At 40.3% G+C, this 144,179-nt stretch overlaps 2 protein-coding genes across 9 annotated transcripts; both read right to left on the reverse strand.

Annotated features, from left to right (window-relative positions):
• Window positions 1-1,024: 1,024 nt before the first annotated feature.
• On the reverse strand, window positions 1,025-101,828 carry LOC126278005 (embryonic polarity protein dorsal-like). Of its 8 annotated transcripts, none has more exons than XM_049977694.1 (13): window positions 101,694-101,828; window positions 101,476-101,605; window positions 98,967-99,050; window positions 90,158-90,408; window positions 83,044-83,287; window positions 80,067-80,210; window positions 70,707-70,805; window positions 67,070-67,300; window positions 63,417-63,470; window positions 42,822-42,974; window positions 37,463-37,782; window positions 10,946-11,319; window positions 1,025-1,837 (listed from the first exon to the last, which is right to left on the reverse strand). In XM_049977694.1, the coding sequence occupies exons 1-12, from the start codon at window positions 101,733-101,735 to the stop codon at window positions 11,002-11,004; spliced, it is 2,070 nt and encodes a 689-aa protein (XP_049833651.1). In that variant the 5' UTR covers window positions 101,736-101,828; the 3' UTR covers window positions 1,025-1,837; window positions 10,946-11,001. The 8 variants fall into 8 exon arrangements, with proteins under 8 accessions (XP_049833651.1, XP_049833656.1, XP_049833658.1 ...); XM_049977699.1 differs by lacking the exons at window positions 101,476-101,605; window positions 101,694-101,828 and adding exons at window positions 100,250-100,297; window positions 100,508-101,427; XM_049977701.1 differs by lacking the exons at window positions 101,476-101,605; window positions 101,694-101,828 and adding exons at window positions 100,250-100,297; window positions 100,426-101,427.
• LOC126278006 (embryonic polarity protein dorsal-like) lies at window positions 64,588-67,063 on the reverse strand. The gene has a single exon (XM_049977703.1). It carries the CDS (start codon window positions 66,972-66,974, stop codon window positions 65,841-65,843), a length of 1,134 nt encoding a protein of 377 aa, XP_049833660.1. The 5' UTR covers window positions 66,975-67,063; the 3' UTR covers window positions 64,588-65,840.
• Window positions 101,829-144,179: the final 42,351 nt, after the last annotated feature.

A 144,179-nucleotide genomic window follows, 5' to 3' on the forward strand; every position in this document is an offset into this window, starting at 1 on the left:
ATCAAGCATGAAGGCATACAGGTAGTCCACAATAATTTTAACAGTACACAGTTGCACTGGTGCCTTTGATCGTATTGGATATGCTAGCATAATGTTGCACTCACAGGCTTGCTTGCGTAAATGGCGCAGTGTGCATTTCGAGCAGACCCTCGCCAGGACAACAGTATATCTGAACATGTGAAACAAGAACCCATCAGGCGTGACATTTATACTGATCTATGGTCCAGTCTCAACGATCTTGTGCCCATTGCAACTGTAACTGATGATGTCGTTGAGTCAACATGGGAACATGTAGGGGTTCTCTGTTGCAGAGACCATGTTCAAAAGTTGTGCATTGAATGGTGTGCTCTGAAAGAATTTTGCCTGCACCAGCATTGCACTGTCATCAAATCTGCATCTGATCACCTTCTATCCTGCTTCACTGAGAGGGCAAGTCAGGATCACCACATTTTGTGTTGAGGCACAACATCCCATACGCTTGTCTCCTGCATGTGTTTTCATTTTCCTTCAACCACTTTCCATAGAAGCTCAAAACAGAAAACGCAAATAGCCGACCGGCTTCGGCATTTCTGAGAGCCTCATTACTACGTAGATGCTGGGCCATAACAACATGTTGTTTGTGGAAGTCTCTTATGTCAGTGGATTTTCTCATGTGCAGCCAGTAGTAATGCTAGAATGGTTCTCCACTTACGTACTTTCCCTGACACGTCACACTCGCAATGCCGCCTGGTGACTTTCTACCTCACAGTGGGCAGTGGTCACAATGTTCTCGTTCATCAGTGTACTTTTCCTCAGTTACGACTTTACCACTGAAAGTTCTTATTCGTGGGTGTATCCATTATTAAACACTTCTACAATTAGATGAGTTATTACTCTAAATGTACAATTTTGTATCAGTTTCATTTTTCAGTATAAGGAAAAGGAAACCTGCAATGGGAGAAGGGAAATTTTCTGTTTTAGGTTTGCAGGTCATCCACATTGTAGCAATGAAATAACATACGTGACTGAAGAAAAGAATGGCAAATATCTCATGCAAGTAATGGATCTGCAGTCACATTTATTTTAACTGTGTTTGTATAACTGGCTTGTACTTCAAAGTGCATAAGAAAATACATGAAATCAATACAAAGTCACTACTGCAGATACAAAAATCAATTAAATACCAGGCTGAGAGATCAGAGAAAGTTTGAAAATTGAATGTGTATATTATACTCAAATACAACAACTGAAATAAAATCAGTGTACACTGTTTACTGTAAGCCACTGGCTTACAGAATAAAAGTGAGCAACAGTAGTATTTTGTTTTTCCTGCTATAAAAGTTTTTGTATAAAATATACAAATAAAAGTCCACATGAATAAAATGTACAACGGATAAAAGCCTCATAAAAACAACATTCATCAATAACATTTACACAAATTTGCTTAATACAGTCATTTCCTGCCAGCTTTGTACATTGTTTTACAAGTTTCAAGAGCACTTAGCACTGGAGACCCAAGTGCACTCCACAGCCAACTTTCATTGCACATAATGTATGACATCAATCCGAGATCACTTCTCGAATTTCTCATGGTGTGACGCAGATGATTCATAACTGGACAAATGATGCACCTGAATTCACTAGAAAATTCTATGTCTGAACTGTACCGTTCTCTATTTGTATAATCTGTCATTACTTTTCCTAGGTTTACTGAAGTCCAGTTTCTTTTATTGCACAGCAAACTGACTGGATGTCGTCGTTGCGTCCCACCACATTTGTTAGTGCTACACTCTTTATCCTCACAGGAGTTACTACTTACACATTCACTGTTCTGCTGGAGGCCACTCTCCACTCAGATCTGTAACAATACAATAGAAAAACAAATAACATGTATATCATAAACACAACAAAGAATAGTATTTATTACTTACTTACAAAAAATAAAAAGTTTTATAAATGTTGTTTTACAAACAGGAAGTAAGCATATGAATGTATTCATTGGAGCATTATACCAAACCACCCCAAACTGATACCAGGTCCTTTCATTTCTGTCTATTCTGCAGGTCTAGAGCTCTTGCATTACCCATGGAAAAATACAGCACTGTCAACAGAAAACTGGGTTTTCATTCCATGTGCTGACCTGGCATACAACAAGGGATGTATGAATCCCGTGGTACAGACACGTCTAAAGTACTAAGCACCCAAGCCTTCAGCACTTTAATGTTTTTGGATCACCAGACAAATGATGGAAAGTCAATAATAATGTAAGCTATCTTAACTTTCAGCAATGGAGCTCAATATTGTATACAAGTTTTCATACTGCACCAGTAGAACTATGGAAAGGCGTCAGAGAAAGATCTGAGCTGATTCCATAGTCAATGTGAGCATATAGTAATAAGAATTAAGAACTATCTGTAATAACACACACTCCGGGTTGGAATGTGTGTGTGTGTGTGTGTGTGTGTGTGTGTGTGTGTGTGTGTGTGTGTGTTATTTTTCTTCTAAAAATGCTAAATCTGTAACAGACTTCCTGTTGTGCCAGCCTGCAACTCAACATGTCATCTTTAAGCTGAGTAGCAATCTAATAGATATTCATATGAACCAAAAAGAAGAATTATGGATTAAGGACACAGAAGAAATTCTGAACTTAAAAATTTTTTTGCTCAATGGGGAGCTATTCGGAATCCAGAAATAACCCCCCCTCCCCGTTGAATGGATAACCCTAACAGCTTGCAATTTGTATCTGTTTTCACTGTTATTATCAGCTATGCTTAACAGATCCTCCAAGGTAGAGATTTTTCATATATCTTTACTGGCTTGAACATATCAATATACAAAATATGTACCGGTACTGAAAACTTTAGAAGCTGTAATGTAGCTTGTGAATGAGTGGTGTCTGAAAATGTGTCACCACCTCAGTTTCGTTGCCTGAATTATCTACTGGGAAAATAATGTTGTACAGAAACTCAGGTCGGTGCAAAATAAATTTTTAGTTCAAGATTGTATCTGGCTGTATTCAATGTTAATTGCTGGCCATTAAAATGGAAATAAATAACAAAATTTTAAGTAGTGTGTGTGTGTGTGTGTGTGTGTGTGTGTGTGTGTGTGTGTGTGTAGGAAGAATACATTATTATTTCTTTTAGATGATTTGAAGGTACACATGGTGCGAAATTTAGTACACAGAGCTGCCATCTCTAGCATCAACGACAGCACTGATCGAGATGAACACTAAGTCAAACTGAGCTCAGATGGGATATTTACTTGGGGTCTTGCATTATTCTGTTGAAAGCTAATGTCACAGAGACCTTGAAGACAGGGCACCGCCATCAGCCTTTACATGTCTGAAATGTAATGCCTGCTGTCCCAATTACCATAAGAGTGAATCAGAGGTGATAATTGTTGTGTACTCTATTGTACCCCATAACATTACTCAATGTGCTAAATCAGTATTCCGACACATGCTGGTAGAAGTTTCCCCTTCTTCCACAAGGCAAAGCACAATCACCCAAACAAAAAACATTCAAATACAATTTACAAATGGGAACCGTGTTACAAAATCTTTCATTAAACACAGACTGTAGGTGGCGTTACTCCTGCTTACTTCATGTGATTGCACTGAAATGCTTATCATGCTATCATTCGAGCTTGTTGTACATTTTATGACGCTTTGATGTTTGTTGCATGCTTTCTTCATTGTGTTCCAGTTTTAATGGCTAGTAGTGTATTTAATAAATTAGAAATTCTTGCATTGAGATTACAACACATATACTCACTCACAATTTTTGCTTAAGGGGACCCAGCACTGAGCAAATTACCTATGGGTGATCATAATAAAGCTGGTACCCATTTCTCAAAAACTATTTGCTCAAATCACACTAAATTTGAAACTTACATAAGTTGTCATATTTTCTTCAAAGCATATTACTTGTACGATAGTATCACTGTTATCAGTAGAAATTTATCGAAAGTATGAGACTTAAAAAATTGGCATTTAAAAAAGTATTACCAAAATATGTATCACACCTTTTATTTGACTGTCATAATTCTAAGACACTTTAATGAAAATGTTGTAATTAATTTCTGTGCCTAGTTTCACTGACACACACGTATTAGTTTAGGAGAAAATTGTACTTAAAACTAAAAGTTTTATACTTCCAGGAAAATGCAATTAAAGTTTTTTGGTATGATATGTTCAACTTAGAGCCCACAGCTCACAGTCTAGTGATCAGCATTGCTACCTCTAGATCATGGGGTCCTGTGTTTGATTCTCAGCCAAGTCAGAGATTTTTTTTGCTCAGGTACTGGGTTTGTGTGTTGTTCTCATCATTTCATTCATCTCACTTTCACTGACGTGCTAAGTTGTTGAAGTGGCGTCAAACAGAAAGACATGCACCACGCGGCCAAACAACTCTATAAGGTCGGTCGGGCACACAGTTTTAATCTGCCAGGAAGTTTCATATCAGCGCACACTCCGCTACAGAGTGAAAATCTCATTCTGGAAACATCCCCCAGGCTGTGGCTAAGCCATGTCTCCGCAATATCCTTTCTTTCAGGAGTGCTAGTTCTGCAAGGTTCGCAAAAGAGCTTCTGTAAAGTTTGGAAGGTAGGAGACGGATACTGGCAGAAGTAAAGCTGTGAGTACCGGACGTGAGTCGTGCTTCGGTAGCTCAGTTGGTGGAGCACTTGCCCGCGAAAGGCAAAGGTCCCGAGTTCGAGTCTTGGTCGGGCACACAGTTTTAATCTGCCAGGAAGTTTCATATCAGCGCACACTCCGCTACAGAGTGAAAATCTCATTCTGGAAACATCCCCCAGGCTGTGGCTAAGCCATGTCTCCGCAATATCCTTTCTTTCAGGAGTGCTAGTTCTGCAAGGTTCGCAGAAGAGCTTCTGTAAAGTTTGGAAGGTAGGAGACGGATACTGGCAGAAGTAAAGCTGTGAGTACCGGACGTGAGTCGTGCTTCGGTAGCTTAGTTGGTAGAGCACTCGCCCGCGAAAGGCAAAGGTCCCGAGTTCTCGAGTCTCGGTCGGGCACACAGTTTTAATCTGCCAGGAAGTTTCAACTCTATAAGGTGTCTCCCAGCCAAAATACTATACGATTTCATTTCATTTCTTTTCTTCAAAGTTAAAATTTGCCAGGTACAACACTGCCACCAGGTTTCTATATCCTACAGCTTATGTTTGGAGCCTCTTTTTAAAAATCTGGCCTCTTTTGTCACCTGTACAGCACTTTTCTTGGCCTCCCACACCCTCAACTGCTAAACTAACAAGTGCACTCTTCATGTTCACTCCAGGCTCTATGTCTGTATCACTGAAAACTTTTATCCTGCTGACTGACTCTTCATTGAAACACAATATTACATCCATGAAACCAGGTTCTAGGGATTTGAGGCACACAAATACTGTTTTAGGCGAGCATTTCAACATACAGGATGCTTTGGACAGAGAGAATGACATGGCTCCTCGTCTGTAGCAACCCTGTGAAAGAGGAAGGCCCACACAGTTTCCCTCATTTCTTCTAAATTATTAGTCTTTGACCAACCTCCTACCTAAATGTGTTTGGGCACGATCAAAACATTCAAGTTTCGCAATGTCAGAAATTTTCTCTCATCATTAGGTAATCTTATCAGGACTTGCACAAGCACTCAAAAATCAAGAACTTTCCCAAACTGAAAAGACAACACCTTGAGAGAAGTGTGGCCTTTCTTTTGCCATACGCCATCATAATCTGCAGAATGTCTTTTGCTTAACTTACAGTAGCACACTAGGCATCAGCACTCATTGATTCCAAACTTACTTCTCCACTTTTGTTCAACAACTCCAAATAAAAATTGAATTTTCTCAGTGGAGGTGGCAAATCTATTCCACACTGTGTCTGTACAACCCTGTTGCCTTCGCCAATACATCTCATTCCATACACCAACCTCACACTTATGCTGTGCATCCATGCATTTGTTGTCTTACAAGTAGAGGTTCCAAGTGGTGGGATCACATTTTTGAAACCTCCTATAGACTGATGTAGGTTAAGATCCCAGGTATCACACCCTGCAGCCATTCACCCTGATGGGAGGAGGCACAAAAAATAAATAAATATTCAGAATCTGACATGACACTCGTTAGTTTTAAATACATTCTGATGAATGGACTGGTTGTGTAGCATAATGGGCATGGTAAGGGCCTCACCTGCAGAAGATTAAATGCTTAACATTTTTTAAAATCTTTGTCAAAGTAAGTTTGAGCATTATTTTTATTCATTTATCAATAATTGATTTAAATATAATTTTTTATTTCTATTCCTTTGTCATGTCATTTTAATCACTGTATGAACTTTTTTATTTGTTCTCATTTTTTTTTATTTTTATCATTCTTCTTCCACTTGGAATGTTTGTGAATGTGAATTTAATTACATTCCAACATTTTAAAATTCTGTTCTATCAGCTACAAACAAAAGACAAAATAATCTATTTCTATTGACTATGCAATATTTAATTCCCCAGCTCATGAGCCTATTAACAAATTATCGACAAATGCTAATTTAGAAAGAGGTGATTTATCCTATGTACGGCACTACAGCACCAGAAAATGGGCTTTGCTTGCAACAGAACCCACAAACTATATCTAATTTCTAGGTGGGGTGTGTATGATACTGTAAGCAGGCTGTAAAGCAATTCACTTATCATTCTCTTTATAATTCTAATTGTTATTCTTATTTTCTAAAAAGATGTTAAGAAAATAAGATCAGTAATAAATGTGATAAGACAACATTATCTGTTAAACAAGTTCTGACACAAAAAGAACTGGAACAGAGTTGAAATGAAACAGTTGAATGTATACTGAATCTCTAGTTTAGTGCTTTTGGCATTTTTAATACTTATTCATTAAAAGACCTCTTTCAGCCAATGGAGAAGGTTTTAAAAACACTTCTGCAGTGTGGAAGTCAATATATTGTGTGCATGTGTGTGAGTAATATCATCAGTTTTACCTCAGGTGTTCTTGTTTCATAAATCTGTAAGTAGACACTCATCTTCTGTCCCATGTACTGTTAATACTATCATATTTCAATTTCTTTACTGTCAGCTGTAGAGCAGTAAGGCATAAATTACGTACTTTTATTGTCAATATCCAGTTAACATACTGAGAATTGTCATCATGCCTTTTTATTCTACTATTTGATATTGTAACTATAGTTTTTTCTCTGCAGCTCTGGTCCAACAATCTTAACTCTGGTTTCTACAGCACAGTAGTAGTAAGAAGAAATGGAAGTGAATATGTGAGAATAAAATATATTCTAACAGAAAATTAGGGGAAATGTGTATTTCAGGCAAGTTGTGATAATGTAAGGGAGCATTTCTGTTTATCTATGTAACTGGTGGAATTTATAGACAAATTGTTGCAAAGAAATAAATTATTATTATAGTAAATGTGTGAGAATGTGGTACAAAGGACAGAGTGATATCGAAGTTCTTAAGAATAACAACAGAGTGATAGTTACAGAAAAAATCTGAGGGAATGCTAAGTTCATATCTTGACAAACAGCACACTGTGAAACAACAAGTCTTTACCTTGGTTCTTGTTTCAGTATGTGGGTTGTTTGAAAGTTACCTCCCAGCAACATCATCTCAAAACTATGCAGTTTGAAATATGCTTTGCCACTTACGCAGGGTGTACAAAAAGTCTGGGAACACTTTCAATTATTTATTGCACAAGAACTAAACATTGTACATATGTCATACATACTGCATTTTGAAGAGCAACTCTCGAAAGTTTTTTTTTTACAAATATTCAATATGTGAACCACATACATCAATACGGTAATTGAATTCTTGTCATACCCATCCCAGCATGGCATCATCGACTGTGGCAGTCGCTTCCCATATTCTCTCCTGGAGCTCCGCTACATCATGTGCTAGAGGCGGTACATACACCAAATCTTTAATGTGTCTCCACAGAAAAAAGTCACACGGTGTGAGATCTGGTGATTGGAGAGGCCATTTCATGAAGCAGCTCGCTCCGCACCGAAACTCGCTATGTTTGCGACTAGCACTGACTATCGGCAAATTACCAAAGTATGCTGTGGCAATATACATGGGGGACGGGGGCACTTCCAGGGTTTCTCTTCAAAATGACATATGTATGGGGGCTATTCAGAAAGTAGGGAACGTTTTGGCATTTAAAAAAAAAAGAAAAGGAACCTAAGTACAAGAAGTACATTTTATTATATACATCTGAAAGAGTGACTGACATACTACTTTTCCACATAGTCACCAAACACACTGAGGCACTTATCATAGTGGTGGACAAGCTTTGAAAGACCTTTGTCATAAAATTCTGCCGCCTGAGACTTCCGCCAGTGAGTCATGCCTGCCTGGAGTTCGACATCGTCATCAAAGTGCTGTGTTGCAAGCCAGCTCTTAATATTGGGAAACAAGTGGAAGTCATTTGGTGCAAGATCGGGGCTGTAGGATGGATGAGGGAAAATTTCCCATTTGAATGAATTAAGGAGTTCTTCGATGCGGTTTGCCGTGTGAGGTCAGGCATTGTCGTGCAAAAACAAAATTTTTTATGTCAGCTTTCCTCGGCAGTTGTTTTGAACTGCTCTTCTGAGGCTGTGCAAAGTTTGACAGTACTGGGCAGAATTTATGGTTGCTCCACGTTCAACAAAATCAATAAGAAGCACACCTTGCCTATCCCAAAACACTGTCACCATCAACTTCCTTGCTGACAAGGTTTGCAAACATTTTCTTGATTTTTTGGGGGGCCTCGTGTGCTCCCACTCCATGGACTGTAATTTTGTCTCACAATTGATGTGTTTCACCCAAGTCTCGTCACCAGTTATGATTCGATCCAGTAGTGAATCACCATGTTTGTGGTAGGCCTCCAGATATGTCAATGTTGCCCCCATTCACGGTTCTCCATGGTGCTCTGTAGGCATTTTGGGCACCCATCATGCACAAAATTTGTGATAGCCTTGCTTTTGAGTGACAATTTCAAACAAAAAAGTCCGTAAAACTTGTGGAAAAGAAAGCGAAAGCTCTGTTATTGTGAAGCAACAGTTTTCACGAATCGTTTCATCAACTTTAGCGACAAGATCGTCAGTCACAATGCACAGGCGTCCAATCTTCTCTTCATCATGAATGTTGGTTCGGCCATTCACTCATTACGTTGTTTCTGTACACTTTGCACAGTTCACAATAAATTTCTACAGGTTTTAGGTATTTTGCCAACAAAAACCATATCACAGACCGCACCTCACAACTGGCAATATTTTCGATTGCAGCGCACATTTAAAATTTGAATATCGAGAAAACCAGATGCGCAGAGATGTTCCCGCTATCATGGATGGATGCTGACTGAGCTGCCGAGCATGCACATACCAAAATATATGTGATTGGCACACACCTAGTGGCGTCACATGGCAATGTTCCCTACTTTCTCAACATCTCTCGTATGATATCTGTACAGTGTTTGGTTCTTGTACAATAAATAATTGAAAATGTTCCCGGACTTTATGTACACCCTGTACTCAGCGCCCAGCACAGACTTACTATCAGTTTCGCTAAACTATTACTGTATCTCCTTTCCACCCATTAACTCTCTCCCCCCCCCCCCCCCCCCCCCCCCCCCCCCCCACACACACACACACACACACACAGTTACAACTTCTGTAACAAATTTCTGCCAGCAACTGTTTAATTTCCTTTCTGCTCAAGTTTCATATTTTGATTTCCCTCCTCCACAATTGCATCTTTCTTGTTGCTGTTCAATTTTGTTCTCCCTACATCAATCATCTCATCCCTTGCCTCTGATTTTAGAACAACCCTTTTTGCACTTTCCCTTACTGATCCCTGTTCATCAGCTCTTTTATTCAAAAAGAAATGACCCACAATAGACTAGTGATCTAAAGGATGTAAAATCTGGGCTGAGGTCTCCCAACTGTTAACAATAATGTGACACATCTACATGTTAGCCTTAATTAAATCCCCAAATTGTTTCCTCTGATTTCCAACAAAGTGTCTGCCCATTTTTAACTGAGAGTAAAACACTTCTTTGGGAATCCGATCATTAGATAGGCAAACTACCTGATCTGCCCATCATACGTGGCATCTTAAGACTACAAATTCTTTACTGGTTGGTTGTCTCTCTCTCTCTCTCTCTCTCTCTCTCTCTTTTTGGGGTTAGGGGCACTGAACATCGAGGTTATCAGCACCCAACTGGTGATATTGTTCCCACTTTGTAAGATGCAGTCTTCACAGCTCCAGGATTCCAATCCTTAAAATAGAGTGGGAATTACAACTGAATTTCATTTGATGATCTTTGTTGCAACACTGACCTCGTGACTGTAAAGAACTTGAGATCTTATTCTGCCAAAGAATGCTCCAGCATAATTAACTCTGTATTGAATTCCTGAATCTATATCTGCAATTGATGGGAGGATGCTGCCCAGATATGGAAGAGTGTTGGCTAGTTGAAGACTTACTCCACCGATGACGATGCTGGTATTTCTTTGTCCTTCCACAAGTGCAGGTTTGTGAAGAGATTGTGTTTTACTACTATTGTCCTCATCATATAGCTGTTAAAGAAGATGAGCACAATATGAAGAAATTGGGTGATTAAGTTCTTAAACTTTCAATGTCGCATTTTGAACTTCTTTGACAGGCAATCACATGGTATGAAACACGACAGTTTGATTTTGATCCATAAAGCAAAATTAAGATGAAGGGATCCAGGTATCCAAATGTCTACATGCAATGAAGCTATGACTCCCATAGTTATCTAGCAAAGTCATGAACACAATGACTTTGGAACTGATTTATCTCAGTCACAGTACACAAAATTTAGAACTAAATTTGTAACATTTATATAAAAAATCCAATGTTATGGAAATTGTCACCATATTAATTCAGGTGGAAAGACGAGATGTTTAAAAATATATGGGAATAATAAATTTCAAAATTATGGCAGACATTACCTCCTACTTCCATGATTTGCAGGGATCTTGCTTGCACCTTGTGCATTAGCAGACTGTCAGTGTCCAGTTCCTTTATACATGCTGTTCAGACTGCAAATGTCCTGCATGGTAGTGTTTGCGAGTCTTGTCAGGCTGTCAGTCATGTTAGTGCCACCAGCTGCCTCTGTATTTGCAGCTGCACCTCCCCCATCTGTGAGGTTCAAGTTGCTGGACAGATTCTCCGATAGTGAATTGTAGAAAAGACCAAAGTTAGCCAAATCGCCTGAGTCGATGTTTCCCAAACTCAGTTGCTGACTGTCCAGGTCTAGGAGTTCAGTGCCACCTCCAGCACCACTGGTTACATCTGCTATCCTCTGCTGAGGCACTTGTACTGGCTGCAACAAACATGCAAACAATGTGGAGACATGTGAAGCTGTATACCTGTTTTAAAAACTATAAGTAATTTAAAAAAATGGAAAATTTAGGATGGAATGTAACAATAAAATGAAAAGGATAGTTGCTATCCACAATATAGTGGAGATGCTGAGTCGCAGAAAGACACAACAAAAAGTTTCTGAGAGTCTTTTTTGTTGTGCCTTTCTGTGATACAGCATCTCCACTATCTGGTGAGTAGTAACTACCCTTTTCATTACATTGTTAAAAGTAATTTTATTTACACAGCTTGACAAAAAAGTGAAGCACCCAGAAGACATAGATGGATGTCAATGTTACCACCAGTGGATATGTAAATAATTACAACTGAAATTCTCAGTGACAGGCAGAATGACAACCAGAGTGCATTAGAATTGTTCACTTTTAGTGTTGTTACCAGGCCAGGTAGGGTACATAAGGGGTACAAACAGTTATATATGTTGAGTGTTTACTATGAAGGGGACAGAGATGTTGCATACCACATGTAAGACAGTGTCATCAATACCTGACAGTTTGAAATGAGGCTCAATGTACCTTTCGACAGTTGGTCTACTAATGTAATATTCAGATTTGTGAGGCATTTGAATGTGTCAATGGCCGGACGTTTGATGGCTTGGGAACGTGAGGGCAGGCATATTTGTTTGTCAAGGTCCCAATCGATCACGTCTCACCACCACGAGGGAAGATCACTGCATCATGCATGAAGCACATCGCAGTGTCTTTCACCTCTGCACCTACCATTCAAGAACAAATAACGGATTCCTCACAACATTCTGTGGCATGTTGCGCCATTAGTTGGAGACTAGCAGTAGCCGTACAAGGGAAATGCCATCCCTCACACTGGTTGCTGTGTTTGAAGTGGTACCGTGATCAGGTGGCATGGACCACTGATGAATGGTATCACATTGTGTTCAGCAATGAACTTCAGTTCTGCACTACCATGGATGCCCATTATCATCAAGTATTGCAGCAACAGGGGTAGCAATGTTGTTCATCCAGTGTTTTAGAAAGGACAGTGGTGTTACTTTTGGCATGGAGAACCAGCGGGTGTGACTTCAGGTTATGGTCAGACATCCTGCGTCCTCATGTGTTACCTCTCATACAACAGTATCATGGTGCCATTTTTTAACATGACACTGTTCATCCACAAATGGTACATCTCTATGAACTATCTGTGTGATGGTGAGGTACTTTGCAGCTGAGGTACTCCCGAGTGCCCAAATAATGTGTGTGGGAGCAATAATTACGTTAACTCTGTCCCAGTGTCGGTATCCTAGATATCAAGGACCAGTTACAACAGTTATGGCCCAGCTTGCCTGAGAGTATACAATGGTTTTACGGCACTTGTCCAAACCAAATCAGTGCAAGCATCCAGGTCAGATGAGGTGCAACATCACGCTGATAAGTGGGCTGATACTGATAAGCTCGCCTGTAATTTTGACTTGTTATTGTAATCACTGGAATAACACAACATGTCCTCTGAACCCATGAAGTTTCAGTTTGTTTCCGCTTTCCCTTCAGTCTGCTTCACTTTTCTTGTCGGGCTGTGTATATATAAAAAAAGTTGATCACTGCTGATCTGTAAATGCAGTAAGTCAATTCTGATCATCTGAATATGATAGTAAATGCACAAATCACGGCAATCATTCTAAGGGCACATAATAGATGAGGACACTATATGGCAATATAAAGTATGCTTTTGCTGCACTGAGAGTACAGGTAGGTAAGTGATGGATCAATCATCTTGCTAGATAAACCTTCCGTGTTGTAAAAAAACTAGGAGCTAAGAGTCTTGTCAAACTCAAAATCCCCCCTCCCCTGGCATGCGCGCGCGCGCCCACACACACACACACACACACACACACACACACACACAGAGAGAGAGAGAGAGAGAGAGAGAGAGAGAGAGAGAGAGAGAGACTGGCTTGTGGTATCTGTATAAATTGGCGCATGATGCGATATGCCACAATCGCAAAAGGGAATGGCAATAAATTCCATCCTTTGAAATAGAATAAGCAAATTCTCTGGGATGTCTCCATATACAATCATCAATCACTGTAGCAGTGGTACAATACCCATGTGCCACTGAAGCTCAGAAGTAATATTGCTGGAAGTAGTTCATTATGAAGTGAGAACACATTTTTGCCTACATGGGAATGTTGCACGGCAACATTTCAAAACTACTGGATGCTTGAAAGAAGACACAGGCCAAATTTGGCTCTACTGTAAATTCCAAAACTCATAAAATTTTATTGAAGATAAAGGTGGCATACATCTCTAGAAGCAGTTCTCTATTGGATGGGTGGAGAATGACTTTAATGTTTGAACAATGACTGAAAAGGAAGTGCACTGCACACTAAAATACATTGTTGTACTACTGGAATTCTATTGGTACTTGAATGTTCGTAGTGCTGTTGTCATACCTAACTGCCATTATCTGCAGATTGGCTAAAATCTTTGTTTTTTTTCAGTATTTGTAGAAATCTGTGGTTGGAATTTTAAAATGTTTTTAACATTATGTTTTAAAAGCACTAACAAAACTCCAATTAAGTAGTATTTGTACTATAAATGGAATTGGAAAAGAAATGGTTATATTCAAATAAGAAAGTAAACACAGGATATTTTTGTTTAAATTTCTTTTACAACCAATTTACACAACAAACAAACACAAGTTCAAAGTTGAATTGAACGTTCATGGGGCAGAACAGTGTGCATGCACACCTGCTGACGTCTACTAAGCAACATAACAAATGTTTCAATAACAACATATTTTTACATTGATGCCAGCCACTACTGATATCTAACAACCACACTAGAAACTATGAAGTCTGCAGATTCTGAAGGTGTTTATGGGTGTCTCAAATATATGTTCAACATCATGAAAAAATATGTAGAATACTACGTCTGCCACACTTTCATATTTTCTGTAGTAACCATAATATTACACAAACTGCACATTGACTGTTAAAATCTTACATGAAGGTTTTTTATTTGGAAACTTTGCAGTCAGTGCATACTATACACTACTGTAGGAACAGGTGGCTCAGGGTTTGGAAGTCTACCGATAGGCACCTTACAGACTTAATTCCAACTAGACAAAGCTGATATTTCTTGATTGTTAGATCATAACTGATTACAAAATTTGCATGTGCCAATTTCATAGCGAGATGGAATGGCACTAACAAAGTAAGTGTGCGCTCCCATTGCCCTGGTGTTGTAATCGGATCCACACTTGATGCATACTCCCACATACAGTTTTTGTCAACACAGTATTTCTCAAGTGTGTGATGAGCCCTGCAAACACTCTTGCATGGTAGTTTTATGTCGTCTGGCCATAACCCTTTTTAATGCTCTTTTCAATGACGTTTTATCATGTTTTGTCTATACAGTCATTGCCATGGATACTGTCAGTTGAGAAATGTTAAAAAGGTTCAGCCATTTTCTTCGCAGGTGCTCCTGCTAACTACGCACCAACAAGATGCCCTTTCACAAAACCTGAGGAATCGTACATTTCACTATCGCAGAACAAAGTATATAATACACTAAAAGAAAACCTCCAAGACTTGGAACGTCAACTGTGCACTGCAGTCAAATCACAGTATTTACGTGGACCCAGTGGTGTCAGCTTGCAACAAGATGCAATAGAGTGTATGGTGTTCATATTATTTGGTCCGTCCCCTGCATTTGTTGTAAACAAGCACAGAATATTTCGGCTGCAACATTTTGTTGTATAAGATAAAGTGACCCCTGGTGAAAAGAACCAGTCAACTAAATAAAAAACTGATTTTAATCCTTAACAGAAGAATATTAAGTAACTTGGAACAGTTAAAATTGTGCGTGATGAGGGAACAGTATTGGAAAAAATGAACTGGTGAGGGGAGGGGGGGCGGGGGGGGGGGGGGGGTGGAGGAGGCGGACGAAACCAAAATTAGCTATATTTCCTTTACTCAAATGGAAATAAGTGGTTCAAAAAGAGAGAGAGTGAACAGTTGAAGTAGGTCTGAACTTCAATTAAAGATACAGCCATCAATCAGATGCTGGGATGAAAGGATCACAAGATCAAAACATTTTGCAAAATTCTACAGATATGTTGGTCAGAATAAACTTAGTACAGCAAATTCCCAGTGTGTCTGGATTAATACAGACCTGAAACTTCACAGGTTGCCGATAAACTTGAATAATCCAAAACACGTGTTTTTACTACAAACTGCAATTTACTGTATTTTGAAACACGTAATATTTGAAAGCCCATTGCATTAGTTACAACTTATTTACAAAACTACACTTAAAACACATTTTATATTTCATCACCAGTTTTCTGTTTACTTTCCAGAAATTGTCTCTTTTCTCTGTTTCTGCACGTCATTTCCTCTTTTCCTGACTAAGGTTCTTGTTTACCAGAGTGCCAAAATCAGAAGTACGGTTAAAAGAAGTTTGTCCTATATACTAAGAATGCAACATTTCTGTGCAGAGATGTATGTGATAACTGATCCCATAATGACTGTATGCCTATTGCACAAACTGGAGAAAGTTTTACTGCAGTTTTTATCACTTCTAGTTCATCTGTAACTTCTTGTATCTCTTCAATCATTAGAACAGTACATTTGCTTTTGTTTTTGGTCACCTTCCTAGTACCCATAAGTTGTCCGCAACAAGAAATGTCACATGGATCATCACTTATTTCCTATGGTTTATTTAAAAAGCTATTGCTGAGATCTGTTGGCAGCTAGAAAAGTTCAGTCAACAAGATATCATTCCTCATGGCAATGTTAACAATGGGCTTTCATTTTGTATGAACTCAGAGCAAGAATTCTGAAGATAAGTGTCCCAGAAAAAACATAAATCATTTTCTTTTGCCAACGGCTTTATGTGAGTTTGAAATTATGGACTTTTAGCTCCTAGAGGAAGGACTAGACAAAAATATAGACAGGAAATTGGGCATAGACATGCTACAAGAATAGAGAACGAGCATTTACAAGAAGATGAAATCAGAAACAAAGGAAAAATATATCAGGGGTCTTCAACAGTCAGCTTGGGATCTGCATTGTCTTCTGGTAGTAAAACATGAAAAATTCATTCCAATAACAACAAAATACTTATGGCCTGTATTGTTTCAAAAACTGTACACTGTGTATAAATAATCTGCAAACCAGATAATCCAAGCCTGCGTAACAGAGAACTTTTAGTAATACCAAAATGACAAAAAATAAGAGACAATATGCATGAAATGAGAAAAAAGGGAAGAAATACAGATTAGGTATCAAAGAATGAAAATGTAAATCAAGGCAGTGAAGTAATAATTCTGCTGACAATTGTACGAACTATACAAATTCTCGAAATTGACATTTCCTTATGAGTGGGGAAAGGTCAATTTCAACAACTTCTTGCACAACCTCATGCTCTACAAAGATACATGACAAATTTTACATGCAAAAAGCTTGTACCATTAAATCTACAATTTGTGCAACTTTTTCACATCAGAGATAGTACAGCACACAAATCTTGTCGTGATTAAATACCAACTATGATATAGTTCCGTCAACATTTTTTATTGATAGTGCCACATTCAATTGAGCAACAACATACATATTAATATCCATTGGTGGTTGCAAATTCCAATTTCACCTCATGGTACGGTGTAATATGAATGGTAATAAATCTGAAGGTTATTTTTATTCTTGTTACATAATAAGTAGTAATTGTTTCGAAATGTGAAGAATTTTGGTGACACTGAATTTCAGGTGAAGATATGGATACCTAAAGTTGGGATGCGCGGAATGAATGACATGGTGCAGCAAAAGCATTTTTCAAGTGGGACAATATTTCCATCACACTTACTTTTCTGCCAAGCCGGTTGTTATAGTTTATTATCTGGCCGCTTGAGCTTTAGACTTAACATAATTAGAGTTTTGTTTAAGTGGTTGGATGTAGACAGATGTAAACAGTAGAAAGGTGGGTACGGAAGCTGAGCTACTGCTACCATTAAGGAACATAGTGAGGCACTAAGGTAAGTATCACAATAAGTTCTTATTGAGCGTATTTGCATGTGCTGAAGCCAATACTGCAATTCCTGAAACATTTTTGCAAACTTTTGAAAATTAATTGCAAATTATTGTAAATTTATTGCAAACTGATGAAGATGTATTATGAAATGTTGTAAAGCTGTAAAACCAAAAATTAGTACCAAAAATGGAACTACTAAATAAAATCATTTTGTAATGATAATATACAGTTACAAGTGATTATCTTCAAAAATCAATGGAAATAGAGCAGATGTCTACATGAACAATTTGCGCCCAGTGATCATTCTACCATCTCACGGAATATTGACCTTTTCACCCTCTACAGTCACCACCAACTTTATTTTACAGATTAGGACGAATGACAACTCAGGTGAGCAGACTACTGTCTTCAATTTACACATTAAATCAAACCCATAGACCAATTAGCTTCCTTTACAGATTGCAGACATTATAATACTTTGGAAAGATTTCAGCCATCTAAGATGAAGCAGTTGGTTGAACCTTTTAGGCATTCCTCATAACTGGAGCTGGAGTTTAATACAAATGCATGGTATGTATATATTTTGGCCATTTGGGGAGAAATGCTTATTTTGAAGATTTTTTTTTTCTATATAACAGCATGGATTTAGACAGTTATGACAGCCTCCATAGCCAAATTGTTAGAGTCGCTGCCTATGGTGTGAAAGAAACTGGGTTCCATTACCCAGTACCACCCCAAATTTTTCTGAGACAAGGAGTTCTGGTACGGGGTCCACTCAGCCCCTGTCAGGCCATATGAGAAGCTGCTTGAATAAAGAAGCAGCAGAATCATCAGAATTCATCAACTGGCAATAATGGCTGGAGGAATTGGCGATATGCCAATCACGTCACACGATTATAGTTCACTCCCCATATTGCCTTCTAGGCAGCAACTGGCTAGGCAGCAACTGGCTAGTCAGAATAGGACTATGGCCTAATCTGTGAGTGGTGTTTATTTTATTTACATATATGATATAATTTTTCTGGCTTCAGTGCACACAATACAATAACTTGCATGATAGCATCTTTTACTGATGTTTTTTCATATGAACTATGCCAAAATTACAGAACATGAATAATTTCAGTAATTTTGTTACAGTCTGTCAACTTCATAGTGAGCTAGTCTGGCTCGGTAGATGTCAACAGACTTTGTGCCTTGTTTCACTGCTGTCAATCCTTGCTATCTGTCGGTGGCTGGTACAAATTGCTGTACTTGAGCTATATTGCACGAAAAATATGTTAACAGCACTGAAAGAGATACTTGCCTCAGCCAGCTATTCTTCCCTGCTCCTTACCCTGCAATCACCTCTGACATGAGATCAATATGGAATTTAGAAACTGTATACCAATTATTATTTTAGAAGCGAAAAATTTTAGAAATTGTGAGTAGGATTTTGCTTCATAGAACAGTATGCAAAATACAGCAACAACACATCACTAAATCATTTCCTTTCTGTATTTGGTATTATGATGTCAGCCAACAATGAAATAATTTTCATTATCACTGGCAAAGAAAAGGGGTTGGATTTGTATGGCCCAGTATTTTCTACTAGAGCTGCAAGAAGAGACCTTACATTAAAATGGATCGAGTGAAAGGAAATTCTAAGAACGGACAGGGATGACATTTACTGTGACTGTTGCAATAAGGATGATGTGTAATTACTTTATTAGTACTAGACAGTTGTGTATTTTAAATAATATCTTCCTGACCAGTTGTATATAACATATCAAACCTAACAAATATATGTGTAATAAAAGAAATGTCGATATAGGCTACATTTTGTTTGTACATCAAATGCTCAAAAAAGTTTCAAATAGATCAGCACCTAACTTCTGCATGTCATAGAGCAAAGACGAAACTACAGAAAGACAAAAGAGTACGAAGTGTGCATCACTTATTAATACAAAACAACTAAATGAACACAAAATCCTTTTTTTGTGGTTTCAACATGCTGCTTTGCTAGGAGCAAACATACTGTTTGAAAAACTGTCATATACCACATTAGAACCAATTTTAGAAAAGTACACAAAAAATTACGTCCTGGATCCAACCACCTTACGCAGAAGTTACCTTCAAGTATCATATGCACAGGTAAGTGAAAAAGTATTTAAGTCAGTCAGTTTCCTTATACATTTACAAACATGTAAAAATTATTTATTTTTGACAGTATGTCACGGAAATGCAGTAATTTTATCTTATGAAATTCATGGACGAACACCTGCGATTTCAATTATCTTCTTCCAAGAATGTAAAAATAAACTGTTATGAACCTAAACTCAACTCAACTTCAATATTAACTTTTCATCAATTAGATGTTAGATCAATTTTGAAAGGACTTGGAAATCCCAAACATACGGGCCTCTGTTGACAAAACTAGTGACTACATGGGAAAAAATTTTGCAAATCTGACAGCTGGAAAATTAACTGAGGACAGACTAGGACAATACCACCAAGTGTTTGCAAAATGCAAACCACTTAACACTCGCGAATTTCTTTATGAAGGAGGTAAACATTTTAGTCAGCCCGTGTGCCATTGTTTCAGTCAGTAGTAATCAGTGAACTTTGTGGCTATTACATGTTGTTGTTGTTGTGGTCTTCAGTCCAGAGACTGGTTTGATGCAGCTCTCCATGCTACTCTATCCTGTGCAAGCTTCTTCATCTCCCTGTACCTACTGCAACTTACATCCTTCTGAATCTGCTTAGTGCATTCATCTCTTGGTCTCCCTCTACAATTTTTACCCTCCATGCTGCCCTCCAACGCTAAATTGGTGATCCCTTGATGCCTCAGGACATGTCCTACCAACCGATCCCTTCTTCTAGTCAAGTTGTGCCACAAATTCTCTTCTCCCCAATTCTATTCAGTACCCCCCCCCCCCCCCCCCCTCATTAGTTATGTGATCTACCCATCTAATCTTCAGAATTCTTCTGTAGCACCACATTTCGAAAGCTTCTATTCTCTTCTTGTCCAAACTATTTATCGTCCATGTTTCACTTCCATACATGGCTACACTCCAAACAAATACTTTCAGAAACGACTTCCTGATACATTAATCTATATTCGATGTTAACCAATTTCTCATCTTCAGAAACGCGTTCCTTGCCATTGCCAGTCTACATTTTATATCCTCTCTACTTTGACCATCGTTAGTTATTTTGCTCCCCAAATAGCAAAACCCATTTACTACTTTAAGTGTCTCATTTCCCATTCTAATTCCCTCAGCATCGCCTGATTTAATTCGACTACATTCCATTATCCTCGTTTTGCATTTGTTGAGGTTCATCTTATATCCTCCTTTCAAGACACTGTCCATTCCATTCAACTGCTCTTCCAGGTCCTTTGCTGTCTCTGACAGAATTACAATGTCATCAGTGAACCTCACAGTTTTTAATTCTTCTCCATGGATTTTAATACCTACTCCGAATTTTTCATTTGTTTCCTTTACTGCTTGCTCAATATACAGATTGAATAACATCGGAGATAAGCTACAACCCTGTCCACTCCCTTACCAACCACTGCTTCCCTTTCATGCCCCTCGACTCTTATAACTGCCATCTGGTTTCTGTACAAATTGTAAATAGCCTTTCGCTCCCTGTATTTTACCCCTGCCACCTTCAGAATTTGAATTAGAGTATTCCAGTCAACATTGTCAAAAGCTTTCCCTAAGTTTACAAATGCTAGAAATGTAGGTTTGCCTTTCCTTAATCTTTCTTCTAAGATGAGTCATAGGGTCAGTATTGCCTCACGTGTTCCAACATTTCTATGGAATCCAAACTGATCTTCGCCGAGGTTGGCTTCTACCAGCTTTTCCATTCATCTGTAAAGAATTCATGTCAGTATTTTGTAGCTGTGACTTATTAAACTGATAGTTTGGTAATTTTCACATCTGTCAACACCTGCTTTCTTTGGGACTGGAATTATTATATTCTTCTTGAAGTCTGAGGGTATTTTGCCTGTCTCATACATCTCGCTCACCAGATGGTAAAGTGTTGTCAGGGCTGGCTCTCCCAAGGCTACTATCTATCTCTGTTATATAACAGTGTTCTCACAGGCTTAATGTAATTTCATTCTCTTAGCTTCAGATAGTACAATATTTGGGGATGAGCTGCTTTGTTATGTGCTGTCACATTACTTTGTTACTTCTGAGTTCCATGTGACATTTCTATTATAGTGGATGATTGGTATGAAGCATATGCTGCCCCTACATCATGAAGTGATGGAAACTGATTATTCACACACCACTTCTCTCCTTCCAAAATTGCATGTGCTCCTTCCCCTTGGCCCACAAACCAAGGAAGCTGTGTTTGCTAAAATGTATACAGACTGTATGCCGTGTTTTGGAATGTAATTGTAATTTGATATTTTCATTATTTTTTTAGGAATACTGAACCAATAAATCTAAAAATGGTCCTACCATTGTTAAAAGATGCTGCTCCAGATGTGATGAAGCCTGGGGAAGCAATTAAAATATTTTATCCTAACCTAAAGAACATTACATGTTTGGCCTATATGCTGTATTGTATAACTGAAACCGTAGGTCTAAAATATGCTCAATACGAATATGCTGATATCCTCAACAAACAAGGTAAATAGTCACACAAAAAACAAAGGTTTAATGATTCTGATGGTGTTTAATTGAACTATTTGCTGACTTTCTTTCTAATGAAGATATTCTTAAAAGCATCTGCCCCTGCTGCCGCGTTAGAGATTTATTGGCATATTCACCTCACAACAGCCCATTTTAACTAGAGGTGGTGCCTGGATAAATGCCGCTATCTTTTTACTATGATAATTTTAATGAAGTAGGGTCAGGTAAGAGACAGTAAATTACCATAGATTTGTTGAACTTAATTGTTAGCTTCATTCTATTGAAAAACTCTAAATTACTGCGCCATTAACAGATTTTTTTTTTTTTTAAGGTCACAGACAGTTTTGAAGCCACTGCTGCAGTCTGCATTAAAGATGTACAATTGACATTCAAGAAACAGATTTTAAGCAAGGTCTTATTTACATCAAATCAAGGTTTGAGCATTTGTCTGCAGCAATAATGAAGCTGGAAGCCCCAGTTATATCACTGATGAAATCTTTAATAATTATTGAAGAGGTTGAAAGATCTTTGCATGTGTTCTATGGAGCTCAAAAGTTATGCTGAACAAATACTGATTTTAAGTGTGTGAAGTTAAAAAAATATTTTTTGGCAAAACTACAAAAGACTTTCAAACTGGTCTGACTCTGCCTGGAATTTCTTAATGTTGTATGCACCTATCACTTCCAGTGAAGCAGTAAGCTCATTTTCCATGAACAAAAATGTTCTGTTAGATAAAAGCATGGATGTAAGTGAAGAAACATCAGAGAAATTGGTTACTTTGCATTGTTTTAGAAGCAAAGAGAAATATATATAGAACTGAATTTTGATAACACTTTTTTTATTGTTTTACAACCAAATGTACAAGTAGTGATTAATAAGTCATGGAATTTTTTTCCTTTAAAGGATCTTTATTTATTCATCATCAACTTGTCTCCTTCAGATATAATTGTGCCAACACTTTTTCCTATCTTGGAAACACTTCTGGAACTCACACTTTTTGTTTGGTGTTTCAGCTCCTTCAGGGATTCTCTTTTTACCTCATCAATGGTGGCAAAACAAGATACTTTCATGGTTCTCTTCAGCCTCAGGAATAGAAAGAAATGACAGAGTGGCATGTCCAGTGAATTCGGTGACTGAAGCAAAATAACGGTTTTGTTTTTTACCACATATCATGGACAAGAATTGAGGTGTGAGCGGCTAGATTATTGTGAAGCAATTTCCAATGAGCGGTCTTGCCAGAATTCTGACAGTTTTCTTTGGATTGCTTCAAGCAAACAGGAAACAGGATACAACTAGCAGGCAGTATTCCTTAACGACTGTACAACCATAAGGCAGGAACTCATGATGTGCTACCCATTGTAATCAGAGCAAACAATGAGAAGAACTTTCACATGTGATTGAAATTGTCAATTTTTTTGGTCTTGTCTCTTTTTTTCCGTTGTGATGACTGGGTATTGGTTTCGACATCATACCCATCTGACCATGTTTCTTTGCCTGAAATAACCTTCTTTAGAAGTTGTGTATTGTTGTTGACTTCATTAACAATTCTTGAGCGATATCTATGTTAAGTTCTTTTTGCCTGAAAGTCAAGATTTTGGAATAAATTTTACTGCTACATGTTTCATTCCCAAAACATTCTAAAAACTTGTTTGTTATTAGTCACGGACATTCCAACATCATCAGCAACCCCTCTGATAGTGATCTGATGATTCTCCAGAGCTATATTCTTTACTTCTTCCACATTGTTATCAATTACTAATGTGCTAGGGCATGCAGGACGGCCATTGCCTTCAATGTCTTCTCAACCCTCTTTGAAATGTTTATACCACTTGTAAACTCTTACCATACTCATAATAAATTCACCAAAAGCCACAGTCAATGTTTCGAAGGTGGTGCTGCACTTTATTCCATTTTTCAAACAAAATTTAATACAAAGTATTTGATCCATCTTATTCAAAAGTAAAAATTCACTTATCACTCAAAAACATGTATAACTTTTTGACTGTCAACAATAAACTAAATATTCGAAACAGCTGAAAGACCAAACACACATCACAAACACACTCACTAACACGATAAAAAAAAAAAAATGAATATCAGCTGTACAAAGGCCACAAAATTAAAAAAAAAATCTTTTTGATCACACCTCATACATGTATAGTGATATGATACAGCATATATATGAGACTGCATATGTTTTACGATTTGATAATGCATGAAAATCGGTGGTCTACCCGCAACACCAGGAATTATTGTTTTGGATTTTGGAAATACTAAATAGTTATTTTAAATATCTTCCTAAAATGTGGATAATGGAAGAAGTAACAGTTAACAACTCACCGTATGTTTCAGGTGTTGAGTCAGTGATATACGCATAACAAAATTACAATGTTGCTAAGTTTTTGCACTATCTCCTCCTTCAAAGCTATATATTATGATACAGTACTTCTGAACAAATGTATAGCTGTATGGCCGCACTGTCGCAGCTCAGTACACTGTGAGAGGCCGTATTGGGTTTTAATGAACACGGGGAGGATAGTTACGATTTAGGGAACTAACCTGGTATTTGCTTGAAATGATTTAGGAGTACATTACCACTCTGTACTTGTCAATTACCACTCATTGATGACCTAATTCTAGAGTCAGCTCTATCACCTTGAATGTAGTAAGTGACAAACTGCCACTGTTTACTTTCAAAAATCAACAGATATAAAATAACTCAATAACAAACTATACTCATTCTGCCGTAAAATAAAATATGAGATCAGTAAAAGATGTGTCATACAGTACAAACTTCTAGAAAGAATGAAGACAGACAAAGTAATAAAGAAGTTCCACAGTTCCACACATTCTTCCAAATCAGGGGGGGGGGGGGGGGGGGGGAGAAAAAGAAACAGTGGTAAGGCCAAACCAAAAAGGACTTAGGAGAAATAGAGACTGCACAGGAGACCCTAATCAAGAGACAAATTCAGTATAGAAGTAAAAAAAAGGTAAAATGAGCAGAAAAAAACTGGGCCAAATAGTCAGATGAGCTGAAAACAGATTATACTGAGAAAAAGAAAAGTTTAGGAGATGAATTAAGGAAAATAGAAACAGAGAGTTATTTCAATGGGGTTCATAGTTGCCTAAAAAAATGGCAGTGATGCCAGATTCACAAATGTGTACACAGTATTTATTTCACTCAGCTTGTCACACTTCCCAATTCTCACACCCACTCTAGCATGTTTCCAATAAAAAAAATTTCTTATTCTTTTTTGCCAGCAAAAATGCATTGAGACCTGGTCATTTTACCTTAGCTTATGTCAATTTAGGAAAGAACCAAGAGAACAGTGATAACTCAAGAAAATGTACAGCAACCGACACCAAAGTCTATCATGTCATTATCAAACAATGCTTCATAAGATCACCTCATACAAACCAACAGTATTGTGATCTGCTTGCACTATCTATGCATACAAGAGAGTAGAGGGAAGTAATTTTTGTCAGCATGTGACAACACAGCTGGGACAGACAACTTCGTCAAATACCACCAAAGCATGATTTATTGAACACAATGCGATGGGAAGTCACTGGCAGGTCTAATTTAAGCCAGAGGTGAACAGGTTTCCGGTCCATTGTTAATAGACTGCAACAAAAGACCCAATCTTTTCAATACTTAGCCTACAGTGATAAAGAGTCAGACGGCGCCGATGAATTTTATATACTGTTCAGTACTTGAAGTACTCTCTAATAACAATGAAATGAGCTAAGTAACCATTGCAAGGATATTACCTTCAACTACTGTACATGGAATGCTTATGAAAGTCGTATGTATGCTACATGACCAATCAGCTGTGTACCACTTAGTAATGGCATGCCTTAGTAATGGCATGCCTCCAGTGAGCACGCCAAATGTGGACACGACTGCATATTAATTAAGGATTGTTCTCTTTATGGATGAGTAGTAATCATCAGTTTGGCATGCTGCTGTACAGCTGCTTAAGGTAATTGTATTCAGTAAGACATTGCCTATTCTATACAACAATGACATACGATTTTAAACATTTGAAACGTATTCAAAGGGGTCACATATTCTTTCCCTGAAATTACTTTTGTAGTTTCAATAAGCAGTATTCTACTCTGTGGGTGAGCTTCACAAAATATGAGGTCTCTAATTCAGTAACTTTTACTTTTGTGATATTTTCATGACATGTGGAAATCGGTAGAACTTACCTGTTAGTCTTAATATCATCCCACTTCGCATCTATGAAAACTATCACTGCAGACAAATGTCTAAATATTTTCTACTTATTTGTATACGTAACAGCTACATCTGAACCTAAAATTAGGCCACAACCCCTGACAGAATATGGAAAATTGGCTTACAAAGTGCAGTCTCAATTATTGTGACAAGAGTCATATAAAAAAAAGCAGCTGTAACAGCTGCAGCATATACTCATTAAACTAAATTTCACTTCTTTGTTTATAGTTGGATATTTGGTTTTTATGACACATGAGAGAACTCCCAGTTGTTCACATGGGGTTCAAAAATCATAAAGTCCAGCTGATACCTGTAGGCTAATTTGTACTACACAACAGACAACAAATGTGTACATGTATTGGAACTGAATAGTACTGACACAAGAATCAGGAGCTGTAAAGATGATAAATATTTATGTGGCAGTCTTTCATCAAAACAGTATCCAGAAATAGCCCCAATATCTTGAATATGTTATGTGCCAGAACAGTGTGCATAATTGGTCCTGGAGCATCTTTTGTCTTGCCTCTGCATCAGTCATCAGTAATGTTAGCCTTGTACAACATTTATTCACAAGGACATCAACTTGTAATCATTGTAAGAGAAGGCAAAGTGTGGCACAATTCTGGGCTAATTTCAGCATTAGGTCCAGTGGCACATTACATAATTATCTTTTATTGCTCCCAAATTATTGGGAGATTTATATTTACTTTTCACTGCACGCAATGAATGACACTGAAATTGTGAATTCTTGTTGCATTAGTGATGCTGGATGCTGAAAAAACTAGATACTTTCTTTAAAAAAAAAATGCAATTCTAACTGCCATAGTTTCCATTTGAACTTTTTCAACTATCATGTTACTTCTTATTTTCTATTCTGAGCCTGTCTTGTTTGTTCAGTTATAAATATTGCAACAAAAGCAAAATTTACTTGAAAACACTTTAAGCTAAGCAACAGTATGCTTACATCCAGTACGGGAAATTTTAACTACTGCCAATGGACACATGTAAAAAGAAAGCTAGCCTAGCATTCAGAATTTTAGCTCCTTGTTCAGAGAGGAGAGAGATATAGATTGGCAGAGAGTACGAGGGAGGAGCAGGTTGCACACACTGACAGGGATCTGCCTACCTTGAGGGATGAGGTTCCTCTCTCTCAACCACTAGTCTGAATGGCCTGCCCATCATTTCTAAACTTATCCAACTTAATTTTTTTTCTTCCTGAAGAAGAAACAAACAGAACCAAAACCTACAATAGATTTTTTTTATGTGTCTATCAGTAATAAGTAAGCGTTTTGTGAGCTGAAGGTAGATACTGGCCAGGTATTCTCTTTCCTTATAATGTTATATGATGATAATGAATGCTCCCATTCAACAGATTGAAGAGCATAATAGCTTCAATATTTTAAAGACATTGCTATCATAGAACTTTTAATTTCTGGTTCCCTTAAACAATTCATGCAACCACTGTAAACATACCAAAAATATCAGATCACAAATAAACAAGAATTCCAGATGTTTAAGCTAAGATTAAGAGGGGTGAATGTTCGGTAACACTACAAACAGCAATGCTGATGTTACTTTCACACAAAATAAATCACCTTCAACAAGCAGGTGAGTGAATCTTTTCTCTCCTCGATCACTCACACACACACACACACACACACACACACACACACACACACACATACTACCACTGTATAGTATACCCTTTATGCAACATAAACTAAAGAATCAGTCCACAAAATCTATACAGCTACAAACATGCTGCTGAGTGCAGTTCTTTTACCCATCTAAGTTTCACTTGCACATATCTGTTCTGTTTAAAATCCCATCTCTCTCTCTCTCTCTCTCTCTCTCTCTCTCTCTCTCTCTCTCTTTCTCTCTCATTCCCTCATTTTTACACCTACTTTCTCCTCTTTTATGCTTATTCCCATTGTTTCTCCATATGGCCTATCATTTACAATTCCATGAACTTCACATTGCTATTTTAAATTTGATTGTGCTTGCCAGGACTCTAGTGCCCCCTCTCCCTACTCCCACTCGTACTGTGCAGATGGAAGAGAGGAGTACACCATGCTGCAGTCCCTGTACAAAAGCAATCGTGATACCAATTCAGCATTTTGTCAGAAGATGATCAGAGTGACACTTGTCAACACATTATTCCACTTCAAACAACTCATTTGGTTGGAAACCCAAGATCTTTATATTAGTTTAACTCACCACGAAAAACAAGGAGATCATACTGTTTTCACTCATTTCTAGACAAAGTAAGAATGGTACACACTTTGTTTTCCTTTCCAACTCTATCTCTGTACATAAATTAATGAAAATAATCTGTTTTTGAAAATATAATGTAATTGTGTAGTTTAAAAAAACATACTTTCCAAATGGCAGCAACAGCATTAAGGAAATAATGTTCAAGCTTTTGAAGCCATTGGCAAGGTTTAGAAAATGGGAAGAATTATGGAAAATTCACCCAGAATGCCGGGTCAGGAGAGACTTACCAGCCAGGACGAGCAAGAAAGACTGACTGTTGGGGACTGAAATGGACAATATTTGAAAACCTGAGAACTTAAAGGTGGAGATTACTGACCAAACAGTGTGCAAGAGTTAATAACAGCAGAAAGCTAAGAATATTATACATGTTAGAAGTACGCGGCAGAGAAAAATAGACCGGTGAGAAAATAAAAGATATGAAAATTAAAAGGAAGTGAACAGTTACTGAGCTGAGTTTGAAAAAATTAGTATAAATTAAGGGCAGGTGGATGGTGAAAACCAACGACTTGTAATGCAAACTCCCACCTGTGGAGTTCTGAGAAACTGGTGTCGGAGGAAGAAACAAGGTAGCACCTGTGGTGAATCAGGCACTCAAGTCATGACTGCCATGTTGTAGAGCAAGCTCTGCAACAGGATATTATGTGTTGGTGTCTATGTCCATTCATCCTGACAACTTGGTGGTAATCATGCCAATGTAGAAGGACAAACGGTGTTTGAATAACAGCTGGTGTACTACATGTGTTGTTTCACGGATGGCTCTTCCTTTGATAGTGTATGTTTTGCCATACGGACTCATGGTGAGGCTCACCTGTTAAAACTTTTGGGCGCTCTAAATACATTCTCCCAGTTAAATTTCACATGGTGCTATTCTGAGTCCAATGCCACTTTCCTTGATGCTTACCTCTTTCTCAACGAGAGTCAGCTACTCACTTCTGTTCACATTAAACCTACTAATAAACAACAGTGCTTTCATTTTGACAGTTGTCATCTTTCCATGTCAAATGCTCCCTTCCATACAGCCTTGAAACTCTAGGCAAACATATTTGCTCACATGCAGACTCTTTACAATAATACACCACCATGCTCACCTCAGCCTTCACTGGACATAATTATCCTACCAGCCTAGTCCAAAAACAGTTTTCGAGGGTCATCACGCCCAATCCTGCTATTACTGATTCCTCAAAAAATATATAGGACTACAACTCTTGTTACTCAGTACTATCCTGCTCTTGAATGTATTAATCAGCTACTTTAACAAGGCTAAGATTCCTAAACTCTTGCTCTGAAATGAGCTGCATTCTGACATTTTTCCCGCTGCAGCTAGAATAGCTTTTCATTCCCCCACCCCCTTCCTCTCCATCTCCTGGTCAGACCCTATGCTCCTTCTGTGCCCATTTTCCTGCCCTGTGGCTTCTACCACTGTGACTGTCCTCACTGTGACACTGTGCACCCTACTACCAACATCTCTACCAGCACCCGTAATTGTCAAAACACACACTATCAAACGGTGAGCCATCTGTGAAACGACATGTCGTATATCAGCTGTTATGTAAACACTGTTTGGTCTTCTACATTTCTCTACAACATGACAGTCCTGATTTTGGCTCCTGTTTCACCACACATGCCATCTGAATTCTTCCCCCTGATCCCTGTTACTCTGAACCCTGCAGGTGGGAAATGGTGTTACAACACAGCCTAGTTTCTCGCCACTGCCTTGCCTTAATTTATGTTAATATCTTTAGACTCAGCATTTCTTCTTCGTAATTATTACTTTCTTCACTCCCTTTTAGTTTTCTACATCTATTATTTTCTCACCCGTCTATATTTCCCCATGCCCTATCTCGAACATATTTAATGTACTAAGCTTTCCACACTTATTAACTCTTGCACTATGTTTCATCAATAATCTCTGTCTTGCTTATTACCCTATCTTCCACAGTCAAGCTCTCAGGTTTTCCAATCTCACCCAGTGTGCAGTCCTCAATAATCAGTTTTTTCTTCTCAGCCCATCTGTAAGTCTCCCCTGACCCAGCATTCTGGGAGAATTTTCCACAATTCCTCCCATCTCCTAAACCTCGCCTGTCCTTTTCCTTCACCCCTCTTCCTTCCCCTTCAACACTTTTGCCAGAGGAAAACACCACTGGCTCTGGAAGCTTTCACATTTCGCAGACTTTTGTGTGTGTGTGCTCTTGCCATTGCTTGGCCTGTAAATTTTTTATCTATTCAATTATGCTATACTCTGAAAGTGCAGTGTTAGGCTGTCTATTACCCACTGCATTTAATGGCTTTTAACTGGTTCCCTCCTCCATTTAAATTTCCGAATTACATATTTTTATGTTTTGCCGTATTTCTGAAGAGTGAGCCCAGTGTTTCAAAACACTGGGATTGAAACACCTAACTGTTCCTCTGCCAAGCAAAGTGTTACTGCACATTTTCAAGCCTTGCATGATAATCATCCATTTGTTCAGTAGTCAAATTTACGTAATTTACCATTACTGTAACATGTTGTAATACTACAGTAAAATTTCTGAGCTTTCCTATAAGTTCATGTACCAAGTCTATTTCATTATGCAGGAGTTCAGCATGATGAGAGTAAAAGAAACTCCTTTACATACACACACACACACACACACACACACAAACACACACACACACACACACACACACACATGCACACACACATTTCTGGAGAACTTCTGAACTTAATTCTATTATGAAGTGTACCATTGTACGATTTTGCTATAGCAATCACAATCAAAACTTACAACAACAAAATTGACACGCGAAAAACAACAGAAATTCCAAGTCTGAGATTCATGTCCTTCACTACCTTACATACCAGCACTGTCTTTATTGCTTGATCTCCTGCAGTTTGTCAAATACATGTCTCAATGAGTCTACATGTGTTACACTAGTAGTGTGTGACTACTTGTGTTTTATGTAAATTTTGCTAACCAACTAACCATCTCTCAAATATGAAACACATTTCAAAAGCAACAACCAACAGGCTACAAAATATCATGACAGATGCAGATCAGAAATTAATTTATCATTATTAAACTTTCTGCTTACTCTATTACACTTCAACAAATTCTCCTAGCACTTTTGGTTTGAGGAACAACCTTGTTTAATTTCTCCACTTAGAATTCAGACATGGGATTTCAGCCATTTCAGATGAGAAGTTTTCAATACTTCACCATCTACAAAATCCTGAAAAGTATATCATTTCTTGATGTATAGCATGTGGTGAAAACTTTCTATCATGAAGTTTAAAATCATCTGGGCAATGTATACAGCAGAGTGTGAACATGCAAATCAAAACTATTCCTGACATTAACTTTCCACATTCTTGAACTTGAATGTCATGGTTCAATTCCAAAAATGTACCTAACTCCATGAAATGCAATAAAGAGCACACTTATTTGATTGTAAAACAAAGTTGCTATGATGTTTTTTGTGAATCTTATGTCTGAACTTTTTCAACTTTGATGAAAGTGAATAACATTGCTACTTTAACTGCTGTTTAGGCAATATACTAATATCAAAAGCCAAAGTAATGAAGAATGTAAAGCATTCAACTTCATAAGTTTCTTGAGTGAACAACAATCTATACCTTCCCACTACAATGCCGGGAAAGTGCAGTCGATGTAAACATTACAAAATTTTCATAACAATCTTATTTATTCTTTAGTAGTGTTAATCCAATAGAGGGGAAAAAAGGGAAGCAATTTGAAGAGGGTCAAAAATTCTGTTTGTGAGGTCAGGTGATTTAAATGAAATACAGTTTTCAATGGAAGTCTGATAAATGTTATTTCCACCACTCTGCTTTCTCTAATCTCTCTCTGTAATGATCAGTGGGAAGACACTGGACTCATATTCTGGAGGAAACCAGTGTTCCACTACAGTCATCCCGATTTAGGTTTTCTCTCTTTCCTTAAATCACTTAAAGCAAGTGCCGGGATGGTTCCTCTGATAAAAAGTGGCAAGTTTCTTTCCCTAATGTGAAGTTGTGCTAAGTCTCTAATGATATTGTCCTCACTGGGGCGTTTTTTTCCTACAGTAATATCAGGCTCGTTCAATAATAATGTCCCACTTTTTTTTTTTTTTCCTCCAGGATGTATTTATTCAAAATAAATAGAATTTGGTGACAATATTAGTCAACATTTCTTTTAGATGCACTATTTTTCTATGTAATCTCCATCAACTTCTGTGGCCTTATATCAGTATTGTATAAAAATTTGTATTCCCTATTTTCACTGCATGAAATACACTTTCATCACCTTCAAAGTGTGTGCCCTATAGAAAATCCTTAAGTGGCAACAACAGATGAAAGTGTAAGGGTGCCAGACTTGTGCTCTAGGATAGATAGGGCAATTCTGTCGAACCCAATTTGGCAATGTGTTCCTATGTGCACTGTCATGTTGTAGGAAAATATCTTTTCGATACTTGTTAGCATGAACACTTTGGAAATGGTTCTATAGCTTGTTCAGTCTTCACATATCCTTCTGAATTAATGGTTGGTTCTTTTGGAAACACATTCACAAGAATGACACCATCACAATCCCAAAAGACAGTCATCTTGACTTCGCCCGCAGAGAGAGCTGTCTTGAATTTCTCATTTTTTTTGTGATTGCAGGTGGTGCCACTCCAGCGACTGCCTTTTTGTTACCAGGTCAAAGTGACGCACCCAGGTTTTGTCGCATGTACCAATCTGGGACAGAAAGGACTCTTCACTGCTCTAAACTGCTCCAACAGTTCAGATGAAATAGTTATTCCTTAAATCTTGTGGTCTGTTACAAACATTTGGAGGAACCACTTGCAGCACAACTTTGTCCAAGAGTGTCAATTACTTTTAATACAAGACAGCTGTAGAGACAACTTATGGTTTTAGAGCACAAAACTGCTACGGTCATTAGCGCCCGGTCTGTGACTTAGGAAAAGTTAAAAAAACGAAACTGGAAACCAGCAGCAATGGGAGCAAAACTAAAAAAAGTGGGCAAACCAAAAACAGAAGGAAAGCTTAAAAAACCACTATAGAAGGGGGGTTGTTTGTCCCCAAAAAGAGCTTCAAATTACTGACGTCATCTCCCTGGCACTAATGAAGTCGAGAACGCGATTGGCTGAGCGCGTGTCATCTGTTAAAATAAAACAGAAAGAAACTTCCACATGGGAAAAATATATTAAAAACAAAGATTCCAAGACTTACCAAGCGGGAAAGCGCCGGCAGACAGGCACATGAACAAAACACACAAACACACACACAGAATTACGAGCTTTCGCAACTGGCAGTTGCTTCGTCAGGAAAGAGGGAGGGAGAGGGAAAAATGAAAGGATGTGGGTTTTAAGGGAGAGGGTAAGGAGTCATTCCAATCCCGGGAGCGGAAAGACTTCCCTTAGGGGAAAAAAAGGACAGGTGTACACTCGCACACACACACACATATCCATCCGCACATACATATGCCAGTTGCGAAAGCTCGTAATTCTGTGTGTGTGTTTGTGTGTTTTGTTCATGTGCTCATCTGTTAAAATGGAAGATATATCAGGCAACAGCTGTAGACAGGCACGTAACAGAGTAAAATAGGGGCACTCAAGTAAAAGGTGTCTCACCGTCCACAGTTGAGAGCAATGGGGACAAAGTGGGGGAGGATCGCCACTTAAAAGATGTTGATGGCTAAAAAGACAGTGCCCTATCCGGAGTCTAGTTAAAATTACCTCCTCCCAACGACAAGTTCAGGAGGAAGAGGTCCAAGCACAGGGAAGAGCTTTCACGTCCTGCAATTTGTTGAACTGTGATGTGCTGTTCTGCTTGAATAATGGAATATGTGCAATTTCACCACATAACGAGACAGTGACTCTGACAGGATGAACCAAATGTGAGATATAATGGAGCTCAATTTTTTACACTTCCAACACTTTCAACCTTTTTTAACTATCACCCAACAGTTCTCTTATCAGTTGCAAACACTACACACAAACATTTACGGATGTCATCAAAGTTTCTTTTTCCACAACCAACAATTCAATTACAACAAATTGCTTGTAATGAACGTCTTGCATTGACCCTATTTTGATGGTTTGTTACGGCTCTACCATCTGCTGGAATTGTTCGAAACTTTGTTCACTTGCAGGAGAAACATCAAATTTGATGTATCAAAAAGGACTTTTCCTATATAGATAGTATTGCCTGAAAGAAAATTTGGGGTAGTATTTTTTTAGTGACTCTTGTACTTACTGTGTACCTTCATTCCACACTTTTTTTCCTTTGCTTTACAGTTACTTTAGTCTAAGTCTTCTCCTGTCTATTGCACTACTGCCAGTTGATTGATTTACTGTCTATAGTGAAATGTGTACTGGATATATACTCAGCACATCACTCAATGCAGCATTTCAGATGACGTACCCTTCTTTCAATAGAATTGGTCATTTTCCTCTTTCATCTCCTTTTTCTGAAAAGCCTCCTCTGCTTCACAAAGTTGAAGATACACTCATTTTTCTGCTTCTTAGTTCACTATCATTACAAATTTAGCAACTTTTGCGAGATGCTCTAAGGTATGTGTATAACGAGAGAGATGGATTTATCATTATGTTTACTATGTGAGTGACAACAGCCTCCACCAGTTTCCTAACAATTACTTTTATTAGTACAAAAGATATAAATGCTAGTATTAGTAAATATTCTCTAGCTACTATGCATGCAATTTTATGAGAGGCAGCCAAATACGCGAGACTTTTGGAACTATTACAATATTGTCAACCCCAATACATTGCAGCTGAGGACAGATGACAAAACATTGGGTTTACAAATTTTGTGTGCTTATGGATACACTATTTCATTTTAAGGTAATTGTAATAATTGCATTTTCAACAACAGTTTCATACAAATGTGCTACAGACACTGAAAATGAGTTATACAATGAAAAACGTAGCATCATTTAATTTGTGAGCAAGCAACAAATGAAACTTTGTGAAGTTAGTACAGGATCCTGAATATTTTGTTAAATAACTCAAGAGATTCTCACTAAGAGCGAAATTTGATTACAATTCTATTTTAACTGTTACTTTAACTTCCAACAATGTAGGAAAATACAGAAGACTGCTGCTTACTGTAAAGAAGACATGTCAAGTTGGAGAGAGGCAAAATTAAAAGACACTCACATAAAGCTTTTGGCCACAGCCTTTGTCAGTAAAACACAAAAACACACACACACATACACACAAAGAAAGAAAGCACACCTCACAAACACACAACCATCAACTCCAGCATCTTGGACTGGAATGCAAAATCACATGTGATGCAAGCAGCAATCTGGTGAGTGCAGGGAAGGGGAAGATATAGTAGTGTATGGATGGTGGAAGGGGGAAAGACGAACGTTGTCTGGTGGAGTGTGCAGGGACTAGACTGCCAATAGGTGCAAAGTCAGAAGTTGTGGGACAGGCTCAAGATCCATAACAGGTACAAATATCTTGGTCTTGTCTAATTCAACATATTACGTGACATTATTATGAAAAGTCAAACATAGTTGCTATTCACTATACAGCAGAGCTGCAGAGTCGCAGATAGGTGCAGCAAAAATAATGTCAAACAAACCTTATGGCCAAACAGGCCTTCAACAGAATTAGACCACACACACACACACACACACACGACCACAGTCACTGTATGTCAAGGCCAGACTGGTCTGGCCTTGGCAGCCGAAGACTGTGGTTTTGTGTGTGTGTGTGTTTGTGTTTTGTCTAATTCTGATGAAGGCATGTCTGGGTGTGGACTTTGTTTGGCAGACTTTTTGTTGTCCCTAAATGCGACTCAGCATCTCCACTATATATCCTTTTCATAATATTGTCTTTACTGCATTGTTCAACACATTATCTGAAAGACCTGCTCCATGGCCATACATAAAGTGAAAACTATGTTTAAATTGGATGAAAAGTAAAAGATTTTACTGTACTGAGAAACTGCAGGGGTGTGTGACAAATACAAAGATTTTTTATGCTAGTAAACTAAAGACCAGCAACAGGCTATATTCATACAACCATAATTCAAGCATAGTATCTCTTTTATATTATTTTCTTGTATTTACTGTCATTCACACAGTTATTTCGTTATTGGGTGACATCTATTGGATGTAAAAATGCTCAAATATGAGTGAAAACTGACATTTGATAGGCATAATAGAGGAAAAAACCCGAAAACCAAAATGAAGAAAGACACCTCTGTTAGGTGGACAAACATGTCAAATATTGGACAATAACAGAAATTTGAAGTGCACAGAAGGTAACAAAATAGCATAGATGGAAAGGAAATCATAACTCCAGACTATGAAAAAAAAATTCATATGATACACAAAGTGAGAGGGAAGTAAATAGGAGCCAGTGATAAGAAGAAAAAGTAATGAAAGAGCAGTGAAGAGGCAAAAGGGATGGGAAAGAGGGTGTTAGGAAGCAACATAGGATGCAGATAGGATGTAAATGGGCAACTGGGGTACAAGGAAATGAACACAATTGTATGAGGAAGGTTCATACAAGAAAAAATAGACACGAATAAAGGAAAGGAAAGAGAGAGATAAAAAAAGGCAGAGGGAGTTTTGAGAAGGAGGTGTGTGCTTTGACTTTAATTCTCACTGGCACAATTATGAAACACTGGCACAGACAAAATAGGAAAAAGGATAGAAGTAATTGTTACTCCTGTATCATTTCAAAGGATATCCTGTGAGAAAATACTTTCTGCTACTGTTTTGCACATGTTTATAGGATATGATGTCGAAATAACCTACTGAGTTCAGTGTCTCTATCAGCAGTACGTCCCATGTTATAGCTTTTTGATTCACGTTTACTTTCGATTTTTTGCCCATTTTTTTCAAATTTGCAAACAAACTTTTCAAAACTATTTGGCTGACCCTCATATTGTTTTTGGAAATAAATACACAGTATAACAAAAAAATCTAGCTGCTAGGTAAAAATAGTTACAGCTTGTACTGGATGCTGCACAGTGTGTGCCTGAGATGGAAACTGTGCTGGCTGCAGCCTACCAGCTGCCAGTATTTCCTGTAATTTAGCTTCCATCTGATAGTTCTGCTGCTGCTGCTGTTGCTGATGATGAGGGTGCTGGTGAGGTGGTGGTTGTTGAGGTTGCTGTTGCTGTGGCTGTGGCATAACATAGTCCATGGGTGATGGTGTTCGTCCTACACTATGTGCTGGACTTGCAGATGCAGACACAGCACCAACAAACATTGGTGATTGAGCACCAGCAAACATGTAAGGGGATGGTCCTGGTGTGGTCACCGTTTCTGAAATTGATGTACCTTGCATTAGATTTAGTAAATGTTATATGAATATTATGTAGATTTTGTAGCATAATTTGACATACATGTATATTTGATGAATTCTAGTCAGAGCAACTTGTGCATAAAAGATAGTTCATTTTTAAATTTGTTTTCCATAGCAGAACCTGTCTTTCTAATATCATATAAAGCGGCCTGCAAAATATGAACTAGACCCTTTCTTCGCCAAATTTACTTCCACATACAATACGCAACAAACTCATGGTACTTTTCTACAAAGTTTATGGGAAAAAAGTTTACTGCTAGGCAGCTTCCTGATACCTTTCTAAAAATAGCCAACTGTGCATGAAATATTCAATAGCACCCTCATTATACCTATGTAATCTGTTTTTACCCTCCTAATGCCCCCTTCAATGCCAAAAATTTGTGGAAGTGATACAACATGAGACTATAAGGAGCACGCAAGAACTGTAAAGCAAATTTCAAACTATTTACTGCTAGAGTGAATAATGTTGTCCAATGTTCACAAAGCAGAAGCAGAACATCAACAATGAGATGCTGACATATGTCCTGCAACATATACAGTGTGTCATACAAAGGGGTTTACACTGTTTGAACTTAAATAACAAAAACTGAATTTTTAAATGACTTAGATGGTCATGACATTACTGATGACATTTTACTATTGAAGATGTTCCAAATATTTATCAGCAGCAATACAGTGTCTGCAAAACAGATTGAAGTACATGTCTTGTGATTGCCAGTGGAATGGATTCACAGGCAGTAACAATAGTCTTTTCCACGTTGTCCAACGTTGTTCATGGCTGTCTGGTGTAGACGTTCTTCTTCAGATTTCCCCACAGAAAGAAGTCAACCAGCATTAGATCGGGAGATCAAGATGGAAACTCAAGACTTCCTCATCTGCCTATTCACCTTTCAACAAATGTTTCATCCATGAATTTTCGCAAGTCACAATGATAATCTGGTGGTTACAATCATGCTGAAAAAACCAGTCTTCATCTCAGCACAGTTGGTGAACAGCTGGTGCAATTCATTCAGCAACATGGTAAAGAACTTTACACCTGTCAATGTTCCTTCAAAATAATGGCCCAACAAGTTCTCTTGAGGACATACCACACCATACTGATAACCCAGGAAGATTAACAGCTCGTTCTTCCACATGGGGCTTATCTCTTGCCCTGATGGTTTCGTTCAGTTTAAAGGTTACCTCATTAGACCAAAGATGACTTCAGTCAACTGTTCATTATCACAAATCCATTTACAAATGCTGAGGTGTCTATCTGGATTGTCCTCATTCATCATGTGAAGCAACCTGGGAATGTAGGTACGGTGTCCAGACTAAGCACCTGCAACTCTCACTTCCCGCAAAGCAGACCGGTACAACGGGCCCCAGACCAAGTAGGGGTCAGCCTAGCCGGTCGTCCCGGAAACAGACGCCACCAGGAGGCGTCCACGGCGCCGCAAGAGGTCGCTACAGCCGCGGACCTCTTTCCTTCCGCTCGACACATGACTGCAAATAGAGCTAGCCATATCCATGCCCCAAGCAGTATTAAGGCTGGGGCAGGAGCCTGGAGAGGCAGTTCACGCCGAGCGAGCCCACTGGTGTCATCGTAGCCGTCACGTCATCGTCTACCGCTGCCAGCGTACCAGAGCCATCCTCGCAGGGCCTCTACTCGTTCTTGGACTCAGGTGACGGCAACGTGGACTCCGCGCCGTTCTTCACGAGACACCCGGGGCTTGGTTTGGTCGAGTTGTATGGTTACTACAGACAGTTTTTGTTTGGAAGAATCTCTGATTTAGTTATTGGTAGGCTTGGAGGATCAGTCCTACCTCACGAATATCGTTTTGTAAATTTTGAAGAAAGACTTTAGTTTAAATAAAAATGCTATTACTCACACTCTGAGATTTTCCTATTCGCGGATGGCAGATATATTAGTTGGGTATCCACTTTCTTTGCTTTAAAATTCAGAAATGCATTTTAATGCAAATGATGAATATTTTACTTGCTTAGACGTGATTCACACACAGCTCGCAGTATGATCTTCTTGGGGATCTTGTGAAAGGCCACACTGTCCATTCTTTAGATCACACACACTTCCTTCCTTTCTTCCTTCCTTATAACTCAAATTTGTTGCACAATTTCGTTACTGTTATACATGATGATGGCGCAGTATTGGACTCGGTCCACCATCGTCTCTGCACTTCTTCCATGTTTTCATATTTTCAATAAGCCTTTGCAATCCACTTTCTTTGCTTCAAGGAGAAGTTTCCAGCTGTCTTATTATTTACATGTAGTTACTGACACCATATAGTCGAAACTGGATCAGGTTGCCATTAATACCTTCTCAGTTATTAAAGTTCAAACAGTGTACACCCATTTGTGGTACATCCTGTGGTTTTCTGGTCAAACATGCTGCAGCAGTATGTTGCTGTTCTTAAGTAGTGATAACAATCAACAAATATTTTTGGGATGAATTTACCACTTTGCAGTGGAGTGTACATGTTTCAAAACTTCCTGGAAAATTACACTGCCTGACAAGAAAAGTGAAGCACCCACAAGGTGAGGAGGAAACAAAATGAAAGTTCATGGGTTGAGAGGGTATTCCATGTTACTTTGCTACTTACAAAATCGAGTCAAATTTGCAAAAAACTTATGGTGCCATTTACCAGTATGATGTTGCATCGTCTCTGATCTGGATTCATGCACTAATTCGGTTACAGAAGAGTGTATTAAAGCTACTATATCTTCTCCTGAGGAGAACTGGCCCAAATCTGTCCTTAATATCCTCAATACTGGCACTGAGATGGAGTTTATTTCTGAGCTGGCCCAACAATTTCTATCAAAGACAGATTTGTAGTCTTGTGCTGGCCACACAAGTGTCTCGGCATCAGACAGACAGTATACAGAGATATGATGAAAAATGGCACAACAATACTGTCACACAAGAGAGAACACGAGGCTGTCCGTGGTGTACCGTTGCCATCAGAGTTCCCTCCATCATTACCAGCTGCAACCTGACATTATACCCAATCGCCCCCCAAGCCATGACACCACTTTCCAAATCCCAAATATTGGAAGAATGGGACATTTTCCCACGTTGGCACAATACTCGCTGATGATGGTTGTCGGGTGCAGTGCAGAACCGTGATAGTTCACTGAACACAACGTGACACCATTCATCAGCAGCCCATGATTCCTGGTCACAGCACCGCTCTAAACGCAGGAACTTCTGTTTTGACGTTGACACTAGCTAACACATGGGATGGCAGTTCCTTAGTCTAGCTGCTGCTAGTCTCCAACCAATGGTGTGGAATAACACAGAATGTTGCAGGAAGTCTGTTACATGTACATGGATGGCTGATGTGAAAAGCTTATAATGTTCTCAGTGCACAATACTGCAATGCTCCTATTTGGTGGTCAGGCTGTGTCAACCAGAACCTTTGAGATAGGTACGCCTGGACACATTCCCATTAAGTCCAACACTAGGCCACTGCCACATCAGAATGCCTCACAAATCTGGATACTGCACACTTCGACCAGCCGGCCAAATGGCAATCCACAAAGAGGCCACTTCCAAACACTGTCAGGTGCTGATAACACTGTTTCACACAAGTATGCAGCATCTTCATGTCCTTCACTGTGATCATCTCACTATTCACAGGCTTGGTAACAACACTGAACTCTAATGCACTCTGATAGCCATTCTACCTGATGGGCAGAATTGTACCTCTAATCATTTACATACCCAATGATGTGTAAGTGTACGAAGTTACACTGACACTGGGCCAGGTTTTGTGGGTGTTTTACTTTCTTTGTCAGGCAGTGTAAACCCATGAACTGGCCTGAGACTTGAAGCTGTAACATTTCCATGTGTGGCGAATGCACTTGGTAACTGAGCCGTTCCAGCACAAGACCATATCTCACACCGTTATTTCTACCAGCACTTAATCTCCCCTACCTTAGAAACTTCTTAGAAGCACTTCACATATAAATTTAAGATCTACTACATTTTCGTGTAAGGACTGAATTATTTATGATCTTAGCCACAATGAAACATGTAGAAACCAGATAATTATACTGTGTAAAACAATATTTCCTAATCTTCAGCAAACTGGAAGCTAACACAAAGCAAAATGACGTGCTGTGACTTTTGTATTCAAACTTTGTCAATTGCTTGAAGTAAATTGTTGCTAGAGGCCTAGTGCTTCCATGACAACAATCTTATTCTTTCATTAAGTGTTACGGTAATGCTGAAAGAAAATGTAAATGGTAGAGTTATTGAATCATTTTAGGATACCACATTTACTCCATTTACAAAGTGTCTCTAAGACAGTTTGAGGATCATAAGGATGAAATAACTTATCAATCCATGTCCTCATATTTTTCTTAATCGTATTATCATATCACTTTGTTATGTACTGGAAGAACTGTTGCCAGTCAACCTCTTGCATTATCTGCTACAAAAAGAAAAAACTCCTTTGCAATGAATTATAAAATAGCACTTATCAGAATTTATGTACATGGATCCCAGAACGATTTAAACTGTTCTGGATGCCGAAGATGGGCATACATCGTATCAGTTGGGTGTTGGTGATTATTTTTCCAACCCATGTTCCATAAACATATAGTTATGTAGCACCATTTTGTCACAACACTTGTGTTTTGGGATGGTATTAGGTACTTATCAGAGGATTTCAGTTCTGGTAAACTAAGACCAGCCTCACTATGATGAGTTACATTTTTTAACAAATAAAATAAAAAAAGTGGTACAAATGGACAGTTTCAAAATTGATCACCTCTGTAGCCAGATCATTCTGCAGTGTATTAATAGAAATAAAATATGAAAAACAGGGGCAGTGCACAAACTTGATGCAAGCACAGAAGGGCTTCTTAAAATAAACAAGGCATTAATAAGTGAAATGAAGCACAATGCACTTAACAAACATTTATGGTTCTTATTTTTTGTTGTGGTGAGAATAAAAAAATTGATAAAATATCATCCAGCTGTTGAGTGCAAACACACCTACTGGTTCCCTCTTGATGGTTGGATGATGCAATACTGGCATTTGCATCTGGAGCTGGGGTGAAGGTTTCTGCTCAAGTCCTTGGGCAGTCGTTTGGATTGGTAATTGATGCACTGAGGACCCATACATTGCACTGCCAAATTGCTGGAGCACTGTAATAGTGTACCGCAAATTGCTCAAATCACAGTGGATATCATAACAAGTTCATGGAAAACACAAAGATATTAAAACCAGATTTTAAAAATTAGGTATGTTTGTAAAGTATATATTACACTTATAAATATACAAATATTAGTGTTGTAGAGTTTTGCTTCTGCATATTCTTTAAAAATTTTGTCTTCACTCAATGAGTAAACAACTGTGTACATCATCATTTACTTTCATGAAGTCATATTACAAACTATGAACAGTCCTGAGATAGACTGGATCGAGCTGAACTTGGAGATCTGCATTGTAGAAATGTTTATCCCTAAATATTTTGCTGGGAACTACTAGGAGCGACTTTGACTAGCCACTTTTGTGTATTAAGACAATTCAATTGCAGTCCTAAGTTCAAAACCTAGTGGCACTACACGAGATTGGTTGGTGGATTTGAAGGCAAGGTCATTGGTCCCATCGAATTAAGGAAGGACTGGGAAGGAAATTGGCTGTGCCCTTTCAAATGAACTATCCCAGCATTTGCCTGAATCTATTTAGGGAAATCACAGAAAACTTAAATCATGATGGCCACACAGGGGTTTGAACCATTGTCCTCCAGAATGTGAGTCCAGTATGCCTCCCTCGGTGGCACTACACAAGAACATATTTTATTTTGTGCAAATACTAGCAGAAAAGAAGTGACTGAAAAAGAAGTTGTTAATCCTCACAGTGCAGAAGTTCAAAATCATTTTTTCGAACTGTAGGTTAAGAAAAATATCGCTGAAGTAAGTAATGAATGTCCGCCTCCATAACTGAGTGGTCAGTTTGGTGGAGTGCCATGCACTGGACCCGTGTTTGATTCCCAGTACTGCCAGGGATTTTTTCTTGATGGAAGTGTTGGTACGGTGTACACTCAGCCTTGTGAAGCCAACAAAGGAGCTACTCGACCAATCAGTATTGGTTACAGGGACAAGAAACCTAAAAATTACCAGGAGACCAGTATGATGACCACATGTTCCTAAATTTGAACTATCTGCAGTGAACAGTTTTAAGTCTGTGGAGTTCAACAACAGTCAATAATGATTGAACATCTGTTACAACATTGTTCTCTTGGCCTGAATAGAAGTAACTACAGAATATGTATTAAATTTGTAGCTACTGAACATGTGCTTATACTGATACAACAATTGCAAGCATTTTGATGAACAGAAATAGTAAATGCACGTTAAGACAATTATCAATGTCATGTTAATTACACAGACAAGTAACATTATGTCTGTTATGTGCTAGACTGGGGTACAATTCTGGCTCAGGCATAGGACTTTCCCATCTCTCTCCTCACTTTTTTCGTCTCTGACCATGTTTGTTAATAACCAAAATGCCTAGTTGCACACGCATTCGAATTACACCATGAACTATTAACATTCTCATACAGCTCAAAGAATAAACCTATTAAAGGTCTGAGGAAAACATGTTGTTGCTCGTGTTGTTGTTGTTGTTGTTGTTTTCATTCCAAAGACTGGTTTGATGCAGATCTCTGCACCAGTCTATCCTGTAAAACCCTCTTCATCTCCAAATAATTACTGTAACTTACATTCTTTTGAACCTGCTTACTGTATTCACCCTTCAGTCTCCCTCTACAATTTTTACCCCCTCCCCCGCCCCCCCAAACACTTCCCTCCAATACAAAATTGGCAATTCCTTGACATTTCAGAATGTGTCCTTTCAAAGATCCCTTCTTTTAGTCAAGTTGTGTCATACAAAGGTATTCTAATTAAAAAAGGAATATGCCCACTAAATCACTGTGTTCGACAAACCAACCTTCAGATTTGAGAACAGTTTTTTTGTAGTGACATTCTTGAATAAATTCCCCGTCAGATTTATTCAGTCCCGAGCTTTCAAAAACCTCCTCCATCACCACCACCACCACCACCACCACCCCCACCACCATCTGGAGTTATTTCAGTAGGGTGTCAGGTGCTTTAGTTAGCTGAATTATGTCATGGAAACATCATAGAGTCACGGGCCTTCCAAGGGTAACAATGGGTACACCTTTAGTGGTGCATGGGTATGGACTCTTCAGGCTGTCAGCCAAACCAGCTACCATCTAATGAGATCAGTATCACTACCAACAGTCTTCCGTAACTTTCATAGACACTATCCCTGGTAGCATATGGAAGTTTCCTGACTACGTAATGTATCCAGGACATAATTTGGCCAACTGAAAGCACCTAACAGCCTATAGAAATATCTCCTAATGACAATTGACAAAGTTGTTGGAAGCTCAAGACTGACAAATCTGGTGTGGCAACAACAAGGAAAGAGGGAAGGAGAGGGAAAGATAAAAGGATGTGGGATTTAAGGGAAAGGGTAAGGTGTCATTCCAATCCCGGGAGCGCAAAGACTTACCTTCGGGGGAAAAAAGGACAGGTATACCCACGCACGCACGCACGCACGCACACACACACACACACACACACACACACACACACACACACAAGCAGACATTTTTAAAGGCAAAGCGTTTGGGCAGAGATGTCAGTCGAGGCGGAAGTGCAGAGGGAAAGATGTTGTTGAATGACAGGTGAGGTATGAGTGGCGGCAACTTGAAACTAGCGGAGATTGAGGCCTGGTGGATAACAGGAAGAGAGGATATATTAAAGGTCAAGTTCCCATCTCTGGAGTTCGGATAGGTTGGTGTTAGTGGGAAGTACCCAGATAACCCGGACGGTGTAACATTGTGCCAAGATGTGCTGGCCGTGCACCAAGGCATGTTTAGCCACAGGGTGATCCTCATTACCAACAAACACTGTCTGCCTGTGTCCATTCATGCGAATAGACAGTTTGTTGCTAGTCATTCCCACATAGAAAGCGTCACAGTGTAGGCAGGTCAGTTCGTAAATCACGTCAGTGCTTTCACAACTGGCTCTGCCTTTGATCGTGTACACCTTCCAGGTTACAGGACTGTAGGTGGTGGTGGGAGGGTGCATGGGACAGGTTTAACACTGGGGGCGGTTACAAGGGTAGGAGCCAGAGGGTAGGGCAGGTGGTTTGGGGATTTCATAGGGATGAACCAAGAGGTTACGAAGGTTAGGTGGGCGGCGGAAAGACACTCTTAGAGGAGTGGGGAGGATTTCATTTCGGGGCACGATTTGAGGAAGTCGTATCCCTTCTGGAGAGCCACATTCACAGTCTGATCCAGTCCCGGGAAGTATCCTGTTAATTAAAGGGAACAGCCATGGGTACCAGGATGGCCCCCTCGTATGCCAACCTGTTTATGGGTCGCTTAGAGGAAGCCTTCTTGGTTACCCAAGCCTGCCAACCCAAAGTTTGGTACAGATTTATTGATGCCATCTTCATGATTTGGACTCGCAGTGAAGAAGAACTCCAGAATTTCCTCTCCAACCTCAACTCCTTTGGTTCCATCAGATTCACCTGGTCCTACTCCAAATTCCATGCCACTTTTCTTGACGTTGACCTCCACCTGTCCAATGGCCAGTTTCACACATCCGTCCACATCAAACCCACCAACAAGCAACAGTACCTCCATTATGACAGCTGCCACCCATTCCATATCAAACGGTCCCTTCCCTACAGCCTAGGCCTTCGTGGCAAACGAATCTGCTCCAGTCCTGAATCCCTGAACCATTACACCAACAACCTGAATACAGCTTTCGCATCCCGCAACTACCCTCCCGACCTGGTACAGAAGCAAATAACCAGAGCCACTTCCTCATCCCCTCAAACCCAGAACCTCTCACAGAAGAACCCCAAAAGTGCCCCACTTGTGACAAGATACTTCCCGGGACTGGACCAGACTCTGAATGTGGCTCTCCAGCACGGATACGACTTCCTCAAATTCTGCCATGAAATGAGATCTTGCTTGCTTCATCAGGAAAGAGGGAAAGACGAAAGGATGTGTGTACCTGTATAGAGTGTGTACCTGTCCCTTTTTCCACCTAATGACAATTGACAAAGTTGTTGGAAGCTCAAGACTGACAAATCTGGTGTGGCAACAACTGCATGAAGCATTTAAACCCTGCGGATGGATATATGTGTGTGTGCGAATGTATACCTGTCCCTTTTTTCCCCCCAAGGTAATAGAAAGAAACTTCCACATGGGAAAAATATATTAAAAACAAAGATTCCAAGACTTACCAAGTGGGAAAGTGCCAGTAGACAGGCACAATAAAATAACACACACAAAATTTCTAGCTTTCACAACCAACGGTTGCTTCGTCAGGAAAGAGGGAAGGAGAGGGAAAGACAAAAGGATGTGGGTTTTAAGGGAGAGGGTAAGGAGTCATTCCAATCTCGGGAGCGGAAGACTTACCTCAGGGGGAAAAAGGATAGGTGTATACACGCGCACACACACACACACACACACACACACACACACACACACACACACACACACACACAATTATCCATCCATACATATACAGACACAAGCAGACATATTTAAAGGCAAAGAGTTTGGGTAGAGATGTCAGACGAGGTGGAAGTGCAAAGGCAAAGATGATGTTGAATGACAGGTGAGGTATGAGTGGCGGCAACTTGAAATTAGCGGAGATTAAGGCCTCGTGGAGTGTGTGTGTGCGCGTGTATACACCTATCCTTTTCCCCCCTGAGGTAAGTCTTTCCACTCCCGGGATTGGAATGACTCCTTACCCTCTCCATTAAAACCCACATCCTTTCATCTTTCCTTTTCCTTCCCTCTTTCCTGACGAAGCAGCCGCCAGCCGCCGGTTGCGAAAGCTCGAAATTCTGTGTGTGTGTTTGTGTTATTTTATTGTGCCTGTCTACCGGCACTTCCCGCTTGGTAAGACTTGGAATCTTTATATATATTAAAAACAAAGATTCCAAGACTTACCAAGCGGGAAAGCGCCGGCAGACAGGCACATGAACAAAACACACAAACACACACACAGAATTACTAGCTTTCGCAACCGATGGTTGCTTCTTCAGGAAGGAGAGGGAAAGACGAAAGGATGTGGGTTTTAAGGGAGAGGGTAAGGAGTCATTCCAACCCCGGGAGCGGAAAGACTTCCCTTAGGGGAAAAAAAGGACAGGTGTACACTCGCACACACACACACACACACACACACACACACACACACACACACACACACACACACATATATATATATATCCATCCGCACATACACAGACACAAGCAGACATATTTAAAGGCAAAGAGTAAGGGCAGAGATGTCAGTCGAGGCGGAAGTACAGAGGCAAAGAAGTTGTTGAAAGACAGGTGAGGTATGAGCGGCGGCAACTTGAAATTAGCGGAGGTTGAGGCCTGGCGGATATCGAGAAGAGAGGATATACTGAAGGGCGAGTTCCCATCTCCGGAGTTCGGATAGGTTGGTGTTGGTGGGAAGTATCCAGATAACTCGGATGGTGTAACACTGTGCCAAGATGTGCTGGCCGTGCATCAAGGCATGTTTAGCCACAGGGTGATCCTCATTACCAACAAACACTGTCTGCCTGTGTCCATTCATGCGAATGGACAGTTTGTTGCTGGTCATTCCCACATAGAAAGCGTCACAGTGCAGGCAGGTCAGTTGGTAAATCACATGGGTGCTTTCACACGTGGCTCTCCCTTTGATCGTGTACACCTTCCGGGTTACAGGACTGGAGTAGGTGGTGGTGAGAGGGTGCATAGGACAGGTTTTACACCGGGGGCGGTTGCAAGGGTAGGAGCCAGAGGGTAGGGAAGGTGGTTTGGGGGTTTCATAGGGATGAACCAAGAGGTTACGAAGGTTAGGTGGACGGCGGAAAGACACACTTGGTTGAGTGGGGAGGATTTCATGAAGGATGGATCTCATTTCGGGGCAGGATTGTAGGAAGTCGTATCACTGCTGGAGAGCCACATTCAAGGTCTGATTCAGTCCCGGGAAGTATTCTGTCACAAGTGGGGCACTTTTGGGGTCCTTCTGTGAGAGGTTCTGGGTTTGAGGGGATGAGGAAGTGGCTCTGGTTATCTGCTTCTGTACCAGGTTGGGAGGGTAGTTGCGGGATGCGAAAGCTGTTTTCAGGTTGTTGGTGTAATGGTCGAGGGATTCAGGACTGGAGCAGATTCGTTTGCCACAAAGGCCTAGGCTGTAGGGAAGGGACCGTTTGATATGGAATGGGCGGCAGCTGTCATAATGGAGGTACTGTTGCTTGTTGGTGGGTTTGATGTGGATGGATGTGTGCCGCTGGCCATTGGACAGATGGAGGTCAACGTCTAGGAAAGTGGCATGGGATTTGGAGTAGGACCAGGTGAATCTGATGGAACCAAAGGAGTTGAGGTTGGAGAGGAAATTCTGGAGTTGTTCTTCACTGTGAGTCCAGATCATGAAGATGGCATCAATAAATCTGTACCAAACTTTGGGTTGGCAGGCCTGGGTAACCAAGAAGGCTTCCTCTAAGCGACCCACAAATAGGTTGGCATACGAGGGGGCCATCCTGGTACCCATGGCTGTTCCCTTTAATTGTTGGTATGTCTGGCCTTCAAAAGTGAAGAAGTTGTGGGTCAGGATGAAGCTGGCTAAGGTGACGAGGAAAGAGGTTTTAGGTAGGGTGGCAGGTGATTGGCGTGAAAGGAAGTGCTCCATTGCAGCGAGGCCCTGGACGTGCGGGATATTCGTGTATAGGGAAGTGGCATCAATGGTTACAAGGATGGTTTCCGGGGGTAACAGACTGGGTACGGATTCCAGGCGTTCGAGAAAGTGGTTGGTGTCTTTGATGAAGGATGGGAGACTGCATGTAATGGGTTGAAGGTGTTGATCTACGTAGGCAGAGATACGTTCTGTTGGGGCTTGGTAACCAGCTACAATGGGGCAGCCAGGATGTTTGGGTTTGTGAATTTTAGGAAGTTGGTAGAAGGTAGGAGTGCGAGGTGTCGGTGGGGTGAGGAGTTTGATGGAGTCAGGTGAAAGGTTTTGTAGGGGGCCTAAGGTTCTGAGGATTCCTTGAAGCTCTGCCTGGACATCAGGAATGGGATTACCTTGGCAAACTTTGTATGTAGAGTTGTCTGAAAGCTGACGCAGTCCCTCAGGCACATACTCCCGACGATCAAGTACCACGGTCGTGGAACCCTTGTCAGCCGGAAGAATGATGATGGATCGGTCAGCTTTCAGATCACGGATAGCCTGGGCTTCGGCTGTGGTGATGTTGGGAGTAGGATTAAGGTTTTTCAAGAATGATTGGAGGCAAGGCTGGAAGTGAGAAATTCCTGGAAGGTTTGGAGAGGGTGATTTTGAGGAAGAGGAGGTGGGTCCCGCTGTGATGGAGGACGGAACTGTTGCAGGCAGGGTTCAATTTGGATAGTGTCTTGGGGAGTTGGATCATTAGGAGTGGGATCAGGATTGTTTTTCTTCGTGGCAAAGTGATATTTCCAGCAGAGACTACGAGTGTAGGACAGTAAATCTTTGACAAGGGCAGTTTGGTTGAATCTGGGAGTGGGGCTGAAGGTGAGGCCTTTGGATAGGACAGAGGTTTCGGATTGGGAGAGGGATTTGGAGGAAAGGTTAACTACTGAATTGGGGTGTTGTGGCTGAGGGACTGCGTCAGCTTTCAGACAACTCTACATACAAAGTTTGCCAAGGTAATCCCATTCCTGATGTCGAGGCGGAGCTTCAAGGAATCCTCATAACCTAAACCCCCCTACAAAACCTTTCACCTGACTCCATCAAACTCCTCACCCCACCGACACCTCGCACTCCTACCTTCTACCTACTTCCTAAAATTCACAAACCCAAACATCCTAGCCGCCCCATTGTAGCTGGTTACCAAGCCCCCACAGAATGTATCTCTGCCTACGTAGATCAACACCTTCAACCCATTACATGCAGTCTCCCATTCTTCATCAAAGACACCAACCACTTTCTCGAACGCCTGGAATCCGTACCCAGTCTGTTACCCCCGGAAACCATCCTTGTAACCATTGATGCCACTTCCCTATACACGAATATCCCGCACGTCCAGGGCCTCGCTGCAATGGAGCACTTCCTTTCACGCCAATCACCTGCCACCCTACCTAAAACCTCTTTCCTCGTCACCTTAGCCAGCTTCATCCTGACCCACAACTTCTTCACTTTTGAAGGCCAGACATACCAACAATTAAAGGGAACAGCCATGGGTACCAGGATGGCCCCCTCGTATGCCAACCTATTTATGGGTCGCTTAGAGGAAGCCTTCTTGGTTACCCAAGCCTGCCAACCCAAAGTTTGGTACAGATTTATTGATGACATCTTCATGATCTGGACTCACAGTGAAGAACAACTCCAGAATTTCCTCTCCAACCTCAACTCCTTTGGTTCCATCAGATTCACCTGGTCCTACTCCAAATCCCATGCCACTTTCCTAGACGTTGACCTCCATCTGTCCAATGGCCAGCGGCACACATCCATCCACATCAAACCCACCAACAAGCAACAGTACCTCCATTATGACAGCTGCCGCCCATTCCATATCAAACGGTCCCTTCCCTACAGCCTAGGCCTTTGTGGCAAACGAATCTGCTCCAGTCCTGAATCCCTCGACCATTACACCAACAACCTGAAAACAGCTTTCGCATCCCGCAACTACCCTCCCAACCTGGTACAGAAGCAGATAACCAGAGTCACTTCCTCATCCCCTCAAACCCAGAACCTCTCACAGAAGAACCCCAAAAGTGCCCCACTTGTGACAGAATACTTCTCGGGACTGGATCAGACCTTGAATGTGGCTCTCCAGCAGTGATACGACTTCCTAAAATCCTGCCCCGAAATGAGATCCATCCTTCATGAAATCCTCCCTACTCCACCAAGAGTGTCTTTCCGCCGTCCACCTAACCTTCGTAACCTCTTGGTTCATCCCTATGAAATCCCCAAACCACCTTCCCTACCCTCTGGCTCCTACCTTTGCAACCGCCCCCGATGTAAAACCTGTCCTATGCACCCTCCCACCACCACCTACTCCAGTCCTGTAACCCGGAAGGTGTACACGATCAAAGGGAGAGCCACGTGTGAAAGCACCCATGTGATTTACCAACTGACCTGCCTGCACTGTGACGCTTTCTATGTGGGAATGACCAGCAACAAACTGTCCATTCGCATGAATGGACACAGGCAGACAGTGTTTGTTGGTAATGAGGATCACCCTGTGGCTAAACATGCCTTGATGCACGGCCAGCACATCTTGGCACAGTGTTACACCATCCGAGTTATCTGGATACTTCCCACCAACACCAACCTATCCGAACTCCGGAGATGGGAACTCGCCCTTCAGTATATCCTCTCTTCTCGATATCCGCCAGGCCTCAACCTCCGCTAATTTCAAGTTGCCGCCGCTCATACCTCACCTGTCTTTCAACAACTTCTTTGCCTCTGTACTTCCACCTCGACTGACATCTCTGCCCTTACTCTTTGCCTTTAAATATGTCTGCTTGTGTCTGTGTATGTGCGGATGGATATATGTGTGTGTGTGTGTGTGTGTGTGTGTGTGTGTGTGTGTGCGCGAGTGTACACCTGTCCTTTTTTTCCCCTAAGGGAAGTCTTTCCGCTCCCGGGGTTGGAATGACTCCTTACCCTCTCCCTTAAAACTCACATCCTTTCGTCTTTCCCTCTCCTTCCTGAAGAAGCAACCATCAGTTGTGAAAGCTAGTAATTCTGTGTGTGTGTTTGTGTGTTTTGTTCATGTGCCTGTCTGCCGGCGCTTTCCCGCTTGGTAAGTCTTGGAATCTTTGTTTTTAATATATTTTTCCCATGTGGAAGTTTCTTTCTATTTTATTTACATCATCATCATATATATATATATATATATATATATATATATATATATATATATATATATATATATATATATCTGTGTGTGTGTGTGTGTGTGTGTGTAGGGAGTGATGGTGAAACAAATTTGTATTATCTATTTAGGCAGAGCTGCAATCAACCTGAAGGTTTAAATGCTTCATGCAGTTGTTGCCACGCCAGATTTGTCAGTCTTGAGCTTTCAACAACTTTGTCAGTTGTCATTAGGAGATATTTCTATAGGCTGTTAGGTGCTTCAGTTGCCCAAAGTATGTCCTGGATACATTACGTAGTCAGGAAACTTCCATATGCTACCTACCAGGGATAGTGTCATATATCTGGCACTGAATAACATTGGCTTTAAAATCTGTGAACTACTGAAGTTTTCATTCACACAGAAAGCTGCCTGAATCCATGGCTAATGGTCTGTAGTACATAGCTCCTCTAGTGTTTGAGGGTTGACAAGGTTGTCACGGCAGTGTGTCCTATTGCTCCATATTGCTGAAAACGTCCTCAGTAATTCATTTTCTGTGAGTTGATCCACATATGAATTAAACAGCTTATGGACATACAGATTAGCATCAACAATTTTTCTAAAGAATCATGTCACAGTGTGGACATCAGACACTGGGCACCAGACACCAATCTCAAGATTATGCAACAGCTATTCAAAGTACTGGTGGAGATTTTTTATTCATTTCTGAGAGTTCACATATACTGGCAGGTTGAACCAGGCTACAACTTAAGAAGTGAAAAACTGAGGATCCGAAAGAGCTAATCCCATTCCACTCAGAAACAGTCAGTAGAACTCAACATGTAAAAGTTCATCTGGATGATTTGACTCAAGCACAACAGCAGATTCATACAGATACAGGTGCAGGTCCTTGTAGATACTGTTTCAACATGACGAACTCTAGAGTCCCATTTGCACAGACAAGTGATATTGAGATTTCATTTGGGATTTTGTCAGACTTTGTAACAGGCTTTCCTTCACTAGAGCAATGTTTAATGGTGTTCAAACTCTCTTCAGACGGCTTAGTTTTTCTTGCTTCGGAGCCCATTTCTTGCCATTCTGCTATCGAGTTTAGAATTGAAAACAGTTCTGGAGGTTTCTTGAAAATACTTCCAGTCTTAAATTCTTGTGCAAGCAACAAGTTGTCCACGTATTTTGCTTCACATACCACTCAAAAATGAATGCACACTGTTTCAATGTGCGCATGATTTTGAGTTTCATTCGACAAGTAACTAAACTGCTACTGTCACTTACCTAACATCACAGTGAAGTATTCAAGCCATGAAGCTGTGCATTGCAGACATGTGACAGCAACTGATTTGCGTATCAAAATCACAATTTATAGTCGATGTAAATAAAACAGAAAGAAACTTCCACATGGGAAAAATATATTAAAAACAAAGATTCCAAGACTTACCAAGCGGGAAAGCGCCGGCAGACAGGCACATGAACAAAACACACACACACAGAATTACGAGCTTTCGCAACTGGCAGTTGCTTCGTCAGGAAAGAGGGAAGGAGAGGGAAAAATGAAAGGATGTGGGTTTTAAGGGAGAGGGTAAGGAGTCATTCCAATCCCGGGAGCGGAAAGACTTCCCTTAGGGGAAAAAAAGGACAGGTGTACACTCGCACACACACACATATCCATCCGTACATACACAGACACAAATGTCTGCTTGTGTCTGTGTATGTGCGGATGGATATGTGTGTGTGTGTGTGTGTGTGTGTGTGTGTGTGCACGAGTGTACACCTGTCCTTTTTTTCCCCTAAGGGAAGTCTTTCCGCTCCCGGGATTGGAATGACTCCTTACCCTCTCCCTTAAAACCCACATCCTTTCATTTTTCCCTCTCCTTCCCTCTTTCCTGACGAAGCAACTGCCAGTTGCGAAAGCTCGTAATTCTGTGTGTGTGTGTTTGTGTGTTTTGTTCATGTGCCTGTCTGCCGGCGCTTTCCCGCTTGGTAAGTCTTGGAATCTTTGTTTTTAATATATTTTTCACAATTTATAGTGTTTTCTGTGAAGGGCAATTCCGCTGATCATTACTTTGAGTTAATTCTGCCTCTGCCCTATAACTATTTTCTGGGTCAGTTTTATTTTGGAATGGTTTTCTTTCTACCCCCATTCAAAATAACTTTTCTACACTTCATTTGTCTCATTAAAGCATCAATGTTCTGCAACAGATCACAACTTGGCATTGTGCAAATTTACCTGAAGCATTAGGTTGCTATTTAACTAAGAAGAGGAAAATGTATTTTTCTGAAGCTCCTGTCTAAACAACTCATGTTTCACAAATTCCAGACTCTCAAACATCACAAAGCCAGTGGCAAAGACAGTTGTAAAAGAGAGAGATGAAAAATGAATCCCACTGACTATCATCTATTGGTTTTATTTGATGCCAATAACACTTTGTCCTTCCTCACTCTTGGCAAATCTCCAACCAGTATCTAAAACTGTATTAAATCAAACTTCATTCCCTCAACACAAAGCCTCAGCCAGTATTTTCTCCAGCATTCCTAAGGCAATGTCAATCTTGGACATTAACAATGCTCACTTTATTCATTGACTCTACTGTCCTCTCTCTTGTTCACATCAGCTCCTTTTGGTCCGTTTTGTAATTTTTATTTTTGCTGTCTATTCACTTATTACAGAATACTGTGTAATCCTACTGGAAATGCAGGTTACCAGCTTAGTACTCTCTGTGTACTAGTTAATGGAACTATAATTTTAAGACAGTTAAATGTTTTGTTTTGCATATTAACTTGAGATAATGTAACATAAATCTACATAGAACCTAACTAAAATTGTCACTTCATGAGATAAGTATGACTACTGATCCAGTGAGTATTTTTGTTTGTTGTCTTTTCATTACAGTTTAAGGGAACAGCATCAATTTCCAAATAGATTGTATGAAAATGTTACACACAGAAAACTAAAATCTGACACATAATACAAACCATTTAACAACACACTGTATAAACCAGAAATACAATCTATATTATTAAATATGTTGAAAGACATGCAAACTCAAAATTAAAGATAAAGAAAGAGGAAAATGCTATCAGCACAATGAATACTGAAAATAGTGGCTAATTAAACATGTAATTAAAAAAAACTACATAAAAATTCCACAACACTAATCACATGGTCATAAATATCAAGCAAAATGAAACCTCTAATCGTATACCAAAAAATAAGATTCTGCTTAAAAGTGTTATTCAACAATCAACTAAACTTTAGTATCTACATGAATAAGTTAAATACAGATGATATACTTATGCTATCATGCATGAAATATTTACAACAAATAAGTTACTTATAATAGCAATTTGTACATGAGCTGGCATTTAAAGCAGTAGCCAAAAGCACAAGCACTCAAAATATGTTAACATTTCATGCCTTCATGCCCCAACAAAGATTCATACACAATATGTACCTCAGCATCCTTGAAGCTGGAGCTGTTTTCCATATTAACAAAGTAGTAGTTTTGCCATTTCTCTAAGCTGTCCAGACTTTATCAGCTGTACGCACTGAAATAAGTTTTTGTAAGGTCTGTCTTTCTCCATTCCTTTGTGATGGAGCCTATCTATCTTCTGAAAAAACTCTAAACTTTCATTCTTACTGGCAGATGAATACTTAAGATATAGAAGCCAAATGAAAATACAATACACTAAAACCAATAAAGCAACTTGAAGATGCCCCCTTCACCAAATGTAAAAGAAGGAAAGTTTGAAAAATTAATTACAGTTCACTAACAGACATATAAACAAGCACACTGGACAAAAAATTAGTCATGTCAAGGATTGGTCACGCGAATACTGTGTAGCCTACCAATCTAGGCTTGATAATGGCCTCACTTCAGTGAGGAAGATAGTCTATAACTTTATTCAGGTATGACATATACAGCTGAAACCACTCACTGATGATTGGACGCTAAAGGCAATAAAACGTGGTTAAGTTGACGGCTATGTTTCACTCACTGTTCCATACTGTTCTACGGGGGACTGGGTGATGTAGCAGCCAGCATAGGTGCAATAAGATACCCGAGTGTTTCGTCAAAGTGGGAACACACGTGTGCAGCCCAGTGAACATGCCTGTTGTCATCTCGGAAAATGGAACTGTCCACAGCAATCTTCTCATGAACATATAGAAGAAAGGGCAACACTCGGTCAGCAAAAATGTAAACGTATACATATGTCAGTCCAAGTGCACAGTAACCTGAACGAGAGGGTCTAATTTGCGGTATGAAAAACGCCCCCAGAACATCACAGAACAATCGTCAGCCTAAACTACAACTTCAAAAACTGCGCGTTTAACACTTCATTGGACTTTCAGTACACTCGAAGACTAGCCTCATTTGAAAGAACTGTGACTTGTCAGACTATTTTAGATGTCTCCAGTCAGCTACTATCCAGTTTCTGTCTTGTTCTACTGAAGACATGCAGCTGTGTGTGTCACTGTAAGCAATGGCCTTTTGGGAGATATCTTACACCAAACATTTGGCGCATGCAGTCTCCTTTACAATGTTTGTTTTTAAACTGGTTGAGACAGACCAGCATTCATGAGCAGCAGCAATTTCTTGTTTGAAACCAACTGTCATTGACAAAGTGTGACACTCATTTCCAGTTACTGTCGGTTATAATCTTTTTATGGTCTCTGTGCTTACACTGTGTTACGTTATTGCAAGTGGTATGCTATTCCTTGCACACACATTAGTTAGTCCACTTCGATACACCAGCAGTTCAGGCAACCTCATTCAAACTGTGGTCACTGAAACATCCAAACATGATAGCTCATTTCTGCAATTCTACTGAATTTCCACATCAACATATCTAACTGCACTGATTTCATATTATTGACTGGCACATACAAATCAGTTCACAACCACAACTTTCGTCAGCGGTGGGACGTCACATGACAGCCTGACACCAGTTCTTCACATCTCCATTGCTCAAAAGTGACAGTGAACTCTTAAAACAGTCTGACTAAAATTTTGTTCAGTGTCCTGACTCTATAACAGGAAAACAACTGCTGGAGCTTAATTAATACATAACTGTTTTATTCCTCTCCACCCCCCACCCCACCCCACCCCCCGCCCCATTAATTTCAATATTTTGTTCACTTCACACCCACCTATACTGCAGGCACTTTGTTATTCCTATGGGTTCTTTCGAATGTACACAGCGCTACAGTTCAATTTTCTACCAATCTGATCGTTCTGTATTTTTGAAGTCCTTGTCATGGTTGTCCACATAGCTAATTTTAATGGGGGCAATGAAACCCTTCCACCATAAACTGAAAAGTATTCATTTAATGCACACAGTATATTAGCCACTGTTTCCTGTACAACAGTCCAGCAAATAATATCATAAATCAAATTTAGAAAACAAAAAGGATTTCCATTCTTTTTTATCCTTAGAGACAAGACATGCTTGTTGTCTCTCATTATTTTAGAATTCCTTGAGTTTAATATGTCTTGTAGCCATAAAATTTCTTATTTCATGAACTCGGTGAAGTCCTTAACTCAGAAACTAATAATTTCCCGTACAATATACCCATGTGACACATTATAAGTTGCAAAGGAGTTTCAATAAACAATAAGACCGCTTTTATGATTTTGCAGTCATCTCCTATTTACTGTGGCCTTAAAAAACACCCCCACACAATGCACAATTTTAAACAAAACAGCCATTATTCAATTTATTTTATCTGTATTCTCTGTGGTCATCAGGGAAATAACATTTAGGCAGTTCAAGTACAGTTTGTATGGTCTTGGTGCTGACAGAGCATTAACTAATTCTTTGCACTTTTCAATTTATCAGAAAGCAGAGAAAAGATAAACCAACCTAACACACACAGTATTTCAATAGTTATATTGCTGAATAACAAATCAATATTGTTGTATAAACAACACACAAAGCTAACAACTCTTTATGAAGTCTTGACACTACGATGCTACTAATTCGCGAATATGTCCTAACAAGATATTGATGTAGTTTCAAAACTCTCCACCATAAAATAGCTGTTGCAGTTTATATTTATCTCAGCCAATAATAATTGCAACAAAGTGAAATTTACTTATTTCTAAAGACGCTGTCTTGTAACTGAAAGGGATCTTCATTGAAATTTTTCTCCCACTGCAATCGGGACATAACAACAGTGAATGTAAATATACGCCTAAGTAAGCTCCTCTCCCTCGTTTCACTGAGCTTCTCAGCATGCAGTGTATAGCTGAGTCCAGAATTTTAGCTTTCTCTGTTGCCCCTCTTCCACGAGAAATGCTGATGAGATGTGTCCCACATTTCTAACACTCAGGATCATAAATTACCTTCACACTTTCCTATCTTTTTAATTCTTTAGCAGAAAATAATTTCAAATTAAAGCTTTATAAGGAAAATAGAGGAATGAAATAAATAAAAAGTCAGATAAGAGATTTTCCATAGAAAAGTAGGATTTTTAATAATGTGCAAAAAAATCACATTACTCATCCACAGACACCAAGAAAGCATTTATGCACTGAAGCCACTGAACCAAACAATAACATTTAACTTTCCCAGCTTTTTTCCAACACCATATCATCATAACACACATTTAAAATCACCATATCATAATAATGTGCTTGTGGCAACATGTATTTTCAGAAAAGACAATTACAATTAACACATTCATTTAGCCATAAAGCTCTGTTTTACAATTTTTTACTTTTTGTACTTAAATTTTCTGTAACTGACAATTTTGGAAAAATAGAAAAGAAGATTAAGAAAGGTGAGTCAAGCAAAAGATAATGCACTGTGTAGATATATGTAAATCTGAAGTTACTAATATAGCTGGAAGTTTTTAAAGCAATAATTTTATCCTAGTAAACCTGCAGCACTTAAAATGTTAATTTTACCACAGAGTCTGAATATGTAGTAAACCAGTCACCTGCTACAATAACAAAATCTGTTGGCATAAAGAATAACATGTCTTTATCTGTCACGATCCAAATATTACTATAAGTTAAGTACTGTGCAGTTTCATATGTTTTGCATATTAAATCCTTCACAGGCCTTGTACAAATATTATATATTGTTACAGTCAGTGTACAGAACAGCCACATAAAAACAACTGTACTACCTGTGGTAGACTGAAACATTTGAAAGTAAACACAGTGACACAACAAATATTTTTTCACATGTCCTATTTGCCAACACATCTGATTTGATTTGAAAGCTAAGCTGCTCCATGTTAGTGCCCACCACCATTGGTCTATGCAAAATGCAGATAAACAACTGTGGCTCTGTGCAACTCAATGGTTTATTGCAATATTACAAATAGTGTGTAGTGTACTTGGTTCACTGTAGCTTAGCAACTGCTTGTAAGCAATCAAGACAATTTCGGTGATTTCTGTTTTATGGACATTAGATAATGGTCCAAGGCCTAGTTCTCTGCCTGATGCTACATCCAGCAATGTTGGAAATATCAGCAGAATCTATAATGACTAAGAAAACAGTTAAAATCTCAAACGAGCTCAGTAAGTTGAACTGTTTATTTATTTGTTTGTGATGTAATCAGACCGCTGTCTAAGATTGCAGAGTTGAGCCAATATGTTATAGAGCATGTTTTAGGTAGAGTTGTGTTGTTTGCTTTATTTAGTGCTAAGGTCCAAGCTTGTCTAAATTCAAATCTTTTTCTTTACTGTTGAAGTTTGTGATTTTGAATTTCCATGGCCTCTCTATCTCTGTACATTATAGCATAGATTGGACAGAAATATGCCTTGGACCATGGCTAAATGCCCATAAAATAAAAGTCACCAAGGACACAAATGCCAGATGTGTGAGTCTGTACTGTATGAAAAGACAATTTTACCACTAATAAAACAAATAGTGCAACAAATAACATGAAAAAAACTGCAGTTTATTAGGCTTCCTCATGTAAGTAACATTAGTTACTATAGAACATTAATGGTTTCTGGCTTTTCTTTCGTAAATAGGAAATTGTTCTACTAACAAGGAAACATCAGCAACTCAGCCTCATATTTTAAAGAGAAAGATGCACACGTGCAAGACATCAAGCCCCAACAATTGATCCTGCATGAAAATCGGGGCCATTATTCCGATAGCATGCAGTTATGATATTCTGACACTACAGCTTTTAAACACATGTGCATACCACTTGTATTCACTCACTCTGCCCCACTGCACCCACTTCATGCCCAAGCATGAGCTGCTGTAGAGTGGAGTGGGTAAGATTTTGTATTTATAATGACAGTGAACTGCAACTGATATTGGAGCACCTCCAGGAGTAGTGCCGAATGACAGCCAAACTGCAAAAGTTACACTTCAAAGAATGAATGTGATTGATAAGCATAATTATGTGTGGCTGTTTGATTACCTTTTATACAAGGCAAATGAAAGCTTCCGAGGCTTATTTGTTTTAATATTTATGCCTTTCAATTTCATTGCAGAAATCATAGGCAACTTAACAGAGGAAGATGTGGTGGATACAGGACAAAATAGTGAACAGACGTTTGCTGTTTATTTACTAAGAGGATGGAGATGATGGCAATGAGGCTGCACTTTCACCACAGTCACATTCATTGAACAGCATCACTGGTACAATGGGACAGGGAAGTGAAAATGATGAAGTAAGCAATGAAGCCTGCTTTGATGTAATATTGTTGGGCACCACTCTGCCCCTGTCCATAAAGAAGAGTATATGATATAAGCTAATGCCTTTTGGAATAGTGGAAAGAAGAGGAATCTGTCTTTCACGATTATCGAGAGGAACTTTAAATTGTTAAATAAAAAAAGTGATCTGTTAATCTGGAGTAGATACCTTGAAAACCAGGGGACACAACAACAAAAACTTTCCACGGTCAACACAATCTGTTTAGATAAATCTAACCACACATTCAGAAACAAAGATGACAATCAACAGCATTAATATACAGCAGTGGGATGTTCAGCTATAAGAGAATTGGTGCTCAAAAAGTTGAAAGCATCTGTTGGGTGAGTGGGTATACACGTTCAAGAAAAAACATGGTATTGTGTTGAAAAAAAAAAAAAAAAATAGCACGTGCGCTATTTCCTCCATAAAATATGAGGTCAAATTGCTGATGTTTTTTCATAAGCAATAACAAAAAAATGTATTAATAAATATGATTTCAGTGTGAACAAGAAGAATGGCAGTATTCACAATTCAAAATAAATGTTAAATTAATGGCAAAGATAGCAAAAATTACACGTGACTTGCAAGCTGCCATTATAATGAATCAGCACACACATAGGCATATAGGGGAACAATAGGATGACTTTGCATAAATGTGTGCCATACCACTCCCTTCTCAAAATGAAATAAGGCTCAGTTCACAGTACAATACAACAGATGAGAATATTTTTTACCTTTGAAATATCTGTAAATGTGTAGTGCAAATGACTGTGATGAATGCTTGTACAGTGCAGTGTTGTGCTTTATTATTATGGATTTGCATGGGACAACTGGTAGTCAGAGAGTGCGACTCTATATTAACGTACAGTCCACATCTCTAGAGAAGTGCATAAAAGGATACTGAGCTTAATGTCCTCATATAACAGCCAGATCTCCATCAAAGTGTTTTACAGTGTCTGGAATTCTGTTAATCTGGCCAAATTCTGCTACTGATCACGTTTTCAGTCATGGGGGTGTGGGTATCAAACCAGGTACTGTCTAGTTTCACATAAATGGAAGCTTACATAGAAATTAATAGACAGACACAATGATGAGGCTGTTAAAATTCCCTCTCAAATAAATGTACAAAATTTTCATATTTTTAATGTGATACTTTCTACTCATCTAATACGGTTCAGAATATTTCTGTGCAATATGAAGGGCAGCCTTTCTCATTCACTTGATAAAGCTCAGAGTGAGCTAACACAGATACTCACATGTGACAATGCTTCACATGTGCTTCAGAATGCCCATCTGAATCCTAATGATAAACCAACATGAAGGAAAGTTACATGAATTAACAAATGAAAATATTGAAAAATACAAGACTTTAAGGGACCAGCACTGGCAATTTATAACAAAATTTCATCAATGGGCCTAAAAAATGGGGTACATCAACATGATGATTCATGAGTACTGCAATTATATTATAAATGTTAGTTAAGCATAACAGAATTTAGTATGTATACAGGTGCACCAAAGTACTATGTACAAATAATGGTTCACAACAAAAGGAAATTTACAACTGCTGATCAAAGAAAAGGTATGAAGCAAATTCTAAGCTGAAATACCTAAGCAAGCATTTTGAGAGTACTGATGCTAAACATTTTTGTGAATAACTCTTTAGAATGTTTGTGTATGAGTTTCTGTGAACAGTCAGTGTCTATCAAATTTACCTGGGTGAGTGGCTTCATCACAGTGTACAACAATTCACTGTTTTAACTACTAATTTCACACCATTTAATGATTATACTCAGATTAAAATTACTTTGTAAATGATGATGTGGTGGGGGGAGGACAATGTTGCCAGCGTGCTGCCAGCCGAGCTACACAAAGTGCTATGTGCACTTTATAAAACAAATATTTCAGGATGGGTTGGAAAACACACAGAGTTTAGACTGCAGATTGCACAGACCAGAGAGGAACAGAGAAGGCGAGGAATCCCATAACCCAGATAAAGAGAGACTCAATTTTGAATACTCACTCGCCTTTTCCACCTCAGGTATACGCATCTCTTTTGGCCTCTTTCTCTTTGGATCTAAAAAAAAATTGTCAAATAATGAATAAATAATTCTAAACAGCATAAGGCTATAAACCATACAACTGAATATAAACTTCAATTTTTCATACTGAAATGAAAACAATATTGAGCGAACAGAGATAATTTGGTTCCACTTCTCATTTATCTATATTTTCACAGTAGAAGTCGGTTGCTAATTAATACTGATAACAAGGATAGGAAGTTACAGTGCTTATCACTGATATCATCATCATCATCATCATCATCATCATCATCATCATCATGACAATACAGTGCATGAATAATAACATTCAACAGCAATTTAAAAAATCTCAGTGCTCATACCACATCAACAATTACCTTCTTTTATATAAAAATTATTTACAAAAGCCATAAAAGAGTATAAAACAGTAGAGACTCATAAAGCATCATTTATAAATATATTAAATTGTAAGCCCACACAACACTCGATGTACAAGACCACACAGGAGTACTGCTGAGGTAATGCACACAGAGAAAATGTCGGGAAATCTAGTTGTGGAACATGAAAAATCTGCACTAATAACTACCCTCAAGGGACTAGATCACACTCTGTCTCAACAATAAATAAAAAACAATTACTTGTGGCAAATATAGCCATAACAGGAAAATAATGTCGTTATTAATCTCTAACGAGTCAAATAAATGCTCAACAGAGGGAAAAGTGACTGTTAACATTACTACAGAGCAATTATTATAATCTGTGTGCATTGCATCGGCACAGTTGAACAGTACAAAAGTACTTAACACTGTTAAAAATCTGCACTACAATGGCTTTAAAAATTTCTCTTAAAATGCATAAGTGAACAACAATGTATAAAATGTTATTTTCATTACAAAATCACATCACTTAAAAAATAAAGAATTTTCTTCTCAGTAAACAATCTACATTAATGTATCAAACATGTTAGAGATTTGAGCACAATGTCACATTTCTCTATTATGACAAAAGCAGAAGTCAGCGAACTAATGTGGGCAAATTTTTGAAGAAACATGTTCGCTTGGAGCTCGATATTCTTTTCTTTACCACAAATGCAGAGATTAGGACCTCACTTTCTTGGTTTTGGATAAAATCTAAAATAACCAACAAGCTTATATCACTGCCAGAAATGAAAAGAGTACTTTCTCTTAAACAATATTTTCATTTTCTTCTCTTAAATATCATGTAAGGAGTCCTTTGAGAAAGGCCTTACAAGATGACAAACATATTATGAAGCCCTTCACTTTTCATTTGCACTATTTCATGGAAGACAAATTCCCAAATAGCAAAATAGCACTGATAAACATGTGCGTGTGAACGGATTTTTATACCTAAAACCTAACAGACTCTCTGTGGAAAAGTAAACAAAAATTCATGTGACTAAATAGGCTTCAATATACATATACCATCTTTCAAACCTCTGTATGCAAAGCTTTATGTCTCACTGTAACACAGTTCTTATGGAAACAAGAGAAATTCCCTCACCACTGCTTTTTCCATCAATTTCTGCTTAATGGCACTGATAAATGAGTTATGCAGCAGCTAACTTTAAATAATGCTCTGTTGATAGAAATTAATTTAGCAAGGTAATAAAATCCTGAAGACTGGATGTGGAGGTGTGTCCATCAATATTGATTCATGTACAAATTTAGGTACTTATGAAACATATTTCCACCTGCCAGAAACAATAAAATCTCCAATTTCTGGAATTCGGTAGTAGGCTTAGAATCAAAGTAAAAACATATGTCAACAATAGCAAATATCTTAAAATGCTTCAATAACATATGGCGCCTCTAGCAGGGAAGCATCATGATGTTTAATATAATGTAAATTGGAAAGGTCCATGACACATACCCACAAGAAATTTAAAGTTATTGCCTTGAGAGTAAAGTTAAAGCAAACAACTGAAAAAGAAATCAGGGCTCCGTGCTGTTTCTATTTCACTGATCAACATCTAGTTCCAGGAATTCACCTGGATGCTAAACACAAAAATTGTCAAAAAGTTTCATTTAATATACCACAGTATATTGTTCTGTGCCAGTTTCTGTACAGCATAATACACCAAATGTATATTCAAGGTAAGTTGTGACTTCTGTTGTTTTCCATCTCGGAAGTCATTATTCAAGATATTTGGAACACTACTCATAAAAATAAAGCAAATGTTTAACACTATGACCATCTGCTGGAATGAAAGACTAGCAGAAAAATAAAACTTGACAATCTGGGAAGTTAGGAACTAAAAAAATACAGAAACGGTGCAACAAAATAGTTATATTGGGAACACAATATGCCACATTTTCAACTAATGTAATGGCAAGGAGCTTATTAACAAAAAAAATGAGCTGTCCACATCCACAACAGAAACACAATTAAGCAAAAATATCACGTGGTCGAGCTTCTGGAGGCTGGCTCTGCTGTTGTGTAAGAATACGGCCACCTTCCACAGGGCTGTAATAGAAAGACATTTCATCGAATTCTGATGCAGTGGCATGGGGCGCTACGTCAGTGTACAGAGCATAATGCTCAGCTTCTGTGAGTTCAGGCTGCCCAGTTAGGGGAATGAATATGACATCCTCTTCAGGTCGCGAAGGGGAAGGAGATGATTGCCGTTGAGCAGACCCTTCACGTGACCTACCACCAGTACTATCTTTACGGTTTTTCTTTTTTGAGAAAAGCTTCTGGAAAAGTGTTGGCTTGGCTGAGCGAGGTTCAGCTGGTAGGGGTTGGTCTGTTGGAGGAGGTGACGCAGGGGGAGAGGCAGAACTAGGTATTTGTGGGACAGATGCATGCACCTGCTGCTGCAGCTGTGGTGGTGGTGGGTGATCAGGGCGCCCCGGTGGAGATTTCCTACTACGTTTTGGTGGCAGGGGTGGCAGACGTTCAGAACCTGCGTCTGGTGTTACTGGTGGTGGTACATCACGTTTTCCATGTGGAGGAGGGACAGGGGCAATAGAAATGAGTGGAGGAACAACAGGTGCAGCTACGTCTTCGTATCGATCACGATCTGCTTCTAGCAGGTCTACAACGGGATTCTTCATAGCCATTTGCAGGGACGAATAGGTCTGTGTATCATCTTCAGGAAGGTTTTCTGTCGCAGCAACTACTGCTGCAAGTTCTGCTTCTGTCACTTCCATGGGTTCATCTGTAACTGTCTCAGGAGGGTGTCCAGAGTCACCACCAGATGGCATAAGCAACCGAGCACGCGTGTCAGAATAAATTTCATCAAGTTCTGCTACCTGTGATAAAAGTTCCTTAAGTGAGCGACTCGTCTCTGTTTCTTGCTCAGCTTCAGGCTTAGCCTCCGTGACTTCCCCATCACTGTTGTCCTCCTTTAATGTATTTTCACCTTCAGGTTGCATTTTCAACTCTTCTGAAACAACAGCAGAGCCTACGGTAACTGGTGATGTAGATGCCTGCACAGACAGGGCAGTATTTGCTGGTTTTGGCACAGTTCTAATATTATTTGTAGGAACTGTGGATACCGCAATGCTCCCACCAGTCATCAAACTAGCACTGGCAGAGAGAATGTCTGAAAATACTCTATAGTCAGCTTTTCCCTGGCGTAAGGACCGGCGCAGAGCCCAGAATGACGGCCTACCTGATTCCAAAGGTATCAATTCAAAGGGCAGGGGCTCGGATGTAGCACCATCACTGGGCCGACGTAACTGGATGTGAGCACGTACAGGTCGGTCAACATCGAGTGTGCGGTAACGTGGTGTTCGGAGGCAGATTGCAACTTGCTTGTGGACTTGCGTCGGCTGGAACTCACCAAATCCTTCCCACAAAACCTGTCCACCCTGCTCCTCAAAAAAACGTACTTGGATATCCTCTGAAAAGAAACAAAGAAAAATAGAGGTAAATGTTCTAATTACATTCCCACAGTAAACAATATTTAATATAAATTACACCTGTGCTGCCTGTACACATTTGCTGTACGTTTAGATGACACTGACATGATAATAAAAAACTTCAAATGTATACTGTATATGCTACAGTTCCAGTTGTTAAAACACATAGGCTTCCATAAAAAAAAGAAAAATAAATAAATAAATAAATAAATAAAAACACTCAGACAGAAAAAACACTGAAGACATTACTAATTTCATTTACACAACAACAATATATTAGATTCATTGAGTTATCCAGACTCAACTGAGAAAGGAGCAAAATTTCATATCCAAAGCTTACTGACAAATAATTTGACATATCAAACGTATTAACAAATGTTTGTTCCTGTTAATTCTATGTGGCTTAGTTTTCATTTGTTTCATTCTTTTACTGTATACCTCATTCTCCTAATCATCTGTAATTGTTATTTATCATTATTTTGTTATGATTCTAGTATCTGACACCTTCTGGCACATTAAAACCTTGCGCCAGACCGAGATTCGAACTAGACACTTATATCTTTTGTGGACAAGCTATCCAACAATGACTTACGACCTGCCCTAACAGTTTTACTTCTGCTAGTACCTCATCTCCTGCCTTCCATACCTCACAGAAGCTGTCCTATGAAACTTGGAAATACTAGCACTCCTGGAAGAAAGGATATTGCAGATACATTGCTTAGCTACAGCCTGGGAGATATTTCCAGAATGATATTTTCACTCTGCAAGGTAATGTGCACTGACAGAGCACTTGCCGACGAAAGGCAAAGGTCCTAAGTTTGAGTCTTCATCCAGCACACAGTTTCCACGGGTCAGGAAGTTTCATATCAGAACACGCTCCACTGCTTAGTGAAAATATCATTCCAAAAAACATCCCCTAGGTTGGAGCTAAGCCATGTATCCACAGTATCCTTTCTTCCAGGAGGGCTAGTTTTGCAATTTTCGCAGGAGACTATCTGTGAAGTGTGGAAGGTAGGAGATAAGGTATTGGTGAAAGTAATGTTGTGAGAACAGGTCATGAGTTGTGCTTGGATAGGTCGTCAGTAGAGTGCTTGCTTGCAAAAGGCAAAGGTCCAGAATTCAAGTCTCAGTCTGACACACAGTTTCAATCTGCCCGGAAGTTTCATATCAGCGCACACTCCACTAGTATGTATTTTCTCCTCGTGTAGTAATTCAAATTTCTCCATGTACAGTGCTGTTGTAATTCCATTTTATTATGTTTGAACATATTTCTACAAAAGAAAGCTACACACAAAGACATTATGTTCACACATTAATATACGAAGGGAACAAGAAGAAATGGAAGACAATACAGTTTCAAACCGACTGATATTTCCAAAATCCGTAACACAATGAAAAAAGTAAAGTAGCCAATTTATGATCTGTGATGAAAATTAGCATGTCAAATATCAAAAAAGTATCTATACAATGGACAGAAATAGTATGTATCAATAAAATCAAATACTACATTTCATGTTAATCACAACTGTAATTTTGTTTTCTCTGATCATGTTAATTATCTGGTTTTCTTGAAAGCCAATCAATAAAATTTTAATGTGTTTCAGATTTAGTAATCTAATAAAACAGATGTTGAGTGATGGTTACTCAAAAGAAGAACACGGTTACTAAATCAAAGCACTTTTCATGGACTTGTTTTACGGAACTTCAACAGTACAACTACTGCTGATAATGTTTTGTTGCCAATTATAAAATTGTCAAAAAAACCTTTTTTATGTTTTGTTTGTAGCTCACTTCTATTACATCATTTTATAATAGACAAGAGTTAAGTGCATACACTATCTAATAAAAAGAATCTCGACAACCCTATATCAGAACCAGAGCACTAGATGTCATGAGAAGCAGACCTGTCAATACAAAATAAGGCAGGGGGTATTGAATTGCCAGTAGAGAACTGTAACAGAAGGATGGCCTGATCAGGAGAGCTCAGCGACTTGAATGTGGACTGGTCATTGTCCATCACCTGAGTAACAAATTCTTCAGGGACATCTGGTATAATTAATTTGCCTTGAGACATATGAGTCTGAAATTTATCTACAATAATGATAATAGGCTGAAGGTGTGAACTGAAGTTTTTGTTAGAGAGGGCATTGGACTATGGTAGTCTGTGCAGCTGTGTTACCTATACTGCTATAGTGATGTAAAAGGTTACACATCTGCCTAGTAATCAGGAGATACAGGTTCAAGTCGCAGCTGTGATACAAATTTTAATTCATTTCTTCAGATTTCATCTTCAGGGACATTTCAACCTGTCTAAAACTGCCCCAGCTGACTGTTGGAGATGTGATTGTGAAACAGAAATCAAGACCAGGCAGGCATCACATATTGATGGACAGGGACTGTCAAAGCATTGTGGATGGTGGTTGTAAAAAAAAAAAAAAAATCCCATTAAATCACTTGTGCTCCCAGCAGTCTAGCTACCACGACGACTGTGTGTAGGGATATAAAAGGGGTAGGTTCCTGCTCTCAAGCTGCTCCTCATAAGACACAAGACTTCTGTAGTCAATGCAAGGCGACACTTGAGGTGATAAAAAAGTGATGCCTCTTGTCAGCAGCTGACTGGAGATGAGAGATTTGGAGTGACAAATCATGCTATACCCAATGGCAATCTGATGCAAGGGTTTGGGTTTAGCGAATGCTTGGAGAACTTTACCTGCCATCATGAGTACCCGCAACAATAAAGTACTGTGGTGTTGTAGTGATTAGTGTGTGGTCCCCTAGTTGTACTTAAGGAAACACATAATGCAAAAGGATATCAACACATCTTACAACATTTTGTACTGTATACGGTAGAGAAAAAATATAGAGATAGTGACCGACTGTGTCAGCATGACAATGCACACTACCATACATCAGTATTTGTGAAGCAAAGGTTTGTTGACAGCAGCATTACTGAAGTGGATTGACCTGTCCAGAGTCACGATCCAAACCAAGCGAAACACCTTTGGGATGTGTTAGAACGTTGACTTCAATTAAAACCCCAGTGTCCAACTCCATTACCTTCTCAGGTTTTGGTTTTTGAGGCAGCCACTCTTTCATAGACATTCAGAAACCTCATCAAAATGTCCCTCCCCCCCCTCCAGGTGAAGGATGGCATCAGAGAGAAGAATGGGCACACCCCATATTAGTGGCTACTAATAAGTGTTCCGATACTTTTGATCAGAAAGTGTACTTTAGCCTTTTCTTCTTAATTTCCCTTTGAAAAACACTTCTGCTTTCAGCAAATTTCAGAGAACACTAACAATGTAGAATCAATATTGCAATTAAAATAATTTCAAATTTGAACTACAAATAAGTTAAACCAGGTTAACTACAGGTTTGCACATATACCTTTGGCAACCTTCTCACAGAGAAGAATAATCTCTTTTCCACCAGCCACCGTTGCAGTACAGTCACTCAGTTTGCAGATAACTAGGTCAGACATCGCCTCTGTAAAAAGAGAGAGATTCTCTGGAGTACAAATGTGGTAACATAATGCATACACTGCAAAGTTATGTCATTAAAAGAAAACTAATCAAGTGCCAGAAATCTGCCCATAACAGCCACTTTGAGATAAATCCTTTTTTGAGCTAGAGTACACACACGCGCAGGCGCACGCACGCACACGCACGCACACATTGTGTGTCCATTGCACAACAAGAGAGGCCAATTGTCAGAAGAGATCACATGTTCCAAGTTTCCTGCAAACACAATTCTATTGTGGTATAGATAAGAGGTGCATCACAATGTGAAGTGGTGTAGCAACTGGAAAATATGTATTCCAAGGATGAAGTATGTGGGACAGTGGGATTCTTGTGGGTGAAATGTCTAAATTGCACACTGACTCTTTGTGAAATTGTGGTGGTACATTGATCAAATGCAATTTTATGTCCAGATGTAATGAAATTGTGTCAACAATTTAACCAAGGCCGCATAGATGTGGGAGGCCCAGATTTTGCGCCATGTTATTTCCATCTTTTTAGTAAGATGGAAGAACATCTTTCCAATGAAGAGGACATATGCACACAACAGTTCCTGAATGGCTCCATTATCAAGTAGCACTGAGGAACTGAACATTTTAACTGTTGTTACAGTCACTTGGTGACTACATTGAAAAACAGTGTCACATATCTGTGTCACTTTGAAGTATAGTGAAACATTCAACAGAAGTTATTTGGGCTGCCCTAATAATATGTAACTTACTTTTTAAGTCCCCGCGTATATGTGCTCAGCTCAAAAAAGGATTTGTTCGAGAGCTAGCAAAGTTTTCATTCTTTTTTTCTGTGTCTGCTGATGACTCAACACTTCTACTATTTGGTGAGTTGTTGCCTTTACTCCTATGGTATTTACATTCTGCCAGAACTTTCTGCACCAGAATTCAAATAAAATAAATAAATAAAGGCAGTAATGAAATAGGAAGCTAAGCAATAGACAAGAAATGATAAGCACACAAGGAGGCACCGAAGTCAGAATAGTCAAACCTATCTCTACAAACACCTGTAAAAGCATAAACAGTTAGTCTATACCACACAGAACAAATTTTCAGGATGGCCCATTTTATACTATGAAATATCATAATGAACAACAGCCTCATGTAATCAAAATTCAAGGAAAACGAACTTTGTTTATAAGTTAAATCATTTAACTTGCACATCCTGCTAGCCTGCAGATATTTTCTTCAGATTGTTCAAACAGTGATATTAGGAAAACCACATCAAACACAAACTTCATTAATTTAGCTGTACATTTATGAGACACCACTGGTAGCCACTACTTATTTCAGGAGGCAAAATATTTAGTATTACTGATAAGATGATGATGATGATTATGAGTTTAAAGGGACTTATTTCCTCCATTTCATGAGCAAAACATGTAAAATGGTAAAAAGCGAAAAAAGTTGTGATTGGCTGCTTCAACTACATAAGTAAGTCAAAGAGTTGAAAAAGGGTATGACAGTAGTTGTAACATGAAAGGAGAAATAAAACAGAGCTAACCCAGCAGCATCTTGCACAAGATAGTCTAAATGCATAACAAGGTGAAGTGGAGCAATATCATAGTTTAGTGTAAAATCCACTCTCCCTCAGGAAATGCAGCAATGACATAGTGTCTGTCTCATCATCTGCAAGCAACTGAGGTAGTGAGGTCCGCAAGCTGAAAGTGTGCCGCAGATCAGCCAGCAGGGCGCACTCAAAGAGAATACAGGCTATTGTCAGTAGACTACCGCAGCTGAAGGGAGGAGGAGTCTCCTGACGCAGAAGGAACTCATGGGTGAGTCTCGAGTGGTCGATGTGTAGTCGGCACAACACAATGGCATCATTCCAAGAGCCCTGGAAAGATGAATGCCACTGCTTCTCGTGTCCCCTTGCAAGTGCAAAAGCATAACCAAACGTGTTGTTAACTTTCAATCCATCAATGTAAATGCATACCGAATTAGAGTAATCGTGGAGGATTGAATGAAACAGGTGTCAGAGAAGGATAGGATCTGCATCCTTCTTGGGGCCACAAAAGAGGTACATCTGTATCACAGGACAGGGTACAGACAACAGGGGGTGTTGAGAGGAAGCTCTAGAAACGCAGACTAAATGAGGCTGTGGGGTATTGAGTTGGATGCCAGCTGGTCTACCCAGTTTTGGCCAATGAGCAAACAGTCTGAACTGTTGGTAATAGAACAGAGTTGAGGGACGTGGGTGAGTAGGGATGTGATAAATGGTGACCGTGTAATTTGTCAAGAGCTGTTGTCGTCCAACCCACAGTGGTAGGACACTGGCTTCCACCAGGAGGCTGTCAACAAGACTCATACAGAAGGCCCCCATTGCCAACAGCACATCAATGTGGTGAACAGGATCCAGCAAGCTCAGTACAGATGGTGCTGCCAACCCATATGCAACACATCCCTAGTCGAAGCCTGATAAAATCAGTACTTTGTAAAATCTCAGGATAACTCTGCAGTTCACGCTCCACGAGGAGTTACTAAGAAAATAGAGAGCATTTATATTCTTCATGCAAGCTGTCAGTGACACATAGCAGCCAGTTAGCTTGTTGCCAAATAAAATGCTAAGGAATTGAAAAATTTCAATAACTTCAAGTAACTGGTCACCAAGGTAAATTTCTGGGTGTGGATACGTGACAGAGCAAGCTGGGATAATTTTAATTCCCCTTTTTTTGCCATCTGGCTTCTTAAAATTTATTTTTTTCCATGTCTGACAAATTACCATTAACAAATGTGAGTATAATCTGCATTTTCATGAAAGGGAAAGGTTGGCCCTCAGTTTTAAAGAATATAAAACCAAATCTAATTTTGTGCTTACTTTTATGTATGTAATTGATTTTCTAATTTATTTCATCTATTCCTAGTTAGTATCTTTTGTTATAAGATGAAATCAGTAATTGTTTCTTAACTTAAATTCTATTGTTGACTTATAAACAAATATAAATTCTGTACTCATTATAAACACTTGGAGGAACAACTAAACGTATTCTTAAAGGATCCATTTGGTTCTATTCGAAAACATGTTAGCAAAGCGAGCTCTTAATTAATTCCAAAGTAATGTTCAGTTTCATCAAAAGTACTGTCTGAGCAACTATATTTGTTAACTCCATGATTTAAACAAATAATATGGCTTAACCCTTATAGTAGACAAAACTGTTAAAAAAAGACACAATTTTTTGACGTATGCAGTTAATTGAATGAGTTAAGTTTTAATTGTAATTTCTGTAAATTACACATCAAACAATGAGTATTTTCAGTGCCTATTGTGAGGATATATAAGGGCCCGATTTTTGGTCTCAAAACAGTCAGTTCACAGCTGAATTTCAGACAAGAAACTCATAATGGTTAGATCAATAACAATGTATCAAATTAACAATTAAATAAGTGTAACACAATTAAGCCATGTGTTAAAACAATGACAGTGTCTGTTCCATACATACCTTTTTATTCTTCAAGAGCTGTGAAATGTATGGTTAGGCTTTTACTGCTCGTAGATGTTCAACAGTAAATCATTGTAGCAGTATGTGGATGTTTGTCTGCAAACTATTAATGAGGCTTTTCGAAAGTTAAACAATAGTGCACTGCCCATATAATTGTGTATTATTGGGGGGGGGGGGGGGTTGTGAACAGTAAAAGTAAAGAACTGTGAAATGCAAATGTGCACCTGTTGGCTACATCATCTAAAATAGTCAGTGTTTGACTTCCACCCCCAATTTTTCAGCTAGTATAGCAACGCAGTACATCGGCACCGAGTACCAATAACGAGAAAATAAAGCAGGCGAACATCACAGGTGCACAGTCCAGAGTGCATAGCTTATGATTTTGCAGGCACAGTATAGGCAAAGATCATCCACATACACTGACAGAGAGACAGTGGGGGCCCACTGCATTTACAATACCATTGATGGCAATAGCGAACAGCATTATGCTCACAACCGATCCCTGAGTGACTCCTGTTTCCTGAACATATTGGTTGCTGACAGTTGATCGTATATGGATCCACGAAAGTCGGATTCTGGGTGCAAATAGGTGAACTATTCTGGGAGCGCTGGCAGAAGTAGAGCTGTGGTTACAGGTTGAGTAACTCGGCTGGTAGAGCAGTTGCCCGTGAAAGGCAAAGGTCCTGAGTTAGGTATGACACAAAGTTTTAATCTGCCAGGACGTTTCACATCAGCGCACACTCTGCTGTAGAGTGAAAACTTCCTTCTGGAAACAACCCCAAGCTGTGGCAAAGCCATGTCTCTACAACATCCTTTCATCCAGGAGTGCTAGTTCAGCAAGTTTTGCAGGAGAGCTTCTGTGTAATTTGGAAGGTCGAAGACAAGGTACTGGTGGAAGCAGAGGTTCAGGGATGGGTCGGGAGTCTTGCTTGGGTAGCTCAGTTGGCAGAGCACCTGCTTGTGAACGACAAAGATCCTGAGTTCAAATCTCGGTCCGGCACACAATTTTAGTCTGACAGGAAATTTTAATAATAATGTCGCCGGGCAATTGAGAGGGAAACTCTTCTTCCCACCAAATACAATTAAAAAGCCCACAAATATGTTTCATGCTGTTGACACAAAGATGTTTGAGCATTTGGCTGTGGATTTTGTCGGGTCCAGGGGCCTTATCTCGACACCCTGCCAATGTGCTGCAAAGTTCCCATTCACTAATAGGGATGTTGTATGACAGAGAGCTGGGTGCATGGAAGGACAACAGGGGTCACTCAGTAAGGTGCTTCCAGGACAGGAAAGGAGCATGGTTATTACTGCAAGTGGACACTTCAGCGAAGTGTGCCACAAAACATTCAGCAATTACATTGGGATCAGTGCAGAAGTGACCACTGACAAGGATGCCAGAAACTGCTGTGGGTGGTGGATGGCCACAAATGTAGCGGAGTTTAGTCCATACTTGGAACGATGGGGTGTGGGATTACACAGATGATACATATTGCTCCCAATACTCTTGCTTCCTTTTTTTAATTAAAAAATCACATTTTTGCTAAATTATCCACAGAGGGATAGCACTTGTGCCGTTGAAGCACCGTTCAATACTCTCTGATCACTGTGGCTATATCTTCAGATCACTATGGCATGGGCCCGCCAGTCAGCTTTCTGAAGCAACCAATGTGGACCACGTTCCAGATGCATGCGAGTGGAAAGGGAGAGAACTATAGGAAAATGGTCACTGTCACAAAGATTGCCACGGATGTGCCACTAAATCAGGGGCAAGACACTCGGTTGCAGGTTGTGAGATCAATAGTTGAGTATGTTCCGTGAGCTGCACTGAAGTCTGTTGCAGTTCCAGTTTTTATTAGGCAGATGTACAATTCCGAAAGGAGGCATTCTATTACTCGGCCTCTGTGAGACATTGTGTCGCCACCCAACAGAAGATTATGGGCATTAAAGAACCCCAATAAGAGGAAGGAGGGAGGTAGCTGTTCCACTAACTCTTAACAGCTTGTGATATTGGAAAGGTCTGTCTGCAGGTAGATAACATTACATATTTTCATCCGAACTGACAAGTAGACACCGATGGCCATGACCACTAGTGCAGTGGTAAGGGGCACCTGCTCACTGAAAGTATCGCGGTGTATGAGGGTACAGACACCACTGGATGCTCTCTTGAAATAAACACAGTTGGTACACTAGGGTTATTTTCAGAGGATGGACATGTGTTGCTGTAAACCATGTTTCCTGAAGTGCTATGCCAATTAAATGATGGAGTTTGGTCAGATGGCAATAGTAGCCATTACAGTTACACTGAAGGAGAGCTGGAGTCAGGTCTGAGAAAGTAGTCAACGGAAAAGATGGGTGTGATTACTTTGCTACCAGGCCATAGTTCAGCTGATTGTGTAATCCATCATCAGTACGCATAGGCTTGACCTCTGCAGGGATGGGGAGCGGAACACCTGAAGTCTCAGAAAGTAGTTTATCTTTTTGCTTATCCTTCTTATCCTAGTGAGCCTTCAATTTCTGTGTACTTTTTCTCATTTTATCTTCCGTGAGTGAATAGGACTGTACTTTTAGTCGGCCTGCAGCCTGTGGCTGCTGGTTCCTGAGAGAAGCACCTTGGCAGGTGTCCTCATCCCTGACAATGTGAGACGATGGAGTGGGAACCACAATGTTATAGGTGTTGGGGGTGAAGGAGCTGACATTCCCTCCTCCAACTGTAGCGCAAGCTCTGGAATACAACAGGGGCCAGGTGGTGTCAAGCGGGGCCTTATCATGTGAGGTATAGACTGTGACACAACAGTTGCATAATTTGAGACCGTATCAACTGGATGAAGTCTTTCAGTCGGAGGAAGACTTTCAAATTTTTTTCTTTGCATCTTGATAAGACAGGCAGTCAAGTTTTTTATACTCTAGGATTTTCTTCTCCCTCATGGACAATGAGCATTGAGATGAACAGGGAGGTGTAGTTCCAGGCAGTTGAAACTTTGAGGGCGTTTGTCACAAGGGTTGCTCTCATGGGACATCCATCCACATGCCCTACAGATATCCTCATCTGAACAGAGAGGGAACATGTGTCTGAAACTTTGACACTTAAAACATCTCATTGGAGGAGGAAAATAAGGCCTGACATCACGCCTATAAATCATGACCCTAACCTCTTCAGGCAAAATGTTTCCTTCAAAGGCAAGGATAAAAGCTCCAGTGTCCACTTTATTATCCTTGGGTCCCCTCTGGACTGGGCAAACTAAATAGACTCCACGCCACACCAGATTAGTATGCAGCTCTCCACCAATTTGTAATTTTAGGTCGTGATGGAAGATAAAACCATAAATTTTATTGAGCTTGTTATGAGGAGAAATTGTGACTTGTGTGTTTCATATCTTGACAGAGGCTTGAAGTGCCTGTGATTGGTTGGCGCACAATATTTTGGTCAGGAAACATCCCATTCTCTCATCTTCCTTATTTCAGCAACCTATCAAAACTGATCTTTAATATTTTCAGCCAAAAAAGGTGACTTCATTGTAATGAAAGATCCACCACCAGCTCAGGAACAAAACAAGAACTCAGCAAACTGTTCACTTCCATTTCTCTTTACCTGGTTCTCATCTTAAGGCATGGTCAAAGACAGAAATGCCAGAGGGTTGTAAACTCTGCATCAATATGGCTGCTCCTGGCCATTGTTAAGTTTGATCTTTTTCACTGTGGATATCCACCCTGATGCCATTCACTTGAATTGGACACTCTCCCCATGGGCCACCCAGCCAAGGCAAAGGTATCTGGCACAGTAGCCGCTGCCCATAGTCCTTGTACCCCTAAGTGAATAGGTACCCACTCCTTGGCTGTCACAGCGAGGTTACACCTCAGGCACCGACTGGGCAATTGCTGCATCGTCAGGGGCTACCAGCAAGAGGTACAGGAGAGCAGCACCCCATCACGACAGACTGGCTACTGTGTTGGATTTCAGGTGCTAAGACAGACCCACTTGATTGGTAGGTATAAACGATAACAGTGCACAGTGGTGAGTTGATGTATCACAGAAAGGCTTCTTTCCCCAAACGGCCTGCACTTCTGTAAAATTTGGCAAGTGGTGGTCAAACCCACAATGGGGATTAGATTGGTAAAAGCCAAAAAAGGTGTTTAAAAAAAATCGAAAAGAGTGAAAACCTTTAGAAGTCCAAAGAATAGCCAAAACAGCAAGGTAACAATGTGACGAAATAAAAATATTCCTACTAGTCACCTCTAACGACAGCAAGGATGGTTGCGGGTCTATCCTAGTCCCTGACACCACAGGGAGGAGTATTGCCGAAAAGATATATATCAAAGTATGAGACACTATCCTAATTGTCGGAACTACTAGTTGCTTCCTTGGGGAGGAGAGGACAGTTATCGGAAGGTAAAAAAGAAAGGGCAGACGTCTCATACCTCAGACGTCTTATGGTGTGTGGCAAGATCAGAATGATTGCTATATTGTTGGCAATATGAAATTATTGATTCACAAGTTTAATTTCCATTGCAGGCCAGTTTACTGGACACTGAATGCTATTTTGTGCAACTATGTCACTGATACTTGAAAACAGACGGGATCTATCAAAGGAAAGAGACAGACATAACCAGCATCCAGAATCAAATTCACTTGTAAGTAGCAGCATGTCACCAACAAGACCTTAAAATCTACAGAATTATTGACAATATGATTAATAAAGTATGCTGAACAACACAAGCTGGGTGGGTAATTGGAAAGATATTTTTTATCATGTAATGGAATCCCAGGTCTTAGTTCTGCCACAGTACAAAGTCACATCAAGTGTTTGGTAATTAATCGCATTCACCCAGATGACCAGGCAAGGCAACGTATGATCTCCCTGACACAGTACTGTGTGTCACACAGAGAACCCATGTACATCACAAACATATTCAACCAAGTAAAAATACCGTGCAAGTTATGTCATAAAACTGCAGTGATTAGCTGAAAAGTGGAGGCTTTCAACTGGTTTTCCATGTGAGGGAAAGCTATATTTCTTTCAAACAAAGAATTACGTATTTTACTATACAAAACTTTCCATTTTATTATGAAAAACTTCCATGAAATCTTTTGAAATCTATAACCAATACGTGAAAATAAAATCCAGGACACCCACTGAAACTGCCTTTTTAATAAGGCAAAACACTTCTGGATGCATACATAAAACCTTAAAAAAACTAATGTGTAGTATGCAAAAGGTAATTTTTTTTTTTGTAAACTACAACAATTTATATACAGCTGCTGCAAAAAATGGCCATCACAAGAAACTTAAAATACTGCAATCCACCTGAAGATGATGGTATGACCACTGAAATGCATAGTGATGTTTAAAATTAAAATGCAACTGAAGCAGTATAACAATAACTGTTTGAGAACTTCAGTATCTTTTTCAAGAATTCCCATCTAAGTTCCCCGAACATTTCTGTTGTTACACTTTAATACAGGTTGTATTTACCTGGTACAATTATAGCAGTGTGTGTCTGCATTTGTTTGATTACTGTGGCACCCATTTCATCATTTAGGTAGTTCTGCTTCATTACAATGAATAACGACCCCTACAGCTTAAATATCATTACAGTTACAACAGTCTCAACTGAACAGGAGGTAAGTTCTGCCAAATATACACTGATGCAGAGATGTAAACAATAATAAGTAAATAAAAATAGTGAATTATTCAGAAAAATAATTTAAGAATTCCTGATATCTTACAAACTGTCTCACACTGAAAACAAAATAAGAAACCATATCTTAATCCAGTAACTTACTTTTATCATAAATTGGGTCTGAGACAACTGGTGGCAGCTGAAAGGTGAACTTCCCACGTTCACTGCCTTCTAGGAACACTTGGAAGCATAATCGGACAGCATTAAGATCTATGCTTGTTGGTTGACTTCTATGTGCAAATCCCGCTGTAAGTAAATATATGTATTAATTAACAAATAAATGTGTTAATTAACAGAACAAAATCTCTGTAAAATGTTAGTTGAAAGAGCACAACAGTTACCTCATATGTTTTAATGAATGTAATTTTTTATGTAATAATATTGACTGAAGCTGCACAATACGAATATTTATTCACAGTCTTGTCTTACTAGTGGTAACCTTCAACAACAAAACAACTGACAGTATGGTCCACTTTATGGGAAATTGATGATGCATTGCAATATTGCAAGGTCGAAAAATAACTTAAAAACCGAAGTTTTTTTCTGTTTTACAAGAATCCATATCTACCATATCAAGGCAGACTGCAAAATTTGGCCTTCCTGTCACATGCAACTGATCTTGATATTTCTACCAAACCACTGAAAGAACTCACTAAATAGTATAAGCACTGAGTTACCATCAGGCAGTCAGAGAAGAAGGGAAACTTTGCTACCTTTTGGACAAATCCTTTAACAAGCTATTGTACATGAGTTTTCATTCTTTTTTGTGTGCCATAATAACTCCACCTTCCTACCATTCAATGATTGTGTCCTTTACTTCTATAATATTTATGTTCTGCCATGACTTTCCTTACATTACTGAAAGAAAACATGTACAAATTTACGATGAAACTGATGCATTCGGGAATAAACTGATATTGTGTGATGGCCAGGAAAAGAAGAAAAGCATGTAAACGATTATGACAGTGAAATATTCTGGCAGATTAAAAATGTGTGCCAGACCGAGACTCAAACTCTGGACCTTTGCCTTTCATGGACAAGTGCTCTACCATCTGAGCTACCTTAGCACGACTCACAGCCCGTCCTCACAGCTTTACTTCTGCCAGTAGGAAAGCTTCTGTAAAGTTTGGAAGGTAGGAGACAAGGTACTGGCAGAAGTAAAGCTGTGAGGACGGGCCATGAGTCATGCTTGGGTTGCTCAGATGATAGAGAACTCGCCCGCGAAAGGCAAAGGTTCTGAGTTCGAATCTCGGTCCGGCATACAGTTTTAATCTGACAGGAAGTTTCATATCAGCGCACACTCTGCTGCAGAGTGAAAATCTCATTCTGGATTATGAGAGTGATGAAATATGACTCAGTCTCAAACTGTAAGGTTTTGCCAAAAGGCAACATTTTTACAATCAGTCATTGATATGGAATGACATTTTCATTCTGCAGCAAAGCGTGCACTGATATGAAAATTCCTGGCAGATTAAAACTATGTGCCAGACCAAGTCTCAGGACCATTGTTTTTCACAGGCAACTGCTCTACCAACTGAGGCAGCCAAGCACAACTCACGACTCGCCCTCACAGCTCTATTTCTGCCAGTGTCTCAGGTAATGGCAGAAGAAAAGCTGTGATGATGGGTCGTCAGTCGTGCTTAGGTAGCTCAGTTGGTGGAACGCTTGCCTGTGAAAGGCAAAGATCTTGAGTTAAAGAGTCTCAATCTGACATGCAGTTTTAATCTTACAGGGTGTTTGAGTTGTTGACATTTCACATATTGGAAATGGAAGAAAAGAATTGCAATTTAACATGAGGCAGTGAAGTAGACTTATCAATACTTCTAGTGTGTAAGATTTTTAGAGTAACAGATGCAAGAAATGCATCTTTGTAACATTAAAAAAGTAATACAGGACTCCAAAGAGTACAATATATTTGTAATTAAAGGTTTTCATTTTTTATATGTGTATAACGATTCCCTATTTAGTTCTGCGGGGTAGTAAGCCTAGAGTCACTGACTGATTACAAATACAAGTCAATAAGAGGGTCTACTGAGAGAATACAATTGTAAAACTTACTACAGTAAAAGAGACTTATGACCAGAAGACTTTCTGTGGCTTGTTGGGAGAGGGAGGGGGGGGGGGGGGTTTGTACATTTGAGATGAACATATATATATATATATATATATATATATATATATATATATATATATGAATGGAATACAATGTCTGCTGGAGTAAATTTTATGCAGTTGCATTTGGCAGATGATTGTTACACCCTATGCTTCCTGTTGCAGCATGGAAGTAATTGGATATGATTGCCAGCAATATTCTGGGAAGTGAACTGCATTTCCATACAGTTTTCTTAATGACATTATTATTTAAAATAATGTTCCAGAAATTATTCCACTGATGGCCAAGAAGAAATACCACTGAGGAAATCTGATGAGGCATTTAGGAATGTAAACAGGCTATAAGAAACAAAGAAACTTTTATGTGAGGCAAACACATAATGTAAATTTCTGTATGACATATAAATGTAGATATGAACAGGAAACCTACTAAATCAAAACAGGAAACAAACTATGAATTTAGCCCTATGTGGAGAAAAAAACTGGGTGAACATGTGAATGCACTTTGTAAAGAAAATTCAACATGTGCTAAGGCCATTGAACATTAGCATAATTGTGTAATATTTTAAGCCATGGTAAAACAGTCTCAATTAGCACTATACCACTTCACTCAGTCTTAAGCTGATACAATGGTGCGTCATCAGAAACAGGAAGAAAGATGAAAAATAAATAAAAAAGAAGGCAATATGGATGAAATCTTATTGGAAATGATAGTTCACTGTTTTAATTATGCCCCTCTCCCCCAAGAAGCAGCTGAAACTCACAACTACCCAGGTTGCAAGAAGATTATCATCACTGCTAAGTCATAATTATCTCTAAAGATGAGACAGAAATGGGCGTCAATTTTTTACTTTCTGCCATTATGGAGAAATGATGAGTTTCTCGCTATTTATTTAACACTTCAGGCCTATTTACAATAGTTATTATTAAAACTGAAGATAGATCTGAGAATGTCTGCAAAACTTACTGCGAAAAGGATCCACACGAATCTCTTCCCTAGTTTTGAGAGCTTCGTCAATATCCTTCTTCTTGACACACTGGATGCCTAGGTTGGAGAAAGAGGCAGTCATGTTGTCAGGTGATATCTCCACTGTGCACACACCTCGCTTGCAGCCTTCCTTGCCAACCAAATTGTGCGGGTGTGGGCGGTATGGAGGATCCTTTGTCACACAGGACACTACCACAACAGCACGACCCTTGTAACCTTCCACCTTGAAAACAAAGAACATAAGTTACCTGTAATATCAGGTTTGACAGCAGCCTTTGACAAGACACACAGTAAAATTAATCTCATCACACCAAAACCAGATGGCTCACAAAGATCAGAAGATGCTATGACAAAATAGCAGAAACTAGCTAGGAATCTCTCATGGGGAAACAATGACGTATCACAAGTCTCTTGTGTATTTTGGGGAGTCAACACACAATTCATTCTTGTAATATTTATCAAGCATATTTCTACACCTCACCAAGAATACTTATTAAAGTTATGGTGTTGCTCAAAAAAATTCTGAGACTGGTCTTATTACAGGTGAATAAGTGGCATCAATACAGTAAATATGGTGGCAGCTGGAACTAACAACTGTAAACATCAGATGTGCATTTGACCAGTCAGTTGTGAGCAACATGCAATCACACTGTGTCAATATTGCTGGGTCACAAATTGCAAAGGAAACAACATATCAAAATTAAGTGTTCAAGACATTTTCCACAATGTTTTGAAGTAGAGAAAATTGTGTGCAATGTTTGTACTGCACACCTTGACAACTGAACTCAAACAATGACTGTGGACATGGATAATTCTTTTACAATGACAAAGTGAAGAAATTCACACGAAGGATCAACACTTTGAAGTCAAAACTGACATTTAAGTCAATTTGAAGTGCTAGTTGAACAACATCCCCAAGAAGGACTTTTCTGTCAGTTTCACATGGTGTGTACTCTAGTGGAGCAAGACTGTGTAGAACATCTGAAGCATTAAAATCACCGTCTTAACTTTTCTATATTTTTTTATTAATTCAAGCCTCAATTTTTATTTATTTATTTATTTTTTACGAAGGGGTTTGTGACTAAGTTTTCAGAAACTCGTTTATTTTATTATTTTCTTTTGTTCAGTATGCCATAAGATGTGAAATTTGAAATTATAATGGAAATGACAATGACAACAACAATAAAAAGGAGAGGTTGTAAGAAGACAAAAAAAAACCAGTAGTGCATGAAGTAGAAGAAAAGATATGTCAAAAAAGGGGAGAAAGAATCTGGATGTGACTGAATGCTGCTCCACTGTTTGGCATAAAGAAAAAGCTACCCAAGTATACTGCGGAGAAGCTATACCAATGTTAACTTAAACGCTTCAAACTGCTCTTGGCTGCAGTGTGGGACTGTGGTGTGTGTGTGTGTGTGTGTGTGTGTGTGTGTGTGTGTGTGTGTGTGTAGATTGTACCTGACAAGTAGGACTGAAATAAGATTCCATGGACAGAAGATTTAGTGTTGTGCAGAGATATAGCTGGGGACTTTGAATGTTTGGGCTCAGGAATTAATTATGGAAAATGCTAAGTCTTCGAAAAGTAAGTTGAAATTTTAAGGAGTTTACCAAATAAAACTGTTAAAAAAGTCTAGTTGCATCCATCTTAAAAGAGCATAAAAGGTTATGTTCATCATGTAGATAGGAAAAATTCCTTGTAACTGAATGATTATTTTGTTTCTAACAAAACATGTTTCACATATTCATACTAGACATCATCCGTGGTGCCCAGTTTTCTATTCTTTTCCTGTATCCATGGGTTCCTCTGCATACACTAGATGCACACACCACATGTTAACAACTGACTGTAGTTCACATTTATACAATTCACTATACCTAACTCTTCCAGTTGCATTCTAAGCAAGATCACATTCATTGCAAATTAGCAGATCTTTTAACAGAAAATATAAGGGAACCAGCAGCACATAAAGGCAAATCCTAATGGTTATTTGAGTCAGGTGACACACTGACATTAGATCAAATCCAGAAATCAGAAAGACAGCATTAGGATATTAATTTTAGATAGATTCCCTGTTCATCTTATAATAAAAGGGGCAAAAGTGAAATCAACTTCCTTCATCAGGAAAGAAACTGATGTTACTTGTATGTCTGAATGCCACACAACCACAGGGATACAAAATTTTAAAGTAAGTTGTTGTTAAGTTAGCTGCATATTCATGAAGAGCCAAGATGAATAAAGGAGGAGTTGTTACATCCATAAAAAAATTGTTATAAATACAAAAATGTAAGAAATAAATAAATTATGTTTTGATCAGGGTATGGAAGCAAGTGCTTGTGAATTACTACTGGGAAATGTAATATTTGTGTTTGTTATAGTATACAGGTCTCTGCTGGCTGAAAATTGTCTTGAAAAAATTTGGTGAATTATTGTGACCTTTGTAAGACAGCATGAAGGAATTACTAATTTGTGGCGTTAATGTAAATTTCTCGAAGCAATCTGACAGGAAAAATGATCTAGAGGTCCTTCTAGCCACTTATAATTTGGTATCAGTCACATCTATCCATCAATAAATGGATTCTCGTATCACAATATTGAATGTAACAATGCCCATCATTAAGAAAAACTGGGGTCACTATAGGTATCAGAGTCATTTCACAACAAAAAAATAACTTGTACAAAATGGCTACAACAAGCAGTCATCCAGGAACACTTTCTTATTATAAACAGCACAGTACAATATTTTTTTTAAAAAAAAAGTTGTAAAAATATCAAGGAGCATGCACATCTTGTCTGACACTGACAGATCAGATAATAAAATATAATCGACATGTAATACCGTGAAAACAGAGACAGACAAAAAAAGTCATAAAATACGATATTATTTCTGTTAAAGAGAATGGGAACATTGTGAAAGACAGTTCACGTGTAGAAGATATTTTTCATAACTACTTTCTAAAAATATGTGAGAAATTTGGGACAAATAGTTGAAAAGAGAAAGCAAAGCACTAAATTTAAGAAACAATACAGAGGATATTTAGTGAATAGACAATTCATCTGACATACCCATCTGAAATAGGGAAGATCATCATAACTCTAAAATGGAAAAGTTCACCTGGGATGGATAATATCTCCAACAAGACATTAAAAAGTTGTGGCCCTTATATGTAATGTTCTAGTCATGTAACACATCATTAACACTATTTGTTTTCCCAGCAAGACTGAAATTTGCCATTGTTAGGTCTCTCTTTAAAAAGGGTCAACTCCATAGATATCAATAACTACCGCTCAGTGTCATACTTATATCATGGACTGTGGTCATACATGTGTGAGTTGTGTTTGTGTGAATCTGTGTGTGTTAAGGCCTTGTTGGCCGAAAACTCAGTTTCTGCCATTCTTTTCGTTGTGCCTCTCTGCGACTTAGCATCTCCACTGTATGGTGAGTAGCAACTATTCTTTTCATAATATTGTTACATTCCATCCTCGATTTTCCACTGTTTGATTTTACATCTTTTCTAAAATTTCTGAGAAGGTAATGTACTCCATGGATGTCACCCACCTGGGTAGTAATGGGATACTTAATCAATCATAGTTTGGATTTCAAAAGGGTCATTCTACTAAGTCAGCTATTTAGTCATTCACTGAACATATAATACAATTTTTGAATGATAAAATATTGCAGACTGGGATCTTTTGTGACTTACAGAAGGCATTTCACTATGTCAATGATAATATCCTATTAGAGAAGTTAATGACTATGTAAATAAAACAGAAAGAAACTTCCACATGGGAAAAATATATTAAAAACAAAGATTCCAAGACTTACCAAGCGGGAAAGCGCCGGCAGACAGGCACATGAACAAAACACACAAACACACACACAGAATTACGAGCTTTCGCAACTGGCAGTTGCTTCGTCAGGAAAGAGGGAAGGAGAGGGAAAAATGAAAGGATGTGGGTTTTAAGGGAACCCACATCCTTTCATTTTTCCCTCTCCTTCCCTCTTTCCTGACGAAGCAACTGCCAGTTGCGAAAGCTCGTAATTCTGTGTGTGTGTTTGTGTGTTTTGTTCATGTGCCTGTCTGCCGGCGCTTTCCCGCTTGGTAAGTCTTGGAATCTTTGTTTTTAATATATTAGAGAAGTTAAGTATTTAAGGAATACATTGTTTAACAAATGCCTGGTTTAATTCTTATTTAAGACCAGAATGCAGCAAAATACTATAGGCTGTTTGAGTGATACAAAGAGGGATGTCACATCATCTGCATGGGGAGAAATTGCAATGGGAGTCCTACTGGTTGTGATCACTGACCCACTACTGATTTTGCTGTACATTAATGATCTGATGTTTAATTTGAATCAGAATGCAGAATTAGTCATTTTACTGTATATTGATAATTTTTACTTATGGACCATCTGACAGCAACTGAATAAAACACAATTTTAGTGCCATATGCGTTTTGCCTTTATTTTCTGCAAGGCATCATCAGTGGCCTGGTATATGTGCATATGTTAGCTATTTAATTTACATTTTTTTGTCACTGTGCCTATAGGTTATAAACAGTTCTGGTGATTGGTATTTCCTATTAAGTAGTAATGTCTTGAACTGTACTTACAGGTTGCGTGAACAATTTCTTACATACTACGCTCCTGCTGCATTTTTGGTGTTGTTCTTCTTCTTACGAAAACCAATTTGCGGTTTATTCCCCACATTCCACAGCACTATGAGAACTGAACACTTGTTTCAAAGCAATGTTTTGGTTTCTGTTGCCGACTGTCAAATGTTTTTGCCAAAGATCAAATGTTACTGCCAAACTTTCGAGTGTAATTATTGAAGTATCTGTGATCTGTTCGTGTACGCATTTGTGTGTGTGTTTTGGTGTGACATATATATATATTTTTTTTGTGCTGTGTGTGTATGTTTTTTTGTGTGGTATAGTTATTTTTTTTGGCTCTGTGTGTGTGTGTGTGTGTGTGTGTGTGTGTGTGTGTGTGCGCGCGCGCGCTCTCCCAGATGGTGTGAGGAAGAGTTTTTTTTTTTTTTTGTTTTGTTTTATGTTATCATTTCCTTTATAAAGTGTAGTAGGGAGTACGTGCTGGTGTGTGTGTGCTCATTTATCACATGTTTGTTTTCTGCTATGGCTTTCTGGATGTCGAAGTTTTCTTGCGTTTGTATAAAATGTTTGTCATGGTTCCTAATTCTCATTATCTTCATTTCTTGTTCCATGTTTGTAGGATGATGGTTATGGTGTTTTAAATGCTCTGCAAATGTGGAATGGTTTGTTTCATACTTCGAACGTCTGATATGTTCTTTGTATCTTGCTTCAAAATTCTTGCACGTCATGCCTATGTATACTGCATCACAACTTTGACATTCAAGTTTATATATTCCTGATTGTTGGAATTTGTCCCTGTTGGTAGCTGGCTGGCTTAGATGTAATTGGAGGGTTTGCCCAGGCTTATATGCTATTTTGAAGCCCTGTCTCTTTAGGATGTTTGCAACTCTGTGTGTTAGTTTGTGTGTGTGTAGGTCATGGTGTACCATCTGGTTCTTTTCTGTGTGGTGTTGTCATTGTGTGTGTGTTTGTTGAGTGTGTTTGTAAGTTTTCAGCTTGTGAGTTCTTTGTATTCTGGAAATGTTGTGTTTGTTCTGTATTTGTGTTTTTCTTTTTTGATTGAGCCTGTGTACCACATGTGTGTCATACCCGTTGTTCCTAGCTATTTGTATGATTGTACTCTTTTCTTGTTCATAGTTTCTCTTGCTGAGTGGGATTCTGTTTAATCTATGTAACATGTGTCTTAGTGCTGCAAGTTTCTGGCTGTGGGGGTAGTTGGATGTGTCAGAAGGTCCATAAGTAAAAATTACCAATATACCGTAATATTACATGCAACTGAGGAAGACAGGACTAAAAAAGTTGAAGAATTAGTCATGTTAGCAGATGATACAAGCACTGTTGTGACACTGAGCAAAGAAGCATCAACAGAGAAAACAGTGAATGATGTTTTTGTGAAAATTAATGAATGATTTTGCACAAATGGGCTAGATCTAAACTTTGAGAAAACATCCCGTTTTGTACTGTCAAAAACATCCTCCATGCAATGTATTTATCTAATATACCAAGAACAAATAATAAACAGGGTACAAAACTGTAAGTTATTAGGTGTACATATTAAAGAAAACTTAAGCCAAGCAATACCAAGGAAGAGGGGGGGGGGGGGTTTATACTATATGCCTACCTGATCAAAATATTTTTATCTAGACAGATACTTTGAATTTTAAAATTTTGAAAAAAAAATTTCTAATTAGATTATCTTCCAGATTCCATAAATGTTTTAAATTTTTCAGGTAAATAAAAAAAAAAAATGTCCTCACAACAGATGCGTCATTTCGTAATGAATATCATATTCAATATTTTCAGGTTTAGGAGCCAAGTTACACATTTCTTTACAACGTATGTTGTGAGTATAAGTCAATAACAATTAACAAAATACGTATTTTTTAATTTTTTTGCAGTGAGCATAAAGTATCCTCCCCCCCCCCCCCCCTCTTCCCAACCCTTCCCCACAATCAGTAGTATACACCATTGACAATGCATTGGTATTGCTAATAATGTGCTAAGAGATGTTTTCAGGTTATGAGCCCTACTTAGGTATTAGTAAAAAACGCACACACAGAAAATAGTCTCTTAGAACGATCTCACAATTAACTTATCCTTGCAAAGAATTCTAACGGTTAAATGATTGCCTTGTTCAGATACCCTAAATAGAATGATGAGAAGGATGAATAAGTAACAACTTTCAATGTAGTGAGGAACCTAAAAATTTTAGAAAGAGATCAGGACAACCTAAGTTTAACTTATTAGACACCAGTGAAATTAAATGCAGAAAGGCGGAAAAGATCTTTCGTCAGGAGACTATAACATAATATGACAACAGCAGCACCATCAGTTAATCTTGAAGTGAAGTAGAGTGATTATACAAGGACACTGAAGAACTGATAAAATATGCGGAGGGGGAACTAAATCTGGTTAAACATTTTTGTGCTACACTTCACTTATTTTAAAGTTCATTTCATCGTACTTTTATGATGACTATTATTACCTTGATCGTTGGGAAGGTCTTATTTTCTGACGTACTATTCACGCCAGGTATGCTCCCAGCTGAGCGTCCCTCACACTCATACCGGAAGCGAAGTGCCTTCGGTGCTGGCTGCTCGACAATTCTGACATATGCTGCCGCCTTTTGCGCATCCTCCATAGTGGCTGCCGCCACAGGACCGCCACCACCGCCACCACCATACATCCTACCACTACTGTCCACAAATTCAGGATCTGTTGTCTTGATGACTTCAACTGTACACAAGAAAACAATTAATAATACAAATTCCAGATTCCTACACTTTCTCATCATAAAAAATAAAAATGCGCAATAATCTAACATGCACAGAGCTATTTTTCATGTCACACAGTACAGCACACATATAAGAATATACGTAACCAGAGGGGGAAAAAAGGGGGGGGGGTGCGCTGGCCAAGTTAGAGGAATAAAAACAGTTGCTTAGGGAAGATGTCAGACCCTATGCCTACTTTACTGAGTTTTCTGCTTACAGTACAAGAATGTTCATCTCATGAATGTAAGCACTGACTAGTCATTCATACTTTCATTATTGCAACAACAAAGATTTTTTTATAAATGATATTCATGCAAGACGTATTTCAATTTAAGGGCCAACCCTGAGTCAAATAATTTTTGAGGCATTTTGCAAAACATGTGCATTTTACTTCAACAGCTGTTTTTGTTCCATACATGTCACATAATGCACATCCTCAATAAGTGTTATAACCTAAGTTGGAAAGAACACATACAAAATTTTGTGGGGAAGGCAGACCAAAGAATGCAATTTATTGTCAGAACACCTAGAAGATGCAACAGATCTACAAAAGAGATTGCCTACATTACAGTTGTCCGTCCTCTTTTCGAGTAATGCTGCGCGGCGTGGGATCCGTACCAGATAGGATTAATGGAGTATATCAAGAAAGTTCAAAGAAGAGCAGCACATTTTGTATTATCGAGAAATAGGGGAGAGAGTGACACAGACACAATACAGGATTTGGAGTGGACATCATTAAAACAAAGGTGTTTCACATTGTGGTGGGATCTTTTCACCAATATCACCAACATTCTCCTCTTAATATGAAATTATTTTGCTGGCGCCAACCTACATAGACAGAAACGATCCTCATTATAAAACAAGGGATATCACAGCTCACCGGGAAAAGTACAAGTGTTCGTTTTTTCCATGCCCTGTTCAAGAGTGGAATAACAGAGAATTATTTAGAAAGCGATTTGATGAACCATCTCCACTCAAGTATAATTTGCAAAGTATCCATGTAGCTTAAGCAATTACTGGATGGGGCACTGACAAATTCTGGATGAGATACAAACACTGGAATAAAAATTCACTGTTTTGCTTCAGAGCTGTCGTACCGTGGTCCCATGTCCCCAACTACTTCACAATGAGTATTTACTTCACTCCACTGCCCCAGAACATCAATCTGTATGTTAGGTCGTTTAATGCACTACTGTTGCTCTTGGATGATAATGTCAATCTGTAAACTAGATTGTTTTATGCGCTACTGTATAACACACAAGGAACAATGAAGACCAATCAGGTATATCTCTATTTGTTCCACCCACCTTTGTTTAATACTCTTACCACTACATAAATAAGAATCAATCAGAGCTGTTGTAGTATGCAAAATGCCTTTATAGCTTAGAAGTTAGCTTTCTCCTTTCTCTTCCTCAGCTACAGCTGATTTCTTTTTTTATTTGGTCATAACTACTTCCAAGACTAAAGCTAATCATCATACAGTCTTAAATACTGTAAGAGTCCACAGACATTACGGTTATGATAATGACAATTTCATAATGAGGCATTACAGCCTTGAAAGTAGTTACAACAAAACAAAGAAAGAGGTCAACTGGATCTGTGGAAGTTTCATTCACTATAATTATTTTTTTCTGATAAATGATAATGCAACCAGGAACACTTCACTATAGACTTTTTCTTTCAGTTTCTCCAGAGAAGTTGGATTACTGACATAAACGTTAGATTTGGCATATCCTGCAAAAGAAAAAATTCAAGGGGCTTATATCAGGACTGTGTAGCGGATAATTTTTACCATCCCTCCTGGAGATCAGTTTGCCACGGAAAATTTCATGAACTCACAATATTGATCCTGTGACTCTGTCTTGCTGAAACCATGTTCTTTGGCTATAAGCAGGACAGTTTTGCAAAAACTAGCACCAAAAAGTCAATTATCATCATCATATAAGATTCTGAATTCACTGTAACTGCAAGATCACACTTGTCCTCGAAAAACTACCAGCCAATTATTCCTCAAACCAACATCACAGCCCGTACAGTACCTTTTCACGAATGAAGGGGTTTCTCATGTTTCTGTTTATGATTCATTGCACTCCAGTAGCGGCAATTTTGCTTACTGACATGATCGTTCAGATGAAGATGAGCCTTGTCAGAAAAAAAGATTATCATAAATGAAGGGCACTCAGTCACACCATTAATGAACTGGAGCCTATGTCTGGATCCTGAGGCTTTAACACTTGCACAAATTGGTTGTTAAAAGGGTGCAGTTTAAGGTCTTTTTGCAGAATTTGGTGCAGTGATGATCTATGTACTTTTAAAGAACTTGCATGCTTGCAAATGGAGAGGTCAGGATCTTCACGAACAGACCAATTTACTATCTCCATAGATTCACCCATTCTTGACAACCTTGACTGCACAGATTCCGATTTGGCCAGTGTTGAACTGGTTATGCTATGGTTGTCGAATCACCATTTTTGTAAAATTCTCGCACACAGAACACATGATCTGCTCCCGAGAAGCACTCCATATCGACTGAGTTCCTGAAGGCCAAGCAATTGATGAACGCACCACATCCCCCACTCTCCCCCAATTTGTTGCGCATGCGCAGAAAGCTCTTCAAATATAAACTTTCTTTTGAGATACCCTATATACACAACCTGTCACATAGGCTACTTGGTGAAGTCTACTGTACAGTCTGTTAGAGGGCACATATTGTGACACAAAGGAAATCATATTTATTAATCGTCAAAAAATCTCTAAAATAACTTTGAGACATCAGTCCTGTAATTACAGAAACCACGAACATTAGCAATGATAGTGATCAAGTCTTTCATATGTTTTTAATTTTAAACAGAATAATACATAAACATTCACACTTGTTTATTTTCAAGGAAATTTTTTGTTTTCCTTTTTAATAAAGAACATTACAAAGCTTGAGTTTCTTCACTCTATTTCTGTCCAACACAAGCAGCTATAGAATTTACTGTCTTTCTTGCGACCTCAATAGATGGAAACTTCAAAATTCTTAGGTATCCATATTAATGAGAATTTAACCTGGAAAAGGCATATTTTGGAACACCTAAAACAACTCAGTTCAGCCACATTTGCACTTAGAATCACCGCAAATCTTAGGGAGAGACAATTCAGTAAGTTGATGTATTCTGCATATTTCCATTCAACATGGAATAATATCTTTAAGAAAGAAAGTATTCATTGCTCAAAAACATGCTGTAAGAATAATATATGGCAGGGGCGGACAAACGTTGCACGCGGCTCATGAGCGCACAACGCTGCATGTGTGCTGCTCGCATGCAATCGTCGACTGGGGCAGTGGTGACAGCCGGCAGGTTGCGGCAGTGTAGTACCAGGCTAAGCTGCGGACACTGATACGAAACCACCACTACATAGTGAACATTGCATTTCAAAAATTGGAAAATGCACAGTGAATCAAGGAAACGGAGAAGGGGAGATTTGCTATCTTTTAAAAAGGAATGGGAGAATCATTTTTTCTTTGTGCAAAAATGTGAAAATTCAAAATGTTTGATATATGGCAGTATTCTCGCTGGTCAACAGAAGTTTAGTATTGAATGCCATTATAATAAATTTAACGAGTACAATTTATTGTCAGATTCTGAGCAGATTGGGAAATTGACTGACCTTAAGAAGAGCGATCTCACGATACTAGAGGAATCTGACATAAGTTGCTGTTGTCACAAGAGACCTGCAACTTTCTTTCGTCATGACTCTCATCTAACTGATTTAACATTTTACGGAGTAGTTTTTTTTTTCAAATTTTCAGGATGTGCAAGTTATAAGATTGTGCTTAATAAAGCGAGAGCTGGAAAACCATTTGCTGAAGGTGAGTTCATAAAGGAGTGCATCAATGACGCTCCAGATTTACTTTGCCCACTGAATGCAAATCAGTTTCGAGCTATCACTCTTTCTCGGCGGACTGTAAGTCATTGTATAAGTGCCATGGCAGGGGACATTTACCATCAATTAAGGCAGGAGTATATTACATTTTCCATCGCACTTGATGAGTCAACATATACTTCAGACACCGCAAAATTTGTGATTTATATCCGCGGCGTGGACACTGCTCTGCACATAACGGAGGATTTTTAGATATGACATCTTTAAATAGCACGACCACCGGTGCGGACATCCTAAAAACCATTGAGGAAGCTGTCGATTCAGCTGGCTTAAAATGGGAACATTTGGTGTCTGTGACAACAGACGGAGCACATGCAATGAAAGGGGAACAAATGGGATTTGTTGGATTACTAAGAAAAAAGCCTCAGTGTACAGAAGAATCATTATACAGTGCCCTCTGCATTTTGCACCAAGAAGTACTCTGTGCAAAAGCAGGAAAACTGGGGGATGTCATGCACGTGGTTATTCGGGCAGTTAACCCTTTCGTGGTTGATGGGTCATATATATCCCACTAAGGTTGATGGGTCATATATGTCCCACTAACTTTGAGCGCCAGTTCAAGTGTTGGGATATATGTTACCCAGCTCTGCACGGTGCTGCCATCTAGGGACGACTGTACTGAACCTAAGAAAAAAATAGGGACTACACTGCAAAGGCAATAGAGAAGCGGTGACTACTTTTGTTGACTGGCGTGTATATATGGCCGATGCAACGAGACTTATTTGTGTCATTCTTCAGTTTTCATCATTTCTCACTTTCCGGCGATGTCTGAAGTAAGTAACTCATCTTATTATTAACTTAATAATCATTTTTTAGTACAAATACAGTGTGGAATGTACTGCTCAGTGACTGTACTATCTTATAATCAAAATAAAATTAGCAGACATTTTTTTAAAGATTAGCAAGACAATTGATTAATGGGTATTCATCCAGGAAAAAGAGGGGATCAATGCCCACTTTCCTCCCAGCAATGCAAGGAGTCTAGTGTGACAGATGACATCAGGCTCGTGAACGTAGGCAAACATGTACCGAAAGACAGTGGCACTAGGAAGTGATGCAGATTCTGCAGCACAAACTCTAAAGAGAAGAGAACAAAAGTTGTTTGCACTGCTTGTGGTGTACCACTCTGTGCCACACCATGTTTTTCCAAGTTTCATGGCATGTTAAGTTTTTTTAAGAATTGATCATGTATCATGAAAACTGAAATGTAATGAATAAAAACATTACATGCATGTATAATTTGTAGTTATTTTATTCTCTGCAAAATCCTGTTTATGGCTAAAAAAATAAAATTACAAAATCAGTCAGTCAGCAGAAAAGGTATCTTGCATTGGTTCATGGGACATGTGTGTCCCACTTCCTGTTGTGAAAAAATAGAGAACTTAAAAAATATTTTGGTGGTGAAAATATAATAACAGGACTGAAAAGAAACTGTTATCACCTTAAAATTTTAAAAATCTGTAAAAAATGAATTTTATCCATGAAAGGGTTAATCCACGGGCTTACACATAATTTCACACATATTTAGCTGAAATTGGTGAAGAGTATGGTGACATACAATACCACAGTGAAGGCCGCTGGCTTAGCCTCGGTAATGTACTCCAAAGATTTTTTGAGCTGAGTATACCAATAAATCAGTTTTTAAAGGACAAAGGATAGTACAATCCCAAGTTAGAAGATCCAAAGTGGGTTGCCGATCCTGCGTTTTTAGTGGATGTTACCGGACACATGAATGCATTGAACATAAGTTGCAAGGAGAAAATCAGCTAATTTGTGAAATGGCTGAAAAGGTGCAAGCTTCCACTAGCAAGCTTGAGCTGTGGGAATGACAGCTCTCGTCAGGGAACACACTGCATTACCCTACTCTGTCTACTGTGCGAGAACAGAATTGCAAAGAATATGTTTCCATACTTAGTGCAACAAAAGAGGAATTTCTCAAGTGATTTTGGGATATATAACATTTATCCCAAGCTTTTGAATGGTACTCGAGACCATTTTCTGTTTCTGTTGATTATATTCATCCCAAATTGCAAATAGAATTAATAGATCTACAGTGTAATTCTCGCCTGAGAGACAAGTTCCTTTTGGCAAGACATGTAATACTCTCTTATCAAGACTTTCCACAGCAAGAGTTTCCTCATCTCCATCGTGAAGCCGCGAAGATAATGTCAATGTCTGGCTCGACAAACATTTCTGAGAGATTTTTCTCTGTCATGAAAAATACGTCTTGGTTAAGAACAAACATCAATGATGAAAATTTACGTAACTGTTTGCGTTTGTCTGTATGTAGAAATTTTGTTCCAGGCATTAAACGTATTGTAAACTCCACCTGTGATAATTAAATAAAACGTATCTTAAGTAACAGATACTCTTTCAAAGCATGATTTCTTTCAAGCACTCCTACTAACCTTATGCCTTCATTCAATAAAGCAAGCTAGGGAAAAAAACACATTACAGAGGAAGGAGCCGAGAGACGGTATAGTGGGGAGGGGAGAGAAGCAGGTGGCCAGCTTGCCCCTGTGTGCACACGAGCAAGTGCACCGCACACGTGCAGGATTTCTGCCTGCCCCTGATATATGGTGTCCATCCAAGATCATCATGTAGACACCCGTTTAAGTATTAGGTATGTTGATCAGTGCTTAAAGGTATATTTAGTCCCTCATGAAGTTTGTTGTAAATAATACACTGCAGTTCAAAAGGAGCAGTGAGGTACATAATCACAATTCCAAAAGGAAAAATCACATTCATTATTCCAAATTAAGGTTGTGTTTAACAAAAAAGGGGGTGCACAATGTTGCAACTAACGTTTTTGATCATTTATGACCTGTGATGTAATCTGACAGGCAGCAAAGTAAAATTTGAAAATGAACTCATAAAATTTCTCCTTGACAACTCATCCTATTTTGTAGAAGAATTTCTATTATTGTAATGTGTAAATGGCAATGGATAGGAATTATTAACTCATGTTTATGTAATTAATAATAACAGTAATAATAATAATAATAATAACAACAACTTGCAAATGATCGGCATGCTGGCATATTTGTGATGTAAAATGACTTGTTCCCAAAGAATCCATGGAACATGAAACTAACTAAGCTTTGAGCGCTTTGGCAATTTCTCACCAGTCATCCTCATATTTCGTTTCTCAGGCATTTGTGCTGTGGATCTCCCGGATCACCAATAATATCTATATCCTTCCATCAACAATAAATATTACATTCTCTTCAGACCATTCCATCACTCATGCACCTCATGTCAACAACAACAAAAGCAGACAAGTTAGCAGATATAAAGTTTCTGTACTGCAAGTCTCAAAGCATCAAGGATGCAGAATTTCTTTGATCGTTTGTTAAAAATCAGATGACCATCATTTTTGGTAAAAATCTGATGACCAGCAGAGCATGAGCAAATGCAAGTGAGTGTGAACCGAACATGATAAAATTCCATTTGCTCAAGCATGTCTAGCATTTACACCAGAAAGAATTCTCGTTTCCTGTTGCATACTTGCTTGTGTTCGCTTCAACGAAACAGAATCAGTCAGACTCACTAATGATAAGTAGGCCTCCAAATCAAAACGATCATAATATCTTTAACACCTTGATATATTTGAAAGATATGGTGCAGTTATTAGTACCAACGGAATCATAATAATGCTAAAGATTGTGCTAATCAAGAGACTAAACGAGAATCAAGGAACAAATCCTATCAACCCTTTTTGTTTTGCTCTGCAAATTTTTGTAGACTACCTACATAACTAACATCTTCATGAAACTATACTGTTCAGAAGAAATGGAGACAGAGCAAGAAAATTTCATATAAACCTCCTGCAAATTATGTAACACCCTGGGAAAATTATTGCCTCACTTCAAGAAAGTGTCTAATTTAATATGAATAACAAAAAGATGTCAAGTTTTCTGTAACCAGAACTTAGTGAATCTGTAGAGGTGCTTGACTCACCCCCCCCCCCCTTTTTTTACAATAAAGAGTATGGTGACCTAAAAGCATAGCACAATTCAACAGATATCAATATGTTTAAATATACAGAAGTAATTTGATACTTCTATTTACATGGATTGTTTTAAAAAAGAAATCAGGCGCTAAGTCGGGAACTTCGCGACTGCTATGGTCGCAGGTTCGAATCCTGCCTCGGGCATGGATGTGTGTGATGTCCTTAGGTTGGTTAGGTTTAAGTAGTTCTGAGTTCTAGGGGACTGATGACCACAGATGTTAAGTCCCATAGTGCTCAGAGCCACTTGAACCATTTTTTTTTAAAAAGAAAAACAAACAACACTACAGAAAAGAGTACGAGTAATCTGAAGACAATAACTGGAACCAAATAGAAGAATGACTCAAACTGAAATACACACAGTGTCACAACAGTGAAAACTCAAGACACACCAATGATGTTTCCACGGACAGACTTCGAAACTCAACTTACAGAAGACAGAAGCACAATGATAGCCATCTTTCCAAAGTTGTCCTTACCAGTTCTCTGAATCACACTTCTATAAGATGGTTCATGGAGCTCACTTTGTGCAAACCTGGTTAAGTAAATCATGCACACTAGCAGCTTGTCATTGCACTTACTGACATCACTTATGTTAAGGCTGCCTTGATTGAGGTGCTCATGGTCCATTCCTCCTCCTACTCCTCCCAAAGAAACGGCCGCATCTGCAACAACCGTGCTGCATAGAATCTTGAAATTGTTGTAATTCATCCACAGAGGCTGACAAGCTGATTTAGTACAATTAGTAGAGGGTACATCTTCAACAACACATCATTACATCAACAGAATTAATGAACACTTATAGCACGCACTCAATGCTTCAACAAGATCACCCATATATGACAGCATATAATGTAATGAAAACAACAGTAATTAATCTATTTTCACTTACAGTCCAGGCATTATTCTACAGAACTGAACGAATTTTAGTATTTTTATGTGTTAATGCAAAACAAAATACATAGAGGGAGAAACAAATGACACTCAAAATGAACTACAAGCATCCCATCAAAGGATTAATGTGCTATATCTCCATCTCTGAAAGCTAAACTCCAGTGAATCATACATTTTTTAAAGAGATGTCAAAATATTTGAATTCTACACCTATAAGCATTTCCTGTGTACTATATTTTGAGTCATAACAACAATAGATAAAACAGAAAACTCTTTCCTCGAATATACGAAGCCGAATCTTAATAGATCTATTCCTTGAAACAGATACTGAAAGTTAACCTTATCAATACAACACATCTGAAATTGTGTTCTCAGTAAAATCTGTTTACCCTCAACTATATTTGTGTGGAACAAGTGAGAATTATTCAGTATAACTGAGAACAAAATTACAAGAATCTTCTAACACATTCCAGAGACTTCAATGTTTACAGAAACCCAATTATTATTAAATGTCCATAACTGAAAAATTAACCATAACATCTTACAGAAATATGCTCATAGTAATTAATATTGGACATAAGTCAATGGAATACTGTGACATGGTCCACCTTTGTAATTGTTAGGAAATAACATTCTGCACAAACTCATGTCTGGATGTTAACGCAAATAAATAACTGAAAACAGTATATCAATCGGTCAATTACTGTAGCCAGTACAATGGGCTTTCAGGATTTCATGAAAACTTTCACTAAGCACAGAGCTAAGTGTGCTTTCTCATGCAGGCAATGAATAACAGAAAAGCTTTTCTGGTCATTTAGAAGCACTTGATATGTGATACATTCAGTCGGTGGTAATTGATTTAATGGCTTATTGTGTTAATCACAAGTTGCGCCGTTACAGTTCATGCATGGTGCACATAAACACAAACCAATGTAACACAAACATTTCTAAAAACTTCATTATTACACACCTAAACGTTCCATTTTCAGTTGCTGAAAGTATGTCCAAATAGCGATGCCTGTGTCCACAAACAAACAATCAGGTTCCTGAAGGAAACTGACATCAAAACATTTGTATTCCTAACTAAACCAAACTTACACATAACCTAATCTAAATTGTCTTTATTATTTGACTTGAGTCGCATACCTTAACAGAATGTATACATAACACAAGCAGCAGCTTCCCTTCTCCTCTTATTGTATATAAACAAATAATGTCAACGACATACCTCACTGAAATATGACGAAACAAAATCACGATACACTTATGCTCTGCACCGCTGCAAAAAGTTGTCAAGGTCTTCGACGAAAAATTTCCTGCTGTTTTTATAACAACTGTAAATCGAGCCTTATTGGAGACAAGCAGTGCAGTTACCACTACCAAACTACCATCACACACCAAAAAACACTGTTATGCATTATCACTTTCACTTCTTCGACACCAATTCCTGGTCCAGAAGCTACGGCTGGCAGGATGTATTTTAGGAAAAGATGACCACAATTCCTTCGAAGAATTATAATAGATCTGAAATTCTATTGGCGGAAGCCATCACATGACTAGCCAGTGACATAGCCGACAACAAATGCCAAGCGTTACTGCTGCTCGGCGCGTACTGCGAAGAATTATTGTATGTTACTTGCCTTTATAAGCATAGTAATAACACGTTCCTGAGCAGTACGCGTGGCGTTCCTTCGTTTTTAAACTGTGTTTAGATATTGAGCCTGACGCGGAACGAAGAAGTGGTAGCTTCAAGGTCTCGATATGATTCCGTGTACCTTCAATCTGCCAACATCTCGTGTCGCGATAGATAAAGAAACCTGTGCGGCTGAACGGTCACAGTGAATTATTTCCCCTGTCTTTCGATATTGTTTAACGTCATTCCGAGATAAAGAGCCGAAACTTTGCCTCAAAGTGGGGAAAACGCTAACTGTAGATTAGTACAGTCTTTCATCAAGTGAAAAAAATAGTATTTCGCTGCGAAAAACATTCCACATCACGTTGCAGACGGACACTGTCAATTGTACAAAACATTCAAATGAAACAAAATATGTGTTACAGAAAAGACGGGTTACTGTCACTAAACTGATACTAAGTCTAGCGGAGATGTGCCTGCAGGGTTCCGGCAAGACGAAGACCATGCGTGAGACTGACGACGCGGGGTGAGCTGCGCTCGAATACGCCCACGCAGTGACTCACCCCAGGCAGCAGTCGATACCAGCGGTCGTGACTCACGCAGAACCCTTCCGACTGAGAATCGCGCCACCGCCGTCACCCTCTTCTGGTGCTGGATCGACCCAGACCTCTGGAATGCTACAACGCTACCGGGCTGCAATAGAAGCGATGATTCATTTCTATTGAGGGGAAAGACTTCCCATAATAGACAAAATAGCTATAAAACAGTTCATAAACTAAACTGGGAACGGATCGTACGCTGCTGTTTGTGTGGTGTTGAGCATGATGTTACCCTTGCCATTGGTAAAAAGCGACAACCCGTAATCGACAGTCTTCGTCTTAAGTCAGTTCACGAGTAAACAAAAACAAAAAAGTTTCTATGATCCATAGTTTTGCTGACGTCCCAGCGATACTTTGCAAGAGACATTTCAAAGGGGCAACGAAACATTTACTCTCTGTAGCGTGAAATAATAACGAAATAAGGGCTCTTTGCTCTGGTGTGGTTTGTTTTGACTACCAGTATCAGTATAGCATGAAAAATACTTGGTGAATATTGTCTTTGTTTTAAACGCGTTGTACGTTGAAAATGCAAATGGTAACTTGATGATATCATTTTTCAGTAACTTTTGAGCACAATTCCTTTCAATATTGCCATTAAATGTCCTTGAAGAGCTGTAGAATTGTTATGTAACACTTATTCCTTTTTTCTCACACCAGGAGCTACAAACTATTTGAAACATGAGCTCTAATATTTCTTTCAGGTGTTGGTTAAGCTCATTGGATATTATTTACTTAACGTAATGCAAAATTTCCCATTCTAGCTGCTATTAGGTAACATACTCGGCGTATGCAGTCTGGTACGGAAGTTGAAGCGAAGCCTGAAAATTCTTACGACTATTATTCAATATTTCATTGTATATTCTATATTTATCAATTCTATTTAGGAAAGCTTGGCTCTCTGGGCCGTATTTAACAACATTAATATTACCTGCCGCAAAATGCTGTCAACAATGGGAATGGTGCACTAACCTCAATATCGCACTACCCAGGAAAGGACGGTACTTTTACATCATCATCATCATCAGTGTTCCGCCCAAAGGCAGGTTTTTGCGTGGTAACTCCCCATGCTGTCCTGTCTTCTGCCATCCTCTTCAAGTCTGCGAAATTTCCACTTCCCTTTATGTCATTATCATATCTCCTTCCTTCCTCTCAATCTGGCTTCAAGAACTAGACCTTCCTAGCGTCTGTTAACAGGCACTCCCGTCTCATCGAATGTCCCATCGAGTTCACCTTCCTTCCTCTTACAATCTACAGCAGTCTTCTCCTCCTCCAACGCCTTCCAGCAACACCCTTTCGGTACTTACTCTTTTGCCGGCCGCGGTGGTCTCGCGGTTCTAGGCGCGCAGTCCGGAACCGTGCGACTGCTACGGTCGCAGGTTCGAATCCTGCCTCGGGCATGGATGTGTGTGATGTCCTTAGGTTAGTTAGGTTTAAGTAGTTCTAAGTTCTAGGGGACTGATGACCACAGCAGTTGAGTCCCATAGTGCTCAGAGCCATTTGAACCATTTGAACTTACTCTTTTTCCATCCAGCTATATAAAAGCAAAAAGAATAATACACTCCTGGAAACTGAAATAAGAACACCGTGAATTCATTGTCCCAGGAAGGGGAAACTTTATTGACACATTCCTGGGGTCAGATACATCACATGATCACACTGACACAACCACAGGCACATAGACACAGACAACAGAGCATGCACAATGTCGGCAGTCGTACAGTGTATATCCACCTTTCGCAGCAGTGCAGGCTGCTATTCTCCCATGGAGACGATCGTAGAGATGCTGGATGTAGTCCTGTGGAACGGCTTGCCATGCCATTTCCACCTGGCGCCTCAGTTGGACCAGCGTTTGTGCTGGACGTGCAGACCGCGTGAGACGACGCTTCATCCAGTCCCAAACATGCACAATGGGGGGACAGATCCGGAGATCTTGCTGGCCAGGGTAGTTGACTCACACCTTCTCTAGAGCACGTTGGGTGGCACGGGATACATGCGGACGTGCATTGTCCTATTGGAACAGCAAGTTCCCTTGCCGGTCTAGGAATGGTAGAACGATGGGTTCGATGACGGTTTGGATGTACCGTGCACTATTCAGTGTCCCCTCGACGATCACCAGAGGTGTACGGCCAGTGTAGGAGATCGCTCCCCACACCATGATGGCGGGTGTTGGCCCTGTGTGCCTCGGTCGTATGCAGTCCTCATTGTGGCGCTCACCTGCACGGCGCCAAACACGCATACGACCATCATTGGCACCAAGGCAGAAGCGACTCTCATCGCTGAAGACGACACGTCTCCATTCGTCCCTCCATTCACGCCTGTCGCGACACCACTGGAGGCGGGCTGCATGATGTTGGGGTGTAAGCGGAAGACGGCCTAACGGTGTGCGGGACCGTCGCCCAGCTTCATTGAGACGGTTGCGAATGGTCCTCGCCGATACCCCAGGACCAACAGTGTCCCTAATTTGCTGGGAAGTGGCGGTGCGGTCCCCTATGGCACTGCGTAGGATCCTACGGTCTTGGCGTGCATCCGTGCGTCGCTGCTGTCCGGTCCCAGATCGACGGGCACGTGCACCTTCCGCCGACCACTGGTGACAACATCGATGTACTGTGGAGATCTCACGCCCCACGTGTTGAGCAATTCGGCGGTACGTCCACCCGGCTTCCCGCATGCCCACTATACGCCCTCGCTCAAAGTCCGTCAACTGCACATACGGTTCACGTCCACGCTGTCGCGGCATGCTACCAGTGTTAAAGACTACGATGGAGCTCCGTATGCCGCGGCAAACTGGCTGACACTGACGGCGGCGGTGCACAAATGCTGCGCAGCTAGCGCCATTCGACGGCCAACACCGCGGTTCCTGGTGTGTCCGCTGTGCCGTGCGTGTGATCATTGCTTTGTACAGCCCTCTTGCAGTGTCCGGAGCAAGTATGGTGGGTCTGACACACCGGTGTCAATGTGTTCTTTTTTCCATTTCCAGGAGTGTATTTCAAACTACATAATAATAAACGTTTTTTAAACGCAAAGCAAGAAATTATTAGTTGTTAACAGACCTGGAGAGATATACACCGAGCAAAATGCTGTTGCGTCCTTCCATTTCAGCGGTACTAGCCAGAGAGATGAAACATTTTATCGAACAAAAACTTTGCCATCCAGTTTTTGTTTCTTTTCTGCGAGATCACACGCACGCGCTACTCAGTATTACGTCTTTGGTTCAATTCACCTTGCGAATTAGACATGAGCAAAACAATTACATTTAACGTCTTTACTAAAGACAGCTCCAGGAGACAGTAAATTTCACTGCCTACCTGCAAATAGCTCTGAACCACATTCTTCCAAAACTCAGGAGTGGATTGAAATTGCGGCTCACAACAAAGAAATAAAAACAAATGCTGGCTCACCTGGTTTATTTATAGCAGATTTGACGTCATATGAATTTACTACATTGAAGTAGCGTAAACTATAAAATTAAATAGAGTATCATTTTATAAAGATTCGTTATTGATTTTTTTTAATTTGTTTCCAGGTACATACGTGGAGTCTTGGTACACAATTGAATCCCCGCGGCACGAAAAAATGGCGCAGTCCTCTCACTGTTATTCGTTTTCAACAGCTGTGGAAATGTTCAGCTGTAGAATGCCGGTCCAGATGACTTCTTTAGCCGTCTGAGTTGGCCTGACACAGCTTTTCATTTACTTTATTCTTTGCTGTAGTAAACATAAAGTTCATGCATTACGATTAGTCATAGTACCAATAAGATAAGTGGAATATTAATGTAACATAAGTAAGATACAAATAGAAACTTGTGCAGTACCTATAATCAAAACATGCAATTTATCAAATAAAAAGTAATAATAATATTTACATTTAGAGGTACATTTTAATATAACCCAGTTCCTGGTCTTGGTTTTAAATTTTGAATCTTAAAGGCCTTTCAGGTTTCTTGGTAATTTATTATAGAAGATTGCTCCTTTCACGTATGGGCTGTTGACAGCACAGGCAAATTTTCTGCTTATTCTAAAACAATCATTCTTATGTCCAATGTTGTATTCAAGTACTTGACTATCGACGAGGATGTATTTTTGGTTCTCTTTCACCAGCGTAATGATCTGATAAACTAAGAGTTCACATAATGTGAGCAATTTATGGTCAATAAATAATTCTTTAGGTGATCTTCTCGTATCCACCTTGATAACTAGCCTTATTGCTCTTTTTTGCAACAAAAAGTCTATTTGTGTAACTGTGAAAAGTGCCTCCCCAGAGTACCATACCACATGCAATTTGGGAATAAATTACTCCAAAATATACCATCCTTAAAGTGTATGTGAGTGCAAACAATGGGAAAGCCTTCCTGGGAGATAGATATCACTCAACATCCTTGAGTATACATAATCAATATGCTTGCTCCAAGTAAAATTTTTATAAAAGAAAATCCCTAAAACTTATAAAAAATCCGTGATATCAAAACTTATGCTATCATTCATAAATGATAAGGAACGGACATTATTTCCTACACCAAAATTAACTAGGTCAGTTTTGCTTGGGTTTACTTTAAAAACTATTTCTGTGAAGAAATTACATGTGACAAGCAGAATCGACGAGAACAGCCTATAATTCTAAGTAGTTACTGGCGTATCACATCCCAGATGTATCATCGGCACTTATACAGGCGGATACATTCCCAATAAATAGAAGTCGTCAATATACTAAATGTACAGATGAGGACGAAGGTGGGAGGCTTGAGGAACTTCTAAAATGGTTATAGGATCGTACACCTTTTATTATCTTTGAAGAAAGGAATGAATAAGTCTTAATATACTCCCAGGAACATCATAAGCAATTCGTTTACACAAAAGAATGTTATGGTTAACCCAGGCAAAGGCCTTCGATAGGTCAAGGTACAAACTCGCTACCTTGCAACTGAAGTCAACCTTGACATGTGCTACATGTACAAACCGTATGGCAGCGGATATTGTGCTCCCATCCACACAAAATCCATGATGCAAATCAGCCATAAGTCCTATGTGGGTAAAGTGAGTATCCAATTCGAGAACTAAAAATTTATCAATTAATTTACTGAAAACAGTTGTAATTGAATTCGGCCCACAGTTCTGAACGTCAGTTTTCGGTCCCATTTTGTAAATAGGGTCCACTTTGGTAAACTTAAGAAGGTTTGGAGATAGAACACTCACAAAGGCTAACTGAATGAGGTGAGTCAAAAAAGATTCATTTCAAGTTTTCATTTCTTCAGGAGATTCGGAGAAAAATTGTCGCCGGCCGCGGTGGTCTCGCGGTTCTAGGCGCGCAGTCCGGAACCGTGCGACTGCTACGGTCGCAGGTTCGAATCCTGCCTGGGGCATGGATGTGTGTGATGTCCTTAGGTTATTTAGGTTTAAGTAGTTCTAAGTTCTAGGGGACTGATGACCACAACTGTTAAGTCCCATAGTGCTCAGAGCCATTTGAAAAATTGTCCCAGCCCGGTAAGGATTTATTCTTATGGCGTGGAGATTTCAACGCTTACCGAAACTGCGGTATATTCCTTTAAACAAACAATTTAATTGTGTAACTTCATTTTTATGAAGTGGAAATTAAAACTTTATGGCTACCCCTCGTATTTCCTTTAGCCTGTCTATAGCTTGCTTGCCATCTCCATCCTTATAAGCGTCTTAACCTGCTTTCAGTTATTACTGAAAATATGTGATGTCGGTGATAAGCGAATCTGCTGAGAACTAATTCAGAAAACGCCCCTGGCGCTAAGAAAAATCATGTGGTTATAGTTGGGAGTCATGAACGACGACCGTCGAGTCTAGGCTCGTTCTGCGCAACTGACGTCAACCATTCTCCAACAGCCAATGAGAGTTCAGCCGTGTTGAGCGCTCTGCCGTGAACTTCGTAGCCAGGGCGAACATTAGATAAAACATCGTCATAGCGAGTTACTGAACGAATTTTTCTTCCATTTGTTGCGAATTGTCATGGCTGATGATGGTGATAACCGACGAATTTTACACAAACAAGGGAGATACCTCATTTGCTTTCTTCAAGTGCAAAGCCCCTCTCCTTTTGTAGTGGCTTCTATTGCTTGGAACCGACAACACTGCAATCCCCATCTCTGTGTTGACCTTCGTGGGCAGCCATCGTTCATGAATCTGGCTATACAGCATGATGATGTTCAACTCAGTGTAAGAGCATTTTCTGAGAAACACTAGCCAGTGTCTACTATGACAGGTGGCGAGCTACGGCACCACAGGGTACGAGCTCTCCTAACAATTATCCTTTTGGTACACAATATAGGGGGACACATAAACGGACAACGTTATACGAACATTTCTAATGAAGAGCCACTTCATTAGAGTGTCTCGGAATATGTGAAATTATGAGGAAGTGTTTAAAAACTTTGAAAAGGATGACACACAATACAAGATTCTATAAAAACATTTGTGTGTGAGAGGCAGTCATATACTACCACGATGCCATCTACTGCCAGGTACTCCATATCAGCGACTTCAGTAGTCATTAGGCATCGTGGGAGAGCAGAATGGGGCGCTCCGCCGAACTCACGGACTTCCAATGCGGTCAGATGATTGGGTGTCACTTGCGTCATATTTCTGTACACAAGATTTCCACACTCCTAACTATCCCTAGGTCTTCTGTTTCCGATGTGATAGTAAAGTGGAAACGTGAAGGGACACGTACAGCACAAAAGTGTACAGGCCGACCTCGTCTGTTGACTGACAGTGACCGCCGGTAGTTGAAGAGGGTCGTAATGTGTAATAGGCAAACATCTATTCAGACCATCAACAGTATCCAATGCAAATACTATGACAGTTAGGCGGGAGGTGAGAAAATTTGGATTTTATCGTCGAGTGGCTGCTCATAAGCCACACATTACGCGGGTAAATGCCACACGCCGCCTGGCTTGGTGTACGGAGCGTAAACATTGGACTACTGAACACAGGAAAAACATTGCGTGGACTGACGAATCACGGTACACAATGTGGCGATCCGATGGCAGGGTGTGGGTTTGACGAATGCCCGGTGACCCTTATCTGCCAGAATGTCTAGTGACAACAGTAAAGTTCGGAGGCGGTAGTGTTATGGTGTGGTCGTTGTTCTCATGGAGAGGCGTTGCATCTCTTGTGTTTCGCGTGGCACAGGCCTACATTGATGTTTTAAGCACCGTCTTGCTTCCCACTGTTGAAGAGCAGTTCGGGGATGGCGCTTGCATCTTTCAACACGATCAAGCACCTGTTCATAATGCACACCTGCGGCAGAGTAGTTACTCGACAATAACATCCCTGTAATGGACTGGCCTACACAGGGTCCTGACCTGAATCCTATAGAACACCTTTGGGATGTTTTGGAACGCCGACTTCGTACCAGACCTCAGCGACCGACATCGATACCTCTCCGCAGGGCAGCTCTCCGTGAAGAATTGGCTGGCGTTCCCCAAGAAACCTTGCAGCACCTGATTGAACCTATGCCTGCGAGAGTGGAAGCTGTCGTCAAGGATAAGGGTGGCCAACACCATATTGAATTCCAGCATTATCGATGGAGGCCGCCACGAACTTGTAGGTCATTTTCAGCCAGGTGTCCGGATACTTTTGATCACATAGTGTATATAAGGACTGCACGCATATAATCAAATAAATATCATTTAATTACTTAAATTTTTTCTTGGCATGATAGTTAAAACTTAATGACTATGCCATGTAAAAACAAGAAAACTACATTTTGTGGATTATCTGTGACTTGAAGGTACTGTTAACCTTCGAGTGGGCGAGCCTGTGTACAAATGGCGTCAACCATAAATAATATTGTCTTGTACCATTCCATTTTTGCTTTACAATCTTGAGCCCGTACATATACCTTCGGTATTACTTGACCTACCACAGTGCTAAATTGTGTTATCATACATCCAAGTGAGCAGCAGTAACATGTAAATTTATGATGCGTGCAAAGAAATTACCCATATTATGGACTAGCAGGACAGTCTCACAATGAGGTAGTCATCTAAGAGATAATTAGTAAGTGAATTAGAGTTAAGCTGTTTAACGCTCCGAGTGGGTCATTACTGTGAGGTAACACTTCTATGTGGCAACAGTTTATTTTATTTGTTTATTTTATCGTTATTTAAGTAAACTAAGATTAAACTGTAATCCTGCTAATACATGACCACCTTGGTAAAAAAAGGATAGCTATTATTTACATGTGTATAAAGTACACTGGGCACCCACTCGTATTATGAAAATCGGCGTGCCCGCTCAAGGATTAACAACTCCTGATGATTTGCCAATTTCACACATAATTATAACATGCATTTCTACTATGTTTACACAACAATATCTTGAAAATGAAGCATAATCAGATTACGTTTACATGAATTTTTACCTTGTTTTCGACGAAAGAAGCTGCCCACAGTATCTAGTGAAGCGTTTAATGGAGCAAGGTGATACAGTAGTGGATCGACTAACCTTCTATTCAGGTAGATCACCGTTCAAATCCTCTCTAGCCACATACGATTTCTCTAACTCAGTTAAGTCGAATGCCAAGTGAGTTCCCCTGACATGGACGACTTTTTCCCTGCTCTTGTTCAGATTGAATATGCACTTCATCTCAAACGACCCTCTCGTCGATGGGACATTAAACTGTATTATTCCGTTTTCCTTGTTAAAAAAACTATTTGTAAGGAACTCTTGGATAAAATAAAAGTAATATCGTACAAGGTTTCGTTAATAAGGAGATTAAGTCCCTTGTGAGACAATGCGTGAGTGCAGGTTGCACACATTCAGTGGCAGTCTTGATTGATTTATGACCTTCGCCTCCTCCCCTTAACCTATTGTTTTGCTAAGTGGTTTATGACCCCTTGAGGGTTGACTTATGACCCCTGGCGATAATCTTTACTTCCAAGAAACCCCCTCCCCCTCCACCACCCCACACCCCTGGAAACCATCAACCCCCCACTTTCCCCCTCCCTGATACACACACTCACACTTTCAGGCCTATTAATTAAACTGATCAATTAACTGCTGCCGCCCCTCCCACCCCCTCATGAATCCCTTCTCAAAACCCTGTAGGAAATTGGAGGGAAAAGGCTTGGCTGATTTGGATATTTGGTGGGAAATTGATTGCAACATATGGAATACTGTTTAAACAATTTCATGTAGACAAGGCACTGTGTGGAATATTGTTTATTTAAACAATTTATGAGATACCAGTCAGTGTTTCAAATATAGTTTATTTAATTATTTATCGAATTTGCTGGGAAATTGTCTGCAGTGTATGTGATGCTATTTATTTAAACATTTTGAGGGTGACAAGGTGTTGTGGAATATTTAAACAATTGCAGTGTTTTTATTCTGAGTGCAAAAGGAATACCATCATGAAATTGATGCCAACATAACTCACTACACATAATTACACTCTAAAAATATTTTGCACCAACTGCAGACATACTGGCCACTTCGTGTATTCAAGTGACCACTGCAGGTGCCTCACCGCCAACCGTCTCTCGTATATTACCACGCACGTAATGCCAACTCGTGTGGAGTGCAGACAGGAAGTTGTGCTAATTCCCAACAAAACATCAGGTGGCGGCAACTCTTTGATATCGATATCTGAGAAATTCATGTTGAAACACATGTTCTCCCTCCCTCTTTCTCTCTCCATCTCTCTCTTTCTCAAGCGGGTGCTTCCTGTCTGTATGAACCAACATATGGAAACACTCACAGACCAAGACGTCCCTCCCCCCACCCCTCCGCCCTTCCATCCCCCTCCTCAGCCCTCCTGGTCTCTGATGCAGGTCTGGCATTGGTAGTAGGTTCGTGCCTTTGTTCTCATACTTCGAATGCTATGGAACCTATAGCAGATGGAACAATGACATACGAGAAGAAGCAGGCAGTGCTTGTCATGTGCCACATAAACCCTGCCTTTGTTCTGAACAAAGCAGTGGATACCTGTAAACCCCCAGCTGTGAATGTCTTGGAAATATCCCCTCATTCTAATAGACTGATTAATTAATTAAATCGATACCCTTTGTGTGCAGCCAGTTTTTTCTTGCATCCTATTGGCGGATACTAGGACTCGTATATTTTGTGGGATTCGATTCTGCAAATGTCCTATTTCCAAACCCTATTCTTCCCCCTTCCGAAATTTTTGTCCCCATCCCTCATACTGGTGGATACTGGCACAGTCATATCATTTGGTAAAAAGTTGGAGGTAGCTGAAAATTTCGAATTTCAGCTCATTTGCTTGCTATGTCCTTAAACAGTTTGCGGGAGTAGCTAGACAGATGCGTGTTCACAATACTACTATCGAAAACAATAAATTTATCACTCGGCAATCTGGCGTTGTGGCTGGGTTTTTAATGCACTATAGTATTCCTAAATTGTGTCTCTCTGCTACAGAAGGAGGAGGAAGGGCCTAAGGCGTGATAGGATAGAGGCAACAATCTACATCTACATCTACGTACATACGGTGCGTGGCGGAGGGTACCTCGTACCACAACTAGCATCTTATCTCCCCGTTCCACTCCCAAACACAACGAGGGAAAAATGACTGCCTATATGCCTCTGTACGAGCCCTAATCTCTCGTATCTTATCTTTGTGGTCTTTCCGCGAAATGTAAGTTGGCAGCAGTAAAATTGTACTGCAGTCAGCCTCAAATGCTGGTTCTCTAAATTTCCTCAGTAGCGATTCACGAAAAGAACGCCACCTTTCCTCTAGAGACTTCCACCCGAGTTCCTGTAGCATTTCCGTAACACTCGCGTGATGATCAAACCTACCAGTAACAAATCTAGCAGCCCGCCTCTGAATTGCTTCTATGTCCTCCCTCAATCCGACCTGATAGGGATCCCAACGCTCGAGCAGTACTCAAGAACAGGTCGTATTAGTGTTTATAAGCGGTCTCCTTTACAGATGAACCACATATTCCCAAAATTCTACCAATGAACCGAAGACGACTATCCGCCTTCCCCACAACTGCCATTACATGTTTGTCCCACTTCATATCGCTCTGCGATGTTACGCCCAAATATTTAATCGACGTGACTGTGTCAAGCGCTACACTACTAATAGAGTATTCAAACATTACAGGATTCTTTTTCCTTGTCATCTGCATTAATTTACATTTATCTATATTTAGAGTTGGCTGCCATTCTTTACAGCAATCACAAATCTTGTCCACGTCATCTTGTATCCTCCTACAGTCATTCAACGACGACACCTTCCCTTACACCACAGCATCATCAGCAAACAGCCGCACATTGATATCCACCCTACCCAAAAGATCATTTATGTAGAAAGGAAACAACAGCGGACCTACCACACTTCCCTGGGGCACTCCAGGTGATACCCTCACCTCCGATGAACACTCACCATCGAGGACAACGTACTGGGTTCTGTTACTTAAGAAGTTTTCGAGGCACTCACATATTTGGGAACCAATCCCATATGCTCGTACCTTCGTTAGGAGTGTGCAGTGGGACACTAAGTCAAATGCTTTCCGGAAGTCAAGGAATATGGCATCTGTCTGATACCCTTCATCCATGTCTCAAGGAAATTCATTATATTCGAACTGAGAATACGTTCGCGAGTCCTGCAACAAACCGATGTTAAGGATATTGGTCTGTAATTTTGAGGATCCGTCCTTCTACTCTTCTTATATACAGGCGTCACCTGCGCTTTTTTGCAGTAGCTCGGGTCTTTACGTTGGGCAAGAGATTCGCGATAAATGCAAGCTAAGTAGGGAGCCAATGGAGTAGAGTACTCTCTGTAAAACCGAATTGGAATCCCATCAGGACCTGGCGATTTATTTATTTACCGCTGCGAGACAGACTCCTCTGCGATGTACTGAGAAGCACCAAATACGCCAAATTTAAACTACGATGCAATCCGTTGCAGCAGTTAGCATGGCTGGATGTCGGAGATCGCTGGAACACTCGCATATCCCGCGAACTCACGTCGCGATGTCCACGTGGAACGCCCAAGGTCTGATGTCGCGCACCGCTAGTTTCTGCTGTGGAACGGGCGTCTCAGCGATGGCGAACAGTCTGCACCAGGACTCGGCTCGCCGGAGGGTACCTGGGTGGTTGGAATTCGGATGTTATCAATACGTCCAGCGCCAACACTCGCCATACTGAATCTTCCCAAACAACCACATAAAAATCGCAGAATACTCGCAACACACGCTTTCACAAACGCTACCCAGCACGTACAGAGTATTAGTTCGCCATTCACCCGACGAGAGGGGGACATGGCTAGGTCAGCTGCGTCCTCGTTCCCCGCCTTACCGGTTCGGAGGCTCAGAGCTGGCTCCCGCCTTAAGGGTACACGGAATGAGTTTTTTGATGAAAAACTCGATTTTTGGGTAAATGCATTTTCGAACAATTTAGACTCTCCCGTTTAATACCATGTATAAAATATTTGGATGACGTGAATAGAACTATTTTAAATAATTTTTTAAAATAATTTCGACACACGATATTCCGCACCTTGTATATGAGACACGAAATATACCTGATATAGACAGCCTTGCCAGAGATATAATTGAGCACAAGAGAGTTAGCTTTTCTGTTGGCTACACTGCTAGACAGTTTACAATAGTTTCTTCACCATTTGTATTGTTTCCTTTGTGAGTACATCCATGTCATTGTTGTGAAAGTCGTATGTGGAGAAGTCATTGAGTTTTCTTTCCTTCAACATGCCAAGACCTAGTCTGAAGGTATTTGGAAAGCGTGTACATTGGCGCAATAAAGTAAAGTGTACTAAAAATTCGTCTGATTCATCTTCATCAGTATCTCATGCCCCAGTAGCGACTAACCTCAACACTGGTCGTGTTGCTGCTGCCACTACACCGGAAAGTGCTTCAAGAAGAAAACTAGCTGGAATTGAAGAAGAATACAAGAAACTAAATGCTGGGACTACAAAATATGAGGTAATTAACGTCTCTTTATTATCAGACGTTTTGGAGAACAATGTGTGCTGCAAACAATGTGGAAAATATGGTGTTTCAGTGAAAACAAACTTACATGTAGGACTTGCTTGTGAATTAGAGTTGATGTGCAGTTATTGCAAACACAGTGTTACTTTCTTCAATTCCTCACATGTTACTGCAGATACAAGTAAACTATACGATATAAACATTCGACTGGTTTATGGATTACGGTGTATAGGAAAGCTGCAGGTGCCATGTTGTGTGGCGTGATGAACCTCCCTCCTCCACCTTCAAAATTTAACAAACACATAATTGCAATAGGCTCTGCTGTAGAAGATGTGGCACAGGAAAACGTGAAAGATGCTGTTGAGGAAGCAGTTGTTGAAAATAATAATAGCAGAGGCTTGTCCATAGCGTTTGATGAAAGCTGGCAGAAGAGAGGCCACACATCTCTGAATGGTGTAGTAACAGCTACAAGTGTGGACACTGGTAAGGTAGTTGATGTGGCAATACTTTTCAAGCATTGCAGATGCAAGGAGAAATTGAAAAATAAACATGAAGAGGAGTGCATGGCAAATTACTATGGGTCACGTGGTGGTATAGAAGTTGCTGGTGTAAGAAGTATTTGTCAACGCTCAGTAAAATAGTGCAACGTTTGGTACATAAATTATCTTGGAGATGGTGACTCAAAGGCTTTCAAAGAAATTGAGGAACTGTGACCCTATGGTAACAATGTGAAAATTTCCAAACTGGAGTGTTTTGGCCATGTTCAGAAAAGGATGGGATCAAGACTTCGACGGCTCAAGGCTAGCATGAAAGGCAAGAAATTGAGCGATGGAAAAACTTTAGATGGGAAAAATAGACTGACAGATGCTACAACAGATCATATTCAGAAATGCTATGGTCTAGCAATAAGAAAGAATACAGCAGATGTAGAATTAATGAGAAGAGCAGTCTGGGCTCTGTTTTTTCATACAGCTTCAAACAATGAGAATCCTCAACATGGGCTATGTCCAAAAGGAGACGATAGTTGGTGCAAGTACAATAGAGGCAAGGTAACTAAGAAACAATACAATCACCCTCATCACCTGCCATAATGGATGAAATAAAACCAATATTCCGAGACCTCGCAGATACTAATCTACTAAAGAAATGTCTTCATGGCCGGACTCAAAATCCAAATGAGTGTGTGAACCATGGGATATGGAATAGACTACCTAAAACTGTGTTTGTGGGTATAAACACACTTCACTTTGGTGTTTATGATGCTGTTTCGTCGTTCAATCAGGGCAATATAACAAAGTGCAAGCTTCTGCAGAAGTTGGGGCTCTGTGTAGGACTACGAACTGCCGCAGCTATGCTTTGTTTGGCAAGGAACGGCTCAGGTCTTCAGATAATGCCATAAAAGTATATTCAAAGATGGCTAGACAGCATAGCAGAGCTATCAAGAGGAAGCTGTTGGACGATTCTGATGATACAAGCTATGGAGCAGGCTTGTACTGAAGTAAAAACTTTGAAGCTAATTTCCTGTAACTTTAGTTTTTTTGTGTATAAGGTACATTTTCTCAGGGCCTATTTATAGTAGAAAGATGAATTTTTCTGTAGTTGTTCCTTAAGACCTTCTAATATATCTGAATTAAAAGATATGTGGAATTATTGTGTATTAATGGATGTAAATTTTAAAGAAACTTGTTAAAATGTATAACTTTTTTAACGTTTGCAAAAAATAAAATATCTGAAAAACTATACATTATTTTTTCAAAATTAATAATTCAGCATAAAAGCAGAACATATCTCTGCTTTCTGTGAAAAACTCAAGAGTATCGTCCAAATAACAAATGAGAAAATGTTGCTAACTTTTAGCTCAATTTGCCATTGTAAGCATAGGGCGTTCCGTATACCTTTAAGGCGGAAATTTCAGCTCCTGCGTCACGGGGTATCTCTCCCGTGCAGCAACGTGCCAGGCAGAATCGTGCTAGGAAACCAGCCACATATTTGTCAGCGCAATTAAAATTAAATATTACAATTGTAGCGCCAATATGGTTATATTCGACAATGGGCAAAATGTGGGAAATGCCTCCTCCTGACGGCTGTGGCTCTAGAAATACACTACTGGCCATTAAATTCGCTACACCATGAAGATGAAGTGCTACAGACATGAAATTTAACCGTCAGGAAGAAGATGCTGTGGTATGCAAATAATTAGATTTTCAGAGCATTCACACAAGGTTGGTGCCAGTGGCGATACCTACAACGTGCCGACATGAGGAAAGTTTCCAACCGTTTTCTCATACACAAACAGCGGTTGACCGTCGTTGGCTGGTGAAACGTTGTTGTGATGCCTCGTGTAAGGAGGAGAAATGCGTACCATCACGTTTCCGTCTTTTATAAAGGTCGGATTGTAGCCTATCGCGATTTCGGTTTATCGTATCGCGACATTGCTGCTCGCGTTGGTCGAGATCCAATGACTGTTAGCAGAATATGGAATCGCTGGCTTCAGGAGGGTAATACGGAACGCCGTGCTGGATCCCAACGGCCTCGTATCACTAGCAGTCGAGATGACAGGCATCTTATCTGCATGGCTGTAACGGATCGTGCAGCCACGTCTCGAACCCTGAGTCAACAGGTGGGGACGTTTGCAAGACAACAACCATCTTCACGAACAGTTCGACGACGTTTGCAGCAGCATTGACCATCAGCTCGGAGACCGTGGCTGCGGTTACCCTTGACACCGCACCACAGACAGGAGCACCTGCGAAGGTGTACTCAGTGACGAACCTGTGTGCACGAATGGCAAAACGTCATTTTTTCGGATGAATCCAGGTTCTGTTTACAGCATCGTGATGGTCACATCCGTGTTTGGCGGGCATCGCGGTGAACGAACATTGGAAGCGTGTATTCTTCATCGCCATACTGGCGTATCACCCGGCGTGATGGTATGGGGTGCCATTGGTTAAACACGTCTCGGTCACCTCTTGTTCGCATTGAACAGTGGACGTTACATTTCAGCTGTGTTACGACCCGTGGCTCTACTCTTCATTCGATTCCTGCGAAACCCTACATTTCAGCAGGATAATGCACAACCCCATGTTTCAGGTCCCGTACGGGCCTTTATGGATACACTAAATGTTAGACTGCTGCCCTGGCCAGCACATTCTGCAGATCTCTCACCAATTGAAAACGACTGGTCAATGGTGGCCGAGCAACTGGCTCGTCACAACACGCCAGTCACTACTCTTGATAAACTGTGATATCGTGTTGAAGCTGCATGGGCAACTGTACCTATACATGCCATCCAAGCTCTGTTTGACTCAATGCCCAGGCGTATCAAGGCCGTTATTACGGCCAGAGGTGGTTGTTCTGGGTACTGATTTCTCAGAATCTATGCACCCAAACTGCGTGAAAATGTTATCATATGTCAGTTCTAGTATAATATATTTGTCCAATGAATACCCCTTTATCAACTGTATTTTTTTCTTGGTTTAGCAATTTTAATAGCCAGTAGTTTCTAAATACGAGTATGTATACTGTTTATATGACTGGACATAATTTTCCACGTAAAATCTTTCATCCCCCTTACTGCTATCGATAAGCTGAAATCGTAATTTTCCTCGTAAAATCTATACGTCCCTTACGGTCGGACAAAGTAATTTCCTTTGCACATATCGGAACACTGACCCCAGTAACTTTACACTGTAACATATACACATTTCAGAAAAGCAGAGCAGTTATCGTTTATATGAGTATAGCATCCGAAAATTTCACGGTATGTCCACACTCAAACTGGCTAGGTGTCTCGATTATCCTCAGTTCCAGGAAATTATTTTACGTTTAAGTCTTCCAGTGAGCACTTCTGGAAGGCGCTGCACCCCGCCAAGAATCTCTTAAGCAAGTGTTGTGAAGCACGGGCGTCCGTTACTATGTGATAACCAACGGCTCTCGTGCGGATGATAAGGTTGGAAAGACATCGCCGATATTGGCTGGTGTGCTGTAACAAACATCGCAGTCAATAGTGCAACAAAGAACACGTGAGGATATGCTTAGGGCAACCGATGAGAGGACGTTCTGTTTACCCATTTTGTTACAACAATATTGCCCGCCGTGTTTGTTCACTATAGCGAATCCAGTTGAACCCATCCATTGCCATACTGTACAGCTAATTACGAAATGAATCTGTCATCCCTTACGGTCAGATATACTTCTTATTGCTTCACCATGTCAAATCTATTCTCCCCTTACGACTAGACATATGTAATTCTTTTACATGAATAGTAATCTGATCACTTCCCGCCTCTATCAATCCGTCGGTCACCGAATCTGTTGTTAGAAGCGTACGAACACTTCGACTGAAATGTGCAGGAGCTCCATCATGCATGAACCACATGTTGTGTCGTACTTGTAAAGGCATATGTTCTAGCAGCACAGGTAGAGTATCCCTATGAAATGATGATAACGTGCTTCATTGAGCGTGGGTGGAAGAACATGGGACCCAATCAAGACATCACCAACAATGCCTGCCCAAAAGTTCACAGAAAATCTGTGTTGATGACGTGATTGTACAATTGCGTGCGGATTCTCGTCAGCCCACACATGTTGATTGTGAAAATTTACAATTTGATCACGTTGGAATGAAGCCTCATCCGTAAAGAGAACATTTGCATTGAAATGAGGATTGACACATCGTTGGATGAACCATTCTCAGAAGTGTACCCGTGGAGGACAATCAGCTGCTGATAATGCCTTCACACGCTGTACATGGTACGGAAACAACTGGTTCTGCCGTACCACTCTCCATACAGTGACGTGGTCAACCTTACTTTGTACAGCAGCAACTTCTCTGACGCTGACATTAGGGTTATCGTCAACTGCACGAAGAATTGCCTCGTCCATTGCAGGTGTCCTCGTCGTTCCAGGTCTTCCCCAGTCGCGAGTCATAGGCTGGAATGTTCCGTGCTCCCTAAGACGCCGATATAATTTGTTACTACCTAGTTGATAATAATATAATTTATACAGGGTGTTACAAAAAGGTACTGCCAAACTTTCAGGAAACATTCCTCACACACAAAGAAAGAAAATATGTTATGTGGACATGTGTCCGGAAAAGCTTACCTTCCATGTTAGAGCTCATTTTATTACTTCTCTTCAAATCACATTAGTCATGGAATGGAAATACACAGCAACAGAACGTACCAGCGTGACTTCAAGCACTTCGTTGCAGGAAATTTTCAAAATGTCCTCCGTTAACAAGGATACATGCACTCACCCTCCGTCGCATGGAATTCCTGATGCGCTGATGCAGCCCTGGAGAATGGCGTATTTTATCACAGCTGTCCACAATACGAGCACGAAGAGTCTCTACATTTGGTACCGGTGTTGCGTAGACAAGAGCTTTCAAATACCCCCATAAATGAAAGTCAACAGGGTTGAGGTCAGGAGAGCGTGGAGGCCATGGAATAGGTCCGCCTCTACCAATCCATCGGTCACCGAATCTGTTGTTGAGAAGCGTACGAACACTTTGACTGAAATGTGCAGGAGCTCCATCGTGCATGAACCACATGTTGTGTCGTACTTGTAAAGGCACATGTTCTAGCAGCACACGTAGAGTATCCCGTATGAAATCATGGCGGTGAATCGAGGAAGTACAGTACATACTGACGAAACTAAAATGAGCTCTAACATGGAAATTAAGCGTTTCCGGACACATGTCTACATAACATATTTTCTTTCTTTGTGTGCGAGGAATGTTTCCTGAAAGTTTGGCCGTACTTTTTTTGTAACACCCTGTATAATTTGTTACAGTCTTTTGGCAATTTACTGCAGTTTTAGGGGATATTTTTGGCGATTTTCTCCCAGTATTTCAAATAGTCGCCTTTCAAGAATAATATTACGTAAATTACACACGGATGTCCCAGGTTTGACCGTTCCCACAGGGCAATATTTAAACAAATATTCTCTTTTTGCTTTCCCCATCGCTCCAGAAGCCGACTGCAGCTCTTAAGCTAGTTTCACATAAGTCTATGACTCCCTATCATAACACAGCTGTCAAAAGCTTTTATAAATTACACAGAGCTCCCCCATGTTTAACAAATACCACAGGACAATGTTAAAACCTTTACACTCTTACTATGTTCCAGTTACACTATGTCAATGTCGTCGGTTCATTTGGCAAGCTCTTGATACATATTACTTGTAATGATACAAATGTCTCACGAGGTTGTCATACATTGTGTGATGGGAGCTACTCAGCAATAATTAAAGTATACAACAACGAGAATACTGGAGAGTACAATTACTTTCAGGAATCAATGTTCAAAACTTGATGTGTACCAGCTCGGTCGTTGAAGAGGCTGTGAATGACCGCCTTGGGTAATGGGAGCGTGTCTTTGGCGTTTTTGGAAATGTATGATATGCACGTACAAAGCTTACCCAAGAGAACACTTCCAAGGGTCTACTTACAGCTAATTTAGACGTGTATAGTGCTTCTGTATGTAGCATGTACGATGCAGCATTAACACTACCTGATATTGCTAAAGAAATAGGTGCATATTCGACTTGTTCATACAGTCTACAATGTTAGTTGAAAGTAAGAACAAGAAATAATGTTTCTTTCTCTCTAAACTATGTTTCATTCCCAGTGGCCGACAGAGGAATCGCTACTGCACAGCTCATCAAAGACGCTGGGTGTGGCCGATGGCTCCTAAGGGGGTGGGAAGGACAATGACCGTTTGCGTACTAACAATCAAGCCCCCTCCCCTCTTCCCAGTCCCAACACTGATAACGACTGCCTGTCATAACACGCCTGTCAGCGGTACCCAAGAGTGCCGCCAGTCTTACGTTCTAACAGATCTCCTGATCTTTAGCAATGACACCTTGTTACGAGGTTGAGTCAAATGAAAACCTCAAATATTTTTTAAAATATTATTTATTGTGCAGAAGTGGTACAAAGCTGTATCACTTTTCAACACGCCCAATGAAAGTCCTCCAGCGCTTACACAGTGCATAAATTCCTTTAGAAAAACATTCTTTTGGTAGTCCGTGCAACCACTCATGCACCGCGTGGCATACCTCTTTATCAGAACGGAACTTCTTTCCTCCCACTGCGTCTCTGAGTGGTCCAAACATATGGAAATCACTTGGGGCAAGGCCTGGTGAGTATGGTGGCCAGTGAGGGACCTTCCATTGTCATGTTGCAAAAGGACACCTGCTGACAGCAATCCACGTCGCTTTGATTTGATTGCAGGCCGCAGATGGTTTTATCGTAGATCTGTGTATGATGAACTGGTGACAGTGGCCCTCTAGGCATGTAACGCTCCAAAATGACTCCTTTTTCGTTCCCAAAGAGTGTCAGCAGAACCTTCCCTGCTGATGGTTCTGTCCGAAACTCCTTTGGTTTTGGTGATGAGCAATGGTGCCACTCCTTGCTCGCTCTCTTCGTTTCCAGTTGGTGGAAGTGATCCCAGGTTTCGTCCCCAGTATCGATTCTTGCAACGAAGCCATCACCTTCACGTTCAAAGCGCCGAAGAAGTTCTTCACAAGCATCAACACGTCGTTCTCTCATTTCAGGAGTCAGCTGCCGTGGCACCCATCTTGCAGACACTTTGTGAAACTGGAGCACATGTGCGCAATGTGATGTGCTGGCCCATGACTAATCAGCGGACATAACATGACATCCGTTGAAGTTCGTTGTTGATCCTTTCACTCATTTTTTTTTTTTTTTTTTTATTACAGAGAGCAGTCAGCACGGTAGCTCAGCTTGTCGGTCATAGAACTGAGTGGAAGGATCAACAACAAACTTCAACGGATGTCATGTGACGTCCTCAGCGATCAAATACAACGAACAATAATGAGCAAAAGGGAAAAAAAATTGGTAGAGCACTAGCCCACGAAAGGTAAAGGTCCCGAGTTCCGAGTCTCGGTCTTTTTTAAGATAAATTTTGAAATTTAAGGGGCTTTACGCCTGCCATTTGTCGAGAAGGTGGCTATTAATATTTTCTTAACTAGTTTGTTTAACCCATGTTTCGCCTAAATGGTGTTTATTAACAGTCCTGCTTAGTCCTCTGAGCTTCGTGGCCAGTTTTTCACCGGCTGAAGGCCATTGGAGCTTGGTGTTTATCGGCTCTCTTTGAGGCACGTGCAGTTGCCTTAGTGCGCTAGTTCGTGCTGCCTGATAATAAATTTTAAGTTAAGTACTGGCTATATTAGTTAATGTTCTAATCTATGGAACGATATTTAAAGTTTTACTTACGGTTCTACATTTCCTTTGAAATATGCTTATATTACCTGTATTATGAATTTCTGGTAGCTAAGTTTTTGCTAAACTTGCTTAAGTACAAGGTACTGTCTTGATTATTGTCTTACACGAATATTTCCAAATCATTTAATCATAACTACTCGTCTGAGCCTAAACTGGGATTGTACTTGCCTCACGTGCGAACAACCTTAATCTATTTTGCTGTTTTAGTACTTGATGAAATTTTCAGTAGTTTTTATGCTGACTTTAGAAGTGTTTGGCCTCCTGTGTGTTAACGATCTGTTTGATTTAAAAAATAATTAGTTTTCTGAAAATCCTTTGAAGGCCTTAAGTGACCTTTTCTTGACTTAAAGATATCTTTGCCCTGTTGCCCTAAGACCTGCTTTTGTTTTATAAGGAAGGAAGTATTTACTAAATTTTTTTTTTACCGTTTTACGTGTATTCTGACACTGTGTTTTGTGGCTTGTTGCGGTAAAATCATTTGTTAAAGCCGAGTCTTGCTGTAAGCAACTAATTAGCCTTACCGTGTCACTCGTAATTATTTGCGATTGTTGTATTGGTTTATTAATGCTATTATGTGGTCGTTAAATAAATGTAAGCATTTAAACGACAAATGATGCTACTGTTCTGGGTTCGCCCTTCCATGCTTTCCTTGTCCTATCCCAACCTGTGTTTAGGGATTTCACATAATAATACACATGTTTTAATTAATACATATTACAACTAGTAAAAATATCAATTTATTACATTTTAAATTTCGTGCACACACACACACACACACACACACACACACACACACACACACATACACACACACACACACACACATGCACGCACAGACACACACACACACACACACAATGTTGTGACAGCGAAAATACTTTCCATGTATTGCAGCTTTAAAACATATTCTTCTTCATTACACGTGCATTATACTACTCCTAATGTCATTGAGTATATTTTTTACATTTTCACTTTCTATGCCACCAAACACGATTACTATCGAGACGCTAACACAAACTCGTAAAGTTGGTGTACTTTAATAATATATTCTTGGACATTTACTACAGAAGTGTGGGGGAGGGAGGGGGGGGGGGGAGGATGTGTAAATCGGTTGCGTCCTTCTCTAAGAAACCTGGATCATAAGGTTATCATATCACACAGCGATAACCTAGACGAGGACACACGTCTTCTAAGTGTTTCACAGTCTTTGGACTGCTCTTCCACATGATCTAGACACCGCTGTATAGGAGGTGGTAGCACATCTTGCAGCATACGACTGATCTTATGCATACACTGACATCCAACGTGTGCCCTTTGCATTTGGTGGGGATAACATGTGACAAAGCGGATCATAGTCATCAAAAAAAAGTTGAAAGATACGTGGGGCTTCGCTTCAGGTATTGTGTATTGACACATGAATACACAATGGAAAAAAGATGAGGTATACCTTGTGAAATACTACTGAGAGAAAAAGCTTCCAACGAAGACTGTGATAATAGGAGACGGGAGTCACGGGGAAACTTTATTAAAGCCTTTTATACCCTGAATAGCCAAAGAAACTGGTATAGGCATGCGTATTCAAATACAAAGATAAGTAAACACGCAGAACACGGCGCTGCGATCAGCAACGCCTATATAAGACAACAAGTGTCTGGTGCAGTTGTTAGATCGGTTGCTGGTGCTACAATGACAGGTTATCAAGATTTAAACTAGTTTGAACGCGGTTTTATAGTCGGCGCACGACCGATGGCACACAGCATCTCCAAGGTACGGATGAAGTGGGGATTTTCCCGTACGACCATTTCAAGAGTATACCGTGAATATCAGTAATCCGGTAAAACATCAAATCTCCGACAATGCTGCACCCGGAAAAAGATCCTGCAAGAACGGGACCAACGACGACTGAAGAGAATCGTTCAACGTGACAGAAGTGCAACCCTTCAGCAAATTACTGCAGACGTCAATTCTGGGCCATCAACAAGTGTCAGCGAGCGAACCATTCAACGAAACATCATCGATATGGGATTTCCGGCCGAGGGTCCACTCTTGCAGCCTTGATGACTGCAAGACAGAAAGCTTTACGCCTCGCCTGGGCCCGTCAGCGCCGACACTGGACTGTTGATGACTGGAAACATGTTGCCTGGTCGGACGAGTCTCGCTTCAAATTGTATCGAGCGGGTGGACGTGTACAGATACTGAGACAATCTCATGAATTCATGGACTCTGCATGTCAGCAGGGGACTGTTAAAGCCGGTGGAGGCTCTGTTATGGTGTGGGGCGTGTGCAGCTGGAGTGATATGGGACCCCTGACAAGTCTAGATACGAATCTGACACGTGGGACGTACATAAGCATCCTGTCTGATCACCTACATCCACTCATGTCCATTGTGCATTCCGACGGACTTTGGCAATGCCAGCAATGCGACACTCCACAAGTCTAGATTTTCTACAGAGTGGCTCCCAGAACACTCTCCTGACTTTAAACACTTTAATTTCTTCAACATTTCGCGGCCCTGTCAGCAACGGTACAAATATTAATTTTAATTTTAATAATCAACAGCATCAGTTACACCGTTTAGCTAGAATTTACCTTCATAAGTTCAGTCATGACCATTTGTGTGCTATGTCATTAGGATGTTCATGCGTTGTAACCATAGCTAAGCAAGTGCTTAACAATTGCGTCTTAAAAATTTCTAGACCTAGTCATAATGATGACTTAGGAGTGGGAAGGATAATATTTCCCACCCCTAAGTTCTTCTTAGGCGTTTAAACTTCGTGCTTAAGCACAAAAATTTTCCAAGATAAGAAAGCACATGTCTTCCTCATATCATGATCAATTAATACTTCATAAATGTTAAGACAGTCGACCAAAGTACGTTCTGCACATGATAAGATATACGCCGTTTTCCTCAGCTATACCTTTCATTTCACTGTACTAGTAAATTCCAGGTTAGGAGTTAGGTTTGCGTCTTGTCTCAACAAGTACCCATCCCACTGTTTACGTGCAAGCGCAAGGTATTGTGTCCGCCTAGGCGGGCCTCATGACGCTACGGTCAGTTCCAGTACAGCACTCGTGGCTGCCGCATCGCGGTCGCCAAGTGGGGCCGAAACAGTTCCAGATAAGTTTTACTGTCTGACGATAATTTATGGATTTGTAGTTTTAGCTTGACGATGTCCACTATGGACAAATGGTAGTTACTGTTATTCTGAAGAAGGTTGGGTTATTCCAACTGAAACCTAGGTAAATTCTAGGTAAACGGTGCAACTGGGGCTGTTCATTAAAATTAAAATTTAAACACGTTCTCTAGCCACTAAACTCACCAGACGTGAACATTATTGAGCATATATGGAATGTGTGGCAACGTGTTATCAGAAGAGATCTCCACCCCTTGTACTCTAACGGATTTATGGACAGCCTTGCAGGATTCATGGTGTCATTTCCCTCCAGCGCTATTCAAACATTGCTCGACTCCATGCCACGTCGTGTTGCGACACTTCTGCGTGTTCGCAGGGGCCGAACACGATATTAGGCAGGTGTGCTTCCTTCTCTAGATTGTCGCACAGGTGACAAAATGGTAGATATCGAAATAGACGACAGAGGGATAGAGAAACAATTAAAATCGCTCAAAAGAGGAAAGGCCGCTGGTCCTGATGGGATACCAGTTCGATTTTACACAGAGTACGCGAAGGAACTTGTCCCCCTTCTTGCAGCGGTGTACCGTAGGTCTCTAGAAGAGCGAAGCGTTCCAAAGGATTGGAAAAGGGCACAGGTCATCCCCGTTTTCAAGAAGGGACGTCGAACAGATGTGCAGAACTATAGACCTATATCTCTAACGTCGATCAGTTGTAGAATTTTGGAACACGTATTATGTTCAAGTATAATGTCTTTTCTGGAGACTAGAAATCTACTCTGTAGGAATCGGCATGGGTTTCGAAAAAGACGGTCGTTGAAACCCAGCTCGTGCTATTCGTCCACGAGACTCAGAGGGCCTTAGACACGGGTTCACAGGTAGATGCCGTGTTTCTTGACTTCCGCAAGGAGTTTGACACAGTTCCCCCCAGTCGTTTAATGAACAAAGTAAGAGCATACGGACTATCAGATCAATTGTGTGATTGGATTGAAGAGTTCCTAGATAACAGAACGCAGGATGTCATTCTCAATGGAGAGAAGTCTTCCGAAGTAAGAGTGATATCAGGTGTGCCGCAGGGGAGTGTCATAGGACCGTTGCTATTCACAATATACATAAATAACCTGGTGGGTGACATCGGAAGTTCACTGAGGCTTTTTGCAGATGATGCTGTAGTGTATCGAGAGGTTGCAACAATGGAAAATTGTACTGAAATGCAGGAGGATCTGCAGCGAATTGAAGCATGGTGCACGGAATGGCAATTGAATCTCAATGTAGACAAGTGTAATGTGATGTGAATACATAGAAAGATAGGTCCCTTATCATTTAGCTACAATATAGCAGGTCAGCAACTGGAAGCAGTTAATTCCATAAATTATCTGGGAGTACGCATTAGGAGTGATTTAAAATGGAATGATCATATAAAGTTGATCGTCGGTAAAGCAGATGCCAGACTGAGATTCATTGGAAGAATCCTAAGGAAATGCAATCCGACAACAAAGGAAGTAGGTTACAGTACACTTGTTCGCCCACTGCTTGAATATTGCTCACCAGTGTGAGACCGTACCAGATAGGGTTGATAGAAGAGATAGAGAAGATCCAACGGAGAGCAGCGCGCTTCGTTACAGGTTCATTTAGTAATCGCGAAAGCGTTACGGAGGTGATAGATAAACTCCAGTGGAAGACTCTGCAGGAGAGACGCTCAGTAGCTCGGTACGGGCTTTTGTTAAAGTTTCGAGAACATACCTTCACCGAAGAGTCAAGCAGTATATTGCTCCCTCCTACGTATATCTCGCGAAGAGACCATGAGGATAAAATCAGAGAGATTAGAGCCCACACAGAAGCATACCGACAATCCTTCTTTCCACGTACAATACGAGACTGGAATAGATGGGAGAACCGATAAAGGTACTCAGGGTACCCTCCGCCACACACCGTCAGGTGGCTTGCGGAGTATGGATGTAGATGTAGATGTAGATGTACCAGTCTCTTTGGCTCTTCAGTGCATTTTAAATATCATATTTCCCAGTCAAAGATACTAGAAAATTGTAAACTATGCTGAACACAGGGTAATTTCCAGTTCCTTGCGTGAGAGCTAGAGATAAAAACGGAACTCATATATCTCTAGTGTTGCGGGTTGCATACTTTACAAATCAAGGCGCTGCTGTTACCTCTTTGCTATACCGCCTTCCTTCGTTCCCACTGTAGTTTCCCAGGTATGATGAGTCTTGGAGAAGTGTGGCGGTGCACTTGCGGTGACTTCATGTTCGTCGACTCGTTCTCTTTTACTGAACTGTGCATGAATGTAACTCTGGTCGTGACGTAGAGCAGAAGTTGAGTAAACGATTTGCTGTTGAAAAATGGCACTGTTTGCGAAATGACTGGCTGTCTGGATCAGATGGTCTTTAACAAAGGTGTTCTGCGAGACCGTGGAGGGTGTAAGACGAAACTGAAGTGATACAGTGTATAAAATTGCAAATGTGTTCCATTAGAGGAGGAATGATGTCTGGAATAACTTCCATGTTATAGTCCACGCCTCATACAAATTTCGTCCAATACAATGCAAACAAAGTGGTTGTATTCTTGTTTATCCCACTCCCAACATGAGAAAACACGTCCTGCGTGAAGCAAACACTGAGCATAGAGCACTATCACTGTAATGTCCATGCTGCCAAAAAGCGTCCTATATCTGTCATGGCAACTTGTGTTAATGGACAACAGCGAGCTGTGTATAGCTTTTTCGAGAATATTGCAAATTTATTTTAATAACCAGTCGTCATTTAGAGCCTGCACTTCATATTCGTCTCAGGATTTCTTGTACTGTCGTCACACATTCGGTAACACATCTAAAATGTGAGTATATCAATACATATTTGGTAGCACCGACATTACAGTGACGTTGCTCTGTGTCCAGTGTTCGCTTGCCGCAGCACGTGTTTTCTCATGCTGGGGATAGAGAGGGACGTGGAACCATTCTGACTCTAATGCCGTGGTCAGCTGTGCAAGGTTTCTTGGAGGAGGATCCATGGCGTGAACTGAACGGTCAACGTGATGTCACAGATTCTATATTGGGTTTTAACTTTATCAGTTACGTGAAGGACGGGGAGAGGATTCAAGAAAAGCCTTAAATAATGTAGAATACACAATTACATCATGTGAGGATGCGCCTACACTGGCGTGAAACCGGTCGTGATTTTAATAAACATTCTGCAGCCAGATCGGTGATTCTTGCCTTCATACGAAAATGTGAGCATTTGGCTTTAGCTGCCCACAGTTCAAGATAGTATGTAAATCTGGGATGTTTGGTGGTAAGGTGAGTGCGGTAATCTCACCTTGGTGCGCTTCGAACCATACACGTACACAGCTAGCTGTGTGACACATTGTATTGCACTGCTGGTAGATTCTGTCATGCCCTTAGGGGTGGAAGTGGGCCCCAAGGGATAGATTCATACTTATGTTAATCCATTGTGCCTTCTAGAAAGACGAGATCACTCAGCGAACGCCACGAAGACATTCCCCATATCGTAACGCTCCCTCTTTCGTCGTTTTTAGACGTTTCACGCCGAACACGCCAACGGCCATTTGTCCGATGGAGCATAATACGTGATTCATCTTAAAAGGCCACTGTCACCATTCAAGGAACGTACAGCTGCGGTACTGGCCTGCAAATTCCACCCTCCATTGCCTAAGAACAGCAGTTGGCGTGGTTGCGTGAACCAGGCACCTGCTGCAGAGGCCCGAATGCTACAACATTCCCTCAGCGGTCGTTGAGAAGACGCTGTTGGTAACCCCTTGTTTCATCTGGGCGTTCACTTGCTCAACAGTTGCACATACACTACTGGCCATTGAAATTGCTACACCAAGAAGAAATGCAGATGATAATCGGGTATTCATTGGACAAATATATTATACTAGAACTGACATGTGATTACATTTTCACGCAATTTGGGTGCATAGATACTGAGAAATCAGTACCCAGAACAACCACCTCTGGCCGTAATAACGGCCTTGATACGCCTGGGCATTGAGTCAAACAGAGCTTGGATGGCGTGTACAGGTACAGTTGCCCATGCAGCTCCAACACGATACCACAGTTCATCAAGAGTAGTGACTTGCGTATTGTGACGAGACAGTTGCTCGGCCACCATTGACCAGACGTTTTCAGTTGGTGAGAGACCTGGAGAATGTGCTGGCCGGGCCAGCAGTCGAACATTTTCTGTGTGCAGAAAGGCCCGTACAGGACCTGCAACATGCGGTCGTGGATTATCCTGCTGAAATGTAGGGTTTCGAAGGGATCGAATGAAGGGTAGAGCCACAGGTCGTAACACATCTGAAATGTAACGTCCACTGTTCAAAGTGCCGTCAATGCGAACAAGAGATGACCGAGACGTGTAACCAATGGCACCCCATACCATCACGCCGGGTGATACGCCAGTATGACGATGATGAATATACGCTTCCAATGTGCGTTCACCGCGATGTCACCAAACACGGATGCGACCATCATAATGCTGTAAACAGAACCTGAATTCATCCGAACAAATGACGTTTTGCCATTCTTGCACCCAGGTTCGTCGTTGAGTACACCACTGCTAGCGCTCCTGTCTGTGATGCAGCGTCAAGGGTAGCTGCAGCCATGGTCTCCGAGCTGATAGTCCATCCTGCCGCAAACGTCGTCGAACTCTTCGTGCAGATGGTTGTTGTCTTGCAAACGTCCCCATCTGTTGACTCAGGGATCGAGATGTGGCTGCAAGATCCGTTATAGACGTGCGGATAAGATGCCTGTCATCTCGACTGCTAGTGATACGAGGCCGTTGGGATCCAGCACGGCGTTCCGTATTACCCTCCTGAACCCACCGATTCTTTATTGTGCTAAGAGTCATTGGATCTCGACCGACGCGAGCAGCAATGTCGCGATACGATAAACCGCAATCGCGATAGGCTACAATCCGACATTTATCAAAGTCGGAAACGTGATGGTCCTCATTTCTCCTCCTTAGACAAGGCATCACAACAACGTTTCACCAGGGAAAACAGCTGTTTGTGTATGAGAAATCGGTTGGAAACTTTCCTCATGTCAGCACGTTGTAAGTGTCGCCACCGGCGCCAACCTGGTGTGAATGCTCTGAAAAACTAGTCATTTGCATATCACAGCATTTTCGTGTCGGTTAAATTTCGCGTCTGTTCAAAAATGGCCTTGACCACAATGGCACTTAACTTCTGAGGTCATCAGTCCCCTAGAAGTTAGAACTACTTGAACCTAACTAACCTAAGGACATGACACACATCCATGCCCGAGGCAGGATTCAAACCTGCGACCGTAGTGCCTAGAACCGCTCGGCCACATCGGCCGTCTCGCGTCTGTAGCACGTCACCTTCGTGGTGTAGCAATTTTAATGGCCCGTAGTGTATATTCGCCCGTACACAGCCGTTGTGGTACAACACAGTTTTGCATAGCGCCATTTTGTTATGCAGAGTATACTTTAACCACGGCGGCACGCGAACTGTTTACAAACTTAGCTGTTTCAGAATTGCTTCCACCCTTGCTACACAACCCGATGCCCTCTTGGACATCGAATGACTCACTCTGTTTCCGCTTTACGACGACGACTGCAGTGTTTCGGTCGCCCCCCGACACACTTCCTATACAATCCACCGCTGGTGCTGCCACCTGCTGCTGCGACTGGTTATTCCACGTCGATGTCGAGCATAGGCCGTGGTCACATTACTGTGACTGGAGTGTCCCTGGTTGTTAGAATATATGCAGAATCATATAAAAACATGCACTGAAGAGCCAAAGAAACTCATACACCTGCCTAATATCGTGTAGGGTCCCCGCGAGCATGCAGAAGTGCCGCAACACGATGTGACGTGGACTTGACGAATGTCTGAAGTAGTGAGGGATGGAACTGACACGATGAATCCCGCAGGGCCGTCCATAAATCCGTTAGAGTACGAGGGGGTGGAGACTTCCTCTGAACAGCACATTGCAAGGCATCCCATTTATGCTTTCAGGGTAATGACATAAACAAACAGAGGAAACTGAACAACGGACTGCCTCAAGGATCAGTTTTAGCACCTATGAATCTATACATCTCTGACCTACCTGAAACCATCTCAACGAAATTCAGCTGTGCTGATGATATGGCCCTAGCTATCCAAAGCAAGCAGTTTGAAGACATTGAAAACATCCTCACAACTGAACTAAACAAAATGCGTGGGTATTTCACCAAATGGAGGCTAATACCAAATCCCACCAAGACTAAAGTCAGCTGTTTTCATTCGAACAACAGAATGGCGGGATATGAGCTGAAGGTTCATATGAATAATAGTCAACTGCGATATCAGCCATATCCAAAGTACCTGGAGGTCACTCTAGATAACACATTATCCTTCAAAAGACAGCTTGAAAATGTATCCAATAAAATAAGCTCACGGAAAAGCCTCATTCAGAGGCTCTGCAGCACTATCTGGGAAGCAGCAGCAGACACACTACGAACCTTTGCACTCGCCTTAATGTACTCTGCAGCCGATTACTGTGCACCAGCGTGGTTAACCAGCAAGCCTGTAAACAAGGTGGACACCCAGCTCAACGCTGCTATGAGAACCATAACTGGATGCATAAAGACTACCCCACTATATTGGCTTCCAACACTTAGTCATATAGCTCCACCCTCCCTGCGAAGACAGGAAGCTCTGATGAAGGAATACACAAAAATAATGTATAACCCCTACTTTGGAAAGAACACGACTCCGCTCTAGAAATCCCCCTTTAAGACTGAACAAATGTCAGCTGCCAACTTCAGCATGGATACTAAATGGCACGAGTGCCTCCCCTGACAACCGTGAACTTATATGTCCATCACAGAAACCTAAGGGCTTTGAACTTCCACGACAACTATGGAAAAGCCTAAACAGAGTCCAAACAGGACATGGACTATGTGCACACAATCTAAACAAGTGGGGGAACTTCCCAGACCTAGCTGCGACTGTGGGGCACCTAATCAAACAATACAGCACATCGCCCAGGACTGTGAATTAAGAGCCTACCGGGGTAGTCGGGCTGACTTCTTCAACGCCACACCGCCCTGCCTCGAATGGATCGCCAATTTGGACGTCAGAATTTGAAGACTTGTGTAACGCAAATAATCTGCTGTGATGTTACTTTTTTGTGATAATGTATTATATTTTATCTGAATATGTATCCTTCACTTATGTATTTTATAGTGTATTTTATCATATAATTTCATAATGTAATAAGTGTAAACCATGTGTGTAGCGCCATACGCTAATTGAATATGCTTAATAATGTTCATGTCTGCGGAGTTTGGGGGTCAGTGGACGTGTTTAAACTCAGAAGAATGTTTCTGGAGAGACTCTGTAGCAAATTCCGGACGTGTGGTGTGTCGCATTGTTCTGTTGGAATTGCCCAAGACTGTCGTAATGCACAATGGACATGAATGGATGCAGGTGATCAGACAGGATTCTTACCTACGTGTATCTCTCCAGCTGCACACGCTCCACAACATTATAGAGCCTCCACCAGCTTGGACAGTCCCCTGCTGACATGGAGGGTCCACGGATTCATGAGGTTGTCTCCATACCCGTATATGTCCAACAGCTCGATACATTTTGAACGAGACTCGTCCGACCAGGCAACATGTTTCCAGTCATCAACAGTTCATTGTCGGTGTTTGCAGGCCCAGGCGAGGCGTAAAGCTTTGTGTCGTGCAGTCATCAAGGGTACACATGTCCAACAGTTGCGTATGCAGAGGCACAGACGCGAGACCATGATTACACTTGCGAACTCGTGCACTCGCTCTCCTTCCCGCACGGCTGGAGTCCACTTCTAGCCGACAACAGACTCAAGCGTTGAGTTTCCAGTTGAATGGTAGCGGCGGAGACCCACCAGCCAAGTCTCCGAACGCACAGAGAGGGCGAGGGCGGAGATGACGTCCTAGGACTCGCTGGCAAGTTCAAAGCGAGTATACGGAGCTCATTACTGATATCTGCCGCCATTCTTCTCACGTCGATTGGCTTGCGGCTTGGCCGGCTGCAGCAAACATGCCAGTCAGCTAAAGACGCGCGTTCTCAGGCTGATCTACTGTACCGCGGTCATCGAGGCGGATTGCTAAGCAAAGGGCCCCGGGTTCGATTCCCGGACGGATGAAGATTTTTCTCCGCTTGGGGACTGAGTACTGTGTTGTCCGTATCGTCATAGCTGATACTACACTGTTGAGGTGACTGAATGGGCACGGCTCGAAAGCCAATTTAACAAAAGTCGTACTGCACCTCGTGCCGACAACAAACCCCCAATGCTTCGTGGTTCAACAGGTAGAACCGACAAAGCGCAGACAACTATAGCAAGACAAAAAGGGAAGACCGTACTGTAAGGGTATAACAAAACAAAGACTGATTTACTGAAACGTTGGCGCAAACGACTAAAAGTAACCGCACTTCCCCTATTTACGTGCTAGCTATAGACTGTACGCCAGTGTTCACTATCGAAGAGGTCAGTGAAATATTCATAATGGTGAATACGGACTTCGATTTTATATATTGTAAGTTATGAAATTATCGAAGATATTAGAGACTGTTGCTATTATAGTTCTTAAATCAATTGTATGACACTTGCAAGTTTCAATTTTTCGGATGATTGTTTTTCAAATTATGTACGTCTGCAAATGTTAAAGCAATGTATTAAGAATAGAGAAGGTTACTGGAAGAATGACCCATAATGCAATATGCCGAATTGAGGTGTTTGCAATCAAACACGTTTAGAATATGTAGCCAGCCAGTGTGGCCGAGCGGTTCTAGGCGCCTCAGTCTGGAACCGCGCGGCCGCTACAGTCGCAGGATCGAATCCCGCCTCGGGCATGGATATGTGTGATGTCCTTAGGTTAGTTAGGTTCAAGTAGTTCTAACTTCTAGGGGACTGATGACGTCATAAGCTAAGTCCCATAGTGCTCAGAGCCATTTGAACAATTTTTTGACTCTGGCTAGCCATGAACAAACTGAAGTTATACCTACATTTTTATTTTGTCCTCCGCAGGCATCATAATTGCAGTAAGATTTTTTTAAAGAATGGTTTAGAAATGAGGCATCTGAATTTTCCGTAAATCAGTACATAAAGGACGAACTGTCATTCTGTGTGTGAATGTTAAACGCATACAACCACCTTCCCTACAGCCCCACTCGTCACAACAAGATCTTAGCAGTTCGCCGTACTCACCGGCAGCTTGTGTGAGTGGCAACGTTGCCGCAGACCGACAAGGAACCATTTTTGTGCGAGGTCCCAAAAGACCAGTGATGTTTACGGCATTCGAGGCCCCGCATATTGTCTACCATGCAACCACTGTGATGGCTGTTAATGGCAACAAGGGGCGATACCCAGTGGTGAGCACAGCATAGGGAGGTAAACGAACTGCTTGGTCGACGAGCAACTAACAACAGTGCTACAGTGCTAGTAGTGTTAGTACAAAGAGGAGCAATGGCGACGATAAACAACGCAAACATTACATTATATTTACAACGACAGTTGCCGAAGTTGACAGTTCATCAGAAAGGAAACCAAGGAATTTCGCAGAGCGAGAAAGAAGTGTCAGATGGAGTATTAGCGCTTATGCAAGATGAGTTAGTGGAATGTCTGGTGCCGTATACCCCTCGACTGTGCTGAAAATGTACATGGGGAGTACAGCGATGGCGATTCGTGCTTAACAAGTGAAAGTGATATTAAAACAGGTGTCGAGCCGCTTAGTTCATCATCTTGTCGCACAGATAGCCACAAATCTCGTCCCCAGAGAAACGTAGTAAAGGGCAATCGTTTGTCCAAGGAGCGGGTACTAAAGATAATTACGTACATGGAAGATTATCAGCAGTGTACTAAAAAAAAAAAACAGTTACGAGGAGATTTCGAATAAGTCCGCAACAATAAGACCTTGTAGCGCATAGGAAAAACTACCGATATTCGAGGGAGGACAGACGCAAGCCGGTGTTTGCGAGTTTCAATGATGCTCGATACAATTTACGGGATGTGCATGACAGTGATCTACTACGTTATGTACATCAAATTGCGCGCCACATAGATTACAGTGATTTAACGCGAAACAGTGGCTGGGTTCATAACTTCAAACAGTGCCACAAAACTGGGAGATGTAAGTTAACAAATTACAAAAAAAAGTCAACTTGATGATGCATGGCAAACTACGGAATCGGCCCGAAAATTTGTAGGTGAGACAAACAAATCTATCCCATCGTTCAGTAAGGAATTTCTTTTCAACCAATCGAGATTTGAAGAGGAAATGCAAGTGAAAGGAACCCTGGAAGATAGAGGTACCAAGAGAATTGTATCAAGATCAACTAACATCAGTGCCTTAACGCTTTCGTATACAGTTATGCCGATTGTTAATCTGGACGGTAAATTGGCTGGAAAGTCGTTTATTGTGCTGCGAGAAGTTGGAGGTGCTCTGCCCCCTACGATACTTTCTCATGTGCGTGATCTTGCAAGGGCAGTAGGGAATATTTACGTCACAGCAAGCAAGAGTGGGAAAATGAGTGTAAGAGAATTACAACTATGGTATGACCACTGCTCTTGGCGAGTGGTATGAGCACTGCTTTTGCCCAGTAGCTGATAGAAATAACCTACTTTCGCTTGACTCCTGGTACGTGTACAAAAATCATACACCGTTAGAGCAAACTATCCTTCCTGGAAAGTGTGTCACATTGAAATTCGTACCACTTCGAACCTCTGGGCAAAATCAGCTTCTGGGTGTTTGTTTTTTTCTTGCCTGTAAAACATATTTTTGCACTGTCCGTAGTTACGCCTTAATGCATAGTCAGTTTCACGATAAGCTCCAAGACAGACGGTTTAGCTTTCAGTTGCATGCCAGCACATTCAGTCAGTTCTCATCGCCCCGTTACGTCACTAGGATTCTCTATGCATTACTTAAGACTGGATACCTAGCTGAACGTCCTCCACGGTTTGTAACTCCCAAGGAGTTCTCCTTCGATCTCGATGATGCACACCTTTGTGATCACTGCGAGGCGCCATTTTTCGTTGGATGTTCATGGTGCAAGTTAACATTTCTTGAATGTCAACGATGTCCATTTTGTGGAGTGTAATACATGCACGAACAATTTAAATTTGAAGGAACACACAGAAAATGTTGTGGGACGGGTTGCCGACGATGTCCATTTTGTGGAGTGTAATACATGCACGAACAATTTAAATTTGAAGGAACACACAGAAAATGTTGAGGGACGGGCTAACCAAAGACTGTGTTTTATTGGCAGGACCCTTAGAAAATATAACGGATCTACTAAGGAGACTGCCTACATTACACTTGTCCGTCCTCTTTTAGAGTACTACTACGCGGTGTGGGATCCACACCAGATAGGACTGACGGAGTACATTGAAAAAAATTCGAACAAGGGCAGCACGTTTTGTATTATCGCGAAATGTGGGAGAGAGTGTCACAGAAAGGATACATGATTTGGGCTGGAAGTCATTAAAAGAAAGGCGTTTTTCGTTGCGACGCACTCTTCTCACGAAATTCCAATCACCAACTTGGTCCTCCGAATGCGAAAATATTTTGTTGACACCGACCTACATAGGGAGAAACGATCACCACAATAAAATAAGGAAAATCAGAGCTCGTACGGGAAGATATAAGTGTTCGTTCTTCTTGCACGATATACGAGATTGGAGTAATAGAGAACTGTGAAGGTGGTTCGATGAACCCTCTGCCAGGCACTTAAATGTGATTTGGTGAGTATCCATGTAGATGTAGATCCAATAGAAGGTAAACCTTTGCACATACCGGACACTCATTTTCTGTCCCCTTCTGATACACATGTTGAGACATTAGCAGCTAACATTTTCCTTGGCCCTGAGCACTATGGGACTTCTGAGGTCATCAGTCCCTTATAACTTAGAACTACTTAAACCTAACTAACCTAAGAACATCACACATATCTATGCCCGAGGCAGGATTCGAGCCTGCGACCGTAGCGGTCGCGCAGTTCCAGACTGTAGCACCTAGAACCACTCGGTCACCATTTTTCTTGTTATAATTGCTAACACAACACTGTCAAATGGGCCTCACTAAAGACTGAACTTGCGAATTCGTACTCAAGGAGTCCTATATACGCGAACACAACGCACCTCAGATGTCCTCTGGTGAAAACTGCATGTGCTCTATATTTTAATTCAGTGTTTTACTTTATTCAGAAATTTCAACAATATGTGCCATGTATCAGTTTTACATTTTAATATCAAATTGTTCGTATTACCTCTTTCATACATTTCTGTGTTACATTTTAAGAATGCGTATGTAACCATTTTATCTCTCCTTCCCCCTTCTTCTCTCCCGTTCGCATCACTCATGACGTATGGACTTGCACCCGGCATAGTGGGTTCACTATAATGCTTGATACCATGCAATGTGCTCACAGGCGTATTTTTGTGCTGTTGCCACTACTGTACAACTTTGACTATGATGCTCTATTTTAAAAATGATGACCTTTCAGTACGCGATTAATCAGGTACTATTTTATGTACCGGGTGATCAAAAAATCAGCATAAATTTGAAAACTGAATAAATCACGGAATAATGTAGATAGAGAGGTACAAATTGACACACATTCTTGGAATGACATGGGGTATTATTAGATAAAAAAAATACAAAAGTTCAAAAAATGTTCGACAGATGGCGCTTCAGCTGATCAGAATAGCAATAATTAGCATAAAAAAGTAAGACAAAGCAAAGATGATGTTCTTTACAGGAAATGCTCAATATGTCCACCATCATTCCTCAACAATAACTGTAGTCGAGGAATAATGTTGTGAACAGCACTGTAAAGCATGTCCGGAGTTATGGTGAGGCATTGGCGTCGGATGTTGTGTTTCAGCATCCCTAGAGATGTGGGTCGATCACGGTACACTTGCGACTTCAGGTAACACCAAAGCCAATAATCGCACAGACTGAGGTCTGGGAATCTGGGAGGCCAAGCATGACTAAAGTGGCGGCTGAGCACACGATCATCACCAAATTACGCGCGCAAAACATCTTTCACGCTTCTAGCAATATGGGGTGGTTCTAATAAAACCCCATGTCATTCCAAGCATGTGTGTCAATTTTTACCTCTCTGTCTACATTATTCCGTGGTTTATTAAGTTTTCAAATTTATACTGACTTTTCGATCACCCGGTATAGTATATTTCAAATAATGTCAATCTATGTAATGTCAGTATCTGGGTACAGTTTTAGCGTGCTTAACCTCAAATATTTTTCTGTCGATCTTATACAAAAAGGAACAGTTATTAATTAATTTGTCCTTTATTTTTATTTCTGGATCTGAAGAGGATCACTGCTTATAATAGAAACGAGTAATCCAGGGTGGATATATGCAACTGACTAGAATAATAAATATTTTAAAAATATTCCTTTGAAATCCTTCACAGTCGGAGCCTTTGGCACGTTTTCACTGACCTCGTCGTGGACGGGACGCTAAGCCCTGACCTCTGTTCCACAGTTGACGCATCACAGACGACACTATTGTTTTCCAAGGGAGTGCCACCAAAGATAAAACAATAAAAAGTTGTTTGTTATGAAACATAAGCTACTCACACTTATTGCTCCTTTGAGACAGGGCCGCAACTAAGATGGGGCAGTCGGGGAAATGCGCCGGGGTCCCCGAAAACAAGGAGCGCCATTGCGTCCAGGAGATGAAAGAAAGAAAGGAAAAAACTTGGAAAAATTGTGGGATGTCTGATGTGCAGAATGACAATTCAAACATTTATTAATTAAACATATACAAGTTTTTAATAATCTTTTCAAACAAACCCATCTTAGGCCTATGTGAATTATACAAGCACTAGTAGCTCATGAGGCGGGGGATCCACGTCGTTGACTTCTGTATTGCTACTCAGTTACAGGGTATATACGAAAATGACTCCGGCCATCTGAAAAATAAGTAATATTAGCATTCGCCAAGACAGATGGTTGCAATTCCTATCGAACTAAGTTGCACCTATGGCTATTAACTTCCTCCAAGATATGCATATTATACCCAGTCCCAACTAGGAATTAAACTCTTCAGACTACATTAACAAATCCATAAACTATACTGTGGAAAATAATTGTTATATACAGGAGAATATGGCTTTGAACAAATTCGCTCAGGTCAAAGATCGACATTTAACAAGCATATCAGTAAAATAACTTAAACAAACACATAATTAGATTAGTATGCTGGGAAACCCCACTTACATTCTAAAAGCCCAAGTCAATCCGGTATCTACACCTGTCTCCACCTACATCTACATGATTCTCTGCAAATCAGTATTAAGGGCCTGACAGAGGGTTCATCGATCCACCTTCAAACTATTTCTCTACCATTACACTATCGAATAACGTGTGGGAAAAACGAAGACTTAAATGTTTCTGTGCGAGCTCCGATTTTTCTTATTTTATTAAGAAGATCGTTTCACCCTAAGTAGGTGCGAGTCAACAAAATACAGGGTGTATCAAAAAGAATCATCCTATTTTAAAAAAATCATTACTATTATGTTATTTAAGATACGTGCGTGAACAATGTACTGTTGGAAATAACAAACTCTCAAGTTTTAAGTACTTTCCACTAGGCAGCAGCAGTGTGCTCCACTTCAGTTCTGGTAAAAATGGTGTCAGGACAAGAGAAAGCGTCCTGTGTTCTACGTTTAGCGCAGTACGGGTCAGCAATGACTGTTCAGCGTGACTTTCGTACTAGGTATGGTGTGGATTTTCCTGCAACACAGAGCATTAGACGAAGGCATGAACAATTCCGAGAAATAGGTTGTTTGTGTGAAGCAAATCGCCGGGCTGGCCCCGAATGTCTGACACACACGTCGAACGCACCCGCCGTAGTTTCACAAGGAGTTAGCAGACATCCGTTCCTCATGCTGCTCGACAGCTGAATATGCACCCGATGACCGTCTAACGCATGTCGCGTCGGCGTTTACACCTGAAATCATACAAAACTCAGCTACTGCAAGCTCTCCGTGGAAGTGACAAACAAGAACGTGTGCAGTTCTGTAATTTCGTTCTTGGCAAGATGGAGGATGACAATTCTTCAGGCTTTCCGGGCGATCTAATGACATCTTGGGTTGTCGGGTGTTCTGCCGGATTTCAGCGTCGTACTTGGAGCATGACAGCTTTCTTCCACGGTTAGTGTTTGCTGACGAGGCAACATTCCATTTAAGTGGAAAGGTGAACCGCCATAATGTGAGAATATGGGTTACGGAACAACCACATGAAGTTTTACAGCATGAGAGGTACTCTGCAGAATTTAATGTGTTTTGTGCCGTTTCACGGAAAAAGATGTATGGTCCATTTTGCTTTGTCGAGAACACTGTTACAGGAAGCATATATTTCGGTATGCTCTTCTTTTCCCACAATTGGAGCCTGATTCGAACGACTTCATTTACCAACAGGCTGGGGCACCGCCACATTGGCATTTGGAAGTGTGGGAATTTTAAATCAAAGGATTACTGAAAGATGGATCGGTCGCACTGGACCAAATGATTCAGCCTTACATTACGGGTGTCCGAGGTCATCAGACCTCACTGTATGCGTCAGTTCTTGTGGGGATTTATGTGCCTCCGTTATCAACGCCGGCCGAAGTGACAGAGCGGTTCTAGGCGCGACTGCTACGGTCGCAGGTTCGAATCCTGCCTGGGGCATGGATGCGTGTGACGTCCTTAGGTTAGTTGGGTTTAAGTGGTTCTAAGTTCTAGGGGACTGATGACCTGAGAAGTTAAGTCCCATAGTGCTCAGAGCCATTGGAACCATTTTTTTTGCGTTATCAACAACAATTAATGAACTGAGACATCGCATAACAGCCATCTGTGGAAGCTGTAACTCAATACATGCTCTCTGCACTGTGGGAACAATTTGAATATCGCATTGACATATGCCGTGCATCTCAAGGGGGCATATCGAACACCTATGAAAAGGTATGAAAAAAGAATTTTGAGTTTCTCGTTCATCAACAAACAAATTTCATGTATATGTTTATTAGTTTCAGAAATATAGACGTACCAAATCGGATGATTCTTTTTGGGACACCATGTATTTTCTCATTCAGAGGAGAAATTGGTGATCAGATTTCGTGAGAAAATCTCGAAGCAACGAAAAAACCTTTATTTTAATGACTGCCGCCCCAATTTGCGTGGCTCTCTCTCGCTTCTTTCTCGATAATACAAAATGAACTGCCCTTCATTGAATTATTTGGATGTCCTCCATCAATCCTATTTGATGCGGATCCCACACTGCACAGCACAGCATAGATATCCAAAAAGCGAACATTATTCTCCGTTCCCCACTTCATATTTCAGTTTTTCTTCACTGTACGAACACACGTAACGTCAAAACTCATTCAACTAGTGTCGCCCAAGTTGAAACACGCAAGTTGAAACCGACAACCGTAGTGTAGGCAGTCTCTCTAGTAGACCTTTAGTCGACTTGTTGTGTCTTCTAAGCGTTCTGCCAATAAATCGCAGTCTGTGGTTCGCTTTCCGCGCAACATTATCTATGTCATCGTTCAATTGTAAGTTAAGCTTAGTTTACACGACGACATTAGGTTGCAAGCAACTATGCTGCCGGCCACTGCACATGCGCGCCGCACGTTTGCGCAACTCGTTGGTAAACTAAACACTTTCGGCGTGTTTCAACTTGGGCGACACTAGTTGAATGAGTTTTGACGTTACGTGTGTTCGTACAGTGAAGAAGAACTGAAATATGAAGTGGGGAACGGAGAATAATGTTCGCTTTTTGGATATCTATGCTTTGCGTAGGTGTTTGTGGGATTTCAGTGATGCTGATTACAAAAATTAGCAACATATTGTTGCTCCTGAGACCGTCATGTGCGATCAGAACATAGATGGTTTGACAGTATCTGAGCTTCAGGGCAACATTTATTGGGTTAGGAGCACATATACAACTGACTTAAGAAAAATACAAGCGAGTAATTCTAGATGTGGCAATGCTCTCGTCTACAAGACTAAAATCCCATCGTTCGAGTTGGCCGTCTCTTTGTTAAGGAGTATTGTTGACAGGAGGGGAAGGATACACAAATCAAGAAGGTGCATTCTTTATTCAATATTCATCTATTTAAAACGTCGCAGCAGTGATTCCCATTCACATATGTTAGAATTTTGAAATATTGCCACTGTACATATCTATCTTCAAGAGAGTATTTTGTGAACCATTCTCTTCTTAATGCGGTCTGCTTCGAATAATTATTGCTGTTAATGTTAATAATTATTACTGTTAATGTTAATAATTATTGGTGTTAATGAAAAAGCGTCATCACCAACTAAAACCGCATCTTATAACATGCCGAGTGTTCTCGATTGTAATGCACGCAATACGGTATGTAATTTCAGTTCTGGCAACAGTGTTCGTGCATTATAACATCTTTACTCCTTATCGTATAATTAACTCTACTTAGAAGAAATGCGAACAGTTCTGGTGACATTCTAAGAGATTTGAAAGAACTTCTTAGGTCTTCCATTATAAATTATTTTAGCAAGGTTGCTGAGCAACCGAGCTGACGTCTGTTCTTCATCCAGTCACGAATCGAAACACGTTTCTTATTTTTATCCTATGCGGCAATTCCATGCAACTTGATTTAACTCCATCACAAATCGTGCGACGTGCAGCTGCCAAACTTTCATTTCAGACACGACTCAGAGACCCTCAAAACGACGAAACTGATGTATGTACTGGTGAGGCCGTGTCTACAGTCAAACATGAAACCATTTGCGTGCAACTCATTCCACCCAACGAGTGGCGCAACCCAAGTCGTCGTGTAAACTTGGCTTTATTCGTAGTTGTAATCCCTAAGTATTCCGCTAAATTCACAGACTAGATTTACTTGATTTATCGTGAAACCGAAATTTAACGGATTCCTTTCAGTACTCTCGTGATTTCACACTTTTTCATTATTTAGAGTCCTTTTCCACTTTGCGCATCATACAAATATCTTGTCTAAATAATTTTTTAATTGGTTTTGTGCATCTGATAACTTTACCAAAAGGCAAATGACAGCATCATATGCGAACAATCTAAGATAGCTGTTCGCGTTGTCTTCTAATTAATTTATGTAATTTAGGAACATCAGAGGGTCTACTAGACTTCCTTGGGGAATTCCATATATTACTTCTATTTTACTCCATGACTTTCCATCAATTACTGAGAACTGTGACTTTTCTCACAGGAAATCACAAATGCAATCGCACAGCTGAGGTGATATTAAATAGGCACGCAATTTGATTAGGAGGCACTTGTGAGGAACTGTGTTAAAAGCCTTCGGGAAA

The sequence above is a fragment of the Schistocerca gregaria genome, chromosome 6, assembly GCF_023897955.1.
Source record: "Schistocerca gregaria isolate iqSchGreg1 chromosome 6, iqSchGreg1.2, whole genome shotgun sequence".
Taxonomy (NCBI): domain Eukaryota; kingdom Metazoa; phylum Arthropoda; class Insecta; order Orthoptera; family Acrididae; genus Schistocerca; species Schistocerca gregaria.

Bases quoted from the DNA above. Each gene is read 5' to 3' on its own strand.
- LOC126278006 (XM_049977703.1), bottom strand. From the start codon at position 66,974: ATGACTGGTGGGAGCATTGCGGTATCCACAGTTCCTACAAATAATATT.
- LOC126278005 (XM_049977694.1), bottom strand. From the start codon at position 101,735: ATGCTCAACACCACACAAACAGCAGCGTACGATCCGTTCCCA. The intron at 90,409-98,966 runs GTAAGTGCAATG...TCTTGTGTACAG, and splicing joins CCTTAACATAAGTGATGTCA to TTGAAGTCATCAAGACAACA. The intron at 37,783-42,821 runs GTGTGTTTGCAC...CATCAATTTCAG, and splicing joins CATCAAGAGGGAACCAGTAG to AAACGGTGACCACACCAGGA.